The sequence below is a fragment of the Crinia signifera genome, chromosome 4 (assembly GCF_055691185.1).
Source record: "Crinia signifera chromosome 4, ASM5569118v1, whole genome shotgun sequence".
Classification (NCBI taxonomy): Eukaryota; Metazoa; Chordata; class Amphibia; order Anura; family Myobatrachidae; genus Crinia; species Crinia signifera.
The window spans coordinates 106,467,403-106,611,581 of record NC_139220.1 but is presented as its reverse complement, the minus strand read 5'-3'; the positions used below and the strand labels follow the sequence as shown (position 1 = coordinate 106,611,581).

General features: G+C 43.6%; 1 protein-coding gene, 1 long non-coding RNA gene and 1 pseudogene across 4 annotated transcripts; 2 read left to right on the top strand and 1 right to left on the bottom strand.

The window, feature by feature from the left end:
* Positions 1-42,530: 42,530 nt before the first annotated feature.
* Positions 42,531-130,327, bottom strand: RNF44 (ring finger protein 44). 3 transcript variants are annotated; one of them, XM_083182145.1, is made up of 11 exons: positions 130,033-130,327; positions 76,286-76,457; positions 74,490-74,691; positions 68,533-68,697; positions 65,265-65,432; positions 53,199-53,360; positions 52,938-53,053; positions 52,303-52,390; positions 51,578-51,699; positions 48,691-48,790; positions 42,531-46,311 (listed from the first exon to the last, which is right to left on the bottom strand). In XM_083182145.1, the coding sequence occupies exons 2-11, from the start codon at positions 76,387-76,389 to the stop codon at positions 46,249-46,251; spliced, it is 1,290 nt and encodes a 429-aa protein (XP_083038271.1). In that variant the 5' UTR covers positions 76,390-76,457; positions 130,033-130,327; the 3' UTR covers positions 42,531-46,248. The 3 variants fall into 3 exon arrangements, with proteins under 3 accessions (XP_083038271.1, XP_083038272.1, XP_083038273.1); XM_083182146.1 differs by lacking the exon at positions 130,033-130,327 and adding an exon at positions 90,197-90,412; XM_083182147.1 differs by lacking the exon at positions 76,286-76,457.
* Positions 81,804-81,922, top strand: LOC146076216 (5S ribosomal RNA; annotated as a pseudogene).
* A 2,326-nt stretch (positions 130,328-132,653) lies between the features above and the next one.
* LOC146072380 (uncharacterized) lies at positions 132,654-135,268 on the top strand. The gene is made up of 3 exons (XR_014473101.1): positions 132,654-132,934; positions 133,097-133,632; positions 134,949-135,268. It is a non-coding gene; the product is annotated as an uncharacterized LOC146072380 (long non-coding RNA).
* The last annotated feature ends 8,911 nt before the right edge of the window (positions 135,269-144,179 follow it).

Here is a 144,179-nt window from a genome sequence, read left to right as displayed (position 1 = left end):
TCTATTATAATAAATTTATAACAAATAAATTAAAAAACAGTACATTATTATAAAAATATCACAATGTATATTTCATATGAGAATTCTCAAGAAACACAATGGGGGGAATTTAAAACTGTAAAGGAATTCCAGCTAGATGCAAATGCGTTGGAGAGAGTCAGTTGCTATCCCAGGAACACCATAGAATGTATAATTACCAGAATAGGTGGATGTCCTTGATTGAATGAGAGCTTATGCAAGGTCCCGTTGATTTTCCAGTTGTGGGTGCCAATAATGATACTCCAATTTGGAATGGTGCAGTTTTGTGGTATGACTATACCCAGCTTGAGTCCTGCAGTATGGATTCACCAATGAGGTCCAAGGAGATGGCAGAAAACTGGTCCGGATGGGGTCTGGTATAATAGCTCCAAAGTTGGAGAAAGGTGTGGAATGGGATTTCTCTCCAAAGATGAGCTGGAATACTGGTGCTGTTGTATAACAGAAGACACTCAGATTTCCTCTTTTATGTGATGAAAGGACAGTCACAACATATATAAGACAATGGCTGCAAGAGTCTTGCCTCAATGAGCTCAAACTTAAGTTGCGGAGATGGAAAATTTCTGTTGAGGACAAATGGGTGTTAAATGTAGTGTCCCTCTGATACCATATACAATTATAAGGGATTCCAAAAGGAAACTGGTTTGTTAGGTCGGAAATTCCTGGTATAACTTTGCAGGGCAGAGCCTTTTGGGGAAAAAAAAAAATCTTAAAGCAGCTGTTAGATTCTCAGGCCCTGGAACCACTACCCCTTTATGCAGCGAGATAAATGTTTCTACTCCCCTTTTGTTTCTGATGAAGATCCTAGACATTAAAGAGTTTTGTATGGAATGTTAAAATCGATCCTCACAGGTTTATAAAGATTTTCCTACCTTAATTGATTTGAAAGATGTATACTATCATGTACCACTCAGTCAAGAAAGTCACCTCAGATTTTGTATTAAAACAAAGTTCACATACTTCATATTTGGACTAGCGACATTGCCAAGAACATCTACGAAGGTTCTCATAACATTGATAGCTTTTCTAAGATAACATAGATTTGTTCAGATCTCCATGACTTTAATTATAGACAATTCTGAGAAGCCAGCAAAGAAGGATTTAAATTGGGCGGTTTCTACAGTTCCATGGATCAGATTAATTGTAAATTGGGTAAAGTCACTTGGTCCCAGTTCAGAAAGTATCATTTTTAGATTTAAGCTATTTTACAGAATTACTTTTTTCAGAAGAGATGCACACAAATTTGTGACTTAGCTGAATCCCTGATATGAGACCACAATTAAGTTAAGTTTAGAACTCTGTCGTCTCAGAATGTTTATATCAGCAATAAATGATTCCTTGGGTCAATGGAGAATGAGTTATCTTCAGGTGAATATGCTGACATATAAATAGAGTAGATGCAGTGAACGTTCCAACTAGGTATGTGTTCCTATGGTTTCCATTAATTACACCAGTCCTAAATAAGATAATGGAAGGCAAATTAGAAGTTGTGGCTATCCTTCCTTTCTTTCCGAGAAGAGTGGTTTGCAACCGTTATGAAGTTAGCAATCCAGGAACCATGGATATTACCATTCAAAACAGATCTCTGGCATCCAGGACCTAATCCAGAGCTCAAGACACTTTTTTTCATGGCATTAAGATTGAGTCGAATATGTTGAAAAATAAAAGTATGGAAAAAATAAACTAAAGTGAACTATTATGGGTTGAAGAACCCTATTTAAACATTATTCCAAATAGGGTAATATGGAGAACAAACCCAAACTTTTTGCTATGGAGATATCCTTTCATTTGAAGCAAGAGAGTTTTAAATTTAATATAAAATGATAGAAAAGCAAAGAAGATGAAAAATTGTATATATTGGATCTTGTCAGGTCAATTGTACACTAGATAGAAAGGGTGATGGATTTCCAGAACCCATAAATTTTGTTTATTTAAGTTTCTTATATAGTGAAGCAAATTCTGTTGCATTTTACAACTGGAAACAGTGATACAACAATCTGGGTACTTAGACAGTTAAAAATGTCAGAAGGCTCTGCTTGAAGCTTGCAATCTATAGGGAAATAGGCATCGATGCACAAGGTAATTATTTAGAACTGACCCTAGGGGACAGAGCTGGGGGGGGGGGGGGGGGGGGGCACTCGCCAGGAGTGGAATTTCCTGCAGCTGCTTGTTAATGGGGATAGTTACTCCTGTGAAAGATGCAGAAAGAAAACCAGTGTAGCAGCACAGTTTTGAGAATAAATGAAAAACAATTTCAGATTGGATGATCTTAAATCAAGAAATATTTAATAACACTTAATAGAATTTAAAAAGTTGCATGTAGCATATATGAACAATAAAACGTCCAAGGACACCCCAATAGTATGCTGATGGTCACCTGAGAGTCCGTTCCTAGTATAACCCTGGGAAAGAGATGACTTTGAATAAAGATAGTTACCACCCTTATTAGGGTATGAGCGTCCTCCAACAGTCCTTACTCGGTCCAAGATGGCACAAATTACCGATGGCTGCAGGAAGGTTGGCATGTCCAGTCACAAGTCCATGGATATGGGGACCATCTTGCACACTCATACCGGATAGAAGTCTGAACCAACCTCTGGGACCTTTTCATTTCCTCAAAGGGAACTTTCACCACCGCATCTTGCATCCACTGCAGCCATCATCTGCAAATAGTCTCCACGGACTTGTGACTGGACATACCAAACATCTTTGTATCTTGTTTCCCTCATGGAGGTTATTATTAAGTATAGGAAGACTAAGGGGGTTATTCTAGTTCATTCTTTCTGGCAAAATCCTTCTTAGATGGACAAAACCATGTGCACTGCGGGTGGGGCAGATGTAACTTGTGCAGAGAGAATTAGATTTGGGTGGGGTTTTTCTTCAAAGTGAGATCTATATTGCAGTGTAAAATAAAGCAGTCAGTATTTTCCCTGCACAGAAACAAAATAACTCACCCAAATCTAATTCTATCTGCACATGTTACATCTGCCCCCCTGCAGTGCACATGGTTTTGTCCATCTAAGAAGGATTTTGTCAGAAAGAGTGAACTAGAATAAACCCCTAAGTCTGAAGATTTAGTTAAGGAAATAGAACATCTCAAGAAGACAGTAGAACCACAAAGCCACACTAAAGAGTTTAAGGAGAGAGATAAACTTCTAATGGAAAAAATATCAACATTTGAACAATATTATAAAACAAATGTAAGAAATTTAGGAGAGATATTGGGGATTATAGAGATGGCAATGTGAGAACATACAGAACTCTCAATAAAAACAAAAAAGATACAAGACCCTCTAGAAATATGCATTTGGAGAGAACCCCCAATTTGAGGGATCCACAAAATAAAAGCCAATATAACAGGATTAAAGACAAACCTGTATTCTCCCGTCCTTCCCCTACTAGATATAGGAAAAAATCAACTAAAGAAGATACTCACTACTCACCCCAGTATAGAGATCCACAGGATCAGCCCAATTATAGACATAGGGACAGAGACATGGGAGCAAGACCAAAAGAAAGATACAACAAAATCAATGAAAAACATAGGCCCGAAGAGGGTGAGGATAGTAATTTTTTAGAGAGAGGCCAATCCAAATCACAAATCCCTCCAAACCATTGGCAGGATACTCCCAAAAGAAGGTGACAAAATTTAGAGGGAGCAGAGGAGGGAAGCGAAAGACACGTAAGAAATTAAAAGAGGCCACTAACCAGGATGATGCTAAAAACATTGTGAAGTTAACACACAAAATGCTTATTGAGGCAGAAATATCTTTATTGAGTCGAGGGCTGAAATATGCCCCATCTACAACACAAAATATTTTTGAACTCTTCATAGAATTAAATCGTTTCATCAGGACTCTATGTAAACAACACTTCTTTGCTAAACAAACCTTAGGAAAACAAATAGAACCTTCAGAACCTATCCTTTTGGATTCAGGTTATGTCCCCTTTCTTAATATGTTAGAATAGCTACAACAGGAAAGATCTCCAGCAAAACAGTTTTGCTGGAGATCTTTCCTGTTGTAGCTATTCTAACATATTAAGAAAGGGGACATCACCTGAATCCAAAAGGATAGGTTCTGAAGGTTCTATTTGTTTTCCTAAGGTTTGTTTAGCAAAGAAGTGTTGTTTACATAGAGTCCTGATGAAACAATTTAATTCTATGAAGAGTTCAAAAATATTTTGTGTTGAAGATGGGGCATATTTCAGCCCTCGACTCAATAAAGATATTTCTGCCTCAATAAGCATTTTGTGTGATAAATTCACAATGTTTTTAGCATCATCCTGGTTAGTGGCCTCTTTTAATTTCTTACGTGTCTTTCGCTTCCCTCCTCTGCTCCCTCTAAATTTTGTCACCTTCTTTTGGGAGTATCCTGCCAATGGTTTGGGGGGATTTGTGATTTGGATTGGTCTCTCTCTAAAAAATTACTATCCTCACCCTCTTCGGGCCTATGTTTTTCATTGATTTTGTTGTATCTTTCTTTTGGTCTTGCTCCCATGTCTCTGTCCCTATGTCTATAATTGGGCTAATCCTGTGGATCTCTATACTGGGGTGAGTAGTGAGTATCTTCTTTAGTTGATTTTTTCCTATATCTAGTAGGGGAAGGACGGGAGAATACGGGTTTGTCTTTAATCCTGTTATATAGGCTTTTTTTTTGTTAAATTTGATCAATACATTTTATCAGTGCCTTATTACATTTATTACACAGGATTTTGAAATCCAACAATGTTGTTTTATAAAAGCTCTCCACACTTGAGCCCTTTGATTTTATTGGGCAAATTTTTGATTTCAAAGGGCTCAAGTGTGGAGAGCTTTTATAAAACAACATTGTTGGATTTCAAAATCCTGTGTAATAAATGTAATAAGGCACTGATAAAATGTATTGATCAAATTTAACAAAAAAAAAAGCCTTAAAAGATCTTATGGCGGATGATAATATTATAATAAAAGAAGCCGATAAAGGCAGGCTTATAATTCAACAAAAAAGCGACTATGTCACAGAAGCCCTGAGACAATTAGAGGATCCTTCATTTTACATAAAACTTGTGAAGGACCCTACAAACACTTTTTATCTGAATTGTCCCTTCTTCTTGACCAAGCTTTGATGAACGTAGCCAGAGCCATGGAGGAATTTAAGTTTCTTCTACCCGATCACCCAGTGGTGCCCATCTATTATAACCTCCCTAAAATTGACAAATCCTTTATCACTCCCCCGGGTAGACCCATTATTTCTGGCATCAATTCCCTCACTTCCAAACTCTCATTTTTCGTTGATTAATTTCTTCAACCACGGGTGTCCACTCTCAGGTCATATGTCAAAGATACAACAGCCTTCCTTAAATTGGTGCAGAATATGGAATGGAAAGAGTCCTATAACTTCCTTACATTAGATTTAACCAGCCTCTATTCAAACATCCTACACACACAAGGCCGAGAAGTTATTAACAACTGATTGGACCAACACAATGACCTGGGAGTGGAACTGAAGCACTTTCTTTTGGATTGCATCACTTTCATTCTCACGCACAATTATTTTCTATTTTTAGACACATATTATTTACAGGTCATGGGTGCTGCCATGGGGACCAGGTTTGCGCAAAGCTGTGCCAACCTCTATATGGGCGAGGTGGAGGAACATATTATCTGGGGGGGGGGGGGGGCGGCGGCTTTGGCGCGAATCTGGTCCTATATGGGCGGTAAATAGATTACTTGTTTTTCATTTGGGATGGGGACATCACTTCAGCACTTTTGTTTATTCACTCACTTAATCAGAATAATTATAATTAACAGGTCACTCACACCTTTCACCCTACTCAAATTAACTTCCCGGATGTGGCTCTGAAAATCAGATAATAAAATAGTAACCCATAATTATACAAAAGAGGTAGGGATGCCCTCCTATTTACATTACAGGAGTGAACATTATCCCCCTTGGAAAAGAAGTATACCTAATGGACATTTCATCCGCCCAATACGGAATTGCTCTATAGACTTTCTTGAACAGACTAACGATATGTCAAAAAACATATAAAGATCGGGAATACCCCAAAACGATTATAGACAAAGCACTGAGGGTGCCCTAGACAGAGATCTCCTTTTGGAGCCAAAAATAAAAATAGAAACACAAGAGAGGGAAATTCCCTATATAGCCACTTATAATATTTATCGTCCTCATATTAAATCCATTATTAGAAAAAAAGTATAGCATTTTACGCCAAGATTACTATGTAAACAGGAGGTCTTCTGGATGCATGCTCTAAATACTATCCATCCAGATGGTCTAAACGAGATAGTTGAATTAAATAGAATACCAGAAAAAACATGCTGTGTGTTCAAAAAGAATAAATCACTAAAAACTCTCTTAGCCCCAGCCAATTAAAACAAGGATCTAAATCGACTCCATTTTTAACTAATCCCCTCACATGGTTACCCCCAAAACCCAAAGGATTCTTCAAATGTGGTGGCAGCAGATGCTTGACCTGCTCCCACATTATCGAGAATAAGACAACAAATGTACCCACAGATGATAAGGCATACTGAATTAATATAAAGAAATGGGTGATGACTGACTGTGCTAGAGTAGAGGTAGAGTAGGGTGCTGCTGGGAGTCCGGGGTAAAACTACAAAAATTACCCTTGGGTACACAAACGATAAAGGGAAAGAGAGACATACCTGCACAGCCCTACACCATGAATAGTAAAAAAAAAACCACAAAGGATGCTTCTACGTATGAATATAAATGTATTTTTATTATAAAATGAGGTGTATATACATGTGCATCCCACAAGTCATAAAACTTATTATAAAAAATGGTAAAAGGTGTGGCCTAAAACTGGTATACAGATAAGACATACACGAACGTACTCACAAATAAAAACCCTTTATAGGTGTAAATTCTGGCTCTGCAGTGTAATATAGTCAAATGCTGTAGTAAGCAGAATAAGAGGTGCTCTGTTCCTTAAGGAGTTACTGAAATGAGTTCCAGTGGAATTGAGTCGCTCCCTCTTGTATTAATGCTTCCCTCAATATTTAGACCTCTAGAGGTCACTAGCAATCCTGTAATTAATTTCACCTGTTCAACTTGGAACCAGGGGATTAGAAAATATAAATTACTGTCTAATCCAGTGGTAGCCAACCCTAGCCCTCGAGAGCTACCAACAGTTCACATTTTCCAGACAACCTAGCTGCTGCACAGCTGCACTCATTAATCACTGACACATTTTAAAAGATACACAGATGGAGCCAATTAGCTCACTTGTGATTCTGTGAGGAGACCTGCAAAACATGCACTGTTGGTAGCTCTCGAGGACTAGGGTTGGCTACCCCAGGTCTAATCCATTTCCCCTTACCCCACTATGGAATAATACATATTTTAAACAGGGAAGAACAACAGCTATAGCAGCAAAGTGGATTACTAAAGGAATCATTTTTGCAGCAGATGTCCTTCAAGAGGGAAAGTGTATGAGTTTAGGAGATCTGCAGGAAAAATATTCTTACCCAGATTTGAATGCCTTCACGTTCCTACAATTAAAGAACTTTGTAGAAACCCTTCAATTCCCCACCAAAATTCTAAAGTCTCCATTAGAACGTATATGTTTAGATAAACCCATCATGAAGGGAATGATCTCGTCATTATATCATTTGTTATTGCATTCATCTGAACATTCCGCTTCCAAATTTGAACGGCAATGGGAGGAAGCTTTAGGAGATCCCCCGGATGAAGAGTCTTGGTAACTAATTTGTGAGAGATTATCTAAAAATTCAATCTCTACTCTGGTTAAGGAGAATGCATATAAGATTTATTATCACTGGTACTTGGTTCCAGTTAGACTAAATAGAATTTATAGCTCTGCTTCGCCTTTATGCTGGAGAGGCTGTGGCGACTTGGGCTCTTTCTTGCACATATGGTGGACTTGTCCTAAAATTGAGTCTTTTTGGAAAAAAGTAGCAAATTTATTGAGTAAAGTGTTGCTAACCTGATGTAATTAGGGATCCATGGCCTTTTTCTGTTAGGACATCCAAAAACTTACCTAGATCCACTTTCAGAAAAAATAGCAAACCCGATATTAAGTGCAGCAAGATGTCTTATTGCGACACATTGGAAAAGCCTGGAACCCCCTTCTCAAACATTGTCAAATAGGATATGGTTTATTGCTTCAATGGAAAATATTTCCGCATTTTTACAAAATAGATCCATAATATTCAATAATATTCAAATTTGGAACCCTTGGTTTGTTTATACACAATCACTATGTGGTGGGAAAAAACGTGCCCAACTTGAGCAGTATGTATTCTGAATATTATGTATGTCCTCTGTTAATAAGGGTAGAAGGGATAAGGGAAACTCTTAACTGTTTTTTTTATATATAAATTCACCTGGGCAATTATCCTTTTTTGTTGGTTTTGTTTTGTCTTGTTTTTATGTCATTTCATAATTTTAAGGTTTGTAACGAAGTTTGAGTTAAAAATTGAAATTCCCAGCAGCGAAGAATCTTAAAACCGCTTACAGATGCTTTACGAAAATTAGGCCTGAAATACCGGTGGGGATTCCCCTTTTCGCTACAGGTGACTCATAATGGTAAATCTACCTCTATTTCTAAACCATCTGATCTCCCAACCTTCTACACTGCACTTGGCATCCAACCTGTGTCGCTTCCAGACTGGGACTCTTTCCACCAATGCCCTGACCTCCCTACTATTGACACGCATGATGACGCGTGGCAACAAGCACGCTCTCCACGGCGCAGGAAGTCCTCTATGACCACCTCTCATCCAATTGAACCACCATGAACAACCCCCTTTTTTTTTGGTCACTAAACCCTGGGGTCATGAAAAGTGGTTCTGTGCTTTTTTCCTTTTAAAGCCTTATGCGTTTTGTTGACTCAAGGTTTATTATAATGATAGATACTTTCAGTTTTACATTAATCGCTGTATCTTCTCTGCTCATATAGAAGCGACAGATAGATAGCTGATTGTTTATATTTGTGTTGATGCTCAGATCTTTAATGGTACATCCATTTAGACTTATTTCATATATATTATCTTCATATGTGATTAGTTAGACGACTAAGTATTTGCGGTGGATGGTTGTTGTTCTTGGCTCCCCGCTAATCCCCCATTGAGCTGCACCTTTTTTCTCCATGGGACGGGAGGATGCAGGCCTCCTCCCTCGTCCCATTTGCAGCTGTTTTTTTTTCTTACATGTTCTTACTTACGTTATATACTATCATTGCGCTATGCTACATACTTAGATATGTGGCAACCTCTTCTTCTTTTTCCCCACCTGTTTCTTCACCTCTACTCCTCTCCCTATCTATATGGCCTTGAGATTTGTAAGATTTACCTTGAACCAAACTGGCAATGGGTGTTAACGATCTACATATAACTACCCTTAACGTTAAGGGCTTAAACGTTCCAGAGAAACGCTCCGGGTTGCTAAAATGGCTCAGAGATGAGAAAGTAGATATCGCGCTCATTCAGGAAACCCATTTTAAAAAGGGTAATGTTCCCTCTCTCAGGTGTCACTACTACCCCCATGTTTTTACAGCAAATAATCCATTAGGAAAATCACTAGGGGTGGGAATTTTGATAGCTAGACATATACCTATCTTGAACGTATCTTCTCATATTATTCTAGAGGGCAGAGCATTACTTGTCAAGTGCGACATTAACTCTCAACGTTTCTCTTTCCTGAATATTTATGCCCCTAATACGAAACAACCTCAATTTATTTAGTCAGCCTTAGACAAAGCAGACGCCCTTCTCGAGGGAGTGACGGTAATGGGAGGAGACTTAAACTGGACACTTGATCCCCTTCTTGACTCCTCCAAAAAAGTGCCTTATAGATCGGAACGGGAATATAGAGAAATGAGACGCACCTTGCTGGACCACCAGCTGATTGACACCTGGAGACTGACCCACCCCTCAGATTCAGACTTTTCATACTTCTCTCACCCCCACCAATCCTATTCTAGGTTCGATTATATATTTCTCGGCCACCGACATCTGCACCTGATTGCAAACACCCCGATAGGTCAAATCACCTGGTCCGATCATGCCCCAGTCCATCTAACTCTGCTTTTACCTACACAGACCACACGCTCGTGGAATTGGCGTTTCAATGACACTCTCTTACAGGATATAGCATGCAAAGCTCAGTTAGATAAAGCCATTGATTCCTATATATCCGATAACGACAACACTGAAGCCTCCAAAATCTCTATTTGGGAGGCACATAAATGCGTGCTACGTGGAGTGTGTATTCAGCTAGGCACCATGCGGGAAAAAAACAAAAATGTAAACAAAGGGATGATCTACTATCTCAGATTAAAATGCTAGAAACTCTCCATAAGAAATCACAATCCCCCCACCATTATATAGATCTTGAACTGGCCTGCACCTTCCTAAATAAACTGCTCAATGACAACATAAAGTTCTCATACCGCAAATGTCGTAGCCAATATTATCAATGGGGTAATTAACCCGGCAAACTTCTAGCCAAAGCCCTTAGAGAACAACGAGCCCTCACTTTTACACACCCCATAAAAGATGATGGCGGCCACACGCACCATGACACCTCACAGATAGCCAAAATCTTCCAAACGTCCTACTCAAATTTGAATAATCTTTCAGGGACTGGGGGGAGAACAGACCTAACAGCTCATAGTTCTGCGGTGGCTGAATACTTAAAATCGATAAATTTTCCCACATTACCCAAAGATGAAGTAGATGCCCTAGATGCACCCTTTACTCTCGAGGAGGTAGAGAAAGCCATAGATGCCTCCGCCAATGGGAAAAGCCCAGGCCCTGACGGGTTCACTACTGCCTACTAGAAGGCCTATAAAAACAAATTGGCCCCCCTACTTACCCGAGCTTTTAATGAGATCTCTGCAGAGTCACATTTTTCCCCGCACTCATTGGAGGCACATATCACTGTACTGCCTAAAGAAGCCTATGCCCAAGCTATAGACCGATCTCTTTATTAAATATCAACATAAAAATTTTCGCCAAACTGATTGCAAATCGCCTAAAAATGTTATTACCTGATTTAATCCATGGAGATCAGGTCGGTTTTGTTATGGGCCGAGAGGCCAGAGACAACACTGTCAAAGTGATTAATATGATCCACTACGCCTCTTTGTCTACACAACCATCAGGCGTTCGATAGAGTAGATTGGGGATTTATGTCGGGGGTACTAAAACACCTGGGACTAGGCAAGACCTGCTTTCATAGAATCCTATCCCTATATTTGTCCTATGTATAGAAGCATTAGCCAGGAGCATCAGAGTAAACCCAAATATCACAGGTCTTACGGTAAAAGGTAAAGAATACAAGCTAGCTATGTTTGCTCACGACTTACTTGCCCTCATCTCCAACCCATCAACCTCCCTCCCAAACCTAATATCAGAATTCAATAAATTTGGAGCCCTGTCCAACTTTAAAATAAATTATTCTAAATATATCGCAATGAATTTAACTACACCTACCAACATACTTCTAAACTTGAAAAATAGTTTCCCATTTACTTGGCAGGATTGCAAAATAAAATATTTAGGTGTAATGATCCCGAAAGACCTGTCTAAATTATTTGCATTAAATTTTATCCCTTTGCTGAACGCATTGTGTACGGACTTTCAGAAGTGGCGGAAATTACATCTGTCATGGTTTGGCAGAATAAATGTCATTAAAATGAATGCTCTACCAAGAATTCTATTTTTCTTGCAAACATTGCCAATACACATCCCATCTACTTGGTTCCGCTCAATCCAAAATCTAATCAAAGCCTTTGTCTGGGATCGCTCTACCCCACGCTTTAAACATGATATCTTATTCATGAGAAAACATCAAGGAGGCCAACAACTCCCACATATCCCAAAGTACTACGACGCAATACTTTTAAATAGAATAATAGATTGGACACGGGCCAAGAGTGATAAACAATGGGTCCTTCTGGAGGAAGCTTGCTTCCAACAGTATATAGAAGTTACACCTTGGTTACCCCTCATTGCCGAAAATGTCCCACCCAACGGTCACCCCTACACTTAAAAGATGGGATAGGCTCCGAGATAATACTCACATAACCTCTAGAATTTCCCCTCTTACTCCCTTCCTTTATAACCCAGAATTTACCCCTGGGCTCGATAGACTAGCTTTTGACCGATGGGCAGAATGTGGAATCTTTAGACTGGGCCAGCTGGTGAGTGCCGGTGAGGTGCGGACATTCTCTGATGTTCAGTCACTCTGGAGCATACCGACCTCCGACTTTTGGAAGTATCTCCAGGTACGTCATTTTCTTGTTTCCTCCAGAAAGTCCTCTAATATCAAAAGAGCTCTCACTCCCTTCGAGAAGATGTGCATCTCACCCCAGACCCCTACTCATACTGTCTCCCAAGTATACGTGATCATTATGGACAACTTTGCTGCTAAAACACCCTCTTTTACAACCACCTGGGAGAAAGACATGAAAGCACTAGCTATACAAACAAACTTGGATACAATTTTACGTAATACACAGTGCAGTTCTCTATGCCTACACACAAAAGAAAACCTCTATAAACTCTTATATAGATGGTATAGAACCCCATATATTCTCAATAAAATGTTTTCTACAGTGTCCAACCTTTGTTGGAGATGTAAGTCGGCAACGGGCACTTTTGTACACATCTGGTGGGAGTGCCACCACATTTCTGCTTTTTGGACTGAGGTATTTAGGTGGGGGAACTAATACTGGGGGATATTGTGCCCAAAGACCCAGGATTTTGGTTACTAAACCTTATTCAAATAGACACATGCACTTACAAACACTCACTACTTAGACATTTTAATAATGCGGCCAAAGCCATCATCCCGACCTTATGGAAGTCTTCCACACCTCCCTCGATGAAACAATAGATAAAGAAAATTGACTACTTCTTGGATATGGAAGATCTGATCTCCTATTCCTTAGGCCAGCCCATTATCCCACTGGAGACATATCGACTATGGCATAATTTCAAACTTACACCCACTTATAGGTCATATATGTCCACATAACCCTTACCCCTTACTTTTCCTTTTCTTTACTTCCTTTCTCTCTCTCTTTCCTTTCTTTCTCCCCTCTTGTATATTTTATATTGACTTAATTGTAATGTAGACATATTACCGATTTCAACTTGTGGATTGAATGTTATGATCAATGATGTTGTCTACTGCTTCAATAAAAACAGATTACAGAAAAAAAAAAAAATAGAAATTCCAGTGTTCTGAAAAGTGTCACAATGTTCTCTGCAAAATTTGTAACTCTGAATATTTCGTTCTATGTACATATGTATGTTTCTATTGATACTCTTGAACATTGTAAGCTGTATATTAAATGTTAAATTGAATAAAATATATTGATTAAAAAATGGCCAGGTAACACACAGTGTATCACGCCATTTTTTTTAGCACCACCAAGGGGACCCAGCTAGTCTGAGTATTTTGGGGGTGGAATAAATTACAACCACTGAAAGAGGGGGTGATCGGTTTAGACGACTATGTAAACAGGAGGTCTTCTGGATGCATGCTTTAAATACTATCCATCCAGATGGCCTAAACGAGATGGTTGAATTAAATATGATAATTTGAACAGATTCGCTATATAATTATATCATGGGAAGGAAAAAACAATCCATCACTTCAGACTCCACCACCCCTTTCCCCATACGTAACATCCTGCTCCCCCTTCATTTTGTCTCCTATTGCATCTCTATGTTCCATATACCCCCCTTTTTTCCCCCTGTATTTGTTTATAGGTCTTCACAATAGAATGTTGTTTAGAATAACAATGGCTTAATTACCATCGGGATATTCCTTTAGTAAATCTTCGATATAAGATAACATCTGGAGACCTATAAATTTGATGGATCTATAAAATATATATATATATATATATATTGCAACTTCAGGAATTACTCCCCAAATATATCCTATTATGGTCTACATATGTCTATTATACAGCCTTAGTCATACCTATGCTAACCTCTGTGAATCATATATGTATGAAATTAAAATCTTGTCTATACACATCTATAATCAATAATTACAATTACCGGTATATTTGATCACAATATTGTGCTTTGAGAATAGCATTGATTGTGCTATTAGGTATTTTATATACTTAATATTGCTTTTGGGACCAATCTACACCCGTAAAATTACCTGATGTAGCGGCTAAGATGTTACAGATACTAGCTGAAATTGGCCTGTGAGATTGAGCAGCCTAACAAGCATGTCGCAGTTTCCATGACTGGCAGCCCGACTGGGAACAACGAACTAAGCCGGGTAACCCGGCAACAGAGACTCCGGGGCAGTCATGTGACTTAGCTACCCAATAGTAGAGATACTGGAGTAGTCACATGACCGGCCACCGGACTAGAAAATATATCCCAGCCGGGTAACACAGCAACAGAGACGCTGGGAAGACCATGTGACTGATCGCACCAATTGATAGTGAGCGGTCGCAGTGAGGCTGTTACCATCTTGCATCCACTGCAGCCATCATCTGCAAATATTTATTTATTAACAGTTTCTTATATAGCGCACACAGATTCCGCAGCGCTTTACAGAGCATAGTTATGATCAAAAACACATAACAAATTACAGTACAAGACAGTTTAGGACAAGTACATGGTTAATATGGATAGTTGCACCAGGGGACAGGACACTGAAGCAATTATCAGGGTGGCAAAGGTTTATATATTCTAAGAAAGGCACATAAGGAGAGAGGGCCCTGCTCGTGAGAGCTTACATTCTAAAGGGGAGGGTTAGACAGACTGGGGTGACACAGAAGGCGAAGAAGTGAGCTTAAACAGGTTAGGTTGAGAGATTGTCAGGTTTTATGCAGGAGGGTGGGAAGAGGTCAGCTTAGTCTTTAATATTTTAAGTCTAAAAAAAGCGCTGGGTCATCTAAGAGTAGACAGCGGAGAGACAGTTAGAGATATGAGTGAGGATAGAGGGCGAGATATCAGGAAAGGATCGGTAGATTTTAGTATTATCAGCATAGAGGTGATAGTGGAAGTTAAGTGAGCAAATATGCTCACCCAGAGAGGACATGTAGAGATAGAGAAGAAGAGGGCCAAGAATAAAATGTTGGGGGACACCTATTATCAATGGAAGAGCAGGAGAGGTTTAGTCATTAGAGGAACAGCTGTGCATTTTCAAAACAGACAGTGCATATGCAAGCAGAAAGAGTAATATTCAAAGTTGTAGCAGTTAAGAGTTGCACTTATGTTGATTGTAGTTTCCTTCAGTTTCTGTCCAGTTCAAGTCCAGGCTAAGTCTAGGCTGACAGTATGTGGTTGTAAGAATAAAGAGAAAAAGGTAAAAGAGATTAGAAACAGAGCGGCACCTGTAAAAAAAAAAAAAAAAGGGGTTAATGAAAAAAATGTTTACGCTCCTTTGCAGAAGTGATTTTTTTAAAAGTCCGTGGGGGAACCCTGTCAACTCTCCCTACCTCTATCCCGGCTCTTACGTGCAGGCTGCAGCATGAGTGGAGCAAGCGGCGGTGATGGTAAAGCCGCGTCAGCGTGAGCTCCGTTGCTGCAGTGTGTCAGCGCCTCCCGTCCTTATACGATGTAATTCTTAGTGGGGTTGGAGCTGGGTAGCGGGGTGGAAGCGACCAGGTATCCTCTTCTTCACGGGCAGCAGGGATCAACGCGTTTCATGCGCCAAGCACACTTTTTCAAGATAGCTTCTGCTGGTTACTATTGTCTCTTTTAAGGAAAAAACATTTTTTTCATTAACCCCCTTTTTTTACAGGTGCCGCTCTGTTTCTAACCTCTTATCTCTTTTACCTTTTTCTCTTTATTCTTAAAACCTATTAGCGCTCATTATCTCATATATCTAGGAAAAAAAAGAGGAGGAAAAAAATGTTCTTCTTCTTTTATTATTGAGCAGCTTTTTCTCTATACATTAGCGCAAGTGAAACTCAAACCCTGACAGTATGCGGTTGTTTATTCCTACTTAGAATCTTCCTACTTTAGAAATGCAGTCAGAATTCAAAGCCAGCTTTCTATAGCCAGCCAAGGCTTAAGGCCCCCATACACTATACGATTTGGGAACGATTTCACCCGATTCGGATGAATCGGGCCATGAAATCGGCCCAAATCGCATGGTTTGACAGCCCCCCCGATCCGATGCGCGGTCCCGTGCGCATCGGATCGGAGTCGGGCAGTCGGACCGGCTGCACATAAGATTTCCTAAATCTTATGTGCAGCCTCCGGGCGGGGGACGCCAGAGCCAGGCAGGGGGAGAGCGGGCAGCGTCAGCGGTGACAGACGCTGGGGAGGGCGATGCTGGAGAGCCGGGCTGGGGACACAGGCAGCAGCGGGCGGGGGTGGACGCCGGTGAACGGAGCTGGCAGGGCGCAGCATGACCGGGGACGGGGAGAACGCTGCAAGAAAAAAAAAACCCATTACAAATGAATTGGAAGCCAGTGATTGGCTGAGAGAGCTCTCTCAGCCAATCAGCAATTGGCTGAGAGAGCTCTCAGCCAATCACTGGCTTCCAATTCATTTGTAATGTTTTTTTTTTTTACTTGCAGCGTTCTCCCCGTCCCCGGTCATGCTGCGCCCGGCCAGCTCCGTTCACCGGCGTCCACCCCCGCCCGCTGCTGCCTGTGTCCCCAGCCCGGCTCTCCAGCGCCGCCGCCGCCCCCCACCGCCCGCTGCCTATTTGACAGCTACAATGCCCGGCTCCCCCCCTGTTGCTCCCCAGTGTCCCTCACCCCGCTCTCCCCCTGCAGCTCCCCGGGAGTTTTATATGATAAATCGCATGGCGATTTATCATATGCACAACTTGGCACATCAAGTGCCTTATCATGATGGAAACCTCCCGGGGAGCTGCCGGGGAAATCGGGTCCGACTTGTCCCTAGGACAAGTCGGGCTAATGTATGGGGGGCCTTAGTCAGCCTCCTATACTCTAATAAGTAGGTCTGTGAAAGCTATGTCTAACTTCAATAATTAAGACCGCACCCAATGCCCCCTCCCACTAGAGAAAGTGAGCAATAAAACTGAGATAAGCAAATGGTGAGATGTTACAGACCATGTCCAAGTCAATTTTAAGTCACTATCTAATTTTAAAAAGAAATTTGTACATTTACCTAAGACAATGCAGTATACTAATCACAGTGATGCTAGTTCAAATATGACTGTTGCATGAATGGTATTTTACCTAAGACAATGCAGTATACTAATCACAGTGATGCTAGTTCAAATATGACTGTTGCATGAATGGTATTTTACCTAAGACAATGCTGTATACTAATCGCAGTGATGCTAGTTCAAATATGACTGTTGCATGAATGGTATAGAAAAAAATAGTCCCCATATCCACGGACTTGTGAGTGGACATACCAACCTTTCTGCAGCCATAGGTAATTTGTGCCATCTTGGACTGATTAAGGACTGTTGGAGGACTCTCGTACCCTAATAAGGGTGGTAACGATCTTTATTCAAAGTCATCTCTTTCCCAGAGGTATACTAGAAATGGACTCTCCGGTGACCATCGGCATACTATTGGGGTGTCCTTGGGTGTTTTATTGTTCTTATATGCTACATGCACCTTTTTAAATTGTATTAAGTGTTACTAAATATTTCTTGATTTAAGATCATCTAATCTGAAATTGTTTTGAATTTATTCTCAAAACTGTGCGCTGCTACACTGGTTTTCTGCATTGATGCACAAGGATAAACATTCTCTTACATAAAGTCCATCAGAATGCAAAGGTTCTTGGTGTGCTGTGTGATAAGAGGACATAGCAATGTTGTCCAGCAATATAGCAATAAAAAGAAGGACAGAGGAAGCAAGTGTGGATTGTACAGTGGTTATGCAATTGGATAGGAAATATTAATGAAGTTTATGGGGTGGTTCTAGAATTTGACAAACTTGCCTGAAAAAGTGAGTTTTCAGAGAACTCTTGAAGGATTGGAGACTAAGGGGCAGATTTATTAAGCATGGAGAAGAGATAAACTGGAGATAAAGTGGAGAAAAGGTAAAAGGAGATAAAGCACCAGCCAATCAGCTCCCAACTGTATTTTTCAAACACAGCTGATTGGCTGGTGCTCTATCTCCTTTTACCTTTTCTCCACTTTATCTCCAGTTTATCTCTTCTCCAAGCTTAATAAATCTGCCCCTGTAGGAGAGTTTTACTGTGCATGGGAGAGCATTTCACAGAGTGTGTGCAGCCCAAAGAAAGTCCTGCAATCATGAATGAAAGCAAACAATGCGTATGGATGAGACGTAGATCTTGTGAGGAGCGTAGAGGTTGAGTTGGGAGATATTTTGAGATAATAAGAGATGTATGTTGGTGTATTTTGGTTTATGACCTTGTGTGTAAGTGTTCTATATTGAATATGGTAGAATACCGGTGCCAAATGGAGGGACTGACCGAGTAGCTTTGCAGACAATGAAAGTCTGACTAGGAAAATTAGCTTCGCAGCTGCATTCATGATGGATTGTAGTGGTGAAAGTCTGTATTGGGGAAGACCAGTAAGAAAACAATAGCAATAATCTATATAGTAGATGATGAGAGCATGGATTAGAGTTTTAGCAGTGTTTTGTGTAAGGTAAGGGAGCATTTTTAATGTTTTTTTCTCCTTCATCCACTAGGTGTCACTTGAGTTAGACTGGGGGGAATACAAGGCGACCACAGGGAGCATGGGCACTTTAAATATAAATTAATGTGACCAACTCCTCCCCTTCTACTTCCCCTCCCAGGCTGTCTTAGATTGTGCCCGAAAGGGAGCAGGTCACATATGGCTCACTCCTGGGCTTTTTTGTAATTAGGGCCTAAAGCAGCAAGATTTGCCATTGAGGACAGAGCGATAGTTGCTGCTATTATCTGCCTGTGACGCGGGAGCCTGCCGGAGGGAGCCGGCTGCTGAAATTTTATGCGCCCGGCTCCCTGGCTGACAGAGACCACCGTCTCTGCAGATGTAACGGGTACCACTCATACGCCCAATCCTCCCCCAGCCCCACCGCCCACGGCAGTGCCGCAGCACTGTAAGTATTACCCTGCCTCCCTGTTAGAGCTGAGGTCACGGACACAAGAAGCGGTGCAGCAGAGGGTTTATTTTAAACCTGGCGCCATTATAGAGATGGAGCTGCTGGGCGGGGTCACGTGCGGTGCTCCCAGTATCCCTGGCATTCTTGCATGTCACGGTGGCCATTTTCTTTGTACTTTGGTGCCACGGAACACGCTGCTGGAGGTTCCTGGTTGCGCTATAGATCCCAGCAAGGACTACAGGTGGGCGATTGCTTGTCTCTTGGTGACCGTCCTGCTGAAAGCTCTAACCGGTCTGTGAGTTACAGTGGGGTTTAGAACTAGGTGAAGACAGTTTGGGCTGTGTTTAAAATAGGGCTATAGCGCTCCTGTATTATAATATATATATAATATATAATATAATATATAATATATATACCATAGCACTGTTTAGCCTATGTGACAGCTCTTTTCTTTCACTGTCTCTCCCTTCCAATACTTCTGACTGGCAAACCTATACCTACTCCCTGTCTAAGTGTGGTAGTGTGCGGTAATACCTGTGTATATTATTGTTTACAATGGCAGGGGGTAACTCCCAGAGAGTTGCTTGCAAGAAGTGTAATGCAAAATTTACACCTTCTACAGAGGGAGTTTTGCTGTGTGATAAATGCACTGTTAACCTCCCTTTAACACAGGCTCCTGTGAATACCCTTGTCTGGGCATCACAGCTTGCGGATGTCATGTCCCAGTTATCTTCTGAGCTCTCAGCAGCTCAAAAGGATAGGGAGACATCCAGAAACCAACAGGCCTCTTTAGCCTCTGCTGTAGAAGGCTTAACAAAGACTCTGGCCACAGGGCCAGCAGAGGGCACTAATACACCCTCTTCAAGGACATTAAATCCCCCTCTTTTGCAAAGAAAGAGGTTGCTTCCACAGTCTGTGTATTTAGGTGATTATGATGATATGCCAGATCTTGAGGAGGGTGAATTTCCTCCCCCAGAGGAGGATATTTTAGCGTTTGATATGCAAGAACCTGAACAAGCCTCTCAGGGCATGGAAGATTTAATTGAGATGTAAAGATTGCTTGTAATGTGACTGAGGAAACAGAAATTCCTGTCCGTCCTTCCCTTTTTGGTAAGAAACTTAAGCAATCTTCCACAAGCCTGATGTCATCCAGACAAAAAAATTCAGGTACCTTGCAGGTTTTTGTCAAATTATCCCCTTCAACCTGAGGGTAGAAAGAAGATTGAGATACCACAGTTTCTTCTGTATCTCGACTGTCTAGAAGATGGTCATTCCAGTCCCAGGGGCCACCATCCTTAAGGACACCTCGGACTAAGTTAGAGGTAACCTTAAAATATATTTTTTTCTGCAGCTGGTGTTTTACAGCGTCCCGCTCAGGTCGGATGCTGGGTGAATAAGGCCATGGGGGTATGAACTTCACAGATTTCAGCAGCAGTTAGTGAAGGTTCCGACCCCGCCTCTTTCGTTCAGCTTGCTGAACAAATCCAGAAGGCTTCTACATTCTTAATGGAAGCTTCCTCAGATATTTGTATGGTTGCAGCCAGAATTTCTGCACTCTCCATATCAGCTTGTAGAGCTTTTTGGCTACGCCATGGCATTGAGCACTACACCCCAGTTTTTTATTATTTGGACTCCTAGATCCTTTTCAAGTACTGAATTACCCAATGCCTCCCCACTTAGGTTATAAATAGCACACTGGTTATATCTCCCAAGGTGCATAACCTTGCATTTATCCACATTGAACCTAATCTTCCACTTTTTTGCCCACTCATCTAGTTTATTAAGATCATTCTGAAGCGAGGAGACATCCTCGTTTGATCTAATAACTCTACTCAGTTTTGTGTCATCAGCAAAGATGGAAACATTGCTGAGTAATCCCAGCCCAATATTGTTAATAAATATGTTAAGTAAAGTGGGCCCTAGTACTGAACCCTGTGGCACTGTTCACAACCACTCTCTGCTACACAGCCAGCCATCTACAGATTCTTACCCCTAATCCCAGGTCCTCCATTTCATTTATCAACCTCTTGTGCGGCACTGTATTGAAAGCTTTAGCAAAATCTCACAGCTCACAGTTCTGTAATTAGCTGGGTCATCCCTTTTTCCTTTTTTGAATATTGCCACTACCTCTGCTATTCTCCAGTCTTTTGGTACCTTACCTGATGAAATTGAGTTATCAAAAATGTAATACAGAGGGGTAGCTAATCCCTCCCTTAATTCCATTAATACCCTAGGATGAATCCCATCTGGGCCTGGTGATTTGTTTGTTTTGATTTTGCTGAGCCGCAATATTATCTCATTGGTTGTGAAAGCAATATTAAGATCTGGCTTATTCGTCCCATTTGTGGTACCTGTGCATTCCTCTATCTGCTCTCCTCTAGTAAACACTGATAAGAACTACTCAAATAACAGTTCTGCTTTTCCCTTATCATCTGTAAAACTTTTACTATTGATATTGGTTAATGGGCCTATGTTCTCATATCGTTTACTATTGATGTACTTGAAAAACTTGGGATTGGTTTTGCTCTCAGTGGCTATGCGCTCTTACCCTTTTAACTACTTTGATTTCCCCTTTGTAAAATTTGTTTAATTCTTTGTACTTGCTAAATGCCTCCTCATTCACGTTATCCTTATAGAATTTAAATGCTCTTGTTTTTTTGTGGATTGCTATTCTTACTTTTTTGTCCAACCATGATGGCTTTTTTTTATTGAATTTACCCTTATTGATTTTTAGTATATATTTAATAGTTAATGATTCGAGCACATTTTATGGTGTATCCCACATTTCCTCTGCATTCTTCCCCTCAAGTACCGCTTCCCCCTCAATTTCTTTTAGAGATTCCCTGAACAATTCGAAGTTCGCTTTTCTGAAGCTTAATATTTTAGCCGGTCCTGTATGTTGCAGTTTGCAAAAGTTGATTTCCAGTGAAACCATGTTGTGGTCACTTCCCTAGATGTTCAATTACTTTGGTGTTTCACACTAAATCTATGTTATTTGTTACTACTAAATCCAATAACGCCTCGTTACGAGTTGGAGCTTCTACCGTTTATGTGATAAACTGATCCTTGAGTAAGTTTAGGAACCCACTGCTTTTTGTTGACTTGCATGTCTCATTTATCCAATCAATGTCTGGAAAGTTAAAATCATCCATAATTAGTACATGTCCCTGATCTGACGATTTTTTGATTTGGTTTAAAAGTAGAGATTCATCCCTATCATTCACGTTTGGAGGTCTGTAGCATACACCTATTCAAATATTATTAGTTTTTTTGTTATCAGTTATTTCTGCCCACACGGTCTCAGTGTTATCTTCATCTATACCTGAGCTCATTTCCTTCTCACAGTGTGTTAAGTTATTTTTTACATAAAGGCACACACCCTCGCCCTTTCTATTTTCCCTGTCTTTTCTCCATGTTTAATGCCTAATTGTGCGACTCATTACACCATGTTTCTGTTATACCAATTATATCATAATCGTCCCTTGTGGCCACAGTTTCCAGTTCCCCGATTTTTCCTGCCAAACTTCTTGCATTAACCAGCAAGCATTTCAGTTTACATTTATTTTTATTTTCTTCTGTTAAGGTTCGGTTGTGATCTCGATGCTCTACTGATTTCTTACTGACTAGTTTTTCTCCCCAACCTCCAATCTCTTGCTTGCCTGTTCCTCGCTATTCTATCTTACAAGCCCATAGTTTGTATCTGTATCCCCCCCCATGCCTAGTTTAAAGACTCCTTTCCATTCAGGTGCAATCAGTCTCTGCCGTATAGATGGCGCCTGTCTGAAAAGTCCGACCAGTGCTTTAGGAACCTGAACCCCTCTTTCTACACCATCCCTTTAGCCACGCAGTAAGCTCCATGAGTTACTTTAGACTAGCGTGTGGCACAGGTAATATTTCTAAGAAAATTACCTTGGCCGTCCTTGCTTTTAACTTACATCCTAATTTATGCCAACATGCACCATGACTGCTGGGTCTTTCCCAGCCCCTCCCAGTAATCTGTCCACCCGGTCAGTGATATGCTATACCCGAGCACCCAGAAGACAACAGACTGTACGACTATCGCGGTCCCGGTAGCAGATTGCCCTGTGTTACAGATGATAGAATTCCCTACCACCACCATCTGTCTTGTGGTCCCTGATTCACTAGCCCCCACTAAGTCTGATGTGCCACTCATCTGGATGCTAGAGGTGCTGCTCACATCCGGCCCCACCAGTTTTGAAGTAACATTCGCCTTAGTTTCATCCAGTCTGGGGAATCTACTGGGATTTGTTAAGTCAGCACTGGCCTGCCTCTTCCTCCCCCTACTACCCCTTCTAACTGTGACCCAGCTAGCTGGCTCACCCTCCTCATCTATTGCTAATACCCCCTGATCCTCCAAAGTTTCCACCGTGAAGCGGAAGCTTTGTTCTAATTTGGCAATGTCCCTCTGTGTTTCCACAGCCTGCTTTAGATCAGAAATCTGGGCTTCTAAAGCAGCCATCTCTATGCACTTCACACAGATGTATTCTCCCTGGATCTTTTGATCCAAGTGCGCATACATCTGGCAAGATACGCACTGAGTGAGATTGCCGACCCCACTCATGGTCATTTTATGGTGAGTACTACAGCTACGTAGGGCGGTGCTATATCATACTATATTAAGTGGATACTATGGGGCAGTACGGATGGTGTAATGCAGGGCTGGGCAATTGCGGCCCTCCAGATGTTGATGAACTACAAGTCCCAGCATGCCTTGCATCAGTTTCAGCATGGCCACATAGCAAAACTAATGCAAAGCATCCTGGGATGTGTAATTCATCAACATCTGGAGGGCCGCAATTGCCCAGCCCTGGGTGTAAGGGTTAGCATTACTGCCTCACAGCGCTGAGGTCATGGGTTCAATTCCCACCATGGCCCTAACTGTGTGGAGTTTGTATATTTCTCCCCATACTTGCGTGGGTTTCCTCCGGGTAATCCGGTTTCCTCCCACAATCCAAAAATATACTGGTAGGCTAATTTGCTCCAAACAAAATTAACCCTAGAATGTCTGTGTGCGTGTATATGTGGTAGGGAATATAGATTGTAAGCTACACTACACTCTCCCTCGTGGCGTCAGCACACCGTCCCTCCCTGCTCCTCTTGTGTGCTCCAGGCTCCCTGGTGTATGCTGCATGGCTCTACCCTGCCACTTAGTCACACACTTCGTTGTGTGACCAGTTGCACGGAGCCTGCTCTCTGGTGCCCTGTGGCCGGTCCTCACACAGAGTCTATCCTCCCACCTCAGTGCCTGTTTGGCACTGTTCTTATTGGCACTGCGGCCTGCGTGCCCCTTCCCAGCACATGATCCCTGCAAGTGCACCCGGCTTCTGTCTCAGTGCGTGTCACAGCTCTCAACGCGTCCTCCACCTAGTTTTGAGTATCATCCTTGTACAGATGATACTAAAATCCAAAATAGCTGATTATTTTCCAAAGAGATGTGGTATAGATTGAGAAAAGCAGAGGATCAAAGACTGAACCCTGAAGTACTCCAATTGATGGAGGTAGAGAAGAGGAGGTGGATTCAGGGAAATGAACACTGAAAGATGTTAGGTAGGATGAGAACCAAGAAAGAACTGTCTCTTTACGACCTAGGGATTGTAGTGTTTGTATGAGGACAGTATGGTCAACAGTGGAATACGCTGCCAGAAAAGGTTGTGATGGCAGACACAATTGATACATTTATGAAAGGGTTAGACATTTTGTTTGCAAAAAAAAAAAGTATTCAGGGTTATAACCATTAATTATAATGTTTCGTTTACACAGAAAGAAATATCAGAGTAATTTGGGTCATCTGTGATTCTGGTTTAAAACAGATATCTAGTAACTTTATCTAGGTCTTTCTACAAATATAATCTGTGCACCATAGGGATTAAAATATACATTGAACTTGATGGACTATATTTTTTTTCAACCTCATCCCTTGTTAGGATTGTCCATCCCCTGTATTCTGCTTTGGTATATCCCACGGTTATGGCTGACTTGGGACAACATAGAGGAAATTAGTAAATCTATGTCCTCCATCTGCCACTTCATTGAGACTCTAAAGTATGCTTTGCCCTGATGGTATTTTAGCAGGATTTTGAAATACATGACTTGCTTGTTCTTTACTGTGAAAACTATGTATGGTTTGTTCCTAGCCCAGTTTCATATGGTCTCTCTTATAGTATCCATCATCCTTTCACACCAATGACTCCGAAAATGCCTAAATCACCAATAAATTTCTCCAGTCATTTTCTGCCCAGAGGGAGAATACACCACACCAGAAATGTTCATTAATGGCGCTCTCTCCTCTCTTTTTGGAGATTCATCCAATCAAGAGGGTCAAGATGAAGCTAGGATACCCCAAGATGTTTTAACTTACAGTGGCCATGCAAAATATATTTTCTTCTGATATATATCTTGTGTTAAAGATTTCAGACATGGGTTTCATGACCTGGATGACTGAAAATCACACAGTACACAAGCTCGCAGGATATGTGGATTGCATTGATGACCTAAGCACTTCTCACTAATAGTATCCAGTTGTAATTGTAGCCTCACGTAAAAAGCTGGATATCAGTTTGCCTTTGGTCTACTCACAAACCTTCCAGCATGGCAACTCATTGATCAGAGCAACCATCATCTTAAACCATTTGAACGAGTATTCATTACTCAAGCTGCAACTTCTTCATTGTGTTTCTGTAAGCTCTAAGTCTATGGTGACCTTTCAGAAGCTACTGTATTTTAACCAAGAGATGCTTTTTTTCCCTATCCATAGTACTAAAGCTTTTTGATCTGTTTCTTATATGGCTGAAACTTTCTAACCAGACTCATTGTGATGTACGATTGTGAAGAGATACAAACTGTAATACCACAAACTAGACTTTGTGGTTACGATGGGAAGCATGGTCAACAGAAAATTTCATCTTCATAGGCACCACTGCACTTAAAAGTGAAAAAAGTTTGGTGTTCCCGAATAAATTGTATGTGCGGTCTTGTCTAGAAACAATTGTCCACAGACCCATAAAGAGGAGTCGAACAGCTTGATACCAAAAAGTCAATCAGAGTCCATGTGGGTTGTAAAGTATGAACACCCTCAAAAGAACAAAAACAGTTTCAACCAATGGGCTTTCCTCTTTAATCTAAGTAATGGAACCTGACAGGGCTGCCCATTGTCACCTTTGCATTATGTCCTATGCATCTAACCACTAGCCAGCAAGCCGCAAGGCCGGCAACAGAAATCTTGGGGCCCGGAATATGGACATCTCCGGGCCCCTGCAAAAAAAAAAAAAAATCTTTACATATATGTCTGTGTGTCTAGATCTTTTTTTTTCAACAAACTACTTTAAATAGATCGATATATCAGAGTGATGATAGATAGAAACTCTCTCCACTCCCCCAAGGCACTTACCTGGTTAATTAAAAAGGTGGCATAGGCATTAAGCAGGTTCTCTGGACCTGCTTTCTGCAAATCTTCCCCTCATACTCCTCCGCTAGAGTACAGAAAAAAGGGGCGGAACCTATATCCTGGAGAAGGAAACCCTGGCTTCTCATTGGTGGGCGGCGGCCATCTTTGTGTAGTCTGTATGGGGGCAGCCATCTTCTTTTAGCTCCTGCTGGATGCTCAGCAGCATACAGGAGCAGAGCCATCCTCTGCCTGCCCTGGCTTCTGCAGCTAGATAGCAAATACTGATGACAGGTAACCGGGGCCGGCAGGAGAGGAGAGAGGGAGCTTGCTCTGCTTGTTTGTTGTCTGCTCCGAGCCAGCGGCGGAGCAGAACGCATAATAAAAAAATGGAGTGCATTTCCCCCTCCCCGTGATCATGGGGCCCCTCCGAACCTTGGGGCCCGTGTCAGATGTCCCCCTTGACCCCCCCCCCCCCCCCGTTGCCGGGCCTGGCAAGACCAAAGGTAATCCTGACATTAAGGGTATCTCTATACAAGGATTGCAATATAAATTATTATTGTTTGTCTTCTCCCTTGAATGGATTTTAATCTCCCCCTGCCATGAGGCAGCTTTTAGAGCTCAAAATTGAAAACTTGGGGTGACATTTAATGAGATGCGAAAAAATGTGATTTAGACTTTTAGGAAAAAACGTCCGAAATCGGACTTTCACGAATTCGCAAATTTAATGAGATACAAAAAACAGCAAAAAACCCACAAAATCACACATTCTGAAAGTGTGCTTTTTAGTCACGCCGGAACTTGCATCCAGATGTTTTCCAATGGAAAAGAATACAATTCGCATATTTAACGAGATGCAATTTCGGGAAAATGTGTCTAAAAATCGCCACACATGCAGACCAGGTTCTGACAGGCGAATTGGCCAGAACTCTGCACAGATCATTGAGATCGATCTGTGCATGGTCCCGTGTAAAAAATAAAAATAAAAAGTGTAAAAGGGTTAAAAAAAAAAAAAAGTGTAAAAGGGTTTAAAAAAAATAAAAAAATAAAAAAAAAAGCAGCCGGACCTGGTTCCAAAATACGAGGGACAAAAATCTGGGGGTCCCCCATATTTTGAAACCAGCACCGAGCTCCAATAGCCCGCAGTGTCATGCCACAGCCAGGGGACATATTTAACATTAAGTCCCCAGGCCGAACCACGAGCATCGTGGCTGCTCAGCCTTCGATGGGGTACCTGGAGGAGTGTGGACCCCCCCCCCCCAATAAAGGGGTCCCCATGCTAAAAAGGGCCCTTGATTTTTTAACAGCATTCCCCATTGACTTATTTTGCAGAATACTTTTTTTTTTCTTCATCACATTTTCCATTTAATTCCTCCCCCTCCTCTTTGCGAATCTATTCGGCTGTGACTGCCACGTTAATTTGGGACACAGGCATCTGGTAGATTTTTCATTGTAGCTGGCAAATTAGAGAAATAGGGGGTTATTCAATCCTGGTCGTAAGCTGCCAAACTGTCAAGTCTACTAGTTTTAGTTTTGCTCATCTGTCAATTCTTATCTCAACAGTCAAGTCTTCCACCTATTCAAGTTTTAAACTGTCTTAATACCTCCTGTCAAGTTTGAACCAATGTGGCAAAAAATAGGAATTTTTAACACCCTGCCACCTTGACAGTTTCTATATAAGTCCCTGCTCCTTATGGTTTGGTGCCATTTTGTCTAACTGCAGAGCTGGAATAGGGGCTGTGGGGGGACCAGGACCAAATTCAGGAACAGAACCAGGGCAGGACTTTCAAATATTTTGACATACATATGACTGCCTAGTTCAAATTGTCAAAATCATGACTAAAAACTGTCAGAACCAAATTTGACAACATCACATTGAATAGGTTCATGCCATTTTTCTTAACTCGACAAAATGGTAAAAAAGTCAAAAGTAAGTAGTAACGACAGTCAAGAGAAACGGTAAAATAAAATGGTCGACAATTGGTGGGGGGGAAAAAAAAAAAGAGTGAATAGTCGAAAACACTACAACCACTAAAAATAAGGTTCTCGACAAAACCATGGTTTGACAGATTGAATACCCCCCTAAGGATGCGACTTCACAGTAGTCTCAGCCTATGCCCTTATTTTTTTAAACTCTGGAACATTGTTCAATGCGATTAAAAGGACCAGCACTAATACTAGGCAAACTTAATATAAAATCAGGACCCCAAAACAAATAGGTCTAATCTTGGTAAACCCCCATTTAGACCTTGCAGTCCCATTTAAGCAAACTATTATGGCATGTGTTTTGCACGAAAAAGGGATTTTTGTAAGAACTTACCGTTCGAATCCCTTTCTCTGATATGGTCCTGGTGACACAGCTCAACACTGGGATGTAGGAGGGTCCGAAGGAGCCAGGCACCTATCCTAAAGCTTTAGAGGGTAGGCTCCTCCCCTACTGCATCCCTGGACTCTTCAGTTCAACTTTCAAAGCCACTGGAATACATTAACTCAGTACAAACGCCTGCACATATTATATGCACATTTTATAACAGAAACTGTTAACTTTTAACCATTTTAACATGAACATCATGAAATTCTGGCATACTTACTGAGCGTAAGGGAGGGATCGCTGTGTCACCAGGACCATATCAGAGAAAGGGATTCGAACGGTAAGTTCTTACAAAAATCCCTTTTTCTCTTTCAATGGTCCTGGTGACACAGCTCAACACTGGGACGTTCCAGAGCCGGTCCTTTGGGAGGGTACGCTCAGGTCTGCAGCTCTCAGCACTGCTCGCCCGAATGATGCGTCCTCCGACGCGAACTCATGGAATCTATAGAATTTGGCAAATGTGTGAACAGATGACCAAGTGGCAGCTCTGCAAACCTGCTCCGCTGTGGCCCCATGTCGGACCGCCCAAGAGGTAGCAACTGACCTGGTGGTATGCGCATTAATTCTGGCCGGTACAGGCCTACCCACTTTGGTGTATGCAAAAGCTATCACAGATCGCAACCACCTAGCAATGGTCTGCTTAGATGCAGGCCAACCAATTTTATGTACGTCATACAATACCAATAAAGTGTCAGTCTTTCTAACACTCTTCACTCTGTCCACATATATGCGTAAGGCACGCACAACATCCAAAGTCTTCAACTTGTCCCTTTTCTTGGAACCCTCTGGGGGTTGAAACACAGGTAGAACTATCTCCTGATTTAAATGGAAGGCAGAGACTACCTTCGGTAAAAATTGCGGCACTGTTCTCAGAACAGCCCTGTCATCGTGAAAGATTAAGAAGGGAGATTTGCATGACAAGGCTCCCAACTCAGACACCCTCTTAGCAGATGCTACTGCTAACAAAAACACTAACTTCCACGTGAGAAACTTAAAGTCAGCCGACCTCAAAGGCTCAAAAGGTGCCTTCTGAAGGCAATCCAAAACCAGTGACAGGTCCCAAGGTGCTACTGGTTGCTTGTAAGGGGGTTTCAGTTTGGATACCCCTTGTAAAAAAGTTTGAATCTCCGGTAAAATGGCAATTCTTTTTTGAAAATAGATGGACAAGGCCGAAATCTGCACCTTCAACGACTGAAGACTTAGGCCCGAAGAAAATCCATCTTGTAAAAAATCCAACATTTTTGATAATTTGAAGTGAGATGTGTGAGCTCTTTGCCTCTCACACCATCTAATATAAGTCTTCCAGACTCTATAATAATTTGCAGAAGAAACAGCCTTTCTGGCTTTTATCATAGTCTGCACTACTGCGTCAGAAAATCCTTTCTTTTTCAAAATGGCGGTTTCAATAACCAAGCCGTCAAAATCAATCGATCGGAATCCAGATGATTGAATGGGCCTTGTCTTAACAGGTCTGGTCTCAGAGGTAGACGCCATGAATCCACTGATAACCTCTGAAGCCTCGAATACCAAGACCTCCTTGGCCAATCTGGGGCCACAAGGATCACCGGGACCTTCTGGTCCTGTACCCTCTTTAACAGTCTTGCTAACATCGGAATAGGAGGGAATGCATAAAGAAGATCTCCCTGCCAATGGGTAGTCATGGCATCCACTGCCTCTGCTAGCGGATCTCTCGTTCTGGCATAGAACCTGGGCACCTGATGGTTGAACCTGGATGCCATTAGGTCCAAATCCGGAGTTCCCCACATTGCAGTGATCTGGTGAAACACCTGAGGGTGTAGGCTCCATTCTCCTTCCTTGAGCTCCTCCCTGCTCAGGAAGTCTGCTTCTATATTCTCCACTCCTGGAATGAATATAGCCGATACTGCAGGAACATTCTGTTCCGCCCATAGAAAGATTCTGGACACCTCCCACATGGCCAATCTGCTGCGTGTACCTCCCTGGTGATTCAGATACGCCACAGCTGTGGCATTGTCGGTCTGAATCCTCAAGGGGGAGTTCCTTAACCTGTCTCCCGCCAAGGAAATCACTTTCCAGACAGCTCTCAGCTCCAAGATGTTTATTGGCAACGCTGATTCCTCTGCCGTCCACAGGCCCTGCAGCCTGAGATCCAGGGCTACTGCCCCCCAGCCCCTGAGACTGGCATCGGTAGTTACTATCAACCAGTCCCAGGTCTGTAATGACCGACCCCACTGAAGGGAATCTACCTCTGTCCACCATTTCAAGGAGTCCCGAGTGTCTGCGGACAGCACTATCAACTCCGTCTTCATGGTCAAAGTGTTTCCTGACCAGGCTGACAAAATGTTCCATTGGAATACTCGAGAGTGGAACCTGGCAAATTGAAGCGTTTCGAATGACGCCACCATTTTCCCCAGGAGTTTGAGGCACCTCCATACTGACAAGCTCGGAGCACTGAGGATCTCCTGAACTAGATTGACCAGGTCCCTGGCCTTTATCTCCGGGAGGAATACCCGATGGAGATGGGTATCCAGTATGACTCCCAAGAACTGGATCCTCTGTGATGGTACCAACTGAGATTTTTGTAAGTTTAACATCCAGCCGTGAGCCTGCAAAAAACTGATGGCCTCTTTTAAATGACTTTGAAGCAGTGTTGCTGATTCTGCTTTGAACAGGAGATCGTCCAAATAGGGTATTACTGTGATTCCCCTGAGCCTCAGCACTGCCGCCATCACAGACATTATTTTTGTAAATACCCTTGGCGCGGTTGCTAGGCCAAATGGTAACGCCCGGAACTGTAAATGCAGGTCTCCTATGGCAAATCTCAACAGCATCTGATGTTCCGGGTGAATGGGAACGTGCAGATATGCGTCCTGGACATCCATGGACGCCAGAAATTCTCCCTGGTCCAGACTCAGGAGTACAGTTCTCAAAGACTCCATTTTGAAATGGTCTACCCAAAGGTGAACATTTAAGGACTTCAAATTTAGTATTGGTCTGAAAGACCCGTCTGGTTTGGGCACCAGGAACAGCGTGGAGTAAAATCCTTTCTTCCACTCTGCCCTGGGAACCGGGACTACCACCCCTTTTTCCAAAAGGGAATGAGCCGCTCTCATAAGAGCTGTGCGCAGGAGCGCCTGCTTTGGTATGGGTGTGGGGATGAACCTCTTTGGAGGCCGCCCTCTGAAAGGGATTTTGTAACCCTGGGTAATAATCTCTAAGACCCAGGTATCCTGGTCTAGAGAAGCCCAAGCGTCTCTGAAGTGTGTAAGACGCCCCCCCACCTTTATCCCTGCCGGGCTGATCCCCTGGCAGTCATGCGGAGGGTTTTTCCTCTCCTTTAGAGGCAGGCTTCTTATTGAAAGAGCCAAACTTGGACCTTTGGGATTTGCCCCTGGAGTTCTGGAACTTTCCCCTGAACGATTGTCCCCGAAAGGACGCACCACCTCTAGGGGAGGGCCGAAAGGACGGCCTAAAAGCAGCAAATCTGGATGACTGCTTTGTTGAGGAGGCCGGCAGAAACGTACTCTTGCCGCCTGTGGCTTGTTTTATAATCTCCTCAAGCTCAGAACCAAAAAGTAACTTTCCCTTGAAAGCTAACATTTCTAAGGCCTTTTTGGACTCATTGTCCGCTTCCCAGGCCTTAAGCCAGAGTACCCTCCTGGCATTTATGGAGACTGTGGATACTCTGGTAGCCATTTTAAGAGCTTCCTCCTCTGCTTCCACCGCATATTCTGCAGCGGCCTTAATCTTTTCTGCTACCAGCAAAGCACCGTGGTCAGCCTGCAGCATGGTGCATAGCTCACCAGCCCACTCTATAATGGCCTTAGAGACCCAGGCTGAAGCAATAAGGGGACGCAGGGTAAACCCCACCCCTTCAAAAATAGCCTTGAGGTTTCCCTCTAGCTTTTTATCCACAGCATCTTTAAAAGCTGCACCACCCTGTACAGGTAATACCGTAGCTTTTGATAAGCGTGCCACAGAAGCATCCACAACAGGCACCTTTTCCCAGAGTTCAGAATGAGACTCCGGCATGGGGTACAGACTAAGGAATCTTTTAGGCATCTGTAGCCTCTTATCTGGGGTTTTCCAAGCCCCTTCCAATAGTTCCTGTAACCCCTCATCTGAGGGAAAAGTAACAGCCTCCTTTCGCTGTCGCTTAAAAACACCCTTAACAGGGGTCTTATCCTCAACAGACAGTTTTAACGCCTGTTTTACAGCCACAATAAGATCCTCTATACCAGCAGCAGAGGTCTCTTCAAAATCATCACCCTGGTCCCAGGGTGTGTCAGTATACTCTCCTTCCTCTTCCTCTAACACATTAGGCATAGCATAAGACCTTTTAGGGGTCCCTGTAACCTCATCCATTTTGTCCAGTATTTCACTGAATCTGTTGATCCCCTTAGCAGTATCCTGCATCACCTGAATAAGTGCAGGATCTGCCTGGGTAAGAGGTAAGGAGCCAGACGACTGCTGAGATGATGGCATAGGTCTCTGTGATTCTACCAGCACATCACTCTGCCTGTCCAGAAGCTGCACCAAAGCGTTTACCGACCTGCCTAGGGCACTGGCCCACGCAGGTTCACTCTGCTCTCCCCTATGGTGTTCACTGCCCATGGGTCTCACATCAGCGCAAGTAATACATAAGCCCCCCTTGGCCATCTGCTCAGGGACAAACTTTTGTGTGCAAACATTGCACGCGCTCAGTGCACTAAGGACTCCCTCCCCCAAAACCACAGCCTGATGCTCAGACATGATGCAAGTGAAGCGTATATATATATATCTCAATATACACAGTGCAAACAATTGTACAAGCGTTTATACAAAGTCAATGCACCCAATCACTTAGCTGTCTGTAGGTTTCAACTGCGGGGAAGCGATGCCCAGGAAATCCAAGTCACTCTGCCAGGATCAATAAGCCAGCTCAGCTCCGCTGCAAGCGTTCTGAAAGGCGCCAAAGTCAGAGTGAAGGAAGAGACCAAAGTCCCTGCTGCTGCGGGGTCCGTGACCTTTTGGCGCCAACCACCCCCAGCTAGCCGCTCCTTAGGTAGGATTTCCTTGTTCCAGTATCTCCCCCTCAAATGGGGACCACTTGGAACATGCCTGTCACAGCGCTGCTGTCCTCTCAGTCAGGAGCTCAGCGTGTAAGCTCCGCATAAAATGGCCGCCGCCATCACGGAGCGCCTGTCCCCCATGATCCCCACCTAAACGTGGAGCCGGTTTCAGGCTACTCCGGAGCCCAGGCAGCCTCTTAATAGAGGCTGTAAGCGCAGCACAGGGAGACCAGACAGAGTCTACCCTGTGCACAGAGAGCTGACAGGACGCGCTTCTGTCAGCTCCTGCTGCGCTAGCAGTGTGAGGATTCACTATGAAAATCCTCACACTGTGCCTACCTAGCTAGGGTAATAGTTAATAAAATAATAAAAATCCCCTAACTACTCTAATTCTTCGGCTGCTCCTGCAGCCCTTTAGAATAGCACCCACTCCAGTGGGCACCTAACACGAACTGAAGAGTCCAGGGATGCAGTAGGGGAGGAGCCTACCCTCTAAAGCTTTAGGATAGGTGCCTGGCTCCTTCGGACCCTCCTACATCCCAGTGTTGAGCTGTGTCACCAGGACCATTGAAAGAGAAATACCATTCAGTAAGATTACACTTTTTCTCACAACACAAACACGTCTCTCTTTTTATCCAGTGGATATCTCTTTTTATCCAGTGGATATCTTGCTCCTCTTGTTGCCCATTGTGTCCTATGCACACCTAGAGACGCCAAACCATACAGTGAACATCAGAAGACACAATCATCATTTTTTGAGCACATTCAAGGCTGTAGTGCAAGATACAGTAATAAAGGCAGCTTGTCTTATTAAGAGTGTTAGGGACCAATCTATTAGATATAGTAGTCGGACATAAAATCCACAAAGAACTTCCATGCCCCAGTCTAGAGAAAAAATGAATGCTTACTATTGGAAAGCAGTATAAAAGAAACAACTCCAACTTGAAAAAAAAAAACAGGAATTTTGTACTCACCGATAATTCCATTTCTCAGATTCCCCAGGGGACACTGCAGTCTACATACATTGGGGATAGAGGTGTTAGGAGTCAGCCATTTTAAATTCTTAGTGTGGTTGGCTCCTTCCCCTTTATCTCCCTTCCAGACCTCAGTCTTAGAAAACTGTGACTGGGATAGGCGAAAAGAGACCAGAGAATCTCCAGAGTAGGAGGAGCAGGAGAAGCAGGAGAAGACAGGACCAAGCTAGAAGAAGCATAAAGACACAACACCCCAGGCATTCAGGACACACCAGAAAGAGCAGCACTGAGTGGAGCATGCAGTGCCCCTACAGACTCTGAGAAATGGAACGATCAGTGAGTGCCAAATTCCTGTTTTCTCCTCCATCCACAAGGGGACACTGCAGTCTTCAAACATTGGGGACATTCCAAAACAACCCCACAAGCCACAGAAGAGTGCTGGGCATCCTGTAACCAGGCTTGGCCAAACTGTGATGCGGAGGCCTCAAATGGTCCCCACTGAATGAGCTGAAATAACCAATGGAAGCCTCTGACAAGAAGCCAGATAAGCCTTTTTAATGGGTCAGGCAAATCCACCATGCCAGTGTCTGGAGGCAAGCCATCCCTCTCTTGGCTGCATCATAAAGAACAAAGATGAAATCCAACTTGTGCAAGGAAGTAATCATGACCACATAGATGTGCATAGCGCAAACCACATCCAGGGAGCTGGAATCCCCTGCCAAGGCCATACCTACAATGGATTTGTTGATATGGAACGCAGACAGCACCTTCGGTAAGAAATCCAACCGGGTCTGCAGTTCCACCCTATCCTTGTGAAGGACCAGGTAGGGGGAACAGCATGAACAACACTGAGGTCATAAAACCTTCTGTCCGAAGCCAGTACCAGCAAGATCAGTCTTCCAGGTTAACAAACGCAAATCCACCCACTTTTGGCTCAAACGTATCCAACTGAGGGAAAGATAGGAACAAGGAAAAATCCCAATGTTCGGTAGAAGCCATAAATGGTGGCAGAAGTTATAGGACACCATAAAGTAGGGCCAGATGTCTGTGAAAAAAATAAGAGAGAAACCGTGCCGAACCCAACCTAAGCCATGTTGAAAATTCAGCTTGAAGAAAGCGTGAAAGTCGAGACAGACTAAACACAGCCATAGGTAGTCTTTGCTTCTCACACCAGGAGAACAAGGATTTTCAGATCCTATGGCAATAGGTTGAAGTAACAGCCTTCCTTGCACTAAGCACGATAGGGATGACGGATGGTAGGATACCCAGCCTACTCAGAAATGTGGATTCAACAGCCACGCTGTCAAACGAAGACACTAAGTCTGGGTAAACAAACAGACCCTGTTGTAGAAGGTATTCCCTTAGAAGAAGTCAGGGGTCATCCGCCAGAAAAAGACACAGGTCCAAGTTCCAAGCCATGCAGACAGTGCTGTCGCAGTGAGTAAGATTGGACATACCTCTCACATTGCTCTGCAACATTAAAGGTCAGTTTAACTGTCCAAATAAGTACATCTAAATCCAAAGCATATATCCTCTAGCTCCACCTTTAGAGGGGACTCATGTAAGGCTTCTCTGTCTCTAAGCTTCTAAGTGGAAGATTTACCTTTTGTCCTTCTCACAGCAAGGTCAATCACACACACATACACCAAGATATACAAGGTGGATAGAGAAATAACACAATAGGGGAGAGAAGCCCACAACTGTAATATATCTCGCTCTCTCTCTACATATCACGTTCTCATATTTCATATACCTCACCACAATGCCACACAACACACTGTCCTGTGAGAGAAAATAAAGCGGAGGGGAAGTTCTGAGACTGTGCAGGTCAGCAGAGATTGCACCACGAGTCTCTGGAGTCTGTAGTGTGGGTAATGTCGCTAGTCCATATGAGGACACCAGCTCTGCAGGGAGGCATAGGCTGGGGAGTAGCAGGCATTCACGCTCATGCCAGGCCAGTGCACTGAACTGTCCAGGATACCACATGGCTCTTACCTAAGCCTGGACCCATCGCTGTGTGGGCCATGGATCATGGAACATGAGCAGCTGTGGCTGGTCCCCTATGAGGCACCAGTGGTGACCGGACCCTCCCCAAGTATTCCCACATCGCAAGCAGACAGTTGGCTTCTTCTGTATTCCTGTCCTTCTTGTAAAATGTAAATGAAATATAAAGAAAAGTACTTAAGACTTAAGGGCCGATTCAGACCTGTTCGTTCAGGTGTGAATTCGGCCCTGTTCCCGAATATGTGCATGTGCAAACGCCTTAGATCGAAGGGTGGAAAAATCATGACCATCGAATGATTTTTCCTCCGTGTTCCCGCATGCGAGCTCCTCACATTCTAGTGCAGGGATTTGCTTGGCATGAAGGGGAGGGGGACGTCTTTTTGCTAGGCAGCGAATGTCTGAATTGGTCCCTTAGCCCCCTAAGGAGACCAGCCCCAGGGTTCCCCCCTCCTCTTTTCTAAGACTGAGGTCTGGGAGGGGGGAGGAGCCTGCCACACTAAAGTGCCCATACACGCTCCGATCCCGGCGTGCGTTCTGGGCTAATATAGCATCCATCACATCGCATTGCATGCCTTGTGCATGCAATGCGATGAAAAGCAAGTACAAAAAGTATGTGCAGCACATACTTTTTGTACTGTGCGATGAGGTGCCGCGGGAGCGCGCACCTCAAAGCACACATCGCACCGCCGGGATCGGAGCATGTATGGGCGCTCCTTTAGAGTCACAACTCTATCCCCCAATGTATGAGTTTCCCCTGGTGGATGAAGGAGAAACTTCCTTAATAGTAGCGAATTAGAATAGATGTTTCAATAGCCACCCCATCAATGTAAAATGTGGAAGGTAGTCATGAAAAAAAAAAAAAAAAGGGCTCCTGTCTGAGGTCTGGGCAAAGAGGTAGCCGCCAAGGATGGGCCACATTAAATTTAAATGTCTCCATACAAGCATCTTTTAGGCCTACAGGGGGTCAAAGGAATGATCAGAACTATTTTTTCGGTACTTATGTAATATCTGGGCGCCCGATTTTTTCATTGTAAAGACCCGATTTTTAATTGTATAGTCACCCATGGGTGATTTCATACCCCCCACTATCCAACTACACATGGAGTTGATTTTATATAGTGTGGCGAGCGCAGCGAGCCACGAGCCCGAAGTGTGGCGAGCCCCGCGAGGGGACGCAGAATACATGTAAATTAATCCGCATCCGCTCGCCACGCTTCGGGCTCGCTGCGCTCGCCACACTATATAAAATCAACTCCATACGTAGTTGGATAGTGGGGGTATGAAATCACCCATGGGTGACTATACAATTAAAAATAGGGTCTTTACAATAATAAATCAGTAGTGGCATGCGATGAAAAAAATTGGGCGCCCAGATAATACACAAGTACCTTTTTTCTAGTTTGTTTAGGACACATAAAATCAAGGCGGTCGTAAGGAAAGGATATACCAGGTTGAAAGACTGCAGAGTGGACAGGGCATCAACGAGAGAGGCCCCTGGATTTGGCGTCCAAGAACTGTGCCAGTTCACCTTGTAGTTTTATCTGGAAGCCATTTAGTCTATCTCCAGAATTGATTGGAAAGCATACTTCCTGTGCCAAACATTGACCCTGAAAGGGTTTTCTTAGAGTCACTGCACCACACTGGCACTAGAAGAGTCCACAACTCTACATGAGAAGGAGATTCCTTGTCCAAGCGAGGAGTGAAAAAACCATCACTGCAGGATCTGCCTCACCCAGGGACACATTTTGAACATCCTGCCTAAGACCCATGCAGAACTGGACAGAGAAATTCTGATATTTGAGAAATAACCATACAATAGATAGAACTGCATAGCTATTCCAAAACTGTGGGTAAATTTACACAGATGGGATGTTGCTCATAGCAACCAGATTCTATTTATTATCTTCTAGATGCTAAATAAGTATAATCTGATTGGTTGCTATAGGAAACATCCCATCTTCAATAGAACTTCTGTTCGAAAATGTACCACTGTAAGACATCTAGACATCGTATCTGCTAAGTAGGAAGGACTTACAAAAGTTCTGAATCAAACCGTGATACTGAAACTGCCACATTCAGGAAGACCAATATATAAAAGTTGTACAGAGTACTAGCTGTGACTAAAAGGTTGTTGAGGTAGGGTAATGCCTTGCTGACATAGGACTGTGACCATTACGGACATCAGCTGATGAATACCTATGGCACATTTGAGACATTGCAAGTACGTCTCTGCTAACCCTCCATCTTTTTTCCATTATATTTACATACTATCAGAGAAGGGTAGCACCATCCCCCCTAACAAATCATCAAAAATGTTTAAATAGTGTGAAAAATTAAATCAAATTACATGTTACCAGTACAAAACAAAAAGGAGCACTGTGTGGAATAAAAATATCATTCACAAACTACAGAAAAGGCCCTGCCAAATTGGAATATGCAGGGGTGTCCTTGATATCCAAGGATGCCATGAAGTCTTCAGGTTTTGGACAGTGCATTGTGCACCAGCAACTTTTAGCCATAATCCCATGCTCCTGCGACCATTAAGGGATGGCTGCAGGAGCGTGCTCCAAATGATTTATCTCCCACAACACAAAATAAACCACTGGTGCTATGGTCGCTCAGCAACCATTTAGCCAGCGATAATGGCTTAAATTGCCCGGTCTGTACAGGGCTTATCTCTTCCCTTAAGTATCTAACATTGTTTTATTGCAAACATATAACCAAAACTGGCTATTTCGAAGTAACTGTATAAAATAAGCATATGTCTTTCTACTGTACAGTGACTTATGGAACTTAAAACATGAAAATATAAGCATAAGTTGTAGGATGGATGTAAAAAGTTGCATAATAATGGGTATTGGTGAAGATCTGTTAAAAAAAAAGGCAAATGTACTAGTTGTGCGCCAGACAGTGAGTATGAATTAATGAAAGGAAGAAAAAAGTACTCGCCTTTGTTTGGGGGCACGCTTAGAGAAAAAGATTTCTTAGATTTATGTAATGGTTACAATATTTAAAACATAACTTATTATTTATCTATAAAAAAAAATGTTTTTTTGACAAACAACACAAAAACAATTAAATGTGGAGTGCATCTAGGAAAAAACTCAAAATTAGTTCATCCAGCATTGGGTAGCTGATCGTAGTTAGAGATGCACCCCGCTACCACCTCAAATCTGAGATAATAAGTACTGTATAAATTTAGCCCGTAAATTTGGGTATTGGTACAGAGGTCTTCTCAGTTGGTGATAGCAGATTGAATGAACACTGTTAAGTCTCAAAACATTAGCAAAATGTTACATTTGTAATATGGTCACATCAGAAATTCTTATAATGGTATGTGGGTTAGACCTCAACACCTATTGTGGAGGTCGGCGTTACACAGTGCAGACAAAATGTAGCAGCGGCAGCCTATGTCGATTAGAGGAAATGAAGAAATTTGAAAAGCAAGTAGAAAAAGACCAGTTATATTTGCTCAGGTTGTAGTGACCCTCTAATAAGACAATGGGTAAAAATTAGTGGTCAGTGCAGGGTCTGGCCTACTCCTAAAAAGAAAAAGGTGTTGGTGTCTAGAAGGTAAGTATCAGAGATACGGGCTTATGTCTGTCTGGTCAATATGCTGCTGTTCCCACTTGCAAATATTTGTATTGGTGGGGAATGAGCGATATGACCAAGTGGACAGCGTATATGAGTAGTGTATAGTGGCAGTGGCCAGAAATGAAAGGGAGTGTGTTTGATCCGGTAGTAATTACTCTGATTCAGTATTTTTGCTGTGTAGATACTATCACAATGCAAACACACCTGCCCCCAATAAGGTCACCAAAGGGTTAATTACTGACTCCCTGACACAATGAGGAAACACCCTGTTCAGGAAATGTCAGGGTGGGAGGAAAAGTACCTTTGAGTACACTACACATCAGTAGTGTTTAGCTGTGTACACACAGGGGCGATAGGGGCTGAAATCGCTGGAAATATGGTCGCAGGCGACCATATTGCCAGTGATGGGAGTGTGCCCCGGCAATAAATTACCGGGTGCGCGCTCCCGGTTTCAGCCCCGTTCTAATCGATGGCTCCTGCGACCAGCTAATTACCTCTGCGGGACCGCTGGCAGAGTTTCCCTTTCATCAGCGACCATCTCTGGTCACTGATGAAAAGGAGAAACTGAGCAATATATTGCTCAGCCATATATTGCTAGCAATATATCTCCCCCGTGTGTACGAGGCTTTTGAGTGTGGTAATTGTCACGATCCATCACATGATCGGATCTCAGAAATGATACTGTATGTCTCCTATTAAGTGTCTGATAAAATGGCTAAGAAGGTATCACTCTGAGTGCATCAAAAAAACCAACATGGGCCATGAGTAGTCATAAAGGAGTACAATTGCACCTTTAAAAGGAGAATGGAATTTCTCACTAGACTACTCCCCCCTCTCTCATTTACAGAATCACAATTGCTTGGGAGTGCGGGGAAATTAAAGTGTCCAGAATTGAGCAGGTTAAGGGGGGTATTCAATGTCAGGGGAACGGCTGTTGAGCAAGCTAGACAGCCGTGCCCCTGTCCCGTTCTGCTCGCCTGGAGCTCGTCAGTCAGGATTCAATTTCCCGGCCGCCGAGCGGCGAGAAGGGGGCGTGGCCGCGAGTTGATGAAGAAAATAGACGAGCTCCGGCCAGGAGCTCGCCTATTTACGGCTTTTCTCGGCAGAACGAGCCCGACAGCTGCGCAAAACCCCTGTTCAATGCTGTCGGGGAAGACAGCATTGAATAGGGCCCCGCAGCCATCTCCCCCGTCGGGAGATGGCTGCGGGTGCACGACAAAGATTGAACACCCCCCTTAAGCTCTGGAAGGGAAGAACAGAGCTGCTGACAGGTATAAATAGGCTTCTCCCTCCAGAGTTTGTGTTCATTCTTTGGGGGAAATCCGCTATCATGCACCATACTTCTTGACCTGTGAAATCCACCAAAGCAGTCTCCTACACTTCTGTGTAAGTTAGGCTTCTGAATTACCTCTATTTTTATTTGAGATTGTACCATACGCTGTGTGTATTCTTAAAATAGGCTTAATGATCTTTGTAACTAAAGCTCTGAAGTATTCTTGTAATTAAATAATTTAGATTCTAGTCCCGATTCTGTACTTCTTACGACTCAAGGCCTCGTGTGGCCCACGTTACAGATTTTTATTCTATATTGCATGGTGTATTCAGGTAAGAGCAAAAGTGGGCAAAACGCTAAATGTGACTTTTGCTAGTGGCAATGACTGTTTATGTATAACCCCTTATCTCCAAAGTGACCTCACGTCACAGGCAGTGTCTCTCAGATTGATGTATCTGGAGAACCAACCGGTAGGTCCATGACAGTAATATTTCACTTATGTAAAGGTTTCCATTCAACAGATAAGCTGTGTTAAATTGGTGACCCGTAAATTGGTTGCAACCTTAAATTTACTAAGCAGTGCTTTTTGGCCGTGTGAATTAAATATCAATAATTTTAAATGCAAAATTAGCCTGCTGTGCTCAATATCACTGTTTCCATCCTGTGACCAGAACCGCCAACAATTGGCACCTTCGAGAAGCCCCCCCTTTGTGATTAAATACTTTGAAAGCAGTTTCTCCTGTAAGTCCCTTTCCCCGCCACAACAATAAAAATACACTTTTCAAATTAAAAGGAAAGAAAAATCACAGAGATGTTCAAGTATTATTCTTGTACATTTATTAGTGAACCCTCTCAATTCAGCCACAACATTAAAAAAAATAAAATGATTGCACTACCAGGTCAAGCAAAACTAGCAACTTTCATTTTAAAAAAAGTACAAATCTGTTAAAAATTTCAATCAGTATACACATATATATATAATACAATATTACTAGTTAATGTTAAATGCTACAAACCAATATTATTCCAATGGAATGAAGGAAAAGAAACACACTTTGATAGCTTCAAGAACCATTTCTATATATTAGCATTTTTTTTTTCAAATACATACATGGGAAATGAGGTAACCAGTAAATGTGCAAGTACCAAAAGCCAAAAAATAAAAAGTTTATATATATATAGAGAGATATATCTATATGTATACACAAAACATATAGATATACAGTTCTAACACAGAAGACACCTCCGGGACCCTGAGTAAGGGAAGCCACAACTTTTTTTTGTTGTTGTTTTAAGGGGGAGGGGGGGGCAGTAATGTTAGTGAAAAGGAAAAATTGAGATCAACCCAGTGTGATTAAGGGGCCCAGGAGGTTAGGATGATTCAGTAAACAATCCACTATATCCCACCATAGGGGTGATGCAAATAATTAGAGAGAGAGAAATTAAAAAAAAGTGGCATCTATGCAGCAAATCACAGACATCCTAAACCAATAGTATTACTTATAGCGACTGATAATGATGTGCCAAGAGCTTTTCTAAAACCCAACAGCACTCCAACTACAGTTGTGGAGTTCCTACTGAGGTTAGTGGAAGAACTGTATGTATTGTATACAGTGGAGCAGATGAAGGGACAACCCCTTTTTTCTGCTGGAGAAGACCTTATGTTAATGTAACGGCAGAGGACATCTCCAGTACTAAGAGATTTCATACAGATAGGCAGCAGATACTGCTGTTGTCTGGAGTGAGTCAGTTGATAAAATTCCGAAGTGTTGATATATACAGTAAGACCTTTGGTAACTTGTGTGCTGTAAAACAAGTGCTCAATTCCATTTCTCTGCTGCAGTCACTGCTACCTTCTTCCACTAGCCCCACAGTGGCAGTTTACAAACAGGGGTTTGTTTTTTCGATTTTTTTATCAGTTGTGAAGGGAGATAAAATAGCAGATATACAATCACACTCCAGCATAAAAACTTTGATTCTCCACTGCTCTCACTGTTAGCGTATGGCTTGAGACCCCAAATGCTGCCAAAATAGCCATCACCCATATACAGTAAGTCAAATTATGACCAGGGTGGGGTAAAAACAAATATGATCCATATTTAATTAACTAGTAACCCATGAAAGGACAAACATGAAGGATGCAAGATCAGTGCTTTGCAGTTTACATGCTGGTTATCGGTTTTATTTTGCCTTCACGCAGAATACATTATTACAATTTGTTTCCAGTGCATAAGTACATATACATATATATATAGATAGATAATAAACTATATGTGATTATCTGCAATGCATTTCAAATACCATCAAACAGTGAGAACAGTGAAGTGGTCAGCAGAGGGGAAGACATTTATAGCCGAACAGAGGCCAATATTATAATGTCTTATGTTACTATTTCCTCAACGAAACTAAAACAAAAAAGGAGGGGGTTGGGTGTGTGTTAGCTGGCAAGTGTGAAGAGTCTTCAAAGACAATAACGGGTTACTAGCCTAATTAAAGGCCACTAAACCCCCACCAAACAAAAAAAGAAGATCGGGGCAAAAAAAGAATAACAACTATAAGTGTAGAACTAGCCATCAATATAGTCAGTGTTCTAGGTCCAGCAGTAATCCACTCTAATGTGCTATGGGCCACTCTTGTCAAAGTAATTTACTTCTGGGCTAAGATCACCCCATCGCACACAATCCCTGCCCGAGAGTGGCCTTTACAGGCAACTAGACATTCAAATCTCAACAAATAGTTCAGGTGCCTTCTGCTTGCGAACAAGCGCACAGCAGAAATCAGCTCAGCATGATACATACCCCTATATAATGCTTGTCCCAGTCCCTCCCACCCCAACCCCCCTCCCCTCATCACGTCACTCCACAGACGGCCAAGGGTTAGCAGATACCATATTCCAAGCTGCTCAGGCATGCATATTGAGAAACATTAAGACAGGCTTTCTGCCCGACCATTTAAACGCGCACACAGATCGGAAATGGTTAGCTGGCTCTTTTGTTGTTTTCATTGCTGTTCTATCATGCAAACTTGAACTAAAACAGTTACAAATCAGTAAATAAGGCAGCTGCTCACTCAAGTGCCTCTGTGTTACTGCTCACACAGAAGCTAGGGGTGGGGAATATGCGATTACCATGGGTAATACGCTCCCTTGAACACAGGTTGGCATGCAACAGAGTGTACCCTGTAGTGCCACACCAGCCTGTAATTGTGTGACCTGCTGCCTAACAAAACATACCGTGGAGGCATTACCAGGGCTTCTGCTAGCAGGAAACAGGGGGGGGTGTTTGGGACAATGTGGGCAAACCGCCACTTCACCACTGGACTGGTCTACACAACACATCTGTTACTTGTTTTGGCAAATTATTATATATATATATATATATTTTTTTTAAAGACAATATTGCTCCAAACCAGATAACCAAGTACATAACTTAAAACACAAATCTGGTATTGTGAAATGGTACATGGTAATTTTATTGTGCCAGAACCTTAGGTTGGCATGCAAAGTAAGGGTTGGCTGGTGATCAAGACAGAACTTTCTACAGTCCCCCTTTATCCTGTCTATTTTAGAAGCTAGAGATAAATGGTTGAGACTTTTCCCTCTTTAGAAAAAATTCTGCTCCCCTGCATGCAGAGACACACACACAAAAACATAAAAAAAAAACCTGGAAAAAAAAATTGCCAAAACACGTTCTTGACCACTAACATGGAATATTAACATGGTCTACTGGGTCAGGACATGTTCCTGCTGTGCAAGAATGAATTGTGCACAAAATTCATAAGACTTACTGTGGATCCACCACCCCTTACATCTCACAGCGCTTTACACTATTCTCAGGTGGATTTGTATGGACTGATAATTACAGAGAAAGTTTGGAGACCTAAATAAAACCGTACTGAAGGAGTATGGCTAATACAGAAGGTAAAAATGCACCACACTTTAACTCCTTCTCTGAATGCAGTCAAGTCTTATGGCAGCAAAAAATAAAAAATTAATTTCTGGTCCAAAAAAAAAAATGTAAATAAAACAAAAAACAGCCCACTAGGGCTTCAGTGCAAACATTCAAATAAGCAGCTGCGACACTTCTCTCAACTAAAGGATTGACAGAAGTACACTTGCAAATAGGGAGCCCCTGGTAATGCCTCAAGGTCCCCTTGAAGGGCTAGCACTGGCCACAATGACCCAGTCTTTTTTTTTTCCTGTAAGCCTCAGCTACCCTCAGAGGAGGAAGGAGAGCAAGCGTTTCTCCCCCATTTCATCCCTAACACACCTCAAATCCCTCCCAGTGCCCGCAACTGCAATACATAATGTTGGGGCACTGTTGGGAAGTATTGGAGTGGAGGTACTAAGATGGAGACAGTGGAATGTGTGACTCTTGGCACCACCTCCAGATTTAAAGCTGCGGTGTCCTAGCCGGAAGGACAAGTGCAGGTGGAGGGTGAAGCTGAAGCATCCGAGTCAGGCAAAGAGGCTGGTTTGTATTGTGTTGATCCCTCTGGGTTTGTGCACCGGCAGGAGGCGAGAGGGCAAATGGCTGTCCTCACTCCCCATCTCTGTGAACCTCAGACGCATCAGCCCGGCAGATAGGACATGTGCAGTTGGACTGAAAGCGAAAACAAGAATAAAGATGGTCATTAAAATGAAGGCATCTAGACTACATGGCACCATACCAAGCAAAAAAATTATGTCAAGCTGTGCATTACATACCGAAGTGAAACAAAAGCATATCCTTCTGCGAACACACACACCAAAAAAAAAAAAGTGTGCACACCATTTTTGTAAATGGGGTCTCATTGTTCTCTTGTAAACCACTCTAATCTTGCTATCAAATACTGTCGCTTCTCTACATTGCTCAGAAAGCTCTAAAAAAATTGAACAGCCATACCCCTTTGAGTGCCAACATTACTGTGAGATGTGCAAAATATCCACAAAAAATGCAAGGGTGCAATAGTTAATTAGGTACTTGTTTCCTAGCACGGCCACAACGATTTTGATCTGGGGCATCGCAGGTAAAAAAATTGTGTCGGTCGCATCGCATGCGGGCTAAAAAATCGCATGCGATGCGACCGATGCGATGCCCGCGATTTCCCATAGGGAACAATGTAAAATGCCTCAATTTAACCAAATGAACATAGGGAACAATGTTAAATGGGCCAGAGACCCCAAAAAAAACCCCTGACCAGTGAAATGGCCCCCCAAAAATAGTTAACGCCACCCCACGATCAACATGAACCCGAAGCGTGGCGAGCGCAGCGAGCCCGCGTGGGGCGGCGGTACGCGTCCTCCGACCTTTTCATACCCCCACTATCCACGTCGGCGTGAAGTTGAGAATAGAATAGTGTGGCGAGCGCAGCGAGGGGACGTGGATACCTTCACAGGTAAACGCGTCCCTTCGCGGGCTTCACAGGTATCCGCGGGGCTTGCTGCGCTCGCCACGCTTCGGACTCGGTGACTCGCCACACTAATCTATTCTCAACTCCACGCCGACGTGGATAGTGGGGGTATGAAAAGGTCGGAGGACGCGTACCGCTGTGCTCGCCACGCTTCGGGTTCACGTTGATCGTGGGGTGGCGTTAACTATTTTTGGGGGGCCATTTCACTGGTCAGGGTTTTTTTTTGGAGTCTCTGGCCCATTTAACATTGTTCCCTATGTTGATTTGGGTAAATTGAGGCATTATACATTGTTCCCTATGGGAAATCGCGGGCATCGCGTCAGTACCATCTTATGCTTATTTTGGCAGCATACGATGCGACCGACGCGATTTTGACTTTTTCCAATGCATTTCAATGGGAAATCGCGGGCATCGCGTCAGTCGCATCGCAGACCATTAAAAATTACCCGCGATTGTGGCCGTGCTAGGAAACAAGTACCGTTAATTACATTTCAATTAATTAACTTAGCTGTTTTTGTATTTATTTATACTAAAAGAACAGTAGCTGTGAGCGATGCTGGCATTTCTAGTGGATATTTTGAGGATCTCACACAGCAACGTTGGCACTCAAAGGGCTACGGTGGTCACACATTATACATTATACTTGGTCAGACACCAATACCGTATATACTCGAGTATAAGTCGACCTGAATATAAGCCAAAGCACTTAATTTCACAACAAAAAACTTATTCTCAAGTGGGACCCTCACTCGAGTATAAGCCGAGGGGGCTTTTTCAGCATAAAAAATGTTCTGAAAAAGTAGGCTTATACTCGAGTATATATGGTAATCACTTCTTGGTTCTAGAGTCCTGTCAATACAGATAGAGGACTACACACAAAACAATAGTAGCTGTCTTCCAAAATTTAGGTTTTCAAAAAAGGAGACCGTCAACTGACAGCCAGTGAAATCAGACAACTAGTCGGCAAACAAGGTACTTCATTCTCCAAGTTAACTGGTAAAAATAAAAATGACAACTGTACAACGAATAAAGAGAATGATAAAACGTACAAAGAAGAAGAAGAAGAAAAAAAAAAAAAAAAAAAACCAGACCTTTCACAGGGTCAAAATATAAAATTTAAACTGGAAGTGCAGACAGAATTGCAAAAAAAACCGATGATTATATAAAAGGCATAAAAGATAAAAAGTCAAGTACAATCATCTAAGTAAGTAGTTTCTTTTTTTGTGCAGTCTTGCTTTTTAAATTTGAACCACCTTTTCTGTACATGCCATATGCATGTTCTAGTCTCTTTTTTCAAATGCTTTCAAAAAAATGGGTGCCAAATGGCCTCCCGACAGTCAGTAGACAGACGTCGGAATCCCGACTGTTAAAAAGCCCAAAAGTCAAGATCCCAACTTACAGGGGCTACTCTGCCTCGTGTGGGTCCACGACCCCCCTGAGGGAGAATAGAATCTGTTGCAAGCACAGTTGTGTGTATGCTGCAGTAGAACAGTCTATTTTTGTACATTTATTCAGAGAAATAACTAGAGCCAGACCCCAACTCATAGTAGAAAAGAAACTGTCCAACAGATGGTAGAAACAGGACGTACCTTAAGCCACTTGTCAACACATTTTGCGTGGAATTCATGGTTACAAGGTAACACTCTGAGGAGCTGCCGACTTTCAAAGTCACTAAAGCACACCACACATCTGAAAGCAAAACAGCGGACAAGGTCAAGAAACATATAAAATAAATATATCTTTATCTACAGTGTGTGTGTAATTATATTTATATGAAATATATATCACACATAGGCACAACTGAAATGGTGTGCTCCTCCAGCAGAAACGGGTTCGTGAAGGTATACTATTCTGATGAGATCGACAAGTTTGGGTTGGCCGACTGCCAGGAAAATGTATGATACCAGAGTGTAGCTACCGTAAAGAATAGAGGTGGTGGCGTTATGATGAGTGACCATTTCAACTGCGGATTTGGTTTCACCCAAATTTTCTCAGATCTCAAATTGGATCTTATTGGCTATCCAAAACATGTGACAGCCAATAGCCAATCGGAAAGATCTGAACTTGCGATAATTTGGCGATAAGAACCGAGTAAATCCGAACTGCTCATCTCTAATCTGCTGAAAATTTGGTATTCTGGATGGAAAGGTCAGTTCAGAGATCAGGGACGAACTGGATCAATGGACGCATTCTAGGCCAACTCAACCTTCTTCAGGATCAAAGTTGGTAATTGTCCATAAGAAGGAATGGCAAAATATACCTCCTGCCGTAATACAGGAGCTTGTGGACAGTTTGCCAAGAAGGGAGTCCGCAGCAAACTGCTGCATGTGTTGGACTATTTTTAACACTTTTGCCTACATAATGTATATATGCCATAACATTAAAACCACCTGCTTAATATTGTGTGGGTCCCATTCATGCAGACAAACAGCTCTGCCCCTATCAAGGCATGGGCTCTACAAGCCGTCTGACTGTGTCCTGTGATATGTGGCACCAAGAAGTCAACAGAAGATGCGGTAGTTGTGTATTATCACGGCGCTCACTACGGCATTTGCGTAGTGGGCTATTCAGGGTAGTGAAATTAGATCGCATGGCATTATTGTATGGCATGCGATGCGATTTTCCTATGTAATGTATTCACTGCTCTCTGTCAGTGAATACATTACAAAAATCGGGTCAGATATGGCATGCGATACGATCAGATATTGGTTCCGATTGGACATATAATAATGGCATTTAATGTGCTATACAATTAAATGACAAATGTAATTTATTTAGGCCCCCCCCACCCCACTATCCACGTCATCCCGAAGCGTGGCGAGGGGCGGCGGAATGAGTCCGGCCGACCTTTTCATACCCACTATCCACGCCGGCGTAGAGTTGATTTTCTATAGAGCCCGAAGCGTGGCGAGCGCACACGTAATACATGTAACCTAATACGCGTCCGCTCGCCACACTATATAAAATCAACTCCATGCCGACGTGGATAGTGGGGGAATAAAAAGGTCGGAGGATGCTTTCCACTACGCTCGCCACGCTTCGGGATGACGTGGATATTTGAACATTATATGTCATTTAATGGTATAGTACAGCGGTGGCCAACCCGCTGCTCGCAAGCCGCATGCGGCTCGTCACGCTGTAATGTGCGGCTCCCATCGGCAAAGCGGGGTTTTGAATTTGGCGCCAATTCAAAACGCTGCATCGGCGGCCAATAGGAAACGGCCGCGGCGAGCCAATCAGCGCTTGCCGCGCCGTTTCTGCCCCGCCCCCGGCGTCTGACATCAGACGCCAGCGGGAGGGTGAAAAGTCGTCTCCACGCCGGCAGAGCGCAGGAGCGATCCTGAAGACGCGAGAAGCTGCCAGAGGACGGCGCAGAAGACGCCCCTTTTGGCGCGCGCATGATGTTGGCTCTTTGGCTTAACCGACGATATTTTTCGGCTCTTTACCTCTGACCGGTTGGCCACCCCTGGTATAGTACATTAAATGCAATTAGAACAGCTAAAATCGCATCGCATTGCATGCCATACAACAATGGCATGCGATGCAATGCAATTTCACTACGTTTGCGTACGTAGTAAAATTGGGCGCCGTGAAAATACACAAGTATCGAAGATACTTTAAAGTCTGCATGATGCAAAATGGGGCCTCCACAAATCAAGCTTCTTTTTCAGCACATCCTGCACATAGTAAATCAAATGTAGATCTGGGAAATTTAATAAATGCTATGTAATGGATTTTAAACCCTCTCTGCAATGTTCTGCTTCAAAACCTGGGGACAGGCATTCATGTGGATGCCATGTTGGCATATACCACCTACCTAAACATTTTGCAGAGCAAGTAAACCCCTTAATGGCAATAGTATTCCCTAGCAGGATAATGTGCTGTGCTGCACTGGAAAAATTGTTCAGGAATGGCTTGAGCACCAGGACAGAGCTCAAATTAGACAGTTCTTAACCCAATTGAGCATCTGTGGTATGTCCGAGAAATACATGTCTGTGCTGTGGAGTCCCCACCTCTAAACACACTGATATTGTTGATGGGTTGTCATTGGCCTAAAAAAAGTGCCAAATATAGGGGTGGTACACCCATGAAACCGTAACGCAGGGTCCTAAGGCGAGCTCAGGGAGGACAGAAACCTCCACTAGAGCAGAAGGGCAAAAATACATAAAAGGGAGTAAAAATACAGTTCTATAAATTAGTAAGTCAATACTTAAATTGCTTATGCAGACATTAGATGGAGCACCGGGTATCACCAGAATGCCCCCGCTGGCGATCACCGGCGGAGAGCCGCTCCATCTGAATGGGACGAGCAGCGGGGGACGGAATCCTTACCGGTCTCCGCTTCAGGGAGACTGGTAGGGTTGAGTGGACACAGACTGGGGAGCATCTCGTGCACACGTGTCCCCTTCCGGCAGTTGGCGATCTGACCGCCAGACTCCATCTGTATATCTATATACAAATATCTAAGTTACTTACAAGGTCTGCTCAGACTGGTGGGTTTCAAGGTTGAAGCGGTAAGATGGAAGCTGCTCAATGTTGGCTTTCGTGAGTCCACGTGGCTTCGCTTCTCCTAAACGTTCAGCTAAATTCAGTAATGCCTAAATGAGGGATTCCAAAATAATTCAAATATTGTAATAAAATGTACTGTTGCAAATCACTGGTAAACATCGAATTAGAAGCATATAAGAACCGCTTGGCCCATGTAGTCTGCTCCTTTAACCTTACAAAGAATGAAAGATCAATCTTTTTGAGGTTATCATCTTTAGATCTATCCCAAGCATGTTTAAAAAGCTCCTACCACCTCTGATGGGAGGATATTCCAAGTATTCTCTACTCTTTATATTAGGTTGTTATTTCCCCTCAAGTTGCCCCTGAACCTGCCTCACTCCTGTTTCAGTGCATGTCCTTGTATTCTAGTGCTTCTCTTCATTTGAAGAACAAAGCCTTGATAGATTGAAAAGTTTTTATCATATCCCCCTCTCTTTTCTGCCCTCAACCACACAAAGATATTTTAGTATTTCCTGATAAGTTTGGATGTGTACACCATGCACCATCTTAGTTGCTCTTCTTTGTACAGTCTCAGTCCAAGCACTGAATTCGAAATAAGGCCATACCACTGACCTACACAATGGCATTATTGGAACAAACAAATATTTGTGACCGGCTTTTTCATTTGGGTTTCAGGGACAAACTTACTGTACCTCATAGTTTTCCATTTCCACATCATCCACATCCAAATCCAGGCTGATTGCGGGGCCAACTGAGGTGGGAGATACAGGAAGCATGGAGCTGAAAGAATACATTTAAACAGTCTAAACAAAAGCTTAGAAAGTGATCACAAACATAAAATGTTAGGCAAGTAATAGCATAACATAATATAGCTACATATCAAAGGGTAAGATTCAGAGTCGTTCTACCTACATTTTCAATTTGCAATTGTCTAACTATTGGCAGACTGGCCATGTGTAAAAGGTGCCTTTGCAAGTCCGCTTGCAGTGACTATTTCATTACAGGTTAACAGGAAAGGTCCCATTAAAATGGTATTAAGAAACCTGCGAAGCTACTTATGCTTCCAGTCTGCTTATTCAATCAGTCGATGTTCCCCATTACTGCGTGTAGGCTGTGAATATCTATGCAATTGCAAGTTAGTTGTGATCGCTCTAGTTGGTGTCTCTTTATTCCTGGGCAGCAGCTACACCTGCTTACTTTAGCAGCTCCATAGCATATAAAAAACGGATCTGTAAAAGTGTACAACTCTGAATCAGGCCCATCATACATAAAAAAAAAGAGTCCTAAGATAAAAGGCGCTTGAAGTTTTTCTAATAAAAATACTCACAGGAAGTAGGGGAGAAAGCTGGGGTAATACGATGGAGACAGGGCAGGTGGTGGCAGTGGTTGCTGCAAGCGATACCGTTGGGTATTAAGTCGCCGTGTCATCAAATGAGCATATGGCTGAAACATTGATAAAAAAAAAAAAAGTTTGTAAGTACACATACAAAATACTTTTTCATTTATCTAATGAAGCAAAACTAACCCCCCCCCCCCCCCTGTTAAAAAAATATGCAACATTCGTCGACAAACAGTTGTATGTACTTACCACTGGAAAGGATAACTCCTGATGCAGTGCATCATGTGAGAGGTAATGCATGGGCACTGAATGGGGTAATGCAGGCACAGGGTGAGAGTGGTGAAATGGGAAGCTGCCCATGTGATGTTGGTCCCCTCGAAGATCCAAGTCATTATCTATCCTCTGCAGTGGCTGAAAGGAGGAAGAAGAAAAAAATTCATACACAAAGAAATACTTGGATACAGGCTGCCCTTTGATACAAATAACTGGGTATAAACTAAACCTGGGTAGACACTTGAGTAACAGGAAGAGATTACTAAAGAACGGCACAAAAATCATGAAGGACAGAACATTCACTGTTCCGTGGATCATTAGCATGCATTAAGTTGTTGATGTGCTTATATTGGGCACACGCACACTAAGCGATGTATGCAGGTCCAATCCACCCAACCAGATGTCAGATCACTGTGTGTACCCAGCTTAAGATGGTCCTACATATGGTACACTGTTGAGCAGAGCTCGTTAACCAATTTTCTCTCATTTGAGGTCAGAAACTGGACCTTGGGTATAGTGGAAGTAGGAGTCTGGGCACCAATAGGACAACTTCTATTGTGAGCAGCACAGGCTTCTCCTCTCCTGTACCGTGTCTGTATTTCTGGAGACCATATTTATGGGTGTTCTAGCATTTAGATAATGTTCAGCTGGACCCCCAAAAGGTCGACATGCACAAGGTCAAAACTGGAAAAATAGCAATACAAGCAAAAGTTCTACCACTACACGCCACCTTAGACTGGAGTGAAGTCTCCACTGTTGTCTCCACACACTTGGCTGGCTCCTTTTCTGAGCTCCACACCACAGGCTCCTCTCCTAATGCATAAAGCCAGGCAGCAAAAACTTGCTTCCCTTGTGCCTTTCACTGTCCGGGTGCTAGGTTTTTACAGATGCCCTTCCTCACCCATTGGTACTAGTTGCTGGGAATTATTGTGACTACTGTTCCTGTTGAGCACTTGATGATAGTCTCTGTGCCTGTCTGATAGGTATTCTTCTAACTGGTTTATTTCAATAAATTGTTTCAGCTTAATATGCACACTTGAACGGTTTTCTGTATGGGTGTCCTCTAAAAGTTACCTTTATATAAATGTTTTCTTTGTCTTAGGAGATACATACAGTGTTGCCCAAAAAAATCATTTATCAACAGTTTGCTATAAATGTCACTTATTTTAGTAGAGATTGAGCATTTCCTTGTGCTTACTTAATGGTATTTAGTAGTTATTTCACTGTGCTTGGGCTGGCAGGGTTCCCATGTATTTAGACTTATTGGTGGTCTCTATTCTCACATTGGGGCAGATGTTTTACGCTTTAACAAGAGATAAATCCAAGGGTGATCAGGAGAAATAAACATCCAGCCAATCACCTGCTAACTGCCATGTTACAGGCTGTGTTTGAAAAAAGTGAGTAAGGAGCTGATTGGCTGGATGTTTATCTCTCCTTATCACCCTTGCATTTATCTCTTGTTAAGGCTTAATACATCTGCCCCATTGAGTCTTTTTACTGAGTGTTTGTGTACATTTAAAAATGTTTCCAGTGTAGATATATCTATTTCTATGAGAGTGGTGCTCCTGTGCTGCGCCCCTTACTGCAGGGTATTAAAAGAAAATGTTTCTGGTTCAACTCAGGATCACACTGGCCCTTGTGACGGTTGCTCTGTAGACAAACACAGTGAGTCCTTTTTTCAATTGGTCACCCCTCAGGACTTGGCATTGGCTGCTTCGATGCTACATATCAAGTGGTAATAGCTTATTAATCTGTAGCTTCCGAAACCCATCACCCTTCGACATTGGCCACAGGAGGATTACAACTAAACACTATGTGACCTGTAACTACCCTTCTCAGAGCTAGCTTAAGCTCGGGGGTGGGTTGTTTGTACGCCTCTATATTCAAGCTATGAATATGCCAGTCAGGCAACTCCTCAGACCAATAATGTACCTCTGCCAGAAAGCACTCTTCGGTATGGATGATATATTATAGCATTTGGCAGACTACCTTTCAGTGATGCCCGATGTAAGGACCTGGGACTCCACCTTGTGTCTCTAAAAGGTGCCTGCCCTTTGGTGTTATTTCAATGCCAAGTGGCCCTTTCGACAGCACTTCAAACTTTTGTAGAGAGTACTCCAGTTCATCCATGGGACTTACCCTTAGTGTCACATATTCCACAGGAATCTCCCTTTCAACTGTTAGAATCTGTATATCTCAGTTGGCTGACACGGCTTCAGCATGCCGGGATTTGTACTTTGAGTCTTTGTTTCCCCTCCAACATTTGTCCTATTCCACCCTGCCCAGGTAGTTCTTCGTATCTGGCTTATATATTTCCAAAAGGTAATCTTCCGCTTCCACCTCAATCAGGAGATTGTAAATCCTTTACTTTCAGATCCTGATCTTACTGACTCAAAATAGTCTTTCCATTGGCTGTGGTCTGGGCTCTTTGCACTTATACTTATAGACTAAGGAGTCCTGCAAATCAGAGGCCATGTTGTTTATGATGCTCCTAAATCGGGCTGGCCAACCTCGAAACAAGCTCTGGGACTTAGGTTGCGCCTTACTTCTTGTCAGATCTACCTATTGGTGAAGAAATTGATTTCAGCCTCAGTCAGAAGCTCATTGCAAGAGATTGGTTGTGGCCTCCTGGGTGGCCCATCGTAGGGCCACTGCAGAGCAACTCTAAGACGGCTTTGTGGTTCTCTGCCATTAAACAGCTTTGACACCCCAACGCCCTTGTTTGAATAGGGGTTTCCGTTGTATGCTATTGTCTGGTGATTTTTATGTGCCTATCTGATCATCTTTTTCGTTCCCTGGCTTTTTAATTAAACTAGTCTACAGGGACACAGCTGGAGTACAGGGAAGGAGTAGTCTGTGCTGCACGCAAAGAAGTTATTCTGCTCCTACTGTACACAGGGTCCCAGTGTCTACCAAGGTTTCAGAAAAAAGGATTTTACAGGTAAAATAAAAACTCACTGGTCTATTTGTTAATAGTCTTCGCTTATTACTGCGGACAAGGGAAAAAAAAAATCTAACTCCAGAAGTTGCCTATATTTTACAAATTTATGAATACAGGGCTTAGCCATCGATCGTTTGCCATCAATGGCATACCGGCAGTAATTTGCCACTCTCTAGCAGTGATTGCCACTGATGGGTTCAAATCACTGATTTTAAATCAGCAATGGAACCCATCAATGATTAACCCATTAATGCCCATCCCTAACAGCACATAAATTCCTCAAAACCATAGAATTCAAAACACTATTTCTATTAGTGAAACTAGTGTAAAAAAAAACACTATTTCTATTAGTGAAACTAGTGTAAAAAAAACACTATTTCTATTAGTGAAACTAGTGTAAAAAAAAAGGAAACATTTCAGCAACACCACAATACAGATGTTTTGTCAAATAGTCTAAGAAATTACACTAGGAAGGTGTTATTTCTTATAATACACAAGTGTCAAAGCATCACCAGGTACTTGTTTCCTGGCAGGGCGCCCAGTACGCATTTAGCGTACTGGGCTATTCTCCGTAGTGAAATCGCATTGCGCAGCATGTATAGTGCTGTACATATGAAGTGCACATGAGTGCTTATACAATGAAATATCGCATGGAAACGCAGGGCACATAATAGAAGCACCCATGTGATGAGGTGTGACGGGTGCTTACTATGAGATGTGATGGGATGATGTGTGCTTAGTATGACATGTGATGGGCGCTTACAATTGAAAGCACCTATGTCATTGTTTAGCGTCACCTCCAGTATCAACACCACCCCGAAGCGTGGAGAGCGCAGCAAGCCCCGCGAAGGGCGGCGGAACACATCCTCTGACCTTTTCATACCCCCACTATCCACGTCGACGTGGAGTTGATCTTAAATAGTGTGGTGAGCACAGTGAGCCACCGAGCCCGAAGCGTGGCGAGCCCTGCAGAATACATGTAAAGTAATCCGCACCCCCTCGCCACGCTTTGGGCTCGGTGGCTCGCTGCGCTCACCACACTATTTAAGATCAACTCCACACGGACGTGGATAGTGGGGGAATGAAAAGGTCGGAGGACACGTTCTGCCACCCCTCGCCACACTTCGGGGTGGCGTGGATAGTGTTTGTGTTTTAGGAACACATTCACACTTTCAAAATCATACACCTGACACAGTAATGACGACATGTGTTAACTAAGAACTGTAAATGTACTTAAATAATTTAAAAAGCATAACGACAACAACAACAATTAAACATTAATTAACAAAAAGAATCACAGTAAAACATTATTAACAAATCACATAATCATCCTTAGGAAGGAGGGTAAGTGCTCCCAGGATTTGCTCAAATGGGTTATCGCCACCCACTGTTTTTCTCCACATAAACTCCTGGAGATAGGAATGGAGCATGTGGCGTGCGGTACCTCTTTGGCGCTTATTGCGCCATTTGCACGCGCCCCACATTCTTTCTACGTTCTGGGTATGCACCCCTGTGGATGGGTCTATAAAATTAAACCTGTGATTGACTTGGGCGTGCTGATACCCTGCAAGTTCCAGCTGTTCAGTGCTGTACGCCCTCCAGCAGTCACTGTAAATCGTTGTGCCTGGCTCTACATTCTCCAGAATAGCCGTCAAAGTGCTTGCATCGCGTCTTGGCACCATGGTGAGGAAGAACTGTCCCGTTTCTCTGCAAATTCTGCTGTGGGAACATACGGCCGACATTACTTTCCTCCTGACGAACATGCTCTCATCGACCTCCACGATGAGGCCTGGGCCGCCAATACGGCGCTGTGGCTGCGCCATGAGGTCCATCGTACACGCCTCCCGCATCCATCTGTTGTACAAAACAGCCGTCTTTTTGGAAATGTCCAGCTGTTGCTGACCGTACACAATGGACGTCAGCTCCTTGGCCCATGAGTATATAAAGCGCACTAGGGTAACAAACGATAAGCGGCACCCTGGAAACCAGGGGGCCGCTCTGAGGCTCACCTTCAGCCGGCACGCTTTTACATGGCAGCGCCACATGCATTCCTTCACAGAAAGGTGCATTATGTGGCCGTTCGCACAATTCTGCGCCACCGCAAGGAGATCGTGTCCTTGAAAAAAGGCGATAGCCTCCTCCTCCGTCTGAGGCAGCGTAAACATAGTCATAGATGCAGCCATCTCAATAACTTTCAATAAATCACCAGCAGCTCTGAGGTATGCTTCTTCTCCTGACAGAATATCACCTCAGAGTGATTTCTGAGAGGATTGGACAGCGGCGGGAATGGGAAAATCACATCACACCGCATGCTACTGTAACGTAATGCGATTTCACTACGTTCCCGTACGTAAGAAAACTGGGCGCCCTGCTAGGAAACAAGTACCCATCACCATTATGTAACATTTAATAAAATATTTCTTGTCTATTAAAATACAGCCTATGTGGGTCAATAAAAACAAACTGTACAAAACATCAGTACATGGGTTATGGATCTGGGTAGGTAAAAAAGGTCTGCTGCCCTATGCAAAAAAAGAGGCGAATTATACTTACCGATAATTCCTTTTTCTTCATAGAGATCCCATGGCAGCCTTAACACTGGGATATTCCCATCCCCCATAGATTCAGACAGGACATTTTTCTCTAGGACCGCCCACCTTGGGTATAATAGCCCCCTCCTAGCTCTCCTCTGTGTCTTTGATGTCTCCGTAACACTGGTCCTGGAGAAAAACACAACATAGCATAATACACAGGGAGGGTAACCAATGGCTGCCATGGGATCTCTATGAAGAAAAAGGAATTATCGGTAAGTATAATTCGCCTCTTTCTTCTACGATCCCCATGGCAGCCTTAACACTGGGACATACCCAAGTAAACACACGGGAGGGCTGAATTCATGCATGTAATATTTATTTATATATATAGGCTCTTAAACAACCGAAGTAGCCTCTTGTAAGACATGCTTCCCAAAGTGGGCAGTCGATACATTAAGTGCGTAGTGATTTGCAAAGGTATGAACTGACGACCAAGTAGCTGCTCTGCAGATTTCTGCCACCGACGCCTTCGCCTTATTTGCCCAGGAAGTGGAAACTGCCCGGGTAGAGTGTGCCTGAACAATAGGAGGAGCTGTTTTACCGGTCTTCTTGTATGCAAACAGGATGGTTTCTCTGATCCACCTGGATATTGTCTGCTTCACCGGTGCCTTCCCTCTCTTTACTCCTTCTGGAATGACAAACAAGTGATTAGAGGTTCTGAAAGGCTTAGTTCTTTCCAGATAAATGGATATGGCCCTGACCAAGTCTAGAGTATGCCAGGCTTCTTCCTGCTCGTTTTGCGGATTGGTACAAAACTGAGGTAGTGTTATCTCTTGGTTCAAGTGGAAGGAAGAGACGACCTTAGGGACAAATTCTGGGTGCGTACGTAGAACTACCCTGTCCGGATATATTACCAGGTATGGTTCCTCTATCCACAAGGCCTGCAGCTCACTGACCCGTCTAGCAGAAGTGACTGCAACCAGGAACACCACCTTCCAGGTGAGGAATTTTAATGCGCATTCGCCCAGAGGTTCAAACGGCTCTTTAGTTAAGACTGCCAGCAATAGGTTCAAGTCCCAAGGTGCTACAATGGCTTTGATTGGTGGTCTAATTCTTTTCATTGCCCTACCAAATCTTTTGACCATCTTGTCTTCTGCCAGAGGCCTATCCAATAGAACACTCAGAGCCGAAGTCTGTGCTTTAATCGTGGCCGTGGCTAGTCCCATTTGGAATCCTTCAAATAGAAACTGTAACACCTTGTCTGTGGGAATACATGCAAAGTCTCCTTTGAATTCACCCCAGGTAATAAACTTATTCCAAGTTTTATAATAGGCTGCCGAAGAAACCGTCTTCCTAGCCTTCATCATCATTTCCGCGACTTGCGGCGATAGATTATGTTTTCTCAGGATCTGCCGTTCAATTTCCATGCCTCTAGACACAATGCTGCTGGGTCTTGATACCACAGTGGCCCCTGACTCAACAGGTCCGGTCTGTTCGGCAATCTCCAAGGTTGCTGTATTGACATTCTCAGGGCATTGGTATACCAGGCCCTCCTCGGCCAGTGTGGCAGAATTACTATCACCTGTACCTGGTCTTCCCGTATCTTCTTCAGTATCTTTGATATTACTGGGAAAGGGGGGAAAACGTAACCCAGGTCGAACGCCCATTTGATCGCGAAGGTGTCCAGCGCTTCTGCCTGAGGATGCCAAAACTTTGAGCAGAATCTGCTCACCTTTCTGTTGGTGGCTGTGGCCATCAGGTCCACTTCTGGCACCCCAAACTCCTTCACGATCTCTCGGAACACCTCCTGGTTTAGTTCCCATTCTCCAGGTAGTACTGCCCTGCGGCTCAAGAAATCCGCAACTATGTTCTCCTTCCCTGGAATGTAAACCGCTGAAATCGAACGCAGATTCGCTTCTGCCCAGCTCATGATCTTTTCCGATAATCTCATCAACTTCCGACTTCTGGTTCCCCCTTGGTGATTTATGTGGGACACCACTGTCACGTTGTCGGTCATAATTCGAAGATGAGAGCCTCGAATTTCCATCTTGAGCATAGACATTGCTTCCCAAACAGCCTGCAGTTCTCTTGCGTTCGAGGAATTCTTTGCCTCTGCCTGAGACCAGTTTCCCTGAACTGACGATTCGCCCATGTGGGCTCCCCATCCTGACAAACTTGCGTCTGTTGTCAGTATCCGGAAACTTGGATTTTCTAAGCTGGAGGTTCTGTTCTCCAGATCTTCTATCCACCATCTCAGGGATCTTTTCACTGGTTGAGGAAGCTGTATCATATGATGGTCCTTGTATCCTCTTTTCAACAGTGGAAGCAGATGCCACTGTAACTGTCTTGAGTTCCACTGTGCCCAAGGTACAATCTTTATACATGACACCATCATCCCCAGCAATTGAACTGCTTTCAGAAGTGGGATCCTTTTCTTCAGTAGTATCCACTCCGTCAGCTCTCTTATTTTCGTACCTCTCTCCACCGACAAGGCCACTGAATACTTTCCCGTGTCTATTCTGACCCCCAGGAACTGTATTATCTTGGTAGGATTGAACTGACTCTTCTCGTCGTTTATTATCCACCCCAGTCTTGTCAGTATTTCTATCGTAAGCGATAGGCTCCGCCTTACCTCTTCCGCTGAGTCCCCAGCAATTAGCAAATCGTCTAAGTAAGGCCAGATCTGGACTTTCCTTTTCCTCAGTTCCGCCATTACTGTGATCAGAACCTTTGTGAAGACTCTCGGTGAACTCTTCAGTCCGAACGGTAGGCATGTAAACTGAAAGTGCTGACCCGCCACGTAGAACCTTAGAAACTTCCTGTGGTCTCTGCATACTGGAATGTGGTAGTACGCGTCTCTTAGATCCACTGAGACTAGAAACTCGTTCCTCCTTATGCCTGATAGTATCGAAGTTAGACACTCCATCCTGAACTTTATCTTCCTTATAAAGTAATTCAGCTCTCTTAGGTCCAGGATGGTCCTGAACCCACCTTTGGCTTTTTCTACTAAGAAGAGATTGGAGTAAAAGCCTTCCTTGTGTTGGGTCTGTGGCACCTTCTCTATTGCTTTCAGCCTCAATAGTTGTTCTATCTTCTCCCAGAGTGCTGATCTCTTCTGGTGATCTTCCGGTACCCTCGACTTCATGAACCTGCTGTGAACTGGGAACTTCGCAAATTCTATGTGATAACCTTCTCGAATTATCCCCAACAACCATTTGTCTGTTATGGTGTCTCTCCATTCCTGTAAAAACAGTGACAGTCTGGCTCCTACCTCCAACTCCCGAGGATAGTCATGATCTTCCTCCTCTATCCGTCTGGAAACGCCCACGAAAGGACTGACGAAAGGACTGCCTCGAAGTGCTGGAGCCTCTTCTATAGTACGGTCTGCCCGGTCTGTACGTCTTAGCCTCCTTGTACGACTGTTTGGACGAAGCCGGGTAAGGGAAACGATTCCTTCTATCTTGAGGAAGCCGGATTGATTTTCCTCCCGACAACTTCTGGATCATTGTGTCTAATTTAGACCCGAATAGAAATTTCCCTTCGAAGGGCAGCGTTGCTAATTTATTCTTAGAGTTGGCGTCCGCACTCCATGGCCTAAGCCATAGCGCTCTTCTGGCTGTGACCCCGGCAGCCATAGTTTTCGCTGAGAATGATACAGAGTCTAATGAAGCCTCACATAGGTAGTCAATTGACTTCTGCATAACTTCCAGGGTGTTTAGATATTCTCTCTTCAACATCCGTATGGAGGTTAGACGCCCATAGCCTTAAAGCCCTTGCCACAGATGCCACTGCCACCGTGGACTTCAGTGCCCCTGCAGAGGCCGAATGGACCTTGCGTAAGGCGTTCTCAGTTTTCCTATCCATGGAGTCTTTAAAGGCCGCCGAATCCTCCACTGGGATGGTGGACCTTGATGTGAGTTCTGCCACCGCGGCGTCCACCTTGGGCAGTGAGCACCAGCCTAGGAACTCATCGTCCTTGTATGGGTACATTTTATCGACCCGATTACCCAATGTTAATTTCTTGTCCATATTCGTCCATTCTTTGGCGATCATATCTCTCACCATGGCGTGGACCGGAAATGTTCTCCCCTTTTTCGGTTTCTCATTGTATAAGGGGTTCTTCACCGCCGACGTACTAGGCTCTTCTTTGTAGTTCATCGCCTTGTATATATTCTTCAGTATACCTTCAACCAAATCTAGATTAAAGGTTCTGGCTTCCTCTAACTCCCCTTCATCTGTGGAGTTATTCTCTGGCTCCTGATGCTCCATCTCGTCAGCTGAGCCTTCTTCACCACTGAACCCCGCCTGAGCTCTAGATCTCTTTGGTGTCTTTGCCTGCAAATACTCATCTTTGGAGACAAATGAGTCCTTCATCCACGCCATCAAGTCTTTGAGAATCTCCGATTGCTCAGCCTTTCTCTCCACTCTTCTTTGTCCAGCTTCACATTCGTCACATATTGATTTATTTTGAGCTGAAGCAAATAGCTTATCACAAGACATGCATCTAGTCTCCACAAACTTCTTTTTCGCCGTTTTCTTTTTAGGAATTGTATCCTCAACAGGCACACTACAAGAAAAAAACTACACTAAGTAACTTGTAAAATAAAGAAACTAATGCCCAAAAACCAAAGGGCTTACCTCACTGGGGCATCAACCAGCTTGTGGGGAGAAGGTGCATCCATAACGCTTTCTGCTACAGTGCTATCAAGTCCAGAATCCTAGAATAGCTGCACATGCTATTCATCCTGGCGTTTCTTTAAATAGGGCGCCTTAACCCTATAACCGCCGCTTTCCCTATTCAGGATGACCAAGCGGAACAAAAAATGCTTCCCCTTGTTTCCGTGGGGAAGCATTTGCCAGCGCACCTCCGGCGCTTGTGGGCGGAAGTGACGCGTGCCGCACACTTCCGCCCCTTCTGCCTATCCTCCGGAGCGCACAGACGCGGCTTGCAGCTCGGTCTGATGGCTCCCTTCTCCTGCTGCTGCCCGCGCCATCGTGCTTTCTGCTTCCCAGCGCCTGACAGACACAGCGTGCTGTAATCCAGGTATGTCTCTCCGCTGGGTATGTAGCGCATCTCTGGGCTTTCACAGCGTTTTCTCATAGGGACAGCTGCATGAGTTAGCGTCCCTGCAAGGCAGGCATCCATGCATAAGGGCAGTATACTGGCCTTAGCATCCTCCTCTCCCCGGGGAGCCACCCCATCAATATATAGAGGTAACCCTGTTAAAATAAAATTAACAACCTACTCTGTCCTACTCTTAACGAAGACAGGAAAAAAGACACAGAGGAGAGCTAGGAGGGGGCTATTATACCCAAGGTGGGCGGTCCTAGAGAAAAATGTCCTGTCTGAATCTATGGGGGATGGGAATATCCCAGTGTTAAGGCTGCCATGGGGATCGTAGAAGAAAAAAAAAAAAACACAAAACACACCACATGGAACTCGTCTGTATTATGGGAATTTTTAAGCAATCTGTAGTTTAATTATAAAAATAAAAAAAATTGTATATTTTCCTCAGAGAAAAAAAAATGTGTCAGCTGGAAACAATACATTGACTGAAAAAAATGGGAGGAAATACTCAATTCCCTTGGCTCAAGGTCATATACTAAAATTGATGGTGAGGGATGGTCTTGCAATATCACATATGCTTAGCGACTGGCTTTGGGTACACTGAAAAAGCCACTGCAAATTTAAATGGTTCAATATAAATCTGTGTGATGGACACCTACTATAGTGTTAGAACAATTCAGTGTCTGTCCTCTGCAGTTTAACGCCTGTATTATTCAATCTCACTATTTTCATCAGATTGTTGTGCCGGATTTGTTCAAGATGCATGGCATGAATATCTGTGGTGTTATATATTTTTTTTCTTTTTAAGTGAAGGTATACCAATAAAGATGGCTTGTGATTATTTTGTTTCCCATTCCCTTCTTTTTTCCTTCTTTAATTTTATTGAGTTTTAGCAAAGAGGAGGAGTTGAGCACTTGCACCAAACTGTTCTGTAAATAAGAACATAGGATGCTGCAAACTGAAACCTCAAGTCACCATGAACAGTTCATCTCTCATGACTAAGGTGTTCATTAATGTACAAAAATCTGGAGTAATGTAGGTCATGAACAGAATAATTATAGCAAAGAACTCTACAGTACATAATTCATTAAAAGCAACACTGATTATTTAATATACAGTATTTTCCCAGTTACATTAGACCAGAACTTTTAATACTATATAACTTGGGACAGTGTACAAAAATTCACCTCATGAACCAGAAATGTGGTTTTGAGGTATTTTTACTAACATTTATGTAATTATTTAAAAAAAAAAAAAAAAAAAACACAAGTGCCATCACTACAATCAAAACAGCAACCTTTCATTTCCAAAGGGCATGAAGACATTTAAGTAAGCACTGCAAAAGAGCCACTTAACTAATTAATCAAATCTGTTTTGGCAGAACACCCATTTCTGCTAGGGACACCCGTTATGTTGTGATTACAGGGTCTAATATGCAGGAAGAAGTGTTGATTGATCTCAAATTTGAGCGGTGCTTCTGAAATTTGCAGAACACTTACCATTCTCTGTGGTTGCACTGTAACAAATGGAGTAAGAGAAGCCATATGATGCGGCTGGTGTGGGGGCAGCGGCGGGTGAGGGTGTAAGATGTAATGCTCGCTGGAAAGTAGAGGAGGAAATGGCTGGTATGAGACGGGAAGCTGCTGCACTGTGCACCCAGGTATGAGCTTGAATAGAAAAGAAAAACAATAAAAAATGTTTTATTTTCTCCAATAATACAGTTTTACAAAATCTTTAGATGGTATGGTTCAGATGTACTAAGCTTGAAAAGGGATAAAATGGAGAGTGATAAACTATTAGCCCCTAACTGTCATGTCACAGGTTTAGTTTGAAAAAGGACAGGATGGAGCTGATGGTGATTTATTACTCTCTATTTAAATCACCTTTCAAGCTTAGTACATCTCCCCCAAAGAGAGGGACACTTATTATTCGTCAAACATATTGAATTACTCCATAATTCTGAGTGCTACTCTGATGTGGTTATACTGGCTGACAATAAGCCAGTGGAATCTCAAAGACTGAGTGTCTCCTATTATCTGCTATTCCTACGTGGCACTCCACGGACCAAGAATAAAACTCTTAACGGCTGGGTTAATACAACGTTTCAATGCAGGTTTATTGTGGCATTTTCATCGCCTGACTCAATAAAGTGGCATTGAAACGTTGTATTAACCCAGCCATTAGAGCAGGGGTGGGGAACCTCCAGCCCCTGTAGCCAGTCTGAGTGGCCCACCCACCTGGCGGCTTTGTAGAGAGTCAAGTACAGGGGAGTTCTCGCAATATTCCTCTTAATCATCAGCAGCCGGAGACTGGGAGTCCTATTGAGTTGCCACAAGAAAAGTAATAAGTGATATTTTTTATATAGGGCCCCCAAAGGATATTTTCCCCATACAAACAGCCCTTGGCAAAAAAAAAAGGTACCCACCCCTGTGTTACAGTTTTATTCTTGGTCCGTGGAGTGCCGCGTACATCAATGTTTTACATACCTTTTCCGTGTGTGTGTGTGGTTAGCATTACTGCCTCACGGCACTGAGGTCATGGGTTCAATACCCACCATGGCCCTAACTGTGCAGAGCGGAGTTTGTATATTCTCCCCATACTTGCACGAGTTTCCTCCGGGTACTCCGGTTTCCTCCCACAATCCAAAAATATACTGGTAGGTTAATTGGTTCCCAAAAAATTAACCCTATGATGTCTGAGCGTGCATGTACATGTAGTAGGGAATATAGATTGTAAGCTCCATTGGGGCAGGGACTGATGCGAATGGTCAAAAAGCACTGCGGAATCTGTGTGCGCTATACATGAAACTGCTAATATATATATCTAGATAACACTCTAAATAGCTACACACATTATACTGCTTTGCATATGTGCCACTTGTGTTAACCCTTTGAGACTAGGGCAGCGAAGGCTCCAGCCCTTTGGAACATCGCGACTGTGCATAGCGCGATTAGTCATTGAATACTGCCCTAGGTGTAAAAAATTGCCAAGCAAACATTTTATTCATCATCCATAATGACCTGTAATGTTTAAATATATATATATATATTTTTTTTTTTTACACATTTGCATTTATGCAACAAATGTGAGTGACGATGGCATTATTAGTGGACAATCTCTCACAGAGATGATGGCACTCAAAGGGGTTAAGAGAAGCCTAATCATTCACCCTACTGCTAACCCAAACAACATCTTCCAGTGGTCACAAATTAGAACCATGGACTGCATTCCAGTTAGTAATGCTACCAACCATCTGCCCTTCCTTATTTTCCAGCAGTATAAAAGGGGGAGATTCAATTATTTCTGCAGGCCCAGAAACCTGTCAAAAGTGATATGATATCGGAGGATGCATTTATTAATGTGAATTTTTTTTCCCATGTATTTTATGACTGACCGCCACTAGCATTGGATTTACAGTAGTCTAAGCTATGTTCCACTGTTCAGAAAAAGTATATATTTAATAGAAAAAAATCTTTATTATTCAAAAATAATGAACATATACAGCCCCTTTTAGGTAAAAAAAAAGTCCAATCAAATTACCCCCCCCCCCCCCCACACACACACACACACACACATTTGCATGCAGCACATAAATGTTATATAAAAGACATACCAGTAATACTTGAATCTAAATGTTACGCTCGGACGTACCCTCTCATATTACCTACTTTTACTTGCAGGTCAAATATGGAAAAAGTGTAGTGGTGTAATATTTTAAATATAATGCAATTCGGTACTTGTGTACAATCACGGCTCCCACGATGTCCATCACATAGTAAAAAAATCGCATCGCATGCGATTTTTAACAGAAATGCATCCAAATGCATTGAAATTAGTATCAAACATGTTCAATGGCCCCCAAATGTCATTTTTGAGGCTGTACCACCCCCACTATCAACGCGAACCCGAAGCGTGGCGAGCACAGCGAGCCCGCGAGGGGCGGCGGTACGCGTCCTCCAACCTCTTCATACCCCCACTATCCACGTCAGCGTGGAGTTGAGAATAGAAAGTGTGGCGAGCGCAGCGAGCCACAGAGCCCGAAGCATGGCGAGCGCAGCAAACCCCGCGAGGGGACACTGATACCTTCACAGGTATCCGCGTCCCCTCGCGGACTTTCTATTCTCAACTCCACGCCGACGTGAATACTGGGGGTATAAAAAGGTCGTAGGACGCGTACCGCCTCCACTCGCCACGCTTCGGGTTCGCGTTGATAGTGGGGGTGGTACAGCCTCAAAAATGACATTTGGGGGCCATTGAACATGTTTGATACTAATTTCAATGCATTTGGATGCATTGCGGTTAAAAAACGCATGCGATCTAAAAAAAAAAAAAAAAAAAAAGCTTAAAAACTGCAAAAATCGCATCCCACTACATTTGGCATGCGATGGGAGCCGTGAAAGTACACAAGTACCTGCAATCCCCTCTAGGACTAATAGTAAATCTAAATGTCACAGGTTTATCTGGTTTTACATGGTCAAGGTCTTCAGAAGCAGCTTAGCAATACTCTAAGGCAGTCATGTCCAAACTATGGCCCTCTTGCTGTTGTGAAACTACAAGTCCCATCATGCCTTGCCAGAGTTTTTCCATTAGGGAATGCTAAAACTATGGCAAGGCATGCTGGGACTTGTAGTTTGACAACAGCTGGATGGCCATAGTTTGGACATGCCTGCTCTAAGTTATATTCCTAGAATAAATTACTTGTCAATACAGGGTGCAATATAAAAACAGAAGTTTGAAATCAAATCTGTATTTTCTAAAGCCACTTACCGGAGGAGGCAGGCAGCAGAGAGGGTAGTGCTGGCCACTGAACATGACCGAGCATGCTGGCAGCTGCTGGGCACTGCACCCTGGGATGTGCTGCCCAGTGTGCAAAGGGAAGCCTTGTGTTACAGTTGTAACAGTATAGGAAAGAGGGACAGGTCCCTGGTGCACCTGGTAAATTAAACATACAATAAGTTATTACAGTATATACAGCAAGAAAAAGGGATTTTTGTAAGAACTTACCGTTCGAATCCCTTTCTCTGATATGGTCCTGGTGACACAGCTTCACATTGGGATGTAGGAGGGTCCGCAGGAGCCAGGCACCTATCCTAAAGCTTTTGGAGGGTAGGCTCCTCCCCTACTGCATCCCAGATTCCTCAGTTCAATCTTTCAAAGCCACTGGAATACATTAACTCAGTACAAACACCTGCACATATTATATGCACAATTTTAAATTTAACTTTTCAACCAATTATAACATGAAACATCATGAACACTGGCATACTTACTGAGCGTAAGGGAGGGATCGCTGTGTCACCAGGACCATATCAGAGAAAGGGATTCGAACGGTAAGTTCTTACAAAAATCCCTTTTTCTCTTTCAATGGTCCTGGTGACACAGCTTCACATTGGGACGTTCCAGAGCCGGTCCTTTTGGGTGGGTACGCTCAGGTCTGCAGTTTTCATCACTGCTTGCCCGAATGATGCGTCCACCGACGCGAACTCACGGAACTCATCGAATTTGGCAAAAGTATGAACAGAAGACCAAGTGGCAGCCCTGCAAACCTGCTCAGCTGTTGCCCCATGTCGAACCGCCCAAGAGGTGGCAACCGACCTGGTGGTATGCGCATTAATCCTGGCCGGTACAGGCCTACCAACTTTAGTATATGCAAACGCAATAACAGAGCGCAACCACCTAGCAATGGTCTGCTTAGAAGCAGGCCAACTAAGTTTGTGTATGTCATACAAACCAGTAAAGTATCAGTCTTTCTGACACTCTTAACTCTGTCCACATAAACGCGCAAGACGCGCACAACATCCAAATTCCTTAATTTGTCCCTTTTCCTAACAACCCTCTGGGGGTTGAAACACAGGCAGAACAATCTCCTGATTTAGATGAAAAGCAGAGACTACTTTTGGTAAAAATCTAGGGGTACTGTCCGAAAGGCAGCCCTATCATCATGACATATAAGGGAGGAAGACTTGAAGAACAAAGTAATCAACTCCGATATTTTTTTTTTTTTTTTTTTTTTTCTCTGACGCCACCGCCAACAAAAATACCAGCTTCCCTGAAAGGAAACTAAGGTCAACCGACCTTAACGGCTCAAAAGGCGCCTCTTTAAGGTACTCCAGAACCAGAGATAATTCCCCTGGCGCTACTGGTTGGTTGTAGGGAGGTTTCAATAGATAAACCCCCTGCAGGAAGGTCTGTACTTCTGGTTCTAACGCAATCCTTCTTTGGAAAGAAAAATTGACACGGTCGAGATATGTACTCTGAGTGACTGAAGGCCTAACCCAGAGGAAAGGCCCTCCTGTAAAAAACTCCAACAATTTAGCCATTTTAAATCTCGATGTGCGTGACCTCTGTCTTACACACCACCAAATATAGGTCTTCCAGGCCCCAAAATAATTTACAGAAGACACTGACTTTCTGGCTTTCCTCATTGCGTTAACCACCGCCTCTGAGAATCCTATATTCCTCAAAATGGCGTTTTCAACAGCCAGACCGTCAAAAATAATCGAGCTGAATCCAGCTGGTTGAACGGTCCTTGTTTTAGAAGGTCTGACCTCAGAGGTAGACGCCACGAGTCCACAGAGAATCTCTGAAGCCTCGAGTACCAGGATCTCCCTGGCCAATCTGGGGCCACTAAAATTACTGGAATTGTCTGGGCCTGTATTGTTTTCAACTCTCTTGCCAGCATTGGAACTGGCGTTAAATCATAAAGAAGATTCCCCTCCCAGGGGATAGTCATGGCATCCACTGCTTCTGCCAGTGGATCCCACGTCCTGTCATACAACCTGGGTACCTGATGGATGAACCTGTATGCCTTCAGGTCCCTATCCGGGGTTTCCCCCTTATTGTAATCTAGTGGAATACTTGTGGATTCAGCCTCCATTTTCCTTCCATCAGTTTCTCCCTGCTCAGGAAGTCGGCCTCTATATTCTCCACTCCTGGTATGAAGATTGCTGATAATGCTAGAACATTCTGTTCCGCCCACAAGAAGATTCGGGACACCTCCCACATGGCCAGATTGCTGTGTGTGCCTCCCTGGTGATTCAGATACGCCACAGCTGTGACGTTGTCGGTCTGAATGCCTAAAAGGGAGCTCTTGTAATCTTTTCTCCCGCCAGAGAAAACCTCTTCCACACAGCCCTCAGTTCCAAGATGTTGATCAGTAAGGCAGACTGTAAAGTATCAGTCTTTCTGCTCTAAAGTCCACAAGCCCTGCAGACGCAGGTCCACGACTACTGCCCCTCAGCCTCTGAGACTGGCGTCGGTAGTGACTACCACCCAGCTCCAGGACTGCAGGGACCGACTCCCCCGAAGGGAATCCACCTCCATCCACCATTTTAGGAAGGATCGAGTTTCTGAAAACAACACCATTTGTTCTGACCTCATGGTCTGAGTGTTCCCTGTCCACTGGGACACTCTAGAGTGGAACCTGGTGAACTGTAACGTCTCGAAAGACGCCATCATCTTCCCCAGCAGTTTGAGTCACCTCCATACTGCTGTGCTCTGAGACCCTAGGATCTCCTGTACCAAGGCAGCCAGATCCCTGGCCTATGCCTCTGGTAGAAACACCCAATGCAACTGGGTATCCAGACCAATCCCCAAGAATTGGAGTCTCTGTGACGGCACCGATTGAGATTTTTGTAAATTTAAAAGCCAGCCGTGAATCTGCAAAACCTGATGGTTTCTGCCAAGTGACTCTTCACTTGTCTGCTGACTCCGCTTTAAACCGCAGGTCGTCCAAAAATGGAATAACCATGATTTCCGTCAGTCGAAGCACATCCGCCATTTCTGACATTATTTGGTGAATACCCTTGACGCTGTGGCCAGACCAAAAGGCAACGCCTGTAATTACAGGAGAAGGTCTCCTATTGCACACCCCAATAGTTCCGGGTGGATAGGAACCTGCAAGTATGCGTCCTGGACCTTCATGGACGCTAAAAATTCTCCCTGGTCCCGGCTTAGCAGCACAGACCGTAGAGACTCTATTTTGAAATGGTCTACCCACAAAAAGCTATTAATGCCTTTAAGTTTAGGATCAGCTGAAAGACCCGTCTGGTTTGGGCACCAAAAACAGAGTGAAATAAAAGCCTTTTTTCCCTCCGCTCTGGGGACCGGGACTACCACACCCTTCTCTAAAAAGAGAATGAGCCGCTCCCAAGAGAGCTGTACGGAGCCGAGCCTCCTTTGGTAGTGGTGTAGGAATGAACCTTCTCGGTGGAAGAACTTTGAAGGGAATCTTTTAACCCTGGGTTATATTTCTAACCCAAGCGTTCCGGTCTAACAGTGCCCCTGCGTCTCTGAACAGTGACAGACGTCCCCCCTCCTTAAACACCGCCGGGCAAAACCCCTGGCAGTATGCGGAGGATTTTTCCTCTCCTATGGTTTCTTATAAAAAGAACCAAATTTTGACTTTGGGGCCTTGCCCCTGGAGGACTGAGACTATCCCTTAAAAGACTGTCCTCAAAAGGACGCACCTCCTCTAGGGGAGGGCCGAAAGGATGGCCTGAAAGCAGAAAACCTTGATGTCTGCTTTGGCTGCAGGGGTAGGCAGGAAAGTGCTTTTTTCCACCTGTGGCCTGCTTATTAATCTCTTCCAGTTGTAAACCAATAACAGCTTTCCTTTAAAAGCAAATGCCTCTAAGCCTTTTTAGACTTGTTATCTGTCTTTCAAGCTATAAGCCAGAGCACTCTCCTGGCATTCCAAACACTGAGGAAACTCGGCAGCCATTTTGAGAGCTTCCTGCTCAGCCTGAATCACATTTCTGCAGCAGCATTATACTTCTCTGCCTAGTAACAACACACAAAAGACAGTATGTCAACTAGAGCACAGGTCACTGACCCACCAATCCTGGCCTTAGAGACCCAGACTGAAGCCAATCAGAGGACTTGCTTACTTGAAGGCTTGCACTGGTAGCACAGTTGGTTTTTGACAAGTATACCACAGAAGCCTCTACCACTGGAACTTTCTCCCAGAGGTCTGCATGATCCTCAGGCATGGGATACAGGCTTAACCATCTATTTTGGCATCTAAAGCCTTTTGTCAGGGGTTTTCCAATAAATCTTGTAAACCCTTGTCTGCAGAGAGATATCATTTCCCTCACGCTGTCTCTTAAAAACAACCTTAGCAGGAGTTTTTTACTTCACAGACAAATTCAATGCCTGTTTACAGCAGTAATCAAATCCTCCACCCCTGAGGGTGAGGACTCTTCAGAAACATCACCCTGAACCCAGGGTATGTCTGTGTACTCTCCCTCCTCATCAGCAGCTAATAATGGCACTGAATCAGACCTTTTAGGGGTCCCCCCAGAGTAACCATAAAGCTTGTCAAACAAGTAATTTAAACCTGCTGATTCCCATAGCAGTATCCCGCATGACTTGTATAAGTCAGGATCTGTCTGGGTCCGAGGCAAAGAGCTGGCCGGACTGCTGAGAGAATGGCCCTGGTCTAGGGAAATTACCAGCCATCACTCTGCCTGTCCAGTAATGCACCAAAGCATTTTCCGACCTGTCTCAGGGGCTTAGCCCTCGCAAGGTCCGATGCACTACCCTCTGGGGTTCACTCCCCATGGGTTTCACAGCAGCGCATAAAATACAAAAGCCCCCCTTAGGGACAAATTTCAGTGTACAACCACTGCAAGCGCTCATTGCATTAAAGGCTCCCTCCCCCAAAACCACAGACTGTTGCTCAGACATGATGTTCTCAATAACACAGTCACAGCATTAAATGTACATACATTATATACAGTGTACTCAGCCACTTAGCTTTCTGTAGTCTTCAGAATGGGGAAAGCGAAGCCCAGGAAATCCAATCACTCTGTCAGGATCAGTAAGCCAGCTCAGCTCCGCTGCAAGCAGTCTGAATGGCGCCAAAAACAGAGTGAGGGAAGGGACCAAGTCCCTGCTGCTGCGGGGTCTGTGACTTTTGGCGCCAACTACCCCCAGACAGCCGCTCCCATTGTAGGATCTCCTCGTTCCAGTATCTCCCCCTCAGCTGGGGACCACTCGGAACATGCCTGTAACAACACTGCTGTCCTCTCAGTATAGGAGCTCAGTGTGTAAGCTCCGCAGAAAATGGCCGCCGCCATCACGGAGCGCCTGTCCCCCATGATCCCCACCTAGCGTGAAGCCGGTTTCAGAGCGCTCCGGAGCCCAGGCAGCTTCTTAAAAGAAGCTGTAAGCGCTGCACAGGGAGGCCAGACAGCGTCTCCCTCGTGCACAGTGAGCTGACAGGACTCGTTTCTGTCAGCTCCTGCTGCGCTAGCAGTGTGAGGATTCACTAATGAGAATCCTCACACTGTGCCTACCTAGCTAGTGTAGAAGTTAATAAAATAATAAAAACCCTAACTAACTCTACTCCTTCGGCTGCTCCAGCAGCCCTTTAGAATAGCACCCACTCCAGTGGGCACCTAACACGAACTGAGGAATCTGGGATGCAGTAGGGGAGGAGCCTACCCTCCAAAAGCTTTAGGATAGGTGCCTGGCTCCTGCGGACCCTCCTACATCCCAATGTGAAGCTGTGTCACCAGGACCATTGAAAGAGAAACCTACTTTATTTTCCTATTCGCCTGTTTACCTTTGCCCTGGAGTTACATATAAAAATAAATAAATAAATGTGTCCACACAGTGCTAATAAAACACCGTATTTGAACATGCAGAATGTAAGCAATTTAACAATGGAGCAAGTGCAACACAGCAAGTTATAGGTAAACCAAAACCATTAACTAGGTTACCTGTTCATGAAGGTCAACCATGAATGAGGTTTGCTGAGTGGAGTGTGCAGCGGGATGGAGCATTCGTGGTGGAGTGCTGGTGAGGGCAAAAACTCTATGTTCATCTACAGGAAAGAAAGCAGCCCGGAAGGAACGGTCATCCTGACTGAGGAGGCTCTGTTGGGGTCTTTCCCTCCGTCCCCACTGACGCCTTGCTGGAGGACTAAAGAAGGTAAAAAACAAAATATGTATAAAACTGGTGGGAAATGGGGAAAACATCCAAAGAGGTATTAAGACAAAATGTAATACAGGTAAACAACTAAAAGTAGTAAGACCAAAAAAGTGGTTTTACTAAAAAGGTTTTCAGGGAAACCTGAAGCTCTTTTTGGGAAGCAAATATAATAACCAAGTTATAAGAAAAGAGGAAAACTGTGCACTTCACTAGGTCATTGCCTGTTGTAATACACTATATTATATATGAACAAGTCCAAAATTAGTACACTGCTTTGTTGATAATTTTGATTCTCTCTAATGAGGAAACGCTTGTCAACCCCCACATACTAATATACATCTAGAAGCTAAACACACAGAGCGGGCTATTCGATGGTTGTTTTACTCTGCTAGTGCGCAGATAGCACTGAGCAGAGAATTCAAATGTTACTCCATTCAGGTGTGGGTCTAGACACATTTTGGCCTAACAGCCAGCCGAGATGTGAGACAAAATGTGTGAAATCAGGAAACACATACTAATGAGTTGATTTGATGGGTGACCACTACATTTGGGCACCCATCAAACAATAAAATTGCTCCTTTAAGTTACCTCACTTACAGCAGGACTATGGTTTTGTCCAAGTCTCTGCTCATGTTGCTAAGAAACAAATCTCCCCAATAAAGCTAGATTATCCCCAATATACCGATTTTCCCAGTAGGTTCAAAAAGGTTAAATCCCCTGTACACAATAAAAAGCCCATCTTCAGAATAGTCCAACAGAATTCATGGTACCATAGATTAACAAAATGTATTCCTACCATGCCCTCCAATTAAGCCACTGTATAAGGCAGTGATTCCCAAACTTATTTGAATAACGGGCACCCTAGAACATCAAAATTTTCCCTAGGCCAAATGTTTTTTATTGAGAAATTCAGAAAAAAATAATACATGTAGTAAATTGTGTTTATATGTCACAATTATGTGGTAATGGACAAGATTTGCTTCTGTTTGTCCATATATATTATGATTTGCAGCTACCAGTATGTGTTTTGCCCGTTACATTGATAAAATGAATTGATCCTAGTCCACCATCCCAAGGCACTCCTGCAGGTGTCATGAGGCACCCCAGGGTGCCTAGGCACACATTTTGGGAACCACTGGTATAAGGAATGACATGTTAAGCCTTGATTTATCTTGCCTTCTATTATTATTTTCACACAAACAATGATGAAAAAGTATTTTAGGCCCTTTGCAATGAAGGCCAATATCCTATGGAACACAATTTGAGAAGGGCTATGGCAGCACATAGGCGACATGTCACTGGGTGTTGCAAGTGTACCAACATATGTCATAGTAGCAACTCAGGGCATCAAGTTAATATTCTAAATCGCTATTGCTAATAAATGTCCTACAATTTGTTGATACACATGTCATATTTACAATGCTATACAAATGTAAAGATCTTTAAGTACTAAATTTGTTTTATGTAAATCCTACTTCTTCCTTCAATAATACGAAGCTCATTAATAAATATACAGTAAGGAGGTAGCCTACGATGCAAACTATGTGAGAAGGTGGTACCTTTTCTAGAGCCCCGCAGCTCCTACCTTCGCCTGAGGTGCCCTTGGGTGCTGCAGGGTCCAAAGAACCTCTGCTGATTAATGGGGACTGAAGGAGGCCACCTATTCACTGCCAGCTCCCATGGTCGCATTTGTGATGTCGGGAAGGCAAAGTGGCAAGCAGGGCTTTCACAGTGCACAGCAACTTCACCCCTGCAGTCTGCAATATAAAAACATAGATCACTCGTAAAGTCTGTAGGCAAACAATTTTAAACAAAAAGCATCTAAAAACCAGGATAAATCAGAAGCATTTCTTTGTGGGACCACTATACCCAAACTATGAACCGAACACTAAGGGTGAGGTATAGCGAGGCAAAAAAAGTATACAATTGTGGATATGCTTCTGATACCGGTGGTATTCCTGTGGTTTTTGCTTAGAATAAAAATGTTAGGGAAATGAGTTGGAGGTGCAACCTTTCCATATCAACAACTAAGGGGCACATGTATTACGCCTGGTGAAGAGATAAAGTAGAAGGTGATAACACACCATCCAAATCATGTTTGAAAAATTACAGTTAGGAGTTGATTGGCTGGTGCATTTTTACCTTCCACTTTATCTCTTCATCTGGCTTAAAACATCTGCCCTATGTTCCATTTACAGCCATGCAGTGCAAGTTAACAAAATTGGAGGTATTGCCCATATCAACCAGAATGATTGCTATGAAACGCCTCTGCTTTTGTAAATGCATGTGTAAGACACATCAACTAAGGTATTGATGCTCAAGGTGGTTCTATAAGCCACCAAATCATTATTGTTACAGTCTTCATCTAGCTTATACAGCACAAAAAATATAATATTATTTTTATAATATAATAGGTTTGGTATTTAACACAAAAAACGAAATTCATCAAATTCACTACATGGCAAGAAATGGAGGAAAGCCTTCAAAACAAAATGTACCGGCAGCATCGGAAATCACCACTGCCAAAAATGTGATATTATTCCATTATCAAGTCATAATTATTTATCCAATGATGGGGAGGTGCTCCCATAATAACAAACTAATGTTAGCCTGGTCCTACTGAAACACTCACGCCATTGGTCAGGAAATACATGCTGTAGGTGAAGTCATGTCTACAAGTACTAAAAAACATTAGATACACAGCTTTTTTTTTTTTTTTTTTGCATTATTGTGATACAATGGTAATGGACTGTTAAAAAGAAATTAGTAGTGCAATGGTTCTCAGACTTTCTTAAACCACAGCACCCCAGAAACATTTATCACAATTAAAAACGTATGCTTACCCGTCACCGTTCCGTTCAGTTGGTGAGGGACAGGGTTGCGTTTTGGTTTGTCAACATATTTAATAATTGCCAACCACTAGCATTAGTTTTTCCCATCATATGGACACAGGACACAGTTTGGTAATCCCTGTAGTAGCTAACAATGGAATTTCATATAATTTAAATACATTGTTTAACTGTAAGGAGATTCTGCTAGGAGCTAGCAAATTGTGCTACTACAGCTACAAATACATTTTTTCCAAGTATGGGTAAATTTTATTTAATTTTTTTGGATCATCAGAGGCAAATATTATGGGATGAGGTCAGCATCCCGGCCTTCGTTATAATGAAACCAGCATCCCGACTGCAGTCCAAACCATGGCGTGGAACTGAGAAAAGGACCAGGGTGCTGAGGTTGGAATGCTGACCAATGAGTATGGAGGGCAGTCTAGCATCCGGGGAAGGGGGTCAGGTTCACGCACTAGTGGGGGAACTTAGTGTTGGCTTAGGTAGACACATGAAATAGGTTGACAATTGCAAGGTCAACACAAGCATTAGGTGGACAATCAAAAAGGTCTTGTATCAATGATTGACTGGCTTAACATGAAGCAACACTAATTGAGGAACATATAGGTTACTTTACATTCGATATCCCTAACCCAATGGCACACTATGGGGAAGAATTGCATTTTTGCTCCATTCGGGAATGAACAGCTGTCGCCACGAGCATTTCTGCTTTGCAGCCACCCATGCAGGTGAGGAGAAATGTGGAAAGTGTGACCTATTTGGGCACCCAAAAAGCCCTTTCTCGCAATGTTCCGAGCAATACAGTCAGGTTTAGCCATTCTGCGGGGCTTAACTTTGGATCAGGATTGTTGAGTTGTTAGTGGAGCACTGACCTCAATGTAGGACAACCACTAGATAGATTATAGTAGTCTGTTGGTCACAGAAACAAAAGCACAAGTTTAGTGTACATTCTCATGCTCAATACTTCTGGTAACAGCTGCTACATCCCACAGAATAGTAGTGGTGTTATCCACTTACATAGGTTTCCATCCTTCATTTTTAACCTACAGAGACAAGAATGGTGAAGTCAGTGTAAATGGCCCTACCAGTTCCTGCTAATACCTTTACCAGACATAAGTTCATCCTATATTCATGTGCACAATTTGGATTTAGAGCCTGGGAACCAGACACCTTACTGCCACACTTTGACTTTAGGAATACAAGAAGCAGTAAACACTCAACGGAATCAAATATGCGCTACTAAAAAAAGAGCCTTTGGAGCTGCTGGTCTCTAGTGTATAAATCAGCAATCAAAGTGATGCAATCAAACACCACACTAGTTTGCCTACAGCTATGGCGGCTATGCAATGTGTGATGAAATTTCTGACAGTCGGGAACTCCAGCACACATCAATTCAATGTGTCCGTTTCCAAATGCAGTGAAGGCATGCAGATTGGACTTTCTAAAAAGCTGAATATACTTTGTAGGAAACAGCTGCTGGATAGTCGAATCTGCAGCCGTTTGACAGTTTGCACCCATTCCGACTGATGGAATAATTCCATCAGCCAGAAGATTGAATGTCAGAAACGGATGATGTTCCGAAAGTCGTAATCAACACTGAATACCCCCCTATGACTCTTGAAGGTTTCATGGGAATCCTACAGAATAGAAGCTATTGTGGGGTACACACCAGGACGATATGGCCCAAAATAAGTCAATATAGATCTCAACCGATTGTATGTAAATTGGCCATGTTTTGGGCCATTTCAGTGTCCTTTTGATGCGATCCTGATCCGATGCGCGGCCCCGCGGGTCGGTCGGTCTTTTCTGAGATCCTACCTGCTGCAGGTAGGATCTCGGAGCCGAGCATTGGGTATTTTCACGGCGCTCGATATATCGGATTCGATATATCGATGCAATCCGAACCGTTTTCTGACCTGTTCTTAGCCCCACAAGATGGAGATGAACTTATATAGTGTGGCGAGCGCAGCGAGCCACCGAGTCCGAAGCGTGGCGAGCCCCGCAAGGGGACGTGGATTACTGCGTTTGCTACACTATATAAAATCATTATGAACAGGTCAAAAATCGGTTCGGATTGCATCGATATATCGGCCGATATCACATCAGATATATCAGGCGCCGTGAAAATCCACAAGTACCGACCACTGCAGTGGGTGGGGGTCGTGATCGGATCGCGATCACATCAGCCGCATGTTTGCGGCATTCCTGTGACGACCCGCTCACGAGCACCATTGCCCTGGTGTGTACCGAGCATATCATTACAACAAGAACACCGTCCGTCTGGATTTTAAGTGAAAGCTGCCATTTGGTGTGGATAGTGAAAGTGTGAAATACATATTGTTTAACGGTCTATAGGAGCATAAAGCAATTAGAAGACAATAAAAGTATACTTTAGTTAGTGCAGGTGCCACCCACCCAAGCTATTATCACTGTTGTGCGCAATGAAACATTTCAACTCCAACAACTAGAATAAGAGTGTTTCTCTTCATATAAATTTCCAACTCACAGAAACACCATCACTCGTTGAAGGGAATCATACCTTGCTACACAAAGAGAATTTACTTTCCAATTATTATATTATTTTATAGAGAGCTAATCGTGCAGAGATGACCGCCTGTTTAAGAGTACCATGTGGGATCACCCACCATTACAGGTCCAGAAACAAAGGATATAATACCACATAGAATTATAATGCTAGCTAAAGCAATTTTAGTTTCACGTCTATTAACTTCTTGGATCTCACATTCTCGATTGAGGATAATGAATTTATCTCCTCTAATTACATGAAACCGGTGGGAACAGGAAACTATTTACATTTTAACAGCAGTCATAAACCTAGAATTAATAACATCCCAAAAAAAACTAATCCTAAGCTTCACGCGAAACACGTGTTAGGACGCACGTGGTCACGCCCACCGCCCCCACCAGTGCCGGCTGACAACTCCATACGGAGACGGAGTTGTCCTCCAGCTGTCCCGCTGTCATCACGCGTACGGCGCCTCAGCGCGCACCACACGGCCAGCACTCACTGCGGCCTCCCACGTCCCTGCCTTGGACTCGCTTCTAACCTGAGAACAGTGTCCTCCCCACCGGCCGTAGCCGGCGCAGGTAACGGGGTTAAACCCCCTTATACCCTGGTCTCACCAGCATCAACCATTTATATTGTTTCCTTTATATCCACTTTAAAATCGGAATTGTGAAACGTGGGACCCTCTGCAGTTAGACTGCAATAGTCTGTGTGTCTTTGACCAGCACTACCTGCATAGCTATCCTGCTTGTGCTTTATATGTGTCTATAATATACTTAGCAGAATATTAACCTCTGAACTGCTACTGTTGCATTTACCCATTACATGTGTGCGTGCAATTAACCCTGCACACCTGGTGACAGCCCATATATATTTTTTCTAATTGCTAATATTTGTGATCTCTACTAGCACTATTTGTATAGCTATCCTGTTTGCACATTATATATGTCTATAGGATACTTAGCAGAACATTAACCTCTGAACTGCTACTGTTGCATTTACAAATTACATATGTGCGTGTAATTAACCCTGCATACCTGGTGACAGCCCTTATATTGCTAATACCTATTTGTGATCCTTACTAACCCTTCACGCTTGTTCAGCATTTGGACATTTGACACCCATAATACCTGTATAATCAGTGTCTGATCACATCCGTAGGGTCTGTTGGGAGACCTCACACTTACTACTAAGTTGTGTGTATATCTATCACTTTACAGAATTCTAAGGACTGAATCAACCATTATTTTCAGCCCTAATCATCCCAATCAATAACTGGATTCCCCGGTGTGCTTCTGGTGTCTTTTGTAACACATACACTGACACTAGGGACTAATCTCCCTCCTATCTAGGGACCGTGGGTACATTTACCACTTTTTTCCCTTATAATTAATTTTCTGTATAAAACCAATTGTCTTCAAGCACTAAGGGCATCTATTCCTTCATCCCTCCCCTTTCATTTTAGAGGAGCTATCGCATGATCCTCTGACTCTCATCAAATCATCCGATGCTAACATGATATTTGACAGCAGAGATGAGGGTTCTGTTTGTTAGCACCTCCCACCACTAAACTATCCATCTTTCGTGGCTCTCTCATCCACCCAGCCAGCACAAGCACTCCTGCAATGCTATTTGAGTAACAGGTCTGCCTTGATCTGAACGGTTTGGACAGCAGAAGCTCACCTTGGCTCACCCTTTAGATTGACATCGGAAGTAACCAGCAAGGGCTATACAGCCATACTTCACTGGACCGCCTGTAATCCATCCGAACACAGAAGCTAAGCAGTGAGAGGCTGGATAAGTACCTATATGGGGGACCTATAGGGAATATCCAGTGCTGTATTCATCCACTGGGGCAGTACGCCTGTTAACACTGCTGAGGTGCAGCCACAACTATCTTATACCCTTCCCTTCTCTTTTCCTCCCTTGCCCCAACTGTCCATACCCATCTCTGCCGACACCGGGGTGGACAACTTTATGGTGGTGCGCAGTGACCTGTGTCTTGTCCGATTGCCGATACCGTATATTATATATAAAAATTGGGACTAGGCAATATTTTATCTAAACATTTTCGCTCTTGTGTAAATTATTACTGTTTGATATTGTCATAAAAAGTGTCCGGAGTCCATCATGCATGGTACCCCCCAATAATCACATTAACGGTGTGTGGATATTGTTATACGAACCTATTTTATTAATCAAGCTTTCAATTAAAAGTTAAGTTTTATTGCTATTTCCATTCGTGCATTCATCTAATTGTTTATTATATCAAGTGTGCCCCAAAAACCTTGTTGGTTCTTCTTTAGCCCTCTTCTATAGGCAACCTCCATTTTCAGTTTATATTCTGAACTCTTTTTTGGGAGCACCACCAACCAGTATATTAGCCTGTCAGGGTCCTTCCCGCATGGCCTTTTTTCTTATGTTGGTTTACCCCAATTGACAACACTGATATTATACCCAGTAATTTTTCCCTTTAGCCTGTGCCAGCCCAACCCCTATCTTAATCCGACTTCCTAAAACAATCAGAGATTATGCTTCAACATTTCAAGAGTAGAGGTTATCCAGAAGAACTTCTTGAAGTTGCTCTTAAAGATGCATTTCAGGTCCCGAGACAAAATTTATTAGAACTTAGGAACAGTAAGAAACTACCCACTCATCGAATGTCTGCCTCAGAAGATAAAGAATCACCCCTATTCATTTCTAAATTCAATACAAAATCAAAACTTATCAAAAAAGTTATTCACACTAATTTAGAAATTTTAAAATATGATAAAATACTATCCAAATGTCTAGCTCAACCGAAAATAATTTTCAAAAGAAATCAAAATCTTAGAGACCTGATAGCTCCTAGTGCACTAAGAAGCATTCCTTCCACCCCAAGTACTACATGGTTACCACAAAAACCCAAGGGTAATTTTAAATTTAATAAGGCAATTTCCCTTACTTGCAATCATATGATAAATAAAAATCTTTCCATTACTTCCACACACAACTTTGGTACACACCCTATAAAACAATTCATAAACTGTGAGAGCACTTATTGCATATATGTTCTTCAATGTATGTGCAAGTTACAATACATCGGCCGAACTACCCGCAGTTTAAAAACCAGGTTCCGTGAACATAGAACAAATATTTTAAAGAAATATGCACTACATAGTGTATCTCGCCATTTTTCAGAAGTACATGGGGGTGATCCGAATCCGACTTATTACTTTCTGGAGCTGAACATATTCCTAACACCAAGGGCCTTATTCTGATCGGTGCGGCCCGATCAGAAATATGCGGTCATGTCCGTGCAGGCGAATCCCCGCCTTCCATACGGATCGCCACCTCCGTCCGTACGCGGATATGTGGCGATCCGCATGAAATTGGACGGGGATACGCCTCCTCCGTCTTGGGAGCTGCCCCTGCATTCGATGGTCGCCGAACATCGAATGCAGGGCCGCACGCTCCACCAGGTCCCGCCACACAAGACCACACGGACACTTGTCCGTGTGAAATCATATATGGGGGCGGGCAGCTGACATCCGGCGATGTCAGATGCCCGCCCCCTACACACGCGTCACGGCCTCATTACCATGCATACGCCCCGCGTTTGCATGGGAACGCCCATGAAACGCGGGGCGTATGCATAGGGTAATGAGGCTAAGTAGCCCCTCACGCCCCTCTACGCCCCCTGTGCGGCGTATAAAGAATACGTGCGGCGAAATCGCCTGCACATGCGCAGACTGACCTCTGCACATGCGCAGACGATCAACATCGGCGGGACGTCCGCATGCGGTAAAATCCGCACCGATCAGAATAAGGGCCCAAGAGAGGAGGCGATCACTTTAGAAGACTTTGCGTAGCTGAATCCGCCTGGATATTTAAACTAGACACGCTTGCTCTGTCAGGCCTAAATGAAGCATTAGATTTTTCTTGCTTAGATTAAAAAAACTACAGTGAAATTTGAGGGAGAGTTTTTGCGCCCCATGAGTTGGGGTCCACCGCCATGGTTCAGGCGCAGTTACCTTCCTCTCTTTTTGTTGCACCACTAAGTATTTTTTTATATATATACTTGACCCACCCCATGTCGTAGCCTCAGTTGTCTGTCTAGTTATATCTATAGCCATATGCTCTGCGGGGACTGGTAGGATGGAGAACTACCCTGTTAAACCGGGGTTTGCAGTTGTCCCTCCTCCCATTCACCGCAGCCATGTAATCTGATCTGTTCTTTGTGGACTTTTTTTACATGTACTATATACAATAAATGAATGAATTACTGTCTATAGGGCTAAAAATCATTGAGTTATTTAGGAATCCATGGAGTCTAAATCCTAAATAAATACATTTATTGTATATAAAAAAAAAAAAAAATCATGTATCCAAACTTCGAATTGAAAATAATTAATTGTATACTAAGTTATATCGCTTAGATGTATACTTTGGTTTAATTCATCATGGCATCTAATGTATTTTTTCTATGTCTTCATTATATAATTATAATAATTATATATTTATTTTATTGTTCTGCATAGATCAATATACCCGGGAATAAAGATTTCCATATCCCTAAAGAATCCCCTTTCCCTTCCTTTCCTCTTTGCTTTCCCTAGAATTTAAAGAATATAAAAAATTGAATTACTATATTAAATTACATATGATATATCATCTGTTTGCTATAATTATTCATTAATCACGCTAATACAGGACACGATGTTTAATTAAGTGTGTACGAACTACATATATGTTTTTAAGTGTGCAATATAAATGAGAGTTGAAATTTAAAAAAGGTAATTGACAAAGGAACTAGCAATTATCCAATTGTAACACCCTCTCCTTATATATGGAATCCGGACGCTGGTAATACTCAGCTTGAAAAAGTCTCCTGTGCCTAGAGACGAAACGCGTTGCTCAATTTCCGGTCCAGCACTTTGCCAGCACACTAAAGCCGACCGCTACCTCACTTCCGCCCAAATTGGTGCCGTATCCCGCTAATCGTACCGGTGCACGCATCCTCCTTCACCCGTCGGATCCTGCCGGTCAGCGCCTTACCAACAGCGGCGCCTAGCTCATCTGGAGCTTCTGACTCCACCATCAAGCAGCGTCACCGGGCACGTCTGCTGTATGACATCCACCGGTATATTGCCCTAAACCACCAACGGAGCAGTGTTTCCACTATCTAGTACTAAAAGCACGGGCTGCACAGACTATTGAGCTGTGCGATGAGATGTGGGAGCGCGCATCTCATTGCATCCAACAATTGTACCATGTATGGGCACCTTAAGAATGATCGGCAGATCCAAGATCCACACTGACTGGAAGGTCAACACAAGTTTTTTACTTTTTCTGTGCAGATCGACTTGGTTCATACTTAACTATCCACATGTGCATAGAGGGAGAATAGAATAGTATGCAGAGCGCAGCAAGAAAAAAAAAAAAAAAAAAACTACAGCCAACATTGAGTGTCGACTTCGGTCAATGTTGAGACTCGGTCTATTGACCATTTTCAGGTGTTAACCGAGTCAATGTCGACCATTAGTGGTCAACCTAGACATTGTAGATCTTCTATACCATTACTGTGCGGCGCACAATCACCAAAATGAATGGACATCTATCGGAGCTCAGCCGCAGCCCACATTCTTTCCCTCAGCCTCTGGAGGGGTGAGAAGAAAAAAAAAAAAACAATAATGTGTTTAAATTAAAGTCCATAGGTTTGAGTGGCCTTAAGACAAGTTTAGCAGCTTTTCATGGCTAAACCTGGAGCTTTGGGTAGGTTAACCGCTAAATGCCACTTGATCGGAGAAACCATTGCATAGCTGGTATACGTGCCCAGCATAGAACCTGCGGCCCAATTGAATCGCCCGCAGATAATGCTCTGCCTGAATCGAAACTATTTTCCGGGGTCTGTTCTTAGCATACATGTATGGTTAAGGCCCCTTTAAGAGAGAACATAGCAGATGCTCGATTGAAAGAATACTAGCTACTAGCCAGCAATAAAGGATGTCCTTGTCAGAGAGTGAGAGACACTGAATTGGAACAGCTACTTAATGAAGCACATGCACAACTTATTACAAATATGTTATCCTTGTAAAGCCAAAAAGGATTATAAAGCTGTCAACATTTAAAATGTGACTGTTTATTATCACTGAAAACCATGCACTGAGGTCCTAACTTCTGCTAATACAGGTCATGAAAAATTGCTTCAGTGGGTATGCACTGAGTGATTTTCAATCTAGCTTTTTTCCCAATCATCGCTGTGCATACACACTGGGCAAAAACATTCAGTGTGTATGCACCTTTACTCTAAAATCAAGCCATATTTTATCTTCATTTTAATTATATGGTGCCACAAGAGGTCAGCAACATCTTACAACATACAAAAAAAGAAATACAGAAGAAAAAACCCAAACAAGCCAGACACTTGTACAGTACAAAACATTGCAGAATTTGCACACCCAGCTTTGATGACTTGACTACTGCAGCCACCTGCCCGTCCTTCCATTGTTCGCCTCCGCTAGTTCTGAGGGAGGAGAGCGCGTCTCTCCTAAACCTCACTGCATATCCCTGTGATTGGGCCGTCAGCCAATCAGAGCTCGCAGGCCGGCAACCAATCAGGAGCCGGCCCAGGACCTTTAATTTGCTGACAGCCCAGTCACAGGGAAGTGAGGGGGAAGGAGAGACACGCAATGTGCTCTGCTCTCCTACCCTCTGAAAGGAATCAGAGGAGGAAGCAGACACACAGAGATAAGACAACCAGCCAGCAGGGGGACGTTGGACTCTCCTCCCCCAGGCAGCAGCAACAACACAATAGTGGGCTGTGCTTCTGCTGGCACCATGGAGGCATACCGGGCCCTTTTGGGGGCATGTGTGTATCTGGCACTATTGGGGGCATGTGTATATCACACCAAAATTTTCATTGGCCGCACCCCATGTGTCTACACCCATTACCGCCAAAGTGTTTATTTAGAATGGCACCACAATCAGGCAGGCATTTTGTAACTGGCACTGCTGGTGGCATGTGTATATATGGCAATATGGCACTGCGTCTACTCAGAGAGGCTGGTCATGCCCCCCATAAGAGAAAAAAAAATGGGGGATGTGGCAGATGTCCCTTCTCCTCTGTCTCCAGTGTTGGGGGGTAAGTATGCAGCATTTTGCATTGGGCGTTGTGGTATGCGACATAATGTGTCAGAGGCATTACAATGTGTGGCATAATGTATAAAAGGCATTTTTCGATTATTATGCAGATTTTTATGGTTTTTATTTTAGTAGCTCTTCAGGTGGTTTATTTTGTCTTGAGTAGCTCATGCCCTCAAAAAAGGTTGGAGACCACTGGTCTAGTAGTTCATACCCAGCATAAAGCAGTATAGGAGACAGACAGTGGAGACACAGTGAGCGGAGTGCAGGGAGTTTGGATCATTAGGTGGACCATGAAAAGGCTGACCGCATCTAGCGTGACCCAAAAAGTTTCACATGTACAGGGTTATTTTTTTAGGTTTTGGGGGTGTCCGTTTTATCTTAAGGGCCTTACACACATGCCGATGTGTGTAGGGCTCTCTAGCAAAGCTAGGTACTCAGTACACAGCTGTCAACGCCAGTGTTCTCCAGTGATGAACACAAATTTCGCCCAGTGATAGCGACATGCATCGGTGTCGCTATGGCCCCTACACACACTGATGTTGGGGCATTTTCTAAGCGACTTTAGCCAAACTTAGAAAAATCTCTGAGAAAATGCTTTAATATTGGCATGTGTGTAGGAGCCTTTATAGCACATGGACCACCCAAGTATTCATTCTAGCACCCGCCATATTTGAAAACCCATGCATTTCCTCTTCCCTGCCTAGTGTGTCGCTGTCTGCTGTAGTGCTTCTAGCACAGTGTGGTCTGTATATCAGCACTGATATGCAAACCAGACCTGTGCTAGAAACACCACAGCAGACAGCGACACCACAGGCAGTAGAAGAGGAACTGCATGGGTTTTCAAATATGGCGGTTGCTAGAATGAACACTACACCCAATTGGTGTACCGCTTTGCTCGCCATGCATCAGGCATTCCATCGACCAATAGTGGTTTACCTAAAGTCTGGATGCTGCATAACATACCATAATATAAAATGTACGCAAGTTTATTATTAACCTATTATTGTCTCTGTCCAGCAGAAGCTGCTATTTGTTAGTCAGATGTGTAAATATGATCTATTTTGGCTGGGGGGCCGCTTTACACTTCCAATAAATATTCAAGGGCTGCACACAAAATATCTGTCAATCAAAGCATAGTGCTGCCCCGCAAGCCACCCAGCGTCTTCCAGGACTGGCCTCTACCTACACAACTGTGTGTGTATATGTATATGTATATATATATATATATATATATATATACATATATACATACACACACATATATATATATATACATACATACATATATATACATACACACACACGGTTTTTACCTCCCCCTGCTGTGAGAGCAACAAGTAGAAGAAATAGGCGGCACTCTCCGGATTTTAGAAGAATAGATTTTTAGTGCAAGGTGAAATTACATGACTGGCCTGTTGTCAGGTGAGAGCTCTCCTGTGGACTATGTGGAGAGACATCCATGTGTGCCAGAGGGTGAGACGAGTGTCTCCAACCAAGTATGGATCCCTGATTGATCAGGACAGGAGGATCCTGACTTTTTAAAGTGCCTTTGTTGCTGCTCTGTGCTCTCCAGTCCTAACTAGTTCCGCTGCCGCCGATGCATGACAGCGCCGCGCCATCCCCACACAGCACTACTGTGAGTGTGGGAGGGGATGCGGTCATGCAGCAGCCGCCTCCCCGCCATTGGTTGGTGTGGCCACCGCGTGACCGCGTCCCCTCCCACACTCCCAGTAATGTTGTGCGGTGATGGCGCGGTGCATCGGCGGCAGTGGAACTAGTTAGGAGAGCACAGAGCAGCAACGAAGGCACTTTAAAAAGTCCCTGTGCTGTGTGGGGATGGTGCGATCATGTATCGGTGGCAGCGGGACCTCTGCTGTTCAGGAACTTCATTGTGGGGGGCCGCTTGTAATTGTACTACACTCAGGAGTGGCGGGCCAGATGCGAGCGTTTCGCGGGCCGCATGTGGCCCGCCTGTTGCCCACCCCTGATCTAGAGATTACCACTGAGGACATTTGATTTAGAGGAAGATAGAGACCAAAAAATAAACACCCAACTTAGAATAAAGGGAAAAGAACAGCATTGCAGTCATGCAAACATAATTATTGATCTACATAGCACTGGGCAATTAATAAAACGAAAACAATGCATAACTAATCCTATGCAACATTGGCATCATAGCAACTTGGGCAGAAGTAACGGAATGGCTAGATAGCGGTTGTAGCCTTAAAGGAAGTGCAAAAAATTAAAACTGTCGCTTGTTTGATCCTGGAACATATGTGGGCTCTGGGTGGGCGCCTAGGTGTTCAGTCGAGACCACCTGAACTTTTGTTTTTAAAGATCAGTTTGCTAAAGACTATGTTAAATCATAATTAGGGCAAAAAATATGACACCTAATCGACAGTTTTGTTGCATGTCAGCTACAAGGTGCTACAATGCCGGCTCACTGTTGCCTTCTGCACAATAGCAGGATGAGCTGCGATTACAGTAAGAGCAAAGAGGATGGAATATGCTGTATTTGCGGCCATCACCCTCCCAGATCCAACAGACCGGTGACCCCCACACAGCCCAGATGAGACATTCCCACACGGGGACAGGCTGTGGCTTTAAGAGCAGGCACCAGTAAGAGGCCATGTGCTCAGCAGGAAACAAAGCAACAACAAAGGGACAGAGTGCAGGGACTCCCCTAGCACCGAGCCCACCGAGACACAAAGGCAGAGACGGGAGGGGCGGGAGGCGGCAGCGTGCAGCAGACAACAACAAGCCCACACTGACCAACACGTGCAGCCGCCGCTGTAGCGGGTCACCGGCAGCGCGTGGTGGGCAGGTAACAGCTGGGCACATTGCTGCGGTACTACACACGTGACCCGAGTGACCGGTGTATGTGTGGGGGAGGAGCTGACCGGCCATAACAACAACATCCTGCAGCTACAGTACAGCTATGTCACCCCCGTACCGCCCGCAGGTGGCAGACGGGTCACACACGCTAGCGACATACCTGGTGCCTTCGTGTCACCTGTCAGGCTCAGGCCTCTGGCTGCCGATGTTTGCAGGAGAAATAACGAGCGATTCTTCACTCGCCTCCCAGCCCCGGATGCGGGGAGCGTGCCGTATGGCGAACACGAGCAGCTCGTCCGCGAGTCCCGGTTTCTGTCCCTTTAAGGCCCGGGCGCGGCCCCGAGACACACAACGACCAACTTCAATTCACAACATTACGGTACGCGCACGCAGCGTGACCCACAGCGCGCTCCCGACGTAACGTCACCTGGCTCCCACTGACAATGACATCAGTCCCGCCCACCTGACGTCCCAAGACACGCCCAACAGGTCGCAGTTGATGACTCTGCAGGCTGCAGCTACTACAGACATACAATCACATACTACATACATACAATCACATACTACATACAGCCAGCGGGACGGCAGCTGTGCAGTGATAGGTGACTATGCCGTACTTTAAACTTCTATTTACCCCCGCCTTCTCTTATGTGATAACACGGATTTCACTTTCACAAGAGGACACCTTCCAGAGAGCTACGGTATAGTGGAGAAGTTGCACATAGCAACCAATCAGCTTCAACCTATTCTTTATCCAGCAGTACCTATAAAAGATCATAAGCTGATTAAGGACAACCATGTTTTTAAAGAATTGCTGGTGGGTGTGGATTAGTTCATCGTCAGAAACAGGTCGATAGGCATAAGGTTGACACATGAAAACGGTTAACATGCATTAGATAGACATAGTAAAATGTCGCCACAAGTTTTTCCGGATTTTTTGGTATCCAGGTTGACATGGACACCATATAAGTGGACCGCTGCGCTCGCCCTGCTTTGGTTGCGGTGCCTCGATGCGCTCAGGCACACTATTATGGGGCAGATGTATTAAGCCTTAACAAGAGATAAATGCAAGGGTGATAAGGAGAGATAAACGTCCAGCCAATCAGCTCCTTACTGACTTTTTTCAAACACAGCCTGTGACATGGCAGTTAGCAGGTGATTGGCTGGACGTTTAGCTCTCCTTATCACCCTTGGATTTATCTCTTGTTAAAGCTTAATACATCTGCCCCAGTATTCTCTATGCACAAGTCTTTCTAGCAGGGACTGTCCAGGAAGCTGCAATCACCCACCGCTGCTGATCCCGATGTAGCCACCTGCACAATCACTACCACCGGTGGAATTGTGGAGATAGGTAAAGAACCCAAAATGCAGACATGGCTCTATTTGGATTGCTAGCAGCACACCGTTTTTAGTATAAAAATGATCCGGAAGCCGCCGATGATAAAAGGGCCCCATGCTCTGAACTTGAACCAAAAGTTTGATACATTTCCCCTGTTGCAGTAACCTGGGTATACTGCATTTAGATCTAGTTTTAAGTTTAATTCAACAAAGGTTATTGCAGGAAAGAAACCCACGCTGACAAATAAAAACATTGCCTAGCTTGTAATGACCCACGGCGCAGACTATTTTGATGCGCTATCCAGCACTACATAAAATTCAAAACATCCCAATTTTATTATATCAGAATCAAAGCATTATGTTCAGGAACGGCATCTAGCAAAGGGAAAAAGAAAAGCAATATTCACCTACGTTTTCTATAAATATTCATAGCAAACCATGATCTGAAGATAACTATCCGCTTAATGCCAGCAATGAGTGGAAGATACTACATAATTTGCTCTGCCAAGGTAAAGATCATTCAAACACATTATCCTGGGCAGAAGCCAGATTGCCATGAATAATTGCTATTTTACAGTATTACAGGTTTATACACTAATAATCCTAAAACACAAGTTCCCTTATATAATAGAATTGTAAATGTGACTTTGGACAGGTCATAAATCTTTATCCCTTGTATCATGTTTAACAATTTCCATTTAAAAAAAAAAAAATTCCTAGCTGTTATGTTGTGAGTCATACATTAATCTTCCCAGAGTCCTTAAAACTGATCACGAACCAATAAGTAATAAAAAGCTCAGAAAGGGAATAAATTGTCAATATGACAAAAAATATTCATCTAATTTCCATACATTCGCCCTATTGGTTGAGCCACCAAGAGCACCTATTGCAAACTATTTTTTTAGGATCATGATTAAGTTTGAAACAGCATTTGTTGTCTATTCCACCACTCATCATATTAGGTAGAGAACAGCAAATTAAACACGAATCAATGCTAAATAAATTTTGAATACATATTTACATAATGTGATATTGAAATTGCATATAATAATATAGTGTGTTATAGTTTAAATAAATAAAATAAAAAAACTAAAAATAAAACTTGCATGGAGTGGGAGTAGGTGGCGGGAGGGGTTACAGAGTATAGCAGGGACAGAAGGGGAAGGAATAGAATGGCAATGGGAAAGGAGCAAACTGACCAGGTGCAGTCGTAAATGCAGGGTCAGTTAAGCAAAAACTGGGCAAGGTGCATTTTATAACTTATAAACAAAAAACAAAACAACATTCCCGAATCTGAGAATCCTGACAAGCACTCCTTAGCCCCTAACCCTTCCTGCAGCCTCTCTCTAACCCTCCTCACTAGTGCTTACCCCCCACACCCTAGACCAGGGATGGGGAACTCGGCCCTCCAGCTGTTGCTAAACTACACATCTCAGCATGCCTTGCTACAGTTTTGCCATTTGGCAAACCTAAAACTGTTGCAGGGCATGTTGGGAGGTGTAGTTCAACAACAGCTGGAGGGCCAAAGGTTCCCCCATTCCTGCCCTAGACCTAATCCACGTTTTCCGCAGCCTAACCCTACCCCCCCCCCCACAAGCAGCCTAATCTTAACATTACCCTAGCCTAGCCTTAAGCCCCCCCACTAGTGCCTAAAACCTAACCAAATTCACGAGTCAAGAATAACACAGTATGCTCCCTAATAATCATGCGATCTTGTTTTAGACATTTTTAGCTAAGGCTTATTTCATTCTCTGCAAAAAGGGAAGGGAGTAGGGATCCGCACAGACTAATACATTAAGTTTATATATATCTCGAAAACATGGAAAAACCAATATGTTGGACTACTAATATTAGATTAAAGTAGTCGTGGATTGGTGGTGCGCCCAACACATTCAGTATTTGTAACTGAGTAAAGGGGGGTGTCCGCAAGGAGCAGACCAAAAGACAAATGTGCCTTTTTGGGCGCACTCTTTATTGTATAAATTCAATATGATTACTGCATTAAAACATAACTTTTAATAGGCTTCTTACACTAAAATACTGGGAGCATTTATCAATTTACAATCAGTCATTTGATGCATATTCAATTAACTGTGCATCAGAAATCAGAGTTCACATATAACATTGAGACAAGACATAGACAAAGCTGAGCTGCGGCGGGGGTTACCTCCTGTCTATGCTTGTGTTCCCCAGCCGGGGACAGCGTTTCCTGGATGCGGCAGCAGTAGTAGGTCCTCTGTTCCCGCTGATGGTGTATGAAGCAGGGGATGGTCAGAGCGCGAGCGGCTGGCGGTGGCGGGGACGCGTTTCGCCTGTGGCTTCCTCAGTCCGCCATCTTGCTTGTGGGCTCTTGCCCACTTCTTATCTCATGTCTAGAATCAGCCATTGGTTGAAACCTTTGATTGACATTATTGGGAGCCTATGTATTTGCGGCTCTGGAGGCAGATTGGCCTATCATATGCGACGTGCTCCCAATCAGTACAGTGACATTGTTACGTTTTTACTCCAGCTACATATCCGTAGCTATTAACATGTTGAGCTCCGGCTCAAAGTACTCGGAAAATCAGCCCTTATATGGGTGGTCACAATAAGTACATACAGGCACCGCGGTGAGTGGTATTGTAACATTAGTGCAAAGAAGAGCTACAAACTGTAATGCTTGCCCATACATGTAGTGATTTTATGTCGACATGTGGGGTGTTGACATTATTATTATCGGCACTGCTCAATACCTTACTGTGACATGAAGGTGGCAGAATACGTGATTGGTACTTATGGAGTAGATTCCAACCTGGAAATGGTCTATTAAATCGGGTCATGGCTGAATTTAAGGGATTATATATAGTTGCTGGCGTCATTAATGATGAAAGTGATTGTTAATGCTAAAAAAAGTTTTTTTATATATATATAAAGATGAGAATATAAATATATAAAGTGGGGAGGAATATTATTATTGGGTTGAAAAATATTACTGAGATACAAATTTTGGCGGTACTCTGACCCAGTAATCAGTATATGTCAAATACAATACTAGAGATATTAAGACGTGACAACATTTTTTAAAAAATAATGGAGTTAATTTGTTCCAATAACATGGCTGGGTCAAATAATTAATGACACCACCATGTCCTAGTGAAATGTGTACTGATCTACAATTATATGAATAGAGTGAAAAATGCAAAGTACAGGTGAAAAGGTGAAAAAGTTGAATAAAATGAAAATAAGAGTAAATATGAATGGGAAATAAAAATCAGAAAAGATGACTTAAACAGTGACATTAAGGGTTGACCTGAAACAAAGGTGAACCTTGAGTGAGAATGGGACTGTCGTTGCAGTGCCGTCCTTAGGCGGGTGTGAGTGAATTATCCCGTTATGTTGATAAAGGTAAGAATAATCACAGTGTATCAAACTGTAATATTCGATGAAGTGACAGGTCACTGTTAATTCCGTGACTCTGCATCAATAAAAATACATTGTGGCCCAAACTGTGATATAATAGTGGTCTAATAAAATTAATTCCAATAATCTGATAGGACTGAAGTAGTCCATTCATATATTGAAATAAATAGTGCGAAAAACAATAAACATAAAACAAACACAAATCGCAAACTGGCACGGCAAAGTGAAAACTAGTGAGAATTAGACTGCACAGGGGACTGAATTAGAGAGAAAAAAAGAAGGTAGATACATGTAAGAAAATATGTATATAGTACCGCAACTGTAAATTTGTTGTATAAACCCAAATTCTATCATTGGAATGTTGTTACAACGATGAATGGGGTAGAGATCAAGGGTGGATTTCGGATCATTGTTTTAGGAAGGCTGCATAGTTGATATAGTCATTCAAGCCTCCTGGTGTCAGGGACCCCAAAAGAAAGATCCACTTGCTCTCTTTTTTTAGGAGTGCTTGCGTGAGGTCTCCTCCTCTTAGACCCAATTTGACCTGTTCCAGGCCCCAAATCTGAAACCCAGTAGGTTTGCCTGAATGTTTATGCAGGAAATGGCGTGCCACTGTAGTTATTTTCCTCATTTTAGTCTGGTCCGTGGTGGCGTTTCTAATGTTGCCAAGATGTTCCAAGGCTCTTTGTTTTAACATACGTGACGTCATTCCCACATACTTCAGGTTGCAGCTACAAGTGATGCAATAAATCACATTCTTACTCTTGCAGTTAAAGTAATCCCTGATTGGCATGTTGTTGCCATATTTGTCCACCATTTCAGTTGTTCTACTTATGTATGGGCAAATTTTGCATCCTCCACATGGGTAGCTGCCTACTGTTTTTTTGGATATTGTGGTGGTCGGTGCGTTGGTGTAATGACTTTGAACCAACTGGTCCTTCAGACTGGGGGCCCTCCTCCAACTCATATTGACCTTGGGTCCCAGTTTCGCCGCAAGGTCCTCATCATTCAACAGAATCGACCAGTGTTTTTGCACTATCTGTTTAATTTCCTTCCACTCAGAACAAAAATTACCTACAAATCTAATGGAGTTTTGTTCTTTGCTGCTGGGGGGATCTTTGGATTTATAGAGAATTTGTTCTCTGGTTGTAGTTGAGACTGTTTGTCTAGCCCTTTTAATTGATCTCATCGAATATCCTCGCTCTTTTAATCTTAGCGTTAGATCCTCACAATTAGATTTGTAGGTGGCGTCTTCTGAACAATTACGTCTCAGGCGCAGGAATTCCCCTTTAGGAATATTGGCCATTGTTGGAGGGAAGTGTCCACTTGTCCTGTGGAGGAGACTATTCGTGGATGTTGTTTTACGAAATAGTTCTGTTGCGATTCTATCCCTACTGTCCCTGTATATTCGGAGGTCCAGGAAGGGTATACTGGAGATGTTATACTCAAAAGTAAATTTTAAATTGAGATTGTTGTTGTTTAACCCCTCTATGAATTTGCACAACTGTTCTTCAGTGCCATTCCAGATGATGAACACGTCATCAATGTAACGCATCCAGGTGGTGATGCAGTCCACAAAATGTTGATTATTTTCGCTAAATACCACCTCCCGTTCCCACCATCCAAGGAAGAGGTTGGCATATGTGGGGGCACAAGCCGCCCCCATTGCCGTCCCCCTTCCTTGGATGTAGAAGTGATTGTTGAACAGGAAGTAATTCCTGTGTAGGACAAAATTTAACAGGTCCAGGAGAAAATGCTGGAAATCACCCAATCCTTCCATAGAGAGGAAGTATTTAACAGCTTGGACTCCCAAATCATGCCTGATACTGGTGTACAGAGCCTCAACGTCCAGACTCACAAGGAGTTCATTCTTGTCCAGGTATACATCGTTTATTTTCTTAAGGACATCTGCAGTGTCCTTTGTGTAAGATGGTAAGGACAGTACGTGGTGCCGAAGATGGGTGTCAAGGAATATACAGGCATTTTCTATCAGGGCACCATTGCCTGACACAATGGGACGTCCTGGGGGTTCTTGCAGGTTTTTGTGGACTTTGGGCAACATATAAAATGTTGCTGTTCTGGGGTTGGGGACCTGTAGGAATTGATGTTCTGTTTTAGTGATGGTATTGTTACGTAGTGCCCCATCAATGATCCTCTCATATTGGGTCTTAAAATTCATTGTGGGATCAAATAGTGTCTTGGTGTAACATGTAGTGTCGTCAAGTTGTCGACTTGCTTCTTTAAGGTAAAGCTCGGTGGGCCATAGAACTATGTTCCCACCTTTGTCAGATGGTTTGACTGTGACGTCCTGCCATTTTTTGATCTCCTGCAGCGCTTTACGTTCTGCTTTGTTGATGTTATTGGAGGATCCAATTTTGTATTTGATCTTTTTATGCAGTTTGTCTAGATCCTTATTGACCATTTTGGTAAACACCCGGATCTCTGGGCATGTGCTATCAGGGGGAAAAAAGGTTGATCGTTTTTTACATGTGGGTCTGACCATTTGTTCAGATGGTTGAGTTTCCAAATTACCTTCAAGATCCTCTAGTGCTCTAATTGCCTCCTGTTCTTCCGCCGTCCATTGTATTTGTGATGTCAGCGGATCCTCTTTTTTAGCATAGAGTTTAGTGAGTGATAATTTGCGGCTGAACAGTTGTAGGTTGGTCTCCCATTGGAAGCGATCAAAAGTACTGGTAGGACAGAAAGAAAGACCTTTTTGTAAGACAGATTTTTGTATATCCGTGAGTACATGTTGGGACAGGTTTATCACCTGTAATTCGGATACCCTTGCCTGTCCCCTTCCTTCCACCTGAGGGGATATCGATTCGGTGTTCTGGGTTCCCATCGAGAGAAATCCCTTCTTCTTCTTCTTGTCCCCCCGTCTTGTCGGTCTTTTTGTTTTGCGCCTCTGGTATTCCGGCCATATTCTAAAAAAGAAGAAGAGGAGGAGGAGGCAGATGGGGGGGCAAGCGATGTTGTGGAGCTTCCCATATTATATTGTTGATTCATCTGTGAATCAGGAGATCTTCTACCCATCATAGGTTCGGTTTGTTGGAAACCGTTATCACTTAGATCTTCCGTACTCGAATAATCGGTTCCAGACGAGGAAGGTGCATGCCTCCTATTCTCCCTTTGGGGATTAGTCCTGGTCCAGCGAAAAATCTGTCCCACAGCAAAGTCTCTCTGATCCCTATGAAATTTATTCTTCTTTCTTTCTATTATATTATTTTCGTATTCCTCCAGATCTTTTTTATTCCTTTCAAAATTGTTTTGAAACGTTGTTAGCTGTTCCCATTGTTCTAACCTTTTTCCAATGGTTTCTATTTCTTTCGAAATCTCATCTAGCACTAGATGGTTGTGTTGTATAAGAATGCCCATGAGTTCCTGAGAACACTTGAGCAGACTTTTCTCCCACTCTTTCTTGAGATTGTCCGTGTAGAGATCAAAAGCCGGGAAAGTTCTTGGTCTAAGACCCCTGGGTGTTATCTTGGTTTTACAGTAATTTTCTAGACTGGTCAGATCCCAGTTGGTTCTGATCTGACGTTGTAGCAGGTATTTTAATTTGGTAAGATCATCCGTCCAGTTGCCATCTGGTGGTACTTCACCGCCTGGTGCCATGAAAATACTATCAAGATCTTCAGTCCTCCTTTTTTGTTGGAGTTCATTTTTAAGACTGAAGGTGGACATGTCGCTGGTGTGCCCTTGATGGAATACCCCAATGAATGTACTGCTGGCCAGTCACGTGTCACTAAGAAGTCCTAAAATGGGTTCACTGGGTGTTAATACTCTGTGTCGTGCGGGATCCGAAATCGAGAAAGACCTCGATAATCGCAGATTTGCAAAAAGGGAAGGGAGTAGGGATCCGCACAGACTAATACATTAAGTTTATATATATCTCGAAAACATGGAAAAACCAATATGTTGGACTACTAATATTAGATTAAAGTAGTCGTGGATTGGTGGTGCGCCCAACACATTCAGTATTTGTAACTGAGTAAAGGGGGGTGTCCGCAAGGAGCAGACCAAAAGACAAAATGTGCCTTTTTGGGCGCACTCTTTATTGTATAAATTCAATATGATTACTGCATTAAAACATAACTTTTAATAGGCTTCTTACACTAAAATACTGGGAGCATTTATCAATTTACAATCAGTCATTTGATGCATATTCAATTAACTGTGCATCAGAAATCAGAGTTCACATATAACATTGAGACAAGACATAGACAAAGCTGAGCTGCGGCGGGGGTTACCTCCTGTCTATGCTTGTGTTCCCCAGCCGGGGACAGCGTTTCCTGGATGCGGCAGCAGTAGTAGGTCCTCTGTTCCCGCTGATGGTGTATGAAGCAGGGGATGGTCAGAGCGCGAGCGGCTGGCGGTGGCGGGGACGCGTTTCGCCTGTGGCTTCCTCAGTCCGCCATCTTGCTTGTGGGCTCTTGCCCACTTCTTATCTCATGTCTAGAATCAGCCATTGGTTGAAACCTTTGATTGACATTATTGGGAGCCTATGTATTTGCGGCTCTGGAGGCAGATTGGCCTATCATATGCGACGTGCTCCCAATCAGTACAGTGACATTGTTACGTTTTTACTCCAGCTACATATCCGTAGCTATTAACATGTTGAGCTCCGGCTCAAAGTACTCGGAAAATCAGCCCTTATATGGGTGGTCACAATAAGTACATACAGGCACCGCGGTGAGTGGTATTGTAACATTAGTGCAAAGAAGAGCTACAAACTGTAATGCTTGCCCATACATGTAGTGATTTTATGTCGACATGTGGGGTGTTGACATTATTATTATCGGCACTGCTCAATACCTTACTGTGACATGAAGGTGGCAGAATACGTGATTGGTACTTATGGAGTAGATTCCAACCTGGAAATGGTCTATTAAATCGGGTCATGGCTGAATTTAAGGGATTATATATAGTTGCTGGCGTCATTAGTGATGAAAGTGATTGTTAATGCTAAAAAAAGTTTTTTTATATATATATAAAGATGAGAATATAAATATATAAAGTGGGGAGGAATATTATTATTGGGTTGAAAAATATTACTGAGATACAAATTTTGGCGGTACTCTGACCCAGTAATCAGTATATGTCAAATACAATACTAGAGATATTAAGACGTGACAACATTTTTTAAAAAATAATGGAGTTAATTTGTTCCAATAACATGGCTGGGTCAAATAATTAATGACACCACCATGTCCTAGTGAAATGTGTACTGATCTACAATTATATGAATAGAGTGAAAAATGCAAAGTACAGGTGAAAAGGTGAAAAAGTTGAATAAAATGAAAATAAGAGTAAATATGAATGGGAAATAAAAATCAGAAAAGATGACTTAAACAGTGACATTAAGGGTTGACCTGAAACAAAGGTGAACCTTGAGTGAGAATGGGACTGTCGTTGCAGTGCCGTCCTTAGGCGGGTGTGAGTGAATTATCCCGTTATGTTGATAAAGGTAAGAATAATCACAGTGTATCAAACTGTAATATTCGATGAAGTGACAGGTCACTGTTAATTCCGTGACTCTGCATCAATAAAAATACATTGTGGCCCAAACTGTGATATAATAGTGGTCTAATAAAATTAATTCCAATAATCTGATAGGACTGAAGTAGTCCATTCATATATTGAAATAAATAGTGCGAAAAACAATAAACATAAAACAAACACAAATCGCAAACTGGCACGGCAAAGTGAAAACTAGTGAGAATTAGACTGCACAGGGGACTGAATTAGAGAGAAAAAAAGAAGGTAGATACATGTAAGAAAATATGTATATAGTACCGCAACTGTAAATTTGTTGTATAAACCCAAATTCTATCATTGGAATGTTGTTACAACGATGAATGGGGTAGAGATCAAGGGTGGATTTCGGATCATTGTTTTAGGAAGGCTGCATAGTTGATATAGTCATTCAAGCCTCCTGGTGTCAGGGACCCCAAAAGAAAGATCCACTTGCTCTCTTTTTTTAGGAGTGCTTGCGTGAGGTCTCCTCCTCTTAGACCCAATTTGACCTGTTCCAGGCCCCAAATCTGAAACCCAGTAGGTTTGCCTGAATGTTTATGCAGGAAATGGCGTGCCACTGTAGTTATTTTCCTCATTTTAGTCTGGTCCGTGGTGGCGTTTCTAATGTTGCCAAGATGTTCCAAGGCTCTTTGTTTTAACATACGTGACGTCATTCCCACATACTTCAGGTTGCAGCTACAAGTGATGCAATAAATCACATTCTTACTCTTGCAGTTAAAGTAATCCCTGATTGGCATGTTGTTGCCATATTTGTCCACCATTTCAGTTGTTCTACTTATGTATGGGCAAATTTTGCATCCTCCACATGGGTAGCTGCCTACTGTTTTTTTGGATATTGTGGTGGTCGGTGCGTTGGTGTAATGACTTTGAACCAACTGGTCCTTCAGACTGGGGGCCCTCCTCCAACTCATATTGACCTTGGGTCCCAGTTTCGCCGCAAGGTCCTCATCATTCAACAGAATCGACCAGTGTTTTTGCACTATCTGTTTAATTTCCTTCCACTCAGAACAAAAATTACCTACAAATCTAATGGAGTTTTGTTCTTTGCTGCTGGGGGGATCTTTGGATTTATAGAGAATTTGTTCTCTGGTTGTAGTTGAGACTGTTTGTCTAGCCCTTTTAATTGATCTCATCGAATATCCTCGCTCTTTTAATCTTAGCGTTAGATCCTCACAATTAGATTTGTAGGTGGCGTCTTCTGAACAATTACGTCTCAGGCGCAGGAATTCCCCTTTAGGAATATTGGCCATTGTTGGAGGGAAGTGTCCACTTGTCCTGTGGAGGAGACTATTCGTGGATGTTGTTTTACGAAATAGTTCTGTTGCGATTCTATCCCTACTGTCCCTGTATATTCGGAGGTCCAGGAAGGGTATACTGGAGATGTTATACTCAAAAGTAAATTTTAAATTGAGATTGTTGTTGTTTAACCCCTCTATGAATTTGCACAACTGTTCTTCAGTGCCATTCCAGATGATGAACACGTCATCAATGTAACGCATCCAGGTGGTGATGCAGTCCACAAAATGTTGATTATTTTCGCTAAATACCACCTCCCGTTCCCACCATCCAAGGAAGAGGTTGGCATATGTGGGGGCACAAGCCGCCCCCATTGCCGTCCCCCTTCCTTGGATGTAGAAGTGATTGTTGAACAGGAAGTAATTCCTGTGTAGGACAAAATTTAACAGGTCCAGGAGAAAATGCTGGAAATCACCCAATCCTTCCATAGAGAGGAAGTATTTAACAGCTTGGACTCCCAAATCATGCCTGATACTGGTGTACAGAGCCTCAACGTCCAGACTCACAAGGAGTTCATTCTTGTCCAGGTATACATCGTTTATTTTCTTAAGGACATCTGCAGTGTCCTTTGTGTAAGATGGTAAGGACAGTACGTGGTGCCGAAGATGGGTGTCAAGGAATATACAGGCATTTTCTATCAGGGCACCATTGCCTGACACAATGGGACGTCCTGGGGGTTCTTGCAGGTTTTTGTGGACTTTGGGCAACATATAAAATGTTGCTGTTCTGGGGTTGGGGACCTGTAGGAATTGATGTTCTGTTTTAGTGATGGTATTGTTACGTAGTGCCCCATCAATGATCCTCTCATATTGGGTCTTAAAATTCATTGTGGGATCAAATAGTGTCTTGGTGTAACATGTAGTGTCGTCAAGTTGTCGACTTGCTTCTTTAAGGTAAAGCTCGGTGGGCCATAGAACTATGTTCCCACCTTTGTCAGATGGTTTGACTGTGACGTCCTGCCATTTTTTGATCTCCTGCAGCGCTTTACGTTCTGCTTTGTTGATGTTATTGGAGGATCCAATTTTGTATTTGATCTTTTTATGCAGTTTGTCTAGATCCTTATTGACCATTTTGGTAAACACCCGGATCTCTGGGCATGTGCTATCAGGGGGAAAAAAGGTTGATCGTTTTTTACATGTGGGTCTGACCATTTGTTCAGATGGTTGAGTTTCCAAATTACCTTCAAGATCCTCTAGTGCTCTAATTGCCTCCTGTTCTTCCGCCGTCCATTGTATTTGTGATGTCAGCGGATCCTCTTTTTTAGCATAGAGTTTAGTGAGTGATAATTTGCGGCTGAACAGTTGTAGGTTGGTCTCCCATTGGAAGCGATCAAAAGTACTGGTAGGACAGAAAGAAAGACCTTTTTGTAAGACAGATTTTTGTATATCCGTGAGTACATGTTGGGACAGGTTTATCACCTGTAATTCGGATACCCTTGCCTGTCCCCTTCCTTCCACCTGAGGGGATATCGATTCGGTGTTCTGGGTTCCCATCGAGAGAAATCCCTTCTTCTTCTTCTTGTCCCCCCGTCTTGTCGGTCTTTTTGTTTTGCGCCTCTGGTATTCCGGCCATATTCTAAAAAAGAAGAAGAGGAGGAGGAGGCAGATGGGGGGGCAAGCGATGTTGTGGAGCTTCCCATATTATATTGTTGATTCATCTGTGAATCAGGAGATCTTCTACCCATCATAGGTTCGGTTTGTTGGAAACCGTTATCACTTAGATCTTCCGTACTCGAATAATCGGTTCCAGACGAGGAAGGTGCATGCCTCCTATTCTCCCTTTGGGGATTAGTCCTGGTCCAGCGAAAAATCTGTCCCACAGCAAAGTCTCTCTGATCCCTATGAAATTTATTCTTCTTTCTTTCTATTATATTATTTTCGTATTCCTCCAGATCTTTTTTATTCCTTTCAAAATTGTTTTGAAACGTTGTTAGCTGTTCCCATTGTTCTAACCTTTTTCCAATGGTTTCTATTTCTTTCGAAATCTCATCTAGCACTAGATGGTTGTGTTGTATAAGAATGCCCATGAGTTCCTGAGAACACTTGAGCAGACTTTTCTCCCACTCTTTCTTGAGATTGTCCGTGTAGAGATCAAAAGCCGGGAAAGTTCTTGGTCTAAGACCCCTGGGTGTTATCTTGGTTTTACAGTAATTTTCTAGACTGGTCAGATCCCAGTTGGTTCTGATCTGACGTTGTAGCAGGTATTTTAATTTGGTAAGATCATCCGTCCAGTTGCCATCTGGTGGTACTTCACCGCCTGGTGCCATGAAAATACTATCAAGATCTTCAGTCCTCCTTTTTTGTTGGAGTTCATTTTTAAGACTGAAGGTGGACATGTCGCTGGTGTGCCCTTGATGGAATACCCCAATGAATGTACTGGTGGCCAGTCACGTGTCACTAAGAAGTCCTAAAATGGGTTCACTGGGTGTTAATACTCTGTGTCGTGCGGGATCCGAAATCGAGAAAGACCTCGATAATCGCAGATTTGCAAAAAGGGAAGGGAGTAGGGATCCGCACAGACTAATACATTAAGTTTATATATATCTCGAAAACATGGAAAAACCAATATGTTGGACTACTAATATTAGATTAAAGTAGTCGTGGATTGGTGGTGCGCCCAACACATTCAGTATTTGTAACTGAGTAAAGGGGGGTGTCCGCAAGGAGCAGACCAAAAGACAAATGTGCCTTTTTGGGCGCACTCTTTATTGTATAAATTCAATATGATTACTGCATTAAAACATAACTTTTAATAGGCTTCTTACACTAAAATACTGGGAGCATTTATCAATTTACAATCAGTCATTTGATGCATATTCAATTAACTGTGCATCAGAAATCAGAGTTCACATATAACATTGAGACAAGACATAGACAAAGCTGAGCTGCGGCGGGGGTTACCTCCTGTCTATGCTTGTGTTCCCCAGCCGGGGACAGCGTTTCCTGGATGCGGCAGCAGTAGTAGGTCCTCTGTTCCCGCTGATGGTGTATGAAGCAGGGGATGGTCAGAGCGCGAGCGGCTGGCGGTGGCGGGGACGCGTTTCGCCTGTGGCTTCCTCAGTCCGCCATCTTGCTTGTGGGCTCTTGCCCACTTCTTATCTCATGTCTAGAATCAGCCATTGGTTGAAACCTTTGATTGACATTATTGGGAGCCTATGTATTTGCGGCTCTGGAGGCAGATTGGCCTATCATATGCGACGTGCTCCCAATCAGTACAGTGACATTGTTACGTTTTTACTCCAGCTACATATCCGTAGCTATTAACATGTTGAGCTCCGGCTCAAAGTACTCGGAAAATCAGCCCTTATATGGGTGGTCACAATAAGTACATACAGGCACCGCGGTGAGTGGTATTGTAACATTAGTGCAAAGAAGAGCTACAAACTGTAATGCTTGCCCATACATGTAGTGATTTTATGTCGACATGTGGGGTGTTGACATTATTATTATCGGCACTGCTCAATACCTTACTGTGACATGAAGGTGGCAGAATACGTGATTGGTACTTATGGAGTAGATTCCAACCTGGAAATGGTCTATTAAATCGGGTCATGGCTGAATTTAAGGGATTATATATAGTTGCTGGCGTCATTAATGATGAAAGTGATTGTTAATGCTAAAAAAAGTTTTTTTATATATATATAAAGATGAGAATATAAATATATAAAGTGGGGAGGAATATTATTATTGGGTTGAAAAATATTACTGAGATACAAATTTTGGCGGTACTCTGACCCAGTAATCAGTATATGTCAAATACAATACTAGAGATATTAAGACGTGACAACATTTTTTAAAAAATAATGGAGTTAATTTGTTCCAATAACATGGCTGGGTCAAATAATTAATGACACCACCATGTCCTAGTGAAATGTGTACTGATCTACAATTATATGAATAGAGTGAAAAATGCAAAGTACAGGTGAAAAGGTGAAAAAGTTGAATAAAATGAAAATAAGAGTAAATATGAATGGGAAATAAAAATCAGAAAAGATGACTTAAACAGTGACATTAAGGGTTGACCTGAAACAAAGGTGAACCTTGAGTGAGAATGGGACTGTCGTTGCAGTGCCGTCCTTAGGCGGGTGTGAGTGAATTATCCCGTTATGTTGATAAAGGTAAGAATAATCACAGTGTATCAAACTGTAATATTCGATGAAGTGACAGGTCACTGTTAATTCCGTGACTCTGCATCAATAAAAATACATTGTGGCCCAAACTGTGATATAATAGTGGTCTAATAAAATTAATTCCAATAATCTGATAGGACTGAAGTAGTCCATTCATATATTGAAATAAATAGTGCGAAAAACAATAAACATAAAACAAACACAAATCGCAAACTGGCACGGCAAAGTGAAAACTAGTGAGAATTAGACTGCACAGGGGACTGAATTAGAGAGAAAAAAAGAAGGTAGATACATGTAAGAAAATATATATATAGTACCGCAACTGTAAATTTGTTGTATAAACCCAAATTCTATCATTGGAATGTTGTTACAACGATGAATGGGGTAGAGATCAAGGGTGGATTTCGGATCATTGTTTTAGGAAGGCTGCATAGTTGATATAGTCATTCAAGCCTCCTGGTGTCAGGGACCCCAAAAGAAAGATCCACTTGCTCTCTTTTTTTAGGAGTGCTTGCGTGAGGTCTCCTCCTCTTAGACCCAATTTGACCTGTTCCAGGCCCCAAATCTGAAACCCAGTAGGTTTGCCTGAATGTTTATGCAGGAAATGGCGTGCCACTGTAGTTATTTTCCTCATTTTAGTCTGGTCCGTGGTGGCGTTTCTAATGTTGCCAAGATGTTCCAAGGCTCTTTGTTTTAACATACGTGACGTCATTCCCACATACTTCAGGTTGCAGCTACAAGTGATGCAATAAATCACATTCTTACTCTTGCAGTTAAAGTAATCCCTGATTGGCATGTTGTTGCCATATTTGTCCACCATTTCAGTTGTTCTACTTATGTATGGGCAAATTTTGCATCCTCCACATAGGTAGCTGCCTACTGTTTTTTTGGATATTGTGGTGGTCGGTGCGTTGGTGTAATGACTTTGAACCAACTGGTCCTTCAGACTGGGGGCCCTCCTCCAACTCATATTGACCTTGGGTCCCAGTTTCGCCGCAAGGTCCTCATCATTCAACAGAATCGACCAGTGTTTTTGCACTATCTGTTTAATTTCCTTCCACTCAGAACAAAAATTACCTACAAATCTAATGGAGTTTTGTTCTTTGCTGCTGGGGGGATCTTTGGATTTATAGAGAATTTGTTCTCTGGTTGTAGTTGAGACTGTTTGTCTAGCCCTTTTAATTGATCTCATCGAATATCCTCGCTCTTTTAATCTTAGCGTTAGATCCTCACAATTAGATTTGTAGGTGGCGTCTTCTGAACAATTACGTCTCAGGCGCAGGAATTCCCCTTTAGGAATATTGGCCATTGTTGGAGGGAAGTGTCCACTTGTCCTGTGGAGGAGACTATTCGTGGATGTTGTTTTACGAAATAGTTCTGTTGCGATTCTATCCCTACTGTCCCTGTATATTCGGAGGTCCAGGAAGGGTATACTGGAGATGTTATACTCAAAAGTAAATTTTAAATTGAGATTGTTGTTGTTTAACCCCTCTATGAATTTGCACAACTGTTCTTCAGTGCCATTCCAGATGATGAACACGTCATCAATGTAACGCATCCAGGTGGTGATGCAGTCCACAAAATGTTGATTATTTTCGCTAAATACCACCTCCCGTTCCCACCATCCAAGGAAGAGGTTGGCATATGTGGGGGCACAAGCCGCCCCCATTGCCGTCCCCCTTCCTTGGATGTAGAAGTGATTGTTGAACAGGAAGTAATTCCTGTGTAGGACAAAATTTAACAGGTCCAGGAGAAAATGCTGGAAATCACCCAATCCTTCCATAGAGAGGAAGTATTTAACAGCTTGGACTCCCAAATCATGCCTGATACTGGTGTACAGAGCCTCAACGTCCAGACTCACAAGGAGTTCATTCTTGTCCAGGTATACATCGTTTATTTTCTTAAGGACATCTGCAGTGTCCTTTGTGTAAGATGGTAAGGACAGTACGTGGTGCCGAAGATGGGTGTCAAGGAATATACAGGCATTTTCTATCAGGGCACCATTGCCTGACACAATGGGACGTCCTGGGGGTTCTTGCAGGTTTTTGTGGACTTTGGGCAACATATAAAATGTTGCTGTTCTGGGGTTGGGGACCTGTAGGAATTGATGTTCTGTTTTAGTGATGGTATTGTTACGTAGTGCCCCATCAATGATCCTCTCATATTGGGTCTTAAAATTCATTGTGGGATCAAATAGTGTCTTGGTGTAACATGTAGTGTCGTCAAGTTGTCGACTTGCTTCTTTAAGGTAAAGCTCGGTGGGCCATAGAACTATGTTCCCACCTTTGTCAGATGGTTTGACTGTGACGTCCTGCCATTTTTTGATCTCCTGCAGCGCTTTACGTTCTGCTTTGTTGATGTTATTGGAGGATCCAATTTTGTATTTGATCTTTTTATGCAGTTTGTCTAGATCCTTATTGACCATTTTGGTAAACACCCGGATCTCTGGGCATGTGCTATCAGGGGGAAAAAAGGTTGATCGTTTTTTACATGTGGGTCTGACCATTTGTTCAGATGGTTGAGTTTCCAAATTACCTTCAAGATCCTCTAGTGCTCTAATTGCCTCCTGTTCTTCCGCCGTCCATTGTATTTGTGATGTCAGCGGATCCTCTTTTTTAGCATAGAGTTTAGTGAGTGATAATTTGCGGCTGAACAGTTGTAGGTTGGTCTCCCATTGGAAGCGATCAAAAGTACTGGTAGGACAGAAAGAAAGACCTTTTTGTAAGACAGATTTTTGTATATCCGTGAGTACATGTTGGGACAGGTTTATCACCTGTAATTCGGATACCCTTGCCTGTCCCCTTCCTTCCACCTGAGGGGATATCGATTCGGTGTTCTGGGTTCCCATCGAGAGAAATCCCTTCTTCTTCTTCTTGTCCCCCCGTCTTGTCGGTCTTTTTGTTTTGCGCCTCTGGTATTCCGGCCATATTCTAAAAAAGAAGAAGAGGAGGAGGAGGCAGATGGGGGGGCAAGCGATGTTGTGGAGCTTCCCATATTATATTGTTGATTCATCTGTGAATCAGGAGATCTTCTACCCATCATAGGTTCGGTTTGTTGGAAACCGTTATCACTTAGATCTTCCGTACTCGAATAATCGGTTCCAGACGAGGAAGGTGCATGCCTCCTATTCTCCCTTTGGGGATTAGTCCTGGTCCAGCGAAAAATCTGTCCCACAGCAAAGTCTCTCTGATCCCTATGAAATTTATTCTTCTTTCTTTCTATTATATTATTTTCGTATTCCTCCAGATCTTTTTTATTCCTTTCAAAATTGTTTTGAAACGTTGTTAGCTGTTCCCATTGTTCTAACCTTTTTCCAATGGTTTCTATTTCTTTCGAAATCTCATCTAGCACTAGATGGTTGTGTTGTATAAGAATGCCCATGAGTTCCTGAGAACACTTGAGCAGACTTTTCTCCCACTCTTTCTTGAGATTGTCCGTGTAGAGATCAAAAGCCGGGAAAGTTCTTGGTCTAAGACCCCTGGGTGTTATCTTGGTTTTACAGTAATTTTCTAGACTGGTCAGATCCCAGTTGGTTCTGATCTGACGTTGTAGCAGGTATTTTAATTTGGTAAGATCATCCGTCCAGTTGCCATCTGGTGGTACTTCACCGCCTGGTGCCATGAAAATACTATCAAGATCTTCAGTCCTCCTTTTTTGTTGGAGTTCATTTTTAAGACTGAAGGTGGACATGTCGCTGGTGTGCCCTTGATGGAATACCCCAATGAATGTACTGGTGGCCAGTCACGTGTCACTAAGAAGTCCTAAAATGGGTTCACTGGGTGTTAATACTCTGTGTCGTGCGGGATCCGAAATCGAGAAAGACCTCGATAATCGCAGATTTGCAAAAAGGGAAGGGAGTAGGGATCCGCACAGACTAATACATTAAGTTTATATATATCTCGAAAACATGGAAAAACCAATATGTTGGACTACTAATATTAGATTAAAGTAGTCGTGGATTGGTGGTGCGCCCAACACATTCAGTATTTGTAACTGAGTAAAGGGGGGTGTCCGCAAGGAGCAGACCAAAAGACAAATGTGCCTTTTTGGGCGCACTCTTTATTGTATAAATTCAATATGATTACTGCATTAAAACATAACTTTTAATAGGCTTCTTACACTAAAATACTGGGAGCATTTATCAATTTACAATCAGTCATTTGATGCATATTCAATTAACTGTGCATCAGAAATCAGAGTTCACATATAACATTGAGACAAGACATAGACAAAGCTGAGCTGCGGCGGGGGTTACCTCCTGTCTATGCTTGTGTTCCCCAGCCGGGGACAGCGTTTCCTGGATGCGGCAGCAGTAGTAGGTCCTCTGTTCCCGCTGATGGTGTATGAAGCAGGGGATGGTCAGAGCGCGAGCGGCTGGCGGTGGCGGGGACCCAATATGAGAGGATCATTGATGGGGCACTACGTAACAATACCATCACTAAAACAGAACATCAATTCCTACAGGTCCCCAACCCCAGAACAGCAACATTTTATATGTTGCCCAAAGTCCACAAAAACCTGCAAGAACCCCCAGGACGTCCCATTGTGTCAGGCAATGGTGCCCTGATAGAAAATGCCTGTATATTCCTTGACACCCATCTTCGGCACCACGTACTGTCCTTACCATCTTACACAAAGGACACTGCAGATGTCCTTAAGAAAATAAACGATGTATACCTGGACAAGAATGAACTCCTTGTGAGTCTGGACGTTGAGGCTCTGTACACCAGTATCAGGCATGATTTGGGAGTCCAAGCTGTTAAATACTTCCTCTCTATGGAAGGATTGGGTGATTTCCAGCATTTTCTCCTGGACCTGTTAAATTTTGTCCTACACAGGAATTACTTCCTGTTCAACAATCACTTCTACATCCAAGGAAGGGGGACGGCAATGGGGGCGGCTTGTGCCCCCACATATGCCAACCTCTTCCTTGGATGGTGGGAACGGGAGGTGGTATTTAGCGAAAATAATCAACATTTTGTGGACTGCATCACCACCTGGATGCGTTACATTGATGACGTGTTCATCATCTGGAATGGCACTGAAGAACAGTTGTGCAAATTCATAGAGGGGTTAAACAACAACAATCTCAATTTAAAATTTACTTTTGAGTATAACATCTCCAGTATACCCTTCCTGGACCTCCGAATATACAGGGACAGTAGGGATAGAATCGCAACAGAACTATTTCGTAAAACAACATCCACGAATAGTCTCCTCCACAGGACAAGTGGACACTTCCCTCCAACAATGGCCAATATTCCTAAAGGGGAATTCCTGCGCCTGAGACGTAATTGTTCAGAAGACGCCACCTACAAATCTAATTGTGAGGATCTAACGCTAAGATTAAAAGAGCGAGGATATTCGATGAGATCAATTAAAAGGGCTAGACAAACAGTCTCAACTACAACCAGAGAACAAATTCTCTATAAATCCAAAGATCCCCCCAGCAGCAAAGAACAAAACTCCATTAGATTTGTAGGTAATTTTTGTTCTGAGTGGAAGGAAATTAAACAGATAGTGCAAAAACACTGGTCGATTCTGTTGAATGATGAGGACCTTGCGGCGAAACTGGGACCCAAGGTCAATATGAGTTGGAGGAGGGCCCCCAGTCTGAAGGACCAGTTGGTTCAAAGTCATTACACCAACGCACCGACCACCACAATATCCAAAAAAACAGTAGGCAGCTACCCATGTGGAGGATGCAAAATTTGCCCATACATAAGTAGAACAACTGAAATGGTGGACAAATATGGCAACAACATGCCAATCAGGGATTACTTTAACTGCAAGAGTAAGAATGTGATTTATTGCATCACTTGTAGCTGCAACCTGAAGTATGTGGGAATGACGTCACGTATGTTAAAACAAAGAGCCTTGGAACATCTTGGCAACATTAGAAACGCCACCACGGACCAGACTAAAATGAGGAAAATAACTACAGTGGCACGCCATTTCCTGCATAAACATTCAGGCAAACCTACTGGGTTTCAGATTTGGGGCCTGGAACAGGTCAAATTGGGTCTAAGAGGAGGAGACCTCACGCAAGCACTCCTAAAAAAGAGAGCAAGTGGATCTTTCTTTTGGGGTCCCTGACACCAGGAGGCTTGAATGACTATATCAACTATGCAGCCTTCCTAAAACAATGATCCGAAATCCACCCTTGATCTCTACCCCATTCATCGTTGTAACAACATTCCAATGATAGAATTTGGGTTTATACAACAAATTTACAGTTGCGGTACTATATACATATTTTCTTACATGTATCTACCTTCTTTTTTTCTCTCTAATTCAGTCCCCTGTGCAGTCTAATTCTCACTAGTTTTCACTTTGCCGTGCCAGTTTGCGATTTGTGTTTGTTTTATGTTTATTGTTTTTCGCACTATTTATTTCAATATATGAATGGACTACTTCAGTCCTATCAGATTATTGGAATTAATTTTATTAGACCACTATTATATCACAGTTTGGGCCACAATGTATTTTTATTGATGCAGAGTCACGGAATTAACAGTGACCTGTCACTTCATCGAATATTACAGTTTGATACACTGTGATTATTCTTACCTTTATCAACATAACGGGATAATTCACTCACACCCGCCTAAGGACGGCACTGCAACGACAGTCCCATTCTCACTCAAGGTTCACCTTTGTTTCAGGTCAACCCTTAATGTCACTGTTTAAGTCATCTTTTCTGATTTTTATTTCCCATTCATATTTACTCTTATTTTCATTTTATTCAACTTTTTCACCTTTTCACCTGTACTTTGCATTTTTCACTCTATTCATATAATTGTAGATCAGTACACATTTCACTAGGACATGGTGGTGTCATTAATTATTTGACCCAGCCATGTTATTGGAACAAATTAACTCCATTATTTTTTAAAAAATGTTGTCACGTCTTAATATCTCTAGTATTGTATTTGACATATACTGATTACTGGGTCAGAGTACCGCCAAAATTTGTATCTCAGTAATATTTTTCAACCCAATAATAATATTCCTCCCCACTTTATATATTTATATTCTCATCTTTATATATATATAAAAAAACTTTTTTTAGCATTAACAATCACTTTCATCATTAATGACGCCAGCAACTATATATAATCCCTTAAATTCAGCCATGACCCGATTTAATAGACCATTTCCAGGTTGGAATCTACTCCATAAGTACCAATCACGTATTCTGCCACCTTCATGTCACAGTAAGGTATTGAGCAGTGCCGATAATAATAATGTCAACACCCCACATGTCGACATAAAATCACTACATGTATGGGCAAGCATTACAGTTTGTAGCTCTTCTTTGCACTAATGTTACAATACCACTCACCGCGGTGCCTGTATGTACTTATTGTGACCACCCATATAAGGGCTGATTTTCCGAGTACTTTGAGCCGGAGCTCAACATGTTAATAGCTACGGATATGTAGCTGGAGTAAAAACGTAACAATGTCACTGTACTGATTGGGAGCACGTCGCATATGATAGGCCAATCTGCCTCCAGAGCCGCAAATACATAGGCTCCCAATAATGTCAATCAAAGGTTTCAACCAATGGCTGATTCTAGACATGAGATAAGAAGTGGGCAAGAGCCCACAAGCAAGATGGCGGACTGAGGAAGCCACAGGCGAAACGCGTCCCCGCCACCGCCAGCCGCTCGCGCTCTGACCATCCCCTGCTTCATACACCATCAGCGGGAACAGAGGACCTACTACTGCTGCCGCATCCAGGAAACGCTGTCCCCGGCTGGGGAACACAAGCATAGACAGGAGGTAACCCCCGCCGCAGCTCAGCTTTGTCTATGTCTTGTCTCAATGTTATATGTGAACTCTGATTTCTGATGCACAGTTAATTGAATATGCATCAAATGACTGATTGTAAATTGATAAATGCTCCCAGTATTTTAGTGTAAGAAGCCTATTAAAAGTTATGTTTTAATGCAGTAATCATATTGAATTTATACAATAAAGAGTGCGCCCAAAAAGGCACATTTGTCTTTTGGTCTGCTCCTTGCGGACACCCCCCTTTACTTATTTCATTCTCTCTCAAATGCCATACTACAGGGGTGGCCAAACCGGTCCTCGAGATCTACCAATGGTCCATGTTTTCCACATCACCTAGCTGGTGCACAGCTGTAGTCCACACTAACTGTCACATTTTCAAGCCTGCTGCATTCATTCCTACTATAGATCTACGGGTTGCCTGGAAAACCTGCACCGTTGGTAGATCTTGATGACAGGTTTCGCCACCCCTGCCCTACTAGATGTAGACAAATCCTTAAGAGTTCTCTGCTATGGCTTGGTAGTATCACAAATTCTTAATTTCTTCTGTTTTAAAACAGCAACGTGGCTTTAAGTGAAGTATAACATTCAATGGGAAACACTACTTCCCCCTTTACATCATTATGTTCCAGTGTTCCATTGAAATATGACAACACTGAGTGCAGTGTTTACACAGGTGAAGCATTTTCACTGCAATAAACGCCTTGTAAATGCAAAGAGCATAACAAAACACTGGAGAATCTGGGCTAAAAGAAACATCACAGGCATATTTGATGCAACATTCCTACAGCTCTGCTGGTGGTAAAAGCAAAAATAACAGCAGCAAATAAAGCATCAAATGTAAAAGCATTTTCTGTTTCTTAGACTAGGTACACACCAGGACGACTAGGGCCCGATCCCCACAATCTAGATCCAATTCCGATCATTTGGATGTAGATTGTGTGCTGATTGGGCCCTTTTCTGACCTGGTGTGGACCGATACCGATCCGATGCGCGGTCCCGCGGGTCGGTCGGTCGTTATTGAGATCCTACCTGCTGCAGGTAGGATCTCAATGACGACCATACAGCCGGGTGCGGGTCGCCATCGGATCGGACCCGCTCACGGTGCACATCGTGAGCGGGTCATGCCCCCCCGCGTCACCGTGAGCGGGTCGGACGAGACACTGACGACCCGCTCACGATGTGCATCGTGAGCGGGTCGTCCTGGTGTGTACCCTACATTACTCAAATCGCTGAGACCTCAGGTAGAGCCATTTTTTGTTTTCAGAGAGGATCTAGCCTGAACATGAGAACGTCACTTGCATATCTTACAGGTTATATTTAATTGCTGTATAATGCGAGTCTTTAACTGTAGAACACAGTACTTTAACCTTGTCCATGGTGTTTAATGGGTATACGGTCTTTAGACCGACAAGAGGAAGGTAAACATACACCGACCACTGAATGTTGGCATGCACCAAGGTTGACACCTCAGAAGGTCAACATGGGGTTAGGTCGACAGATACATTAGGTCAATATGGTGAAGGTCGACAGGCAAAAGGTCAAAGTGGGGTTTTTCACTTTTGAGCCGACATGTGCAGACAGGTGGTATTTCATGCCCTACCATCCACTAGGACGTGGAGGGGGAATAAAATAGTGTGCCAAGCGCAGTGAGACCCTGAACCCGAAGCATGGCGAGTGCACTGGTGTAATGTGATGGTGTCCATGTCAACTGTGTCGACATTTCAAGACAAAAAAAAGTGAAAAAACACATGTCGAACTTGTCCATGTCAACCTAACCCCATGTCGACCTTGATGTATATTGACCTTCAGTGGGTCAACCTTCCTCTTGTCGACTCTATGACCCATACCTACCTGTTTAACCCCTTCAGTGGCAATCCCGAGGATTTTCCGGGCTGTGCCTCTGCGAGAATTTTCCGGGCTTGTCAGACTGGGTACTGAGGCACAGCCTGGAAAATTCTCGCAATTGCCACTGTTTAGAAGCGGGCTCTAATCGCTGAACTCAGGCAGCTTTAGTGCTGCCCGGCTCCCTCCCTTCTGGCTTTTGTATTGAAGTTTCTGGCGCCGGCTTAGGACAAGCCGGCTGCCGGGGACAGGGACGGGCAGTGGCTGATTGACAGTTCAGTGGCGCTGCCCGGACCCAGGGAGGCAGTGGTGTTTTTTTTTGTTGTTGTTTTTTAAGAGAGAGCGCTCCCCATAAAAAAAAAAAACTCACCCAGTGGGGAGCACTCTGTAAAAAAAACAACCCACCACTGAAGGGGTTAATGAGACAAGCCATTGTTGGCTCATTGAAAGAGGATTTTATGAGATTCTCTGCAAAAATACTAATTTTAATTAAGACAGCTAATATACTTTAGTCACAGATACAATTGCATTAAAAAATGTGCATTAAATCTGACTCTTGGATATTAACCTCAGAATACAGTTACAGATAGTGAAAATACCCTTAATAGCACATGCTTGAGCAAGGTTTTAGATTAAAAAGGAAAAAAAAGGAGGCATTCTCTAAATTCAGTAGAGGCTAAAATTAGTCACATGTGACACCTTACTGTGGGTATACTGCAGGCAACAGGGGAAGAGTTTGCTGTTTACATCTGTCTACTGGCTGACCTTTAAATGACTTTCACAATACAGATTTCTGCAATACTTCTGTCTTAACACAAATTCACGGAGGTCAGTGTGTATAGCGCAGCTTCTGCAGACTGACTGTTTTCCTTTAGTCCTTGTTAAATCTAAAGGCCTCGGGGACTCAAGCATTCCCTTTCTACAAGGAGCTAGATCAAATGCATTCTTCATTTTCTTACAGTTGTATAGACACATTGTCATTACACTGTGGCAGTACATTTCATATTTAATGAGTAGTGCATGTAATGCGGAGTATACATGGTCAGATAAAATGCCTATCAAACATTTTATCTGACAGCCTTACATCCAGCATATATCGTGCATATATAGTGTGAGATAAGTGTAGGTTAATTGGCTCCCAATAAAAATGAACCCTACAATGACTGTTATACCCCTTTCCCACTGCAGCTCTTAAACGGTAAATTGCCGGGTTTTTTTGCCTTTTTAAACAGGTAGAGCTGCAGTGGGAAAGCTCCAGGGTGCTTTACCAGTTTAACAAATACCGGTATTTGTTAAACGGGTAAAAAGCAGTGTCCTACTGCCCCCCGCTGCACCGTGCCCAAGTGGGATGGACCCCGCTGCCTCCCCGCTGCCCAGCATCCATCAGCCGCAGGGAGGGACCCGAAGTACCGTGCCCATGCCGGACCCCGCTGCCCGGATCCCCCGTTTTGTACCTTTCACAATGGATTCAATGTGAAAGGTACAAAAACAGTAATTAACTAGTAATATACCGTTTACTACATGCAGTGGGAAAGTGGTTAAAACCTGCTTTGACCCGTTTAAAGAAATGTTTCAAAAACCGGGTCAAAGCAGGTTTGGCAGTGGGAAAGCAGCATTAGTGTACATGTCGTAGGGAATATAGATTGTAAGCTCCACTGGGACAGGGACTGATGTGAATGTTCAAATATCCTCTGTAAAGCACTGCGGAATGTGGGCGTGCTATATAAGAAACTGTTAATAAATAAATCTCTCATTAGTCTCAATGTTATGGAGCATTGACACTAATGACAGCATTGGAGAAGCTACACGAGAACAGAATATTTCACACTGGGAGAGGGACAGTAAAAGCAAAATATAACATCATGTACCAATTAACACCTGGTTTTACAGGAATGGGATCATTCGTCAGACTGCATTTAGGTCTACAGTCATTAGGTCGACCCCACTAGGTCGACTGGCAGGAAGGTCGACCTGACTTAAGGTCGACATGGGCCAAGGTCGACATGACTTAAGGTCGAATTTGCATAAAGGTCGACATGAGGAAGGTCGACTGGTCATAAGGTCGACATGGGTTTTTCACTGTTTTTTGATCCGAATGTCGACACAGTCGACATGGACACAGTTGGCAATGAGAATCGGACCCTCGCATCGCTCGCTTCGCTCGCGATGCTTCGGGCACGGTGCCTCGCTGCGCTCGGCACACTATTTTATTCTCCCACCACGCCCTAGTGGATGGTAGGGCATGAAATACCGCCTGTCGGCACATGTCGGCTCAAAAAACAGTGAAAAACCCATGTCGACCTTATGACCAGTCGACCTTCCTCATGTCGACCTTTATGCAAATTCGACCTTAAGTCATGTCGACCTTGGCCCATGTCGACCTTAAGTCAGGTCGACCTTCCTGCCAGTCGACCTAGAGGGGTCGACCTAATGACTGTAGACCTAAGTTCATTCTAATAGATGACCGCATCCCGTTTTACAAGCATATGAAAAGTTGAAGCAGAATACTTATTCTGGTTTACTCACAAAGGCAAATTCCTTCTCAAATGGACAAAACATGTGCACTGCAGGTGGGCAGATGTTACTTGAGAATTAGATTTGGGTGGGGTTTTACTTCGAAGTGAGATCTATATTGCAGTGTAAAAATAAAGCAGCCAGTATTTTCCCTGCACAGAAACAAAATAACTCGCCCAGATCTAAATCTCTCTGCACATTACCTCTGACCCACCTGCAGTGCACATGGTTTTGTCCATTTGAGAAGGAATTTGCCTTTGCAAGTGAACCAGAATAATGGCCTATGAGTGGTGATTTTATATGATACTACATATCCTACATAACATTCCTATTTTGTTAGGAACTCAACTAGCTATTGAAAGTGCTGCAGAGAGCTGTAAGACCATGTTTATTGCAATATGTTCCCTAGCTCTTATAATGGTCTGCTATAGCTCTCCTCCGAACAGCTTATATCACAGCTGCTTGAATAAACCTGTTGATTGGAGAGGAGACTACTTTGAGGGCAGTATTCAATGCCCCTAATCGCGATGTGCAGCGAATCCTGTTTAGGATTCGCTGCACATTCGCTGTGTTCCGGAGGGCTGGAGCCCTCGCTGCCAGCCCGCCCTTACGCACTATTCAATGAGGCAGAGGCTCGCTGCCCCTGACGGCAAATGTGAACCCCTGCGGTGGACAGCGGCAGGCAGGGAGATGGAAGTCTCCCTGCCTGCCCCAGAACGTATGTGGGGGGGGGGGGGGGGGGGGCTCCCCGGGAGCCAGGCAGCACAGGCTGCCCCCCCCCCCCCGGGAGAGCCAGCAGGGGACCGGGTATTCACTGCACCCGATCGTGCATATGTAATGATCAGGAGCAGTGAATATATGAATATGTAATGAGCGGCTCTCTGCTCCCGGCCCCCTGCTGGCTGCTATGTGTAAAAAAAATTATATTTTTTTAAATTAAATATTATATTCATGTGCTGTAAGCACATGAATAAAAATAGCATGCCCCTTCACAGAATAAAATTCTTGATTTTTTGACACCAAATTTAAAAAAACAACAACATTATTTTAAAAGTTCACATTCCGCTTCACCATGAAAAGATGGCGATTGCTACATGGTGAGACACGGCGAAAATCACTTAGAAAGCAATTCGCCATCTTCTCATTGAATACACTCACAGCGAATCACATAGAAAAACCCATTGAAAAACCACAGCGAGTTGCAGAGAGTATCAGACGGTGAATTGTCCCTCATTCACGGTTCACCATCGGCGAAAAGTGCATGTTGAAAAGGGTGATTTACTTTCTGACACAAAAAATCACCTTCCAAAGTGAAAATAGCACAAATTTGCCATGAAACATGGCGAATTGGCCTCATTGAATACTGCCCTAAGAAATATTCCCAGTTATGTTATTGGAACGGACTTTGTAGCCATGTGGCATTTACCATAATTTGCTACAAGCATGCCATTTGCACATAGGGCCACTGCTGGAATAACAGAAGACAACCAAATAAAAACAGTTTACCTTGTAGCAAGGGACCCAATGTGTGCTTGAAAAATACATTGCCCATTATTATACAGCTGCCTCCAGCCTAAGGGGGGTATTCGATGTGGGGTCATGGCTGTCGAGCTGGTTTAACAGCCTTGACCTTGTTCCGTTCTTGGTCAGCTCGACCAAGAAATCACAGGCGGGATTGAATGTCCCACCTGCCGTGGGGTGAGAAAGGGGCGTGGCCGCGTTGTGACCGGGAATCGGCAAGCTGCGGGCAGGAGCTCTGCAATTCCCGGCAGAACGAGCCCGACTGCTTGTTAAGTCAGGCTTATTCTGCAATATCCCCTGCTCAATGCTGTCGAGGAAGACAGCATTGAATAGGGCCCAGCAGCCATCTCCCCCCGTCAGGAGATGGTCGCCAGTGATTGAATATACCCCTTAATGTGATTAGACAAGATGGATTCTTAAGGCGTTATATTGAAATTCTGGTAACAGAACCTTACCCTGGACTCTCCAATTTTTGTACACAACCCCCCCAAACATCACAATGATAGACAGGGCACATTTATTGCCTATCACAATATGTTCAACATCTATGGGTTTCAAGGAAAAACTTGCAGTTGATCGGCATGATCTGCTGTTTCACAACCGCACATTGAATTGGCCCCTGACTCATGACAATTTTTCCAAAACATTTACCTGAAGTAGGGAAGATCCTCCACTGCATGTGGTTTGGCAAACTGCAAACATCACTTACACCATAAAACTCTAAGCTAGCCATGCATTAGAACGACCTGCATACGATGCAGATTGTATGATCGATCGTATACGCTAAAAACACATACAATCTGGTTACGGCCACAACCCATCCCGAATGATTATATGCGGGACCATGCATAGTCATCGTACAATAATACCAAACGATGTGAACACAATTGAGCCTAGAATCGCTCTGATGTACAGTATGGCCATCTTTACGTGGGCAATTCTATTTCTGTTCCCCACAGCTGCCACTAGATGGCACCTGACAGAGAAATTAAATTGTTGCTCCGTTCAGGCATGAATAGATGTTTTCATACATACCGGCTAGTGTGTACACACTATATCATTGACGATGTGCGCTCCCTCAGGTTATATCCCCACTCGGTCATTTGTACATGCAGTAAAATGGGCACTTTTACATTTGCAAAGTAAATGTTTTTTATGTCCTGCTGGGTACTTACATTGAGCATGTTTATCAGTGTCCTGCAGCAATATTTCTTACCTGCTTTATCCCAAACTTACTTTGTGACATTATACATCACTGTCTAATCCACATACAGAACTTTGGTACTTATGTAGTATCTGGGCGCCCGATTTTTTTGATTGTATGCCTTAAGTTAAGGCATACAATCAGATGCGATGCGATGCGATATCGCATCGCATCGCATGCGATGACCCGATTTTTCCATAGGATTCAATGTTAAAATGGACTGAGTCCATTTTAACATGGAATTCAATGGGAAAAAGGGGTCCTTTTCATACCCCTACTATCCAAGTGGGCATGGAGTTGGATATAAACCTGTGGCGAACGTAGCGAGCCTGAAGCGTGGCGAGGGGACACAGAATACCGTCCGCTCGCCACAGGTTTATATCCAACTCCATGCCCACTTGGATAGTAGGGGTATGAAAAGGACCCCTTTTTCCCATTGAATTCTATGTTAAAATGGACTCAGACCATTTTAACATTGAATCCTATGGAAAAATCGGGTCCATCGCATTGCATCCGATTTGGTCGCATGCGATGCGATGTGCCCGATCCGACCCGATTTCTAAATCGGGCGCCCAGATACTACATAAGTACCAAACTTTAAAGAGCACAAAGATATTTATTTATACTGATCAACAATAGCCAAGGCCATTTGTGTGCAGTAGGGCCATTTAGAATCCAGTCTTGGTTTTCAATCTCCCCAGTATTGAAAGTTCAATTGCAACATTTCATATTGATCAGTGGGAGAAGTTTAAAATTGAGAGGTAAGCATTTAGTACCAATGAATGTGGGATTTGATTGAGAGCCAGTCACAACAAAATCATTAAACCTCTCCACAGCACCAGACACCACTTGCCCATTACAACTGCTTTCAAAAGTGATAACTGACATGTAAAGCTGAACTTGTATAAAACCTATTTAATAACTTCTGGTTGATTAAGTGGCCCTGGGGATCATTAGTTACCAGGTTTTTTTTTTTTTTTTTTTACTTCAGTTTATTGAAGTGTAAGTAAGCACAATAAGTAATGATGAAGAAAACTCATTTTCTTTTAGGCAATACCACACACTGCACGACACACATCAAGATGGTAATCAAGTTCCTCCTGAACTCATTTGTAACATACAGGGGTCAAATTCTATGATGGCTGCTGGGAAATAATGTGGCCAACAAAACAGTCCTTGATATGCTGCAGATACACAGCTAACCCATCCTTGAGCCAAGGGTTTTTTTTTTGGTGGTGCCAAACCTTGTTCTGGTAATGAGGAAGTGCACCATCCTATTGAAAGATGAAACCAACACTGAAGGAGTCACCATCATTCTATTATGTCAAGGTGGGTAGCTTCTGTCACAGTGGCTGAGGAAACTCACTTTCATGTTGCAAGAATGAGTGGAAATCTTTAGTACTTCAAATTCTCACGCTAGTGAGGTGATTGAAATGGGTTTATAGCACACAAAGTAATGGGCACTTATCAGAGCAATTCAATTGTTGTTTTGATCAAGCGCCTATCACTTTATATGCACAAAAAAAAAGACAGGGTTTCGCGGAAAATACCTATTACGTCTTAAGTACTTGTTTTGTCCACATAGACGTTACACAAATTTTTTCTTGCTTCTCAGGAGGTTGTGAGAAGACTTGTCAACCCACATCTAAGGCATCTAAACAGAGCGACAATTGAATTGCTGGTTTTTCCACACCCATAAGTATAGCAGCAGGGGAAATAATTGAACAAACCCCTATTTTGCATTTAACAGAAAAGCATCCAAATGCGTTGAAATTAGTATCAAACATGTTCAATGGCCCCCAAATGTCATTTTTGAGGCTGTACCACCCCCACTATCAACGCGAACCCGAAGCGTGGCGAGCGGGGGCGGTACGCGTCCTACGACCTTTTCATACCCCTACTATCCACGTCGGCGTGGAGTTGAGAATAGAAAGTGTGGCGAGTGCAGCGAGCCACCGCGCCCGAAGCGTGGCGAGCCCTGCGAGGGGACGCGGATACCTTCACAGATATCTGTGTCCCCTCGCGGGCTTCACAGGTATCCGTGTCCGCTCGCGACGCTTTATTATCTGAAGGGGCATGCTATTTTTATTCATGTGCTTACAGCACATGAGTATATATGTAATTCCAAATTTTTTTTACACATAACAGCCAGCAGGGGGCCGAGAGCCGCTCATTACATATTCATATATTCACTGCTCCCGCTCACTGCTCATTACATATGCAGGATCGGGAGCAGTGCTAGCAGCTCCCTACCCGATCCCCTGCTAGTTCTCCGGGGGGGGGGAGGGGGAGCCCTCCTCCAGAAGAGAATTCCATCTCCCTGCCTGCCGCCGTCCCCCGGCTCGAATCGCCGTCAGGGACAGCGAGCCCCTGCGGCATTGAATACTGGGACAGTGAGAGCTTGCAGAGAAGGCTCCAACCCTCCGGAACACGGTGACACTGCAACGAATCCTAAACAGGATTCGGTGCACATGCCGATAAATGTCATTGAATAATGTCATTGGTTTTATGTTAGTGAAAGAGTTACATGTGGCACATATTAAGTGTTACATCCGTTAAATGTTTTTGGTATTTTTTTCCATATTTTGGTTAAAAAGATGAATAAATGCATAATATTTACCAGATCTCTAATGGTTTATGAGAGAATTAAAAATCCCTTTGACATTTGTTCACAACCTATTACCTTTGGCAGTTCTGTACTGTAACCTATGTAACATGCTTAACGTAACGGACGTAACATTTTTCTGTTTGCCCGACAGCAAAACGGCAGACGGGATTCAATATCCCACCTGCTGATCTGCGAAAGGGGGCGTGGCGGCAAAAATGGCTGTGATGTTGATCTACATTCGGAATCTTGACAATCCGGCTGATATTGGTAAAACATGCCCGACAGCTTTTAAAGTCAGGCTCATTCTGCCATGAACCCTCTTCAATGCGGGTGCCGGACGGGGTCCCGACAGTTGGGATCCCGACAGGTATTCACCATACTTTCAAAACACAGACAGCCGGGTTCCCGGCGGCCGGCGGCTATTTTTCCTCATGGGGTCCACGACCCCCATAGAGGGAGAATAGAATAGGTGCAGAGGCAATGGAGTCATCTGCCGCCGGGCTCCTGCTCTCAAGGGGGCACCTCTCCTCCCCTGCAATTTTAAATCCATTAATTGAAGGCCATAGATATCACTTCTGGAGTTCTGAAATATGTGTTCTATCTATCTATCTCTCTCTCTCTCTCCCTCTCTCTAGATATACTGTATACATACTGTATATATGCCTGTTACAGTATAAACTTTATATATAAGGTTTTGTGTGTGTGTGTGTGGGGGGGGGGGGGGGGAGCAATACACATCTTGCCTCCAGGCAACTGGGACGAACTTACGCCACTGAATAGGTGGCTCACGTAGCGAGCCACCATGCCCGCAGCGTGGCGAGCTCATAAGGGGCCTTGTTGCACTCGCCATGCTGTCTGGGTCCGGACAGTCGGGATCCCGACTGTCGGACCCCTATACCACACCCCTTCAATGATGTCGGTAAAGACAGCATTGAATAGGGCCCCTCCACTAATTCCCCTGTCGGAAGTAGCGGCGGACAATTGCATACCCCCCTATGACTAATTGGCTGGGAAATTCATATTTTGAATAGCACCGTTTTTTTTTTCCCCATGAACTATGTCCACTTTTTTTGTGGGACTGTCACGGATATATATGAGAATGGAGAGTTCTGTGTTCGGGTGATGCATCCAGCCAGAGGTGGGTAGTTATGGCCAAAAGAAGATGATGAGATATAGTACCCATCTGCAAACATTGTTAGAAAGGTAAATTACCCTGTACCAGTTAATGAAAGGGGCCTTTTTTCATTTCCTGATTAATTTGATGGTTACATTCGTGACGATTTTTTGGATACATCCGTTACGCATACATTCCTTTAAATATTGTCAAGGTGATAAAAACTTTCCTGAAAATATTACTAAAACAATCTGCGTGGTGTATGCTTTATTGTTAAAAAGCATGGAATAAATATTTGTTGTAGTTTAATAGAAATCAGACATGTATTTTATTTAAAAAACTACCATGTCCTATACTGGTTACAGCCATTACATTTAAACCATTAATTGATTTATAGCAGAAAACAATGGTGAGGCTTGTTCACACTTCATATTTTTATTCACTAGTTTTAGATACAATTGTAGTAAAATATGCTTCTTTGTGTGCATTTTAAATTTGTAGCAATCTAGATGTTTACCACAAATATTGTATCAGAGTTACGTTAGAATTGCCCTGTACCCCCCTCACCAAGCAACAGCTTAACTGTACCCCTCTCATGTGCAGTTAGGAAGATGCTGCTGGGTGAGGGGGGTACACCTCCTGAGGAAGCCGCTGAGAAGCATTTAAGGCGGAGAAACGCGTAGAGGACAAGGGGATACACCTGGCTACTATTGGACACTACCCACGATACATTCTTGGATATGACCGCATGGTAGAACTGTACCTGCAAGCCAAGCACCACCACCACTATAACACTGGAAGCCACTTAAGTATAAAGAACCACTATAATGTGCACATTGAGGGGTAGATTTATCAACAGGTCCATAGCGTTCTTTATGGATGCAGGTTCGCTTCACCACTTTATCGTGGTGAAGCTCACCTGCAATTCGCCCGAATGTATTATTTTTCAAGTGTACGCTATGGGAGTGCGTTATCCCCTGCTGATGGGGATACGCTTCCTCCCATAACGGATGATGCATTCCCCTCCGGCAGCATCATCTGCGCATGCGCCGGTACGTGTATCGCAATACGTACCCGGCGCATGCGCAGTTTTCCATGTTTGGCGCTGCTTGTTGGTCTCCGGCGACTTCAAACTAAAACTGCAGATGCGCCGGGTAATGTTTGCAGGGGATGCTGGGATGCTGTGTACCCGGCGCATGCGCAGTTTTAGTTTGTAACCGCCGGAGACCAACAAGCGGCGCCTAACTTCTTACACAGGAGACCCACAGCGCCAGAAAATTCTGGCGATGTGCACAGGACCACAAAGAAGGAGCGCGTGGACAGTGACCAGCTTCATAAATAAGGTATGAGCCTGGAGCTCTGTAACAAATAACGCATGGACGTTAGCTCTCCACCCCCATACCGCCACACGATAATCACCCGCATCGCGGGTTTCATACATCAGGGGAAGCGCTATCCCCTGCTTTAGCGCAGGTGGATAGCGCATATGCCCCACTTCATCATATGATAAATCTACCCCTGAGTGAGGACTTAAATTGGTTTTACTAACCTTATTAACTGACTGCTTAAAAAAGGAAAAATCTCAGTCCTTGCATGCATGATTACTAACCAGTTCCAGAGATGGGAATAAACTAATTTTATTATATGTTTGTAAGTCTTGTTTGTCCATTGTTGGCCACAATATTGTAAATTTATTATAAATTTGAATATATTATTCAGCACAGAGCTGTCCCATATTCACACACTCCGGCTCCTGCCGGGCGGCGAAACCCCGCACGGCCAGAAGCCGTGCTGTGCATAGTAGTTACTAATGGACTCGATTGTGTCCATTCAGACAGGACAGCCACGGCCCGGCCTCCCGGATCCCACCACTGGAAGGGACGGCTGCCGGGCTGTGGCCATCCCCTCCATTCTTAACTGCTGTGTGCTGCACGGCTTCCTGGCCGTGCGGATTTTTGCCGCCCGGCAAGAGCCGGAGTGTGTGAAATAGCCCTTATCATTTTGATGGGCTGGTAACTAGTTCTTTTATAAAAGGTATAACAGCATTGCCATTGGCTGTCCAATCCCCTGGCTACAGAGATATAGCCATCCATGAAAAGCCTTTTAAAAACCGAAAGCAATACAAAACAAGGCTCAATCCTATTACTGTATGTTTCTAGTTGGATCTTACATAACATTCGCACTGCAAATTACATTTCAAACCCAACTGCATTTAGGATGCACAGCTTACTGCATCTTTATTTTGGGAAAAGAAGAACAGTAATAAAAGTCCTTTATAGACTGAAATTATAGGACATTCCACATAAATTTACCACAAGACTTTTTAGGTGTCACCAGTTAAAACCTTAATTTACAAAACATTAAAATGCACATAATCATTCCCAACATGCAGAGGCCTCAAAGACACAGCCTTTTTCCTTACAAGTAAAACCATCTCTTCTCCCTGCAGAAATTATACAGCAAACGTGCCCTGCACCCAAATCTAGGTCAGTGCATGATGATGCTTCCCAAGCTAATCCCGATTGCTGAAATGTCACCTCTCACTTTCCTAGGTTTCAAAAGCATATGTGATGTGGCTGGATAAGAGGATAAAGGGAGAGAAGACTTGACTGCGCATAGCAATTGTCTTCTAAAGCACAAAAACCTCAAAAGGACAGAAATGCTCAAAACTTCAGAACATACACTCATAGGCTTATTTATCAGCATGACCATATTAAAAAAAAAAAAAAAAAGATTTTCAAATGCTGCATCTTATGGCAATAGAAAACTTGTTTGGGTCAATTTATCATTAAAATGTGGCAGTGCAACTAAGTAATGCTCAGCATCAGAGATACTCCCTGGAAGCAATAAGCACAGATTTGCTGACAAGTAAAGGTCCCTACTGCCCATGTTTGACTCCGCTTTGCCACGCTGATTGCCAGCACAGAAAATATTACCCTTTATCTGTCAAGAGCAACCAGGGTCTACCAAAAAGCATAGTGCATAAACACCTAGCAATTGCAGCAGCAATCGCTCGGCAGGGTACTGGTACCGGTAAGTGCATACATACACATTTGCGGGCACCAAGTGATGGTGGTGAGGCGGGGGGGGGGGGGGGGGGTTGAGCAGAGGCCATGACCCTTCCTAACGATAGGGTGTCTAATGACCAGCGGGGCTGTCAGCAGAGCATACACTCTGGGCAATATAATGAGCGATATCGCTTAAAAGGGCTAAAGTGAGCGATTTCTCTCATCTTATCAAACAGTGTGTACGGAGCATTAATGTTCATTCTAGTACCCTGCATCTTTCAAAATCCTCTTACCTGTCTGGGGTGTTGATCTCTCCTTGTGCTTCTAGTACAGTTCTGGTCTGCATATCAGTGCTGAAATACAGACCACACTGCCACAGCAGAGGGTGACAGCCCAGGCAGGGAAGAGGCACTGTAGGGGTTCTGAAAGATGGAGGGTGCTAGAATAAACATGATGGCGCAGCATTGTTCTGATACCCTCCCTCAGCGCGAATGCTTCTACTGTACATTGCTTGGCTTTTCATTTTGTAGCCTTGTCACTGTGCTCTGCTGTAAACTTGAAAGTCTAGCTGCAAAAAATATCTTGTTGTTGGGATTTAGGGTCAAAACGGTAATTGTGTCACTATAAATTTGCAAGTCAAACATCTTTAGACATGTTACAGTGGCCAATAGCAGCATAGTAGTCAATTATAAATGTTTCCTCAAAGCTGATTGGTTGCAATAAGCAACTTCTCCTCTTTCTCACAACTTCATGAATAGACCACAATATCTTCACTACATGGCAAATATAAAAGTCTCCTTTCTGAATGGTCAATAGAACATCTCAATTTGTGTACATGGTAGGCTTGGGTTTATCTAGCTTGTCACTGGTTTCCACACTATCAAGTAAGCACTATGTTCATAGCACCCTAGTTCTACTGAAAAGCAAAATACACAAACATAGATGAAGGTTAAAAAAAAAAAAGGTTTCTTTCAAATATTAAAAGTACATAAGTAAGTTTTATTATAATTAATGTATTAGTACACGGATACAAATGAAAATAACACAAAATACAGACACCTTTGTTGTATATGGGGATTTTTTGCCAGCTATGTAAATACATGAGTAGCTAATATAACACTATGCTATTAATATTATGTCAACTAAGGACAATGCCAGATGGGACCACGATGTCCTATAGACAAGCAGCTCAACAACACTGGAAATGGAATATAATTGTTGACTGTTATATAAGAATTCTGGAAGTAAACTGCTGCAGACAAGTTAGTTTTTTTACCATGCAGGGTTATTAAAACAAAATATACTAACAAGTGTCAAGTATTTGACTTGTCTTGCTAGAGATATTTCCTTAATCAGCAATAACATGCAGAATGAAGTATAAGCACCTAAGCTAATAAATGAGGATGCCCTGTGCTTAGCACCACTGTCAGCATACATACAGCAGAAGAGCAGGCAGGGGGCCATTGCCAGCATACATACCATGATAGGGCAGGTGGAGCTACTGGCAGCAGGTATGCTAATAGTCGACAAGCTTATGGTAGACATGGCCGACACAAGTTTTTCACTTAAAAAAAAAAAAGGTGGTTTTTCATACTTTAATATCCAAGTGGGCATAGAGTGGGAATACAGTACATGCCCGAAGCATGGAGAGCGCAGCGGAACACACTTATAAGGTGTCCATGTCGACAGACATAAAAACTCATGTCAACCTTGTTCATGTCGACCATAAGCTTGTGTCGATTTTTTGGCAATGTTAATGTTGGCTTTGTGGACCATTTCAAGGTGTCCACCTAGACATTGTCTACCATTTATACCGTAACCCTGGCAGCATACATACAGAGGACTAATAGGAACAGATAAGGGGCACAAACAGTGGAGGAGCAGGCAGGGGCCCACTGGCAGCACACATACAGAAGAGGAGGAGCAGGCAGGGGCCCACTGGCAGCACACATACAGAAGAGGAGGAGCAGGCAGGGGCCCACTGGCAGCACACATACAGAAGAGGAGGAGCAGGCAGGGGCCCACTGGCAGCACACATACAGAAGAGGAGCAGGCAGGGGCCCACTGGCAGCACACATACAGAAGAGGAGGGGCGGCAGACGGGGCAACTGGCAGCACACATACAGAAGAGGTGGATCAGGTTTAGGAGCATGGGGGCCACTGGCATCATGCATACAAAGGAGAAACAGGTGGGCCGCTGGCAGACTACCTGCAACGTAAGAGGAGCTGGGGGCCACTAGCAGAATACATACAAAGTAGGAACAGGTGCAGAAAGGGGGGCAAATTTATTATTTAACAGTTTCTTATATAGCGCATACAAATTACGCAGCGCTTTAAACAGTATATTTTGAACATTCACATCAGTCAAATGGCAGCATATATACAGAGCGGGGACATGTTCTCAGTGACATCAGCATAAATGGCCACAGTTGTCTTTCAAGTGGCACAGTGTCACAGAGCAGCACACCTGCGCCTAGCATGTGAACGGACACCCTGATGACCGTCCGCTGCTACCCAAACCCCTATATCTATACATAGCTTTAGTCTTGGCCCCGGCTGCACACAATCACCTCCCCATCCTCCGCAGCCCCCTAAGGCCGCCGCACTGTGCACACATCTCCGCCGCCTCCAGCAGCAGCCGACCGCAGCACACCTAAACCTGCCCTGCATCATAGCCATTTACCTGCCCGGGGTGCCTGGATCCGTCCGATTTTCCTCCACGTTTCAGCCGCTTGTCATCCGCCACCCCCTTCCCTCCGCTACAATGGAGCAGTCCACAGGCCCCACCATCCGCGCCGGAGAGGGCGCTCACCGAGGCCCAGGCATAAAGTCTGATGTACCGGGGGGCTAAGGTACCGGGACTCCCCCTCCCCGGTATACTGAACAGATGGGGCGGGGGAGACTACCGTACATAACCGATCATACACGCATGTGAGGAGAAAATACCACTATGACGCGACCGCACCAGCACATCAAGATAAACTACCGTAATTATCCTATCTCATGGTCCCATGAACAAAGACTACCGTAATCCTTAAACAACACAGTCACAAACTGTGCCATATTCAGTACCCGTTATTGGCAAAACGAACTCACAAACACACAATTATGAATGACCATCAGAGTCAATGCTCTTATATTGTGCATTTCCGAATGCACAATATACATGATAATAAATCTGATGCCTATGCAATAAATCCCAAATGCAATTTATCCATACTTTACTACTTTTGAAAAAGCATTTCAGAGAAGTGTACTGCTACATTTGAGAGGTGTGTCATAAAATGACTTCCATTCAAATGTAGATGAGCCCCAACATAGTTAGTAAGAGCCAGGGCTATTTTTCAGCAGGCTCCAGCAGGAACTGAGGCCCTTATTCTAGTTCACTCTTTCTGACAAAATATTTCTTAGATGGACAAAACCATGTGCACTGCAGGTGAGGCAGGTGTAAAACCCCACCCAAATTTAATTATCTCTGCACAGGTAACACCTGCCTCACCTGCAGTGCACATGGTTTTGTCCATCTAAGAAATATTTTGTCAGAAAGAGTGAACTAGAATAAGGGCCTCAGTTCCTGCTGGAGCCTGCTGAAAAATAGCCCTGGTAAGAGCTAATGGGGCAGATGTATTAATCTGCCTATAACGTTTTGAGAATAACGAGTCCCGCTTCTCCAGCATAACGTGGAGAAGCGGGCAAACGTTATAGGCATATGTATTAACCCCCCCAAAGCCGATAAGGAGAGCCGTTATCCCCAGCGTGAAAGGCTCTCCTTATCGGCTCTCTCGCCGCCCCACACATGCGCACTCGCCACCGGATAAACGTAATCCCCCCCCAGTTAACCAGCGTTAAGTGCATTTTTGCACTTAACGCTGGTTGATACATCTGCCCCAATACTCCTGTCACACCGAAGTGACCGAACATCAAATTACCAGGTGAAGCAGTTCCATACCTCCCAACTGTATTTGTTATCGTGGGAACATCATGTTTTTTGGGACATTCCTGCATCCCTCCCAGGGCTGGCAGTGTTCCGCGGGAGGGAATTCAGGAAGTGAGAGATTTGGTGAGATATCTCCAGGTTTTTTTAAAGCGTCAATCATTTACACTTCAAAATCAAACTGTTTTTTTCAGTGTAAGTGATTGCTGCTTTAAAAGAACTGGAGATTTCTTACCAAATCTCTCACTTTCTGAATCTGTCACCCTTTTAAATTTCACCCTTCATCTGATGGTAAGGAATACAACCTGCACTGATGGTATTACAAGCAGATGAGCGGTATTACCAGCAGATAAGTGATGGGGTGGATGGCTTTCCATAGCATCCTGCTATGGAAAGTCGTCCACCCCCCTGTGAAAATCACTGGCCAGGGGAAAATCGCTCTCTGTGTATGCACTGAGCAATTTCAGGCCAGCAATTTTTACATCACTGTCCATATAGGCTGGGAATAATCGCCCAGGAGTGGAGTTACTAAAGACACTGGGGGTGACATTCTATGGGATGAGATTTGTGTTTTTTGGCGAATATTAGTAAAAAAAATGGCGACATCGCATTTTTCCTTGAAATCGCATATTTAATAGGATGCGCTAAGGGACGGATATCGCATATTATGTGCGATAACTCATGCGGACCAAAAGTGTGTGAAAAATTCGCATTTTTATCGCATCCAGATGTTTTCGTACAGAAAAGTATACAAATCGCTTATTTAATGGGATGCGTTTTCGCAAATCGCACTTTTAAGGTGTCTAATAATCGCACTTTTTTCAGACCAGGTTCTGTTGGGCGATTTGGCCCAGAACTCACTTTGGTCAAGTGCAGAAATGGTTAATTTCAGCACAGGTGCCCTCAATTTCACTCAGAAACACCCCTACATATACCCCAACATCATTAAGGACACCTGTGAGGGTTTGAAACATGGAGATTTTGCAGAGTGGTTTGGAGTTGCTCATTTGTGATGTGGCCCATTTGGAGGAGCTGCGCAGGAGGGAGGAAGCTGCACACCAGATCCAGGTAGCCCCCCGACTACTGCGTACTCCACGTATGTATCGTGCTCGGCTGTACCTGGACTCCCTCTCGGATCAACAGGTTGTGGGGATGTTTAGGCTGAACCACAATAACCTGTTGGACTTATATGAGCAGGTGAGAGATGATTTGGACCCTTTCGGGGGAGGCAACTATGCAGTGTCTGGGCTGCAGAAATTAATTTGTACCCTCTACTATTTGGCCACAGGCTCCACTCAGTCTGTGACCTCATGGTCCTTGGGGGTATCACAGCCCACTTTCTCTAAGCATTTTACTCAAGTGTGGCAGGACCACAAGGTGGCTTTCTATAGACTCTCAGCATTCCCTCACATGCTGGGAGCTATAGACTGCACACACATTGGGATTAGGGCACCGCATGTGCGGGTCCACGTCTATGTCAATAGGCGTGGGCGGCACTCCCTGAACGTGCAGGTTGTATGTGATGCTCATCTGAAAATCCTAAGTGTTGTCGCAGGCTTTCCTGGGAACTGCCATGACGCCTATATTCTGAGACACTCCGTCCTCTGGAACCGATTTACCCAACAATAAATGCCAGAGGGCTGGCTACTTGGTAAGTACATTTTTACACATTACCCTCTCTGTCCTTATTTGTACCTGCTCAAATGTGTGTGTTTCCAGTTTCACAAGCATATTGCTGTTGTCCCAGTGTCTCCTGTTTGCACAATGCACATACCTTACCATATAAGGCAATATCTTCCTATCTGTGTTTTAGGTGACTCAGGATATGGGTGTGTTTCCTGGCTCATGACACCTTTGCGCTCCCCAGAGGGCCCTGCACAGCACCGGTATAATGAAGCCCATATTGCAACCCGCAATGTGGTGGAGCGTACATTTGGCGTATTGAAAAGTAGATTCCGGTGTTTGGACCGGTCATCGGGTACGCTGCTTTACCACCCTGCAAAAGTAGTGATGATTGTCCAGGCTTGCTGCATGTTACACAACATAGCCCTGTCCCAACCTGCCTATGTGGAGGAGGAACATGCAGCAGTCGTGCAGGAAGCCCAACCTACCACACCTCGGGTAGTGAGGGGTACGCAGAGGGGGAATCTGGTGCGTACACAAATCATCAGGCGTTACTTTTCTGGTAAGCACATGTGCCCTGTATTCCAACATGTACCTTTGCTGTAAGTGTACTCATAAACAAATTATTTAGCAATACCATCTGTTTCCACCCACATTTAGCCTAATACACAGAGCCCAATGGATGCAGCTGGTGGTGCTGACCTATCCCTTGCTGTAATCAACCTTGTAAGTACATTTGTAACATGTATGAATTAAGTTTGCTCTAAAACATGGCTCACCTGGTGTCGTGGAACTACACGTGCCAGCATGCCCTGACACACAATAACCATTACAGTCCAAACAATGAGTGCCAGAGCTTGCTGGAATATGTAGTTCCACAACCTTTGACGGGCTAGAAGTTACCCAACACTACTTTTCAGCAATCCCATTGTCATATACCATTACACTATGTCATATTTCACACAACAATTGCTTTAAAAATAATACACAGACAAAATGGTATGCGTTTAGACATTTTTACTGCAGTATACTATGTCATAAACAACCTGCATTTTTGGCACTCAAACATTTAAACTGTCGGGGGATGTAACAAGATGTATTGCATATTCGATGCAAATTAAAAATGAATAAAAAATATGACCTATTTTCTCCCACCATCAGGCCACCCTAAACCGCTTCTTGAAGCTACACCCAGGCCACCCCGGGTCCTAATACTCCGACGGGGTGGGGAAGTGGGGGAGCCACTTACTGGGGTGCTAGATACACTACTCAGTGTAGATGCTGCTGCACCTATGACATTGCCTTCCATCTGCTGAAGTTGTGCCTGCATACCTATTAAGGCATTGGTCTGCGCTGTGCATGATTGGCTAAGTGCAGCTATACTTTGCGCAAGGCTGCCAATATGGCTATTCTGTTCCCTTACAGCAGAAGTTAGATCTGCAAAATGGGTGTCAATGCTATTAGCAATGCGCACATGAGTACCTACACCAACCCGTACACTCCTTGAAATTTTTCTTAATTGAAGAAAAGTGTGACGCATGTACCCCTGGATGTTCCCTATTTGCAGGCTTTGGGAGACCATAAATTCAATTTGTTTCTCCTTGAAATTTACCAAGGAGTTAGCTACTTGTGCAGCAGAAGCTGCTGTATGGGGTGTGTTTGTGGGTGGGGGTGGGTTGGGAGTCACCCCACTTGGGGGAAGATCACTCTGGGCCTTATTCTGATTTGAGCTCAGTACAAATTTGTTCTTAAAATGGGCAAAACCATGTGCACTGCAGGTGGGGCAGGTGTAACTTGTGCAGAGAGAATTAAATTTGGGTGGGGTGTGCTGAAACTGAAATCTAAATTGCAGTGTAAAAATAATGCAGCCAGTATTTACCCTGCACAAAAACAAAATAACTCACACAAACCTAACTCTCTCTATACATGTTACATCTGCCCCACCTGTAGTGCAAATGGTTTTGCCCATTTTAAGAGCAAATTTGTACTGAGCTCAGATCAGAATAAGGCCCTCTGTGATGACGTCTGTATTTCCTCCTCAGCTGCAAAGGTCTCCACGGGTTCGAGAATGATGTCCATTTCGTCCAACATCATCATAGAGGATTCTGTTGGTTGTGTTCCTAGTTGTACAGTACCTGTGGATACAGATGAAGAGGTAAGTACTGATGCATATGTAGGCCAGTCTCTCTTCAGTACTGTTTTTGAAAGGGCTTGAGATGCTGAACGCACATACCTAGGGGTATTATGTACTTACACATGTACCCCGATACTGCATGTAACATTGACATTAATAATAAGTGAGATGGCTAGGTCAGATTACATTCATTTCCGTTGCATTGTAGCCGCAGGAGATGAATGTAGTGTCAGATATTGTTGATGTGATATGGGTGTGTGTACTGTATGTGTAATGGCCTTTTTTTTGTTCATTTACCTGCTTCCACAGATTCTGCTCCAACGGGCTTTTTTTTCTTTGATGCGTGAGCACTTCGGGACGGACAATCTGTGAAAGGAAAGATGGGCAGCCATTATGTACCTTGCAATGGATAAGCATTTATGGCAAAAATGCATTGAAATTACATTACTGGACAATACTTCCTTTGGTTAAGGACTACATTATTTAGTCCCCACATTATTTGACATATGTTTTTCACCTGAATTTTTAGTTAGATTATTATTAAACTATTGGACACATTACAACTGGTGGATAATCTGTGGTATGTAGGCATGGCAGCTAAACCACCAGTACACCAATGTTATTTGGCCCACATACATGTTAAGCTGCTAGAAAGAATGTTAAAGTAGCACTTTACTTAGCATAACAATACAAGTGAACATTACCGTTTGAAAACATTGCCATGTATGTTTAAGATTGCATGTGGTCACACTTACCAGCTCTGTATGGCGTTGGCGGCCTATCGGTATCCGTGACGTTAATGCCAGGCAGGACCTCAGGGGGTATGATTCTTTTGAGCTTGACCTCATAGGACGTGTAGCAGACAGTGGTGGGGCTTCCTCCGCCAGTCTTGGTGGCCTCCTCCAACTCCATGGCCATTTTACTTTTGAGCTGTCTCTTGATGTCGTTGAACCTCTTCTTGACATTTCTGACCAGGCGCTTGTGCTGACTTACAGCGTTCACCGCCTGGGTGATGTCCTTCCACATAGCCCTTTTCCGCTGTGCAGTGCTCTTGTGGTGACTTTTCCCCAGTAACCGGTCAAACACGGGTATGATAGCCCGGACAAGCGCAGCATTTTCCTCGTAGGAGAATCTGACCTTTCGGACACTTTTTTTGTGGCCAGCTTCTACCTCCTCCTCCTCATTTTCTACTCCAGCCATGTACCCCTCCTCCTCCATGCCAGTGTCTTCCTCCTCCTCACCTCCATCTTCCTCCACCTCTGACATGTGGCCCTCCTGCAGCTGCTCTGGGGTATGGAATAGGTCCTCGGTATAGGATGGGGATGCCAGCGGATCCTCCACCTCCTCCTGCTGGGGCTGGTCCGCCAGGGCCTGGTCTGGGGCTGGCCATGCTGCCTGCCACACTGCTACCACTCCCTGTAATGGAGGACGACATCAGCAGTCCTCTGCTGCCTCTCCCACTTGGCTGGCTGCTGCCACTGCTCCCTCTGCCACTTCTCCCTCTGCCACTGCTCCCTCTGCCACTCCTCACTCTGCAACTCCTCACTCTGCCACCAACACCTCTTCCTCTGCTCACACTGCCACTGCTCCTCTCCATTCTACTTACTTCCTATCAAAGAGTGAAATGGCGCCAGTGCCCCTTTATATAGGGGGTGTGATGCATAATGGAGGGGACAGAGGTGGGCCAATAGGTTAGGGGGTTCTTAGTCATGCGGAGACAGTTTTGTAAATCGCACTCCGGTTGGTCCAAAACTCGCACATGACCGGCGGAAGAAATTGCACTTTTTTGTGTCATAAATTCGCACCACTTCGCCGCAAATCGCACTACATCGCACTTTTCAGCCTCCAAATCGCATCCCATTAAATATGCGATTTATTACCAAAAATTGCGAATTAAAAAAGTGCGAATAGCGGCGATGTGGTGCGAGATAAAAAAATGCGCATTTATCTCATCCCATAGAATGTCACCCAAGGAATCAAACCTATTACTTGTACATTGAGAGGAGGAGATAGATCTACCCGGCTGTGCAAGAGAGAAGACTTCTGGATCTTCTCTTTAGGAACTTTAACACCAATGGATTTAATGAGAATGCAAAATTTAATCATTTCAAATAGACAAAACATTCTGTGGTGCTGAGCTATGAACCAGTGATTTCACGTGGGCCTATGATTAGGTGATAATGTAATTATAATTATACTGTATAGGTAATCCATGGGAGCTGAATATTTTATTTTATACTTCATTGGAGTGGGACCCACTCAAGATGGGTATGGTGATCTAGGTCATTCCCCTTACTGTATTAAATAATTGTGAATTTCTATTCTACCAAGTGATGCATTTGATGTCAATATCAGAGAAGAGAAAATAATGGTTTTGAGCTAGACTGCTATGATTGCGTATTAGCCCACTAGATTATATAAAGGCCTATCCCTGGTATATCAGCATAGGAGATCTTATTGTATTGTACCGTATTATATATCTATAGATAGGGTTCTGCTTTGTTCTTTAACCTAGGTTATCCCATTGTATTGTATTTTATATTTCTAATGTAACAACATTTTAAGTTGAATTGTACCACCTTTGGGCCTGTTTCAGACTCTATTTAGCAATTCACGCACTTCTGGGAATGTGCACAAGCCCTGAAACTGCTATCACAGGCGATCACAGTTTCAGATCCGATGGAGGGCAGAGACGGACCGCTTGGGGAAGGGGTGACCGATCATTTTGTGGTAGCAGTCTGGGCAATGCAGGCATCTCTGGACCATTTGGGTGAGGGCTGTGGCATCTGCATGATGTCACATGCAGCCACTGATACCCGACACATGGCCAGGTTGCGTCTGGCTTTGCAGCTAGGCTGGGCAGCCGGTAACATGCAAGTGCATTGTGGGAACATTGTGGGGAGGGATCCAATGAGTAGGACTGGACCCAGAAAACAGGGTGGCCTTGCCCTGTGCTGCCCTCCCCTGCAGCCTAGCACCAGTAGTTAAAAAGAGTATTTACCAACTGGCGTAGGCGCCGGAGATGGCGTTTATGTGTTAAGCAGCTCACACAAAGGAATAGTCAATTTCTCAAAATAAGATACAAACAAGAAAAAAGGAAGAGTGGAGCGCTAAATCTTAAAGTTAATAACCAATGATTAAAAATATTAAACATAAAGATAGATCAATTGGGTATCACAAAATTATATAACATTTATTAAACATTCTAAAAATATATATTAATCAATGAAATGACTAATTACTGACCAAGACTGTGCACTTAAAAGAATATAGTGAATAATAACATTGGAATGAGCTATTTATACTTATGGTGGTCTCCCGCTTGTGTCTGTTAATAGCTCCTGAGGTTTACTTGATCCACTTTGTTTTCTTACTAACACTGGAAATTATGTTGGTGGGTATCCATATAATCTGACTGGGTTATTGGTGCTGTGTTTTGGTATTTCTGTCCGCATTGTTGGGGCAGAGTTACAGGCCAGTTGAAATGGCAACCCAATATTGAGCAGGTGGTGGTGTCCCAAATGCGATTTTCCAGTGGGGAAAAAAAGTCTTTAAAGGAGTAAATAAATACAAGGTATTCACAGCGGGGTATCCATCCAAAGTGCTTCAAAGTCCAAGAGATTTGGAAAAAAGTCTGTATACTGACACGTTTTGTCGTCTTAGCTGACAACTTTTTTCTTTTTCAACGATCTCCTTTGAAAAAGTTGTCAGCTAAGACTACGAAACGCGTTAGTAGCAGCAGTTGCAGTTTTGTGAAACTTTGCTAAACTGCAATTGAGTCTGAATTAAGCCCTTTATTAGATACAAATGTATGTGTCAGGAACCCCGGTTCTCATGCCGCTCGCGTGCGCCCCTTATCGGCATGCTGGTGTAATCTGCTCCACAGATCAGCTGTTGGTACACTCTGCAACCCCTGGCGCGGTGTCGCCATCTCACAAGCTATTCCCTGTGTCACCTAGGACTCCAGGTATATTCCCTGTTCTGATTGCGGGTCACATGATCCAGGTAAGCTCCAACTTACTTCCTGGTCTGTGTACTGCTGCTGCGGCTAATTCCACACGCCTGCGGCTGATTCCCTAATCACCTGGAGGAATAAAAGCCTGCTTCCCAGTCTCCTCCCCATCTTGAACAACTTGTCAGTTCCCCTGCAAGTTCTCCAGCATCAAGCTCCCTTCAAGACTCCCCACTTGCTCCAGAGGTCCGGTTACCTGAGTCCGCTGTTACCTGCTTCCATCCTCAGCGTTCTGATTTTTCCTGGTTATTCCACTCCTGAAAGAAGCTTCCACGAGTTCCATCTGCCGTGTGATCCAGCTCTCTGTGTGCAGACCAGGTTACCTGCTCAGCGTCTGGATACCAGTGGGTCCTCATGCCCTTCACCTCTCGGCTTCCAGGCCGCCCCAGCGATCCCCAGTGATTACCATCGAGTCCCCTCCGGCTCTCAGGCCGCATCACAAGTACTCTCCTCCATCTCCCAGGCCATACCATCGAATGGCTCCCAGGCCGCACCCAACGGTACTCAGTCCCCTATACTGTGTACACCTTGCTACCTACATTCCTCTGTGCCCTCTGTGTTGTTACCAAGCATTCAGTGGCATCGATCACCATTGATGGTTTAAGTACCCCATAACATCTTTGCTCTACCAGTCTCCAGATTATCAAACCTGCCAAAGCCACAGGGGAACCTGGGTAGAGGGCCGCGACCTGGTCGGCAGTTGCAGCTAACTCCATATCCCATTGCGGGGTCACTGGTGAACACCACTGTCGGCTTAGATCCAGCGCCTCTGCCTTAGGTTCAGCCAATCCTCTGTGTCCCCGGCAGGTCATCATTCTCCATCCCTCCGTGCATGAGCTCCATATACATCAAGCCTCCCAGCCTCCGATTCCCTGCGCCCTCCACTGGCTCACCCAGGTCAGTGCCGGGAACACAGCAAGTCCAGGCCATGACAGTATGTCTATATTTGAGAGATAAAATATGAGATTTGAACAAGGGACCTATGTGGGGATGTGACCAAGCACATTATTAGTCAACTGTGGACCTTAAGTAATACATTTTTTTAAGTGTTATGTGATAAACATTTGTATATTCTAATGCCAATATTTTTTTCAGATGACTAATAGAAATGCTAAATAATGCATTTTGTTTCAAGTTATGATTGATATGACATACTGTAGTTTAATTAAGCAATTACCACTTTGAAATTTGATTGGTTTAAATGAGGAACAAATGTGAAAACACTGACCCTCTGAGAAAACAGTCACTGGTAGAAATGGGTGACGTATTACTCCACCAACTGATTTCCATTACATCTTTTACCACACCAGCTCTTGGCATACAGTGATGTGGCACTTCCAGTGGAGACTTAATCTAACCAAGATATATATATCCTGACATGGGGACTACCATGCACAAAGCCATGGACATGAGTAGAAACTTTGACACCGGGGAGGAATACATAATTCGGGTGTACAGAGTTACATTTTCCACAAGGCAACCTAGGTGCCTGCCTAGGGCCCAGAAGATCCCAAGGGGCCCCATAAAGATATCCTGACCAGCCAAAATGTTCCCAGAGGAGCAGTGCATGACTGCCACGTGATGTTATGACATCACATGGACCTGCCCACACTCCCAAAGTCCCTGTGATGTTCTTTGATAGGATAACAAATGTTTGGAAACACAAAATGGTTCCATCCACTGTACGTGGGCAGTCAGTTTATTTTAAATGTCACACAGGTAGTAAGTCTATTTCCAAAAGACATAGAGCCGGATTCAGTTTTGTACACATTGCCAATATTCATGCAGCTGAGCATTTATTGGTAGCACTTTACCGATGCCACCAGCAATCAGCAGAGAAAATATAGTGCTATGGATTGTTTGAAGGTGGATGGCCCCAAACCGGTTTCTAGCCTAGGGCCCCATGAGGTATACATTTGCCTCTGGTCCCGTATGTGGAAGAAACTTTGTGCAGATTTTCTAATACATCAGCTGTTTTATGAGAGTATATTCTAATTGGTTAATACCATGGTCATTGCCACCTGCATGCAACTCAGTGCTCACCACCAGGGCTAAATATCTCTTGAAGCTTATTCATGCCAAGTCTATAAAGAATAAAGCAAAGGATATATAAAATCAAAGTTGATCAATACGGTTCAGGAATCAGTTAGTAAACTCCATGTACAATTATGCGATGTGCGAAATGTGTATAGGGCCGGATTGGTTCCAAAAATCGTCCCTGGCATTTTAGCACACAGGCCCATCTGCTGTGGCCACACAGGCCCACCTGATGGCACACACCGTAATGCCCATTACACATGGTGGCACACACTGTAATTCTCATTACAGAATATGACACAACACATTATGCCCATTACAGAATATGACACTTAGGTAATAATTCCTGGTTCATGGAATGCAAATATGCTTAATACATGATCTGCATTTCAGGGTCCTCCTGAAGCTCCCGATTCCTGAATAACACTTTAGGGGGGCATCACACATTCACTGTCACTCTATAGAATTTACCTTTTTTTTGCCCACTGCAGAACTACAAGTGACCCCTATTACAAGCTAGCAAGCAGTCTGGTACAGTGGTTTAAGTTAACTAAATAAACTAATGGGCCATGGCAAATATTCCTACTGGCTGGAGGCTGAGCGCAAATTTACCTTGTTGTCTATGCAGTGAAGTGCAGGTTGCAGCAGCCACAGGCAGCAGAGATAAGTCAGAGGGAGGTAGGGGTAGGAGCAGGGCCGACAACAGGAATCTTGGGGCCCCATACATGTTTATCCTGCAATTTGCACTCTATCACACTTATGCGCACCCTCACCCCACCGCGTGTGCTCTATCACACCAACGTGCTCCCTTTGTAACGAGGCGAGTACGTGTGTGTGGTGGTGGGCAGAGCCCTCAGCCGGGACTGCTGATTAGAACGGCCACAGTGGACCCTACACTGGCTCTGTTGACCTCCTCGGGCAGATGACCGTAGTCTGCAGTTAGCTAGACTTCACTTTTAATCTCCGCGTTCGAAGGAGCGAGTTAGGCCCGCTCCAACCCCGATGCAACCAGGTCTTAAGAGGTGACAAAACCACAGTGATCGTCAGAGGTAGTGCCAAAAGGAGATCTAGCTAACAGGCGCTATCTGGGAGGAACACCATCCCTGACGGCACCAGACCAAGGATGGGGAGTGTGACCCAGTCACAGACACCAGACGCAGATGGACCGGGGTGCCACCAACTCAAAACATGCCAAAGTAAATACTGAGTACACAATAACCTACGGTACCCCAAAACAGGCGTAGACCCACAACAGTGGGCCTCTCCGCACCTGGGAGAGCCGAACCAAAGAAACAATAAGAACCAAGGACAAACGACGGCTTGGCCACCGTAATAATGAAAGTAACAGAACCAAGCTCCACTGGAGCACTTATGTGACCTGAACAGACACAGCGACCAGACCGCAACACCCAGCAGCACAAGATGGAAGAGTGCAGGCAGGGAACGTCTGGCAGGACTGGACAAGACAGGAACGCTGACCAGGACAGGACCAGGACAAGACCGCAGCGTGGCCAGGACACACTGCTAGAAGCAATATCACCTGCGGGGCTGTGCTGGGCCAGAACCCTTAAAAGGGATGCTCTGGCCAATCAGCCCCCGCCGTGAGACCAGCCCCCTGCAATTACTTATTTAATTCATGTCGCCGGTGGAAGTGTCCGGGCAGCCCTGCTCTGGGCTCCGGCATTCTGCAGCAGCAGTGCTGCTGACACCCTTAGCCTGCAGTCTATAATGCTGACATGCTTCCTAACCCTCCATTTCGACTCCTCACAGGCTATTTCTGACCCTCCGCACTATTGCTTAAATCTCGCACCCTGTGGCCTAACCCTTACCCCCCAGCAGCCTAACCCTAACCCACATATATGTACATACACATACTGTAGGTGTGCGCAGCTCATTTCATTAGACGGGGCACAATCGGCGAGTCAGTGTCAGGTGTGGAACTCTGTTTATAGCTGCACAAGTAGGAGTCTGAGAGTAACATAGGTGGGCGTGGTGTGATATCATTGCATCACACAGATAGTAATAAAGCAAATAGGCCCCCCAGATAATAACACAGCACATTGGCCCCCCACTCTGATAATAATGTAGCAAATAGCCCCCAGATAATAATACAGAAAATAGCCCCTCCCCAGATAATACAGCGAATAGGTCCCCTGCAGATAATTATACAGCATATATGTCCCCACCACATATAATACAGCCCATAGGTCACCCCCACAGATAATTATACAGCATATAGTCCCTCCAAATATAATGCAGCACATAGGTGCCCCCCCCCCACACACACACACACAGATATTTATACAGCATATAGCTCCTCCACATATAATACAGCACATACAGATGGAGCCACTGCCATCTATCTCTATAATAGGATTAAGTGAGTAATTGGATTACTCTGCTAATCCCCTACTCTATTGTTCTATGTATTGTATTGCAGCTGAGAACAATAGAATAGCCACGGCTAGCCATCCTGAGCCATGGCCTAAGGAAGATAGATGAGATAGGCTCCTACTGTAGGTCCCTCCCCCCACATATAATTATACAGCATATAGCCCCTCCACATATAATACAGCAGCACATTGTAACAATTATGGGTTCTGATGGTGTCGTGCGGTTCTCAGGAACAGAGGCGGGACCAGCAGAAGTATTGTTAAAACAAGCAGGTTTAATAAACGAAGTCATACAAAGTATAATATAACTAGCATCTATACTTCTTGCAATAGATGGAATAATAATAATAGCAAAGAGTCTCTGGTATACAGTAATAAACACAATAACAGTGTTTGGTATTGCAAGAAGTAAATAAGATGGTAATTTTGCGAAAGATGATAACTTGGATGCAGTCTTTTGTATAAACAACGATATAAATACTTGAATAGATTAATAGGAATACCTGGATGATTGACGACTCAAAGAAGTGAAGATTGGATGATTGACGATTGGATGATTGGAGTATTGGAGGATTGGATGATTGGATGATTAAAGGATTTGATGATTGGATCATTGGATCATTGAATGGTTGACGATTGGGTGTTTGAGAATTGGATGACTGAAGGCACTGCCACCTTAATGCCACACCCTGGCACT

Coding starts and splice junctions, on each gene's coding strand:
- RNF44 (XM_083182145.1), bottom strand. CDS start 76,389: ATGCGACCATGGGAGCTGGCAGTGAATAGGTGGCCTCCTTCAGTCCCC. Junction 53,054..53,198: donor AGGAGTTATCCTTTCCAGTG/GTAAGTACATAC, acceptor TCAATGTTTCAG/CCATATGCTCATTTGATGAC. Junction 51,700..52,302: donor TGGAAATGGAAAACTATGAG/GTACAGTAAGTT, acceptor TCCCTCATTTAG/GCATTACTGAATTTAGCTGA.